Raw genomic sequence first — 106,002 nt, 5'->3', positions numbered from 1 at the left:
TGAAACCCCGTCTCTACTAAAAATACAAAATATTAGCCGGGCATGGTGGCGGGCGCCTGTAGTTCCAGCTACTCAGGAGGCTGAGGCAGGAGAATGGCGTGAACCCGGGAGGCGGAGCTTGCAGTGAGCTGAGATAGCGCCACTGCACTCCAGCCTGGGTGACAGAGTGAGACTCAGCCTAAAAAAAAAAAAAAAAAAAAGAAACATCACTGATTCCTCAGAGTCTGGAGAACTTTTATCCCTTCGAGCTATTTATAGCCTTTAACAATTGAGTAGAGAATTTCAGGCATATTTTTCTAAACAGAATTTGAGGCATATTTTTCTGTGCTGCATTTCTCCAGAATTTGTAAATTATTTATGAATATTCTTAATTTATGGCAATGTGTTTGTTTGCATAAGTTCAATAAGAATCTGTTTTCTTTTATAATGGGACACAGTTGGAGGAACTGGTTTTCTTCCAGGGCTTTGACTGAAATGTCCTTGTGAGAGGTTCCAACAAAACTGATTGAGGAGAGCCTATGTGGACACTGATGTGTGGGTAATCAGGCCAAGTACATGGGACTGAAGCTTATTTTTCAGGTAGATTGGTGCTGCTGTGATTTGTCTCTGGTGGAAGTGGGGGACTGGAAAGAGAAAGATTGTGTTTCAGAATGAAACTATAGTCTTAGATTAATCTTTGAGCTGCCACAACACCTCTTCTCAGCATGAAGCAGTCAGAAAGATTGACAACCAGATTCCCCATGACTGAGGAACTGATAAATGGAGAGGGGGAACTGAAACTATCTCAATAGTCCCATAAACTTTTTTGTTATATAAACATAGAAATTGACCCTTCAGGTTGTTCTTAAATCTTGAAACTTACATTTGTTTTTATCTGAGTTCCTTCCTCAGGAAAGGACCTCTAACCCTCTCAAAAAGTATCAAAAAGCTGTGGCTCACCAATTTATCCATCCAGACAATGAGATACTAGGCCCCTCATTCATCCTGATTGCTTCCTTACCCCTTCTAAGTTTCTGTTTTCCCATACATAGTTACATTTCTTCCCTGCTATATAAACCCCTAATTTTAGTCACTCAGGGAGACGGATTTGACACTGATTTCCCATCTCCTTAGCTGCAGCACCAGATGAAAGCCTTCTTCATTGGCAATACTTATTGTCTCAGTCATTGGCTTTCTGTGCAGCAAGCAGCAGGACTTAGCCCAAACCCCTGGTGTTTCAATAACATCTTGATTTTAGCCTTGTGAGACCCACTTTGGAGCTTGATCACCAGAATTGTAAGATAATAAGTTTATGTTGTTTTAAGCCACTAAATATGTAGTAATTTGTTACAGTAGCAATAGGAAATGAATACACTTCATTTTACAGATAAGAGATCTGAAGTTTAAAGAGTTTCCATCATAATTTGTCCAAGGACATACAGCTAGTAAGTGATGAGAGCCAGTATTGGAACTCAGATGTCTATAATACAGGGCCCCTATTTCTAACTGCCATGATAATTTGCAAAACAAGTTCTAATCCCTCTTCCACCTGGCAACGTTTTTAGCTTTTGAAAGTAGATATCATGGTTTCCTTCTGTCTTCTCTAGGAAAAGACAGTTTCTTCAAACCATCCTCAGATGACAGCTTTCGGTCCCCTAACCATCCTGGAAAATAAGACACCCACATTGAAAACAGTGCCAGTATGGCTCCAGCACCATCTTTGTGCATTTCAATCCATCTTCATCCAAAATGAAAATTATAACTCATAAAATTTAAGCAATACTTTTTAAGTTAAAAAACTGAGGTGATAGTTTTCTTGTATTGACAAATTGGCTATGAACTTAATGTTCTTACAAAATGAGTCATCTATGTTGGAACATTAATTATTTGAGCAGCTGAGTCCATATCACTCTAAGCAAAGTGTCACTGCTCTGTCCCTGTACAGATCATTTCAAAAAAGTCCTGATGCTTGGCTGTAGTACTAATAGCACAGGCTTCCTTCTTGCCTTCTCACCTTAGACACTTAGATCTTGAAGGGTAGAATGCTCCTTAGGAAGAATGCACAGCTGTACAGTCCATCTGGTCACCCTTTTCCCACCCCAAAAAATAAATTTTTACTTGAGACTGAGATTCAATGGGACCACATGCTTTCTACTAGAGGCAGGATCTTGGTAAGAAAAAGTGGGTGGGAGATTGAGACTTCGGGTTTAAAATAACCCACATGGCCAATAAGAACTGCTAGTACATCATGACAGGCAAAAAGAGATAGAGTAATGTACTCTGCTGTCACAAAAGTGTTTTGATGTTGGCTCATGAGAGTTAAATGTTCCTCTGAACCTAAAATAAAAGTTGGAAGAAAAAAAATAAAAATAAGCCAATAAAATTGATTAATTTTTTTTAAAAAGAGTTAAGTGTCAAATTTTCTTTCTTTTCTCTTTTTATTTATTTATTTATTTATTTAGATAGCATCTCACTCTGTCACCCAGGCTGGAGTGCAGTAGTTCAATTACAGCTCACTGCAGCCTCAACTTCCCAAGCTCCAGCAATCCTCTCACCTCAGCCTCTCAAAGAGCTGTGACCACAGGCATGTGCCAATGTGGCCGGCTAATTTTTTTTTTTTTTGTAATAATGGGGTTTTGCCATATTGCCCAAGATGGTCTTGAACTCCTGAGTTCAAACCATCTTCCCACCTTGGCCTCACAAAGTGCTAGGATTACAGGTGTGAGCCATAATGCCCAGCCAAATTTTCTTTCTTCTATTTTTTTTCCTCTTTTTTTCTTTCTTTCTTTTTTTCTTTTTTTGAGATAGGCTCCTGCTCTGTCACCCAGGCTGGGGTGCAGTGACATGATGAGTACAGCTCACTGCAGCCTTAACCTCCCAGGCTTATGCAATCCTCCCACCTCATCCTCCTAAGTAGCTGGGACTCCAGGTGCGCACTGCCACACCCAGTAAATTAAAAATAAATTACTTTTTTGTAGAGATGGGGTCCTGCTCTGTTGCCCAGGCTTGTCTCAAACTCCTGGACTCAAGCAATCCTCCTGCCTTAGCCTCCCAAAGTGTTGGAATTACAGGCATGACCCACTGTGCCAGGACACATGTTAAATTTTCTAAACAAGTTGTTAAACACAGCCATTATTAAAAATTAAATGATATAAGCTTATAACTTAATAAATTATATCTAAACCAAAGGTAATAAATACCCAAACTCATCACTTCCTTGTATTTTTAACATATTCGACTGTTATTTCTGCTCTTTAGGTTATTTTTGTTGACTGATTTTGCATGGTTGAAATACTATATAATGGTGTGCTGCTGCACATTACTTTCCAACTCCAAGTTCAGTAATGTCACACTGATAGCTTGCAATCAGCTACAGTGGGAGTATTGATACCACAGAAATCAGCAAATGATGTAAATGAGGGCATCCCTCACACTCTTGGCTGGTTGTCAGGCATTTACCAACACACCAATTCCCAGCAGTAAACCTTCCTACTCCCACCCCCAAACACACACAAACACTGTACCCCACTCATCCCAATCAAAGAGTGAAGTCATCAGTCTTATCATTTCATCCAGTAAACATAAAGGACAAAGTAAACATTGCTGTAGTGGATTTTGGGATGGGGGGTTAGAAGATTTCATTCACACATTTACAGTTCATATGTTTCCTCTTTAAATTTCAGAGTCAATTTGAATTTTACAACCCAGAGTTGGCATTTAAGATATGCTGTCTCAGAAAGCAAAATTTTAGGAACTAATGAGGATATTGCAGTGATTTATGGTGTCTCTTGGTCTCTGATGAATGAAATAACATGGGAAACCTTCTGAGGCATCCCTCTTCCTAAACTACCTTTTATGTTCATGATACTGGAACCCATTAATTACAGATGTACTGACAAAAACCACGTGATTATCTCAATAGATGCAGAAAGGCCTTCGATAAAATTCAACATCCCTTCATGTTAAAAACTCTCGATAAACTAGGGATTAATGGAACATATCTCCAAATAATAAGAGCTATTTATGACAAACCCATAGCTAATATCGTACTGAATGGGCAAAAGATGGAAGCATTTGCTTAGAAACCCAGCACAAGACAAGGATGCCCTCTCTCACCACTCCTATTCAACATAGTATCAGAAGTTCTGGCCAGGGCAATCAGGCAAGAGAAAAAAATAAAGGGTATTCAAATAGGAAGAGAAGACGTCAAATTGTCTCTGTTTGCAGATGACATGATTCTATAATTAGAAAACCCCGCCATCTCAGCCCAAAATTCCTTAAGCTAATAAGCAACTTCAGCAAAGTCTCAGCATACAAAATCAATGTGCAAAAATCACAAGCATTCTTATACACCAAATAATAGACAAGCAGAGAACCAAATCATGAGTGAATTCCCATTCACAATTGCTACTAAGAGAATAAATACCTAGGAATCCAACTTACAAGGGATGTGAAGCACCTCTTCAAGGAGAACTACAAACCACTGCTCAAGGAAATAAGACAGGACACAAACAAATGGAAAAACATTCCATGCTCATGGATATGAAGAATCAATATCATGAAAATGGCCATACTGCCCAAGGTAATGTATAGATTCAATGCTATTCCCATCAAGCTACCATTGACTTTCTTCACAGGATTAGAAAAAAACTACTTCAAATTTCATATGGAAACATAAAAGAGCCCATATAGCCAAGACAATCCTAAGCAAAAAGAACAAAGATGGACGCATCACACTACCCAACTTCAAACTATGCTATGAGGCTACAGTAACCAAAACAGCATGGTGCCAAAACAGATATATAGATCCAAGGAACAGAAAAGAGACCTCAGAAATAACACCACATGTCTACAACCATCTGATCTTTGACAAACCTTACAAAAACAAGAAATGGGGAAAGGATTCCCTATTTAATAAATAGTGCTGAGAAAACTGGCCAGCCATATGCAGAAAACTGAAACCGGACCCCTTCTTTACACCTTATACAAAAATTAACTCAAGATAAATTAAAAAGCTAAATGTAAAACCCAAAACCATAAAAACCCTAGAAGAAAACCTAGACAATAACATTCAGGACATAGGCATGGGCAAAGACTTCATGACTAAAACATCAAAAGCAATGGCAACAAAAGCCAAAATTGACAAATGGGATCTAATCAAACTAAAGAACTTTTGCACAGCAAAAGAAACTATCATCAGAGTGAACAGGCAACCTACAGAATGGGAAAAAAAATTTTGCAATCTACCCATCTGACAAATGTCTAATATCCAGAATCTACAAGGAGCTTAAACAAATTTACAATAAGAAAACAAACAACCGCATCAAAAAGTGGGCAAAGGATATGAACAGACACTTCTCAAAAGAAGACATTTATGTGGCCAACAAACATATGAAAAAAAACTCAACATCACTGATCATTAGAGAAATGCAAATCAAAACCTCAATGAGATACCATCTAACACCAGTTGGAATGGCGATTATTAAAAAGTCAGGAAACAATAGATGCTGGCGAGGCTGTGGAGAAATAGAAACACTTTTACACCGTTGGTGGGGGTGTAAATTAGTTCAGTCATTGTGGAAGACAGTGTGGCGATTCCTCAAGCATCTAGAACCAGAAATACAATTTGACCCAGCAATCCCATTACTGGGTATATACCCAGAGGATTACAAACCATTCTAATATAAAGATACATGCACACGTATGTTTATTGCAGCACTATTTGCAATAGCAAAGATTTGGAACCAACCCAAATGTCCATCAATGATAAACTGGATAAAGAAAATGTGGCACATATACACCACGGAATACTATGCAGCCATAAAAAAGAATGAGTTCATGTCTTTGCAGGGACATGGATAAAGATGGAAGCCATCATTCTCGGCAAACTAACACAGGAAGAGAACACCAAACACTGCTTGTTCTCACTCATAAATGGAAGTTGAACAATGAGAACACATGGACACAGGGAGGGTAACAACCCACACTGGGGCCTCTCGGGGGGTGCCAGGCAAGGGGAGGGAGAGCATTAGGACAAATATCTAATGCATCTGGGGCTTAAAACCTAGATGACGAGTTGATAGGTGCAGCAAACCACCATGGCACATGTATACCTACATTATAAATCTGCACATTCTGCACATGTATCCCGGAACTTAAAGTAAAATAAAAAAAAAAAAATTAAAAATAAAAATAAATATATACTGAGGTTTCTCCTAGTCTCCCAATTTCATTAACCTTATGACTTAACCAAGATTCTCCTGTTCAGTAACACCATCCAAAATGCTTTTGAGAAGACGTAGATTTGTTCCTTTATTTACGGAAAGTGGTAGAAAAGAAAATCTGTTCAGTTATCAGGGTCAAAGTATTTTTCACCTTTCATCCTTTTTTTTTTTTTGAGATGGAATCTCGCTCTGTTGCCCAGGCTGGAGTGCAGTGGCCCGATCTCTGCTCACTGCAACCTCCGCCTCCTGAATTCGTGCCATTCTCCTGCCTCAGCCTCCCGAGTACCCGGGACTACAGGCGCCCCTCACCATGCCTGGCTAATTTTTTGTATTTTTAGTAGAGATGGGGTTTCACCGTGTTAGCCAGGATGGTCTCGATCTCCTGACCTCATGATCCACCTGCCTCAGCCTCCCAAAATCCTGGGATTACAGGTGTGAGCCACCGTGCCCGGCCCACCTTTCATCATTAAAATAAAACATCAATGAACAGAGGTCCTCCACTCAGAGTTAATTCCCCTCAGGAAAAATTCCTCTAAGGCAGCTAAAGAGGAGCAAATGTGGAGTTGAATTCCTCCCTCAGCTTGCTGGTGGTAATAGAGGAGAACAGGAGTCAAAGGATAGGAGGGAAGAAAAAAAAATGATCTCTGCCAATCACATTGATGGAAACCAGTGATGATTTATAAATCAGAGCTCTAAATTCAGAGACAATTAGCCTGGAATTTGAAGGCTGCTTGGAGGTCCAAGTAAGGAAGAAATGGAGAATTTGGATTTTTTTTTTTTTGAGACCGAGTCTTGCTCTATTACCCAGGCTGCAGTGCAGTGGCACAATCTCTGCTCACTGCAACCTCTGCCTCCCAGGATCAAGAGATTATCCCATCTCAGCCTCCCAAGTAGCTGGGACTACAGGGTGCACACCACCACACCCAACTAATTTTTTATATTTTTTGTAGAGATGGGGTTTCGCCATGTTGCCCAGGCTGGTCTCAAACTCCTGAGCTCAAGCTATCCACCTGTCTCCACCTCCCAAAATGCTAGGATTACAGGCATGAGCCACCGTGCCTGGCCAAATTGGGGGATTTTAATATAGCTAACATTCATTGAACACCTACATTGTGCCGGAAACTATACCAAGCATTAAGCATTTTGCATATATTATCTTTCCATACATTATGTCACCAATCATCTTAACTAAATGGCCCAGAAGAGTAAATTATCTCAAAGTGTCTCACACACTTCCAAGAAAGAGATTTAGTCAATCTGGTTAGTAGTACTAAATAACTTCTAAAGAAACCAAAGGCTGCTTCATGGTTTCAACCAAAAGAATTTGGTTGGAGATCCCAGAAAAAGCTGTTGACCAAACAAAGTTGAGTTTATTAAATTTATTCCAAAGGAGACTATTTTAACAAAGTCTTTGCAGTGACTCAAAAAAAGAAACTTAGGGAAGGATATTTATACTTGGGCGTCTGAACTCAAATCGTTTAAGACAGGTGTGTTTTGTTTGTTTGTTCGCTTTTTAGTTTTTGAGATGGGGTCTCACTCTGTTGCCCAGGCTGCAGTGCAATGGCACGATCTTGGCTCACTGCAACCTCCGCCTCCTGGGTCCAAGTGATTCTCTTGTCTCAGCCACCCCAGTCACTGGCATTACAGGCAAGCACCACCATGCCTGGCTAATTTTTGTATTTTTAGTAGAGACGAGGTTTCACCGTGTTGGCCAGGCTGGTCTCAAACTCCTGACTTCTGGTGATCTGCCCGCCTCGGCCTCCCAAAGTGCTGGGATTACAGGCATGAACCACTGTGCCCAGACAAGACAGGTGTTTGAAGAAAAACAATTTTCTGGAACTAAGATAAGTTCAGAGGTGAGGATCATGAGGCAAAAATTGATTAATTGTTGTCCTAATAAAACTTTTTTCCTGATTTTGGAGCTAATCTTTGGTATTTTGTAGTAACTTCTTTGAACTCTCCAATAATATAGCCTCCTGTGGTATTAGGAAAACAGGATTCTTAATGGGAGTCGTTCATCTGTCATAATGACCCGGTAAGGCATTTCCTTCAACCTTTGGATTATCCCTTTTGTTTGGCATTCTACCTCCTTAAGAAACATTAGAACACTTAATCCTTTGACTATTTTTATTTGCTTTTTCCTCTGCAGATATCAATATTCTTACTTATTTAAAACCTTCCCCACCTCTTGCCATTGGTATTAATTCTCTTATCTCTAGTTTGTTGACAAGCCATGGTGAATACAATAAATTCTGCCTTCTGTATATACTTTGGATTCAGTAAAATATCATTATTCTAGGGTGGGCTTTATGGCTCTTTCCTGTAATCCCAGCACTTTAGGAAGCTGAGGCACTTGAGCCCAGGAGTTCGATACCATCCTGGGCAACATAGTGAGACCTTGTCTCTACAAATAATTTAAAAATTAGCAGGGTGTGCTGGCACACACCTGTGGTCCCAGTTACCCAGGAAGCTGAGGTGGGAGAATTGCTTGAGCCCGGGTGATCAAGGCTACAGTGAGCCATGATCACACCACTGTACTCCAGTCTGAGTGACAAAGTGAGATCTTGTCTAAGAAAGAAATAATAATGATAATAACAAATTATTATTCCAGGTGTTAGTTGAGATCTGTGATGACATATTCAGCCTGATAATTTCCTGTTTTGTCTTAAGGTATGACTCATTGTATTAGTCCATTCTCACATTTCTATAAAGAACTACCTGAGACTGGATAGTTTATAAACAAAAGAGGTTTAATTGGCTCACAGTTCATAGACTGTACTGGAAGCATGGCTGGGGAGGCTTCAGGAAACTTACAATCATGGTGGAAGGTGAAGGGGAAGCAGGTACATCCTACATGGCTGGAGCAGGAAGAACAGAATACAGGGAGAGGTGCTACACACTTTTAAACAACCAGATCTCATGAGAACTCACTTGCTATCATGAGAATAACAAGGGGGAAATCTGCCCCCATGATCCAATCACCTCTTACCAGGCCCCTCCTCCAACATTGGGGATTACAATTTGACATGAGACTTGGGCAGGGACACATCCAAACCATACCATTCTGCCTCTGTCCCCTCCCAAATATCATGTCTTTCTTATACTGTAAAATACAATTAGCCCTTCTCAACATCCCCCCAGTCTCAACTCATTTCAGCATTAAGTGAAAAATCTATAGTCCAAAGTTTCTTGTGAGACAAAGCAAGTCCCTACTGCTTATGAGCCAGTAAAATAAAAAACAAGTTAGTTACTTCCAAGATACAATGGGGGTACAGGCATTGGGTAAATGAACCCATTCCAAAAGAGATAAATTAGTCAAAACAAAGGGGCTACAGGCCCCATACAAGTCTGAAGCCCAGCTTTAGATAATGACTACTAGGGTAGTCATTAAATCTTAAAGCTCTGATATAATCTCCTTTGACTCCATGTCCTGTATCCAGGCCACACAGATGCAAGGGGTGGGCTCCCAAAGCCTTGGGCTGTTCTGCCCCCGTGGCTCTGCTGGGCTCAGGTCCCAGGGCTGGCGTTGAGTGCCTGTGGCTTTTTCAGGTACATGGTGCAAGCTGCTAGTGGATCTATCTGTCTGGGATATAGAGGATGCTGGCCCTTTTCTCAGCTCCACTAGGCAGTGCCCCCATGGGGACTCTGTGTAGGGGCTCCAACCCCACATTTCCCCTCTGCACTGTCCCAGTAGAAGTTCTCCATGAGGACTCTGTCCCTGCAGCAGACTTCTGCCTGGACATCCAGGCATTTCCATACATCCTCTGATATCTAGGCTGAGGCTTCCAAGCCACAACTCTTGCCCTCTGTGCATCTGCAGGCTTAACACCACGTGAAAGCCACTAAGGCTTATGGCTGACAACCTCTAGAGCAGTGGGTTAACATGTATCTGGGGCCCTTTTAGCCACAATTGGCACTAGAGTGGCTGGGACACAGGGAGCAGTGTCCCATGGTTGTACAGGGCAGCAGGGCCCTGGGCCTGGACCATGAAACCATTCTTCTCTCCAAGACCTCTGGGCTTGTGATGGGAGGGGCTGCTACAAAGTTCTCTGAAATGCTTTCAAGGCATTTTCCCCATTGTCTTGGCTATTAACATTCTGCAATGTTACTTATGCAAATTTCTGTAGATGGCTCGAATTCCTCCCAGAAAATGGGGTTTTCTTTTCTAGCACATGGTCAGACTGCAAATATTCTAAAGTTTTATGCCCTGCTTCCCCTTTAAATAAAACTTCCAGTTTCAGATAATCTCTTTGCTCACACATATGACCATATGCTGTTAGAAGCAGCCAGGCCACGTCTTCAATGCTTTGTTGCTCAGTGTGTGGGGGTGTATGACAATACATTCAAGCTTATATACAAGGAATTTGAGGTTGAGGCATGGAAAAATACTAAGGCACTGTGTGTATGTTGTTTGTGCATGATACTGTAACTCCTTGACTCTGAAAAGAGGACAAGGAACAGGATGTGTGATAAGGAGTGCTGAATACAGCATCCTAAGAATGTGGTTTGAGTGCTTTCAGATGTAATAAATAAGGCCATATGCACCTCATGACCTGACCCCCAAATAGCCACCTGGTGGATGTTTCTTGTTTGTCTAAATTGCAGTTTAACAAGCCTTCTCAATAAATACTTGGCAGACGGATCTTAAAGCAGCAGTCCCTTGAAGGAGCTGCTCCCCACCCCGTTCACTGTAATTGTATGAATACTTATTTCTCGGCGTTCACTGTAGAGCAAGCTGCAAGTGGTGACCCTGATGCGACTGCCTTGAAGTTACACGTGGAGTAGGACGACTCACCAATCTTTGGGGAATACCAGTAAGGAACAGTCCCAACCCGTTTTCAGGAGGATGTGACCAATGCGTATAATACCAAGGGTCGGGTTACCATGGGTCAGGAGTTGACCAAAGAGCAGAAAGTATTTTTTAAAATGGTGCAACAATTACTTAAGGCTATCCAGTGCACTGTAGAGTCTGAAGCTTTGCATAAGCTTATGCTTTTAATTCGGCGGGAATGCCCTTGGTTACATGATCAAGGAACGTTAGATTTAGAGTTATGGGAGCAGGTGGGTCGCTGCCTGAAAAGAGGATTGGAGCAGGGCCATTTTGCTAATGTTACCGTTTTGACCACCTGGAGTTGGTTACGCTCTGCATTATACCCTTTAGATATGCCAGACTGTGGTGAGTCAGATCACCCATTTTCTTCACCTGAAGGGAATTCAGAAGATTTAAAGGGAAAGGGTACACAGGAACCAGAACAACAAAGAGGGGCTCCTCCCCCAACTTCACTCCCTTCAGTAGGGCATAAAGAAGACACTCTGGTAAAAGTTTTGGTTTCATCTGCTGAATATACTGTGTGGGGGAGTGAGTACAGTCATTTAGCCATGCAGCAATGATTGCAAATTTTGGATAATAATATCCTGATACAGCTTTATATGCTATTGGGAACAGGGCCTTTTCTTCAGCTCAGGCTCAGGCTCAGGTGGACAGCAGTCTATTTCCTCAATGCTCGCAGCTAGCCATACAAGTATGGAAGGGGATACCCGTGGGACAATCCCAGGGTTCCTTTGTGATGGTTAGACAGGATGCAACAGAAACATACTTTGAATTTATCAACCAATTGCAGGCTGCAATCAAAAGACAGGTACCCCATCCTGAAGCCACCAAACTTCTTAAGTCGTAATTGGCTTTTGAAAATGCAAATAAGGATTGTCAGGCAGCAATAACCCCAGTACGAGCCACTGCCACTGAAATCAGTGTGTTTATTAAAGCATGCCAGAATGTAGGCACTACAACTCATCTGGCCCAGACTTTTGCTGCAATGATGACTGGGGCCACATGTTATAATTGTGGCCAAACCGGGCATATGGCCAAAGAATGCTGACAGAAGCGAGTCCCAAAGAAATCAAAGGCTTCTAAAATACCCTCTAAGGAATGCCTGCAATGCAGTAAAGGTAAGCACTGGGCTAACCAGTGCAAATCAAAATTTGATAAGGATGGAAACCCATTATCAGGAAACAGGAAGAGGGGTGAGATCTCCAGCGCCCAGAAAAATCCATGGAGGAACACCAATCCCCAGACTTGGGGAATAGCTTTTTCCTCTGAGTCAGGACCAGAAATAGCATCCATGACCTCTCTTCCACCACCTCCAGCAGCACAGGGCTGGACCTCACAGTCATAACAGTCATGGTGCTTAAAGAGCAAGATGCGGTCCAGCTGATTTCAACTGGAATCTATGATCAGTTACCCAGAGGAACGTTTGGATTGATTATTGGAAGGTCTTCTAATACACTTAAAGGAATTCAAATTCTCCCTGGAGTCATAGATTCAGACTATTTAGGAGACTACTTAGGTGCCATAAGTTTTATGGCACAGGTGTCAGGGGTCCACACCATCTCTAAAGGAGCTCACCTTGTTCAGACTATTCTTATTCCTTACCTTCAAGGTAATACTCAACAGAAAATGGTGGAGCCTCAGGATTCGGCCACTCAGGCATGAAAGTTTTTTGGAGTAGTCCAGTGTCATCTCATAAACCATACTTGGAAGTGACAATTAATGGAGTTATGTTTATGGGAATTATTGACGCAAGAGCTGATCAAACTATTATAGCTAAAAAACACTGGCCTTCAGATTGGGCCTCCTCTTCTGCCTTATGTTCTATCATGGGTGTTGGAGAGTATCGGCAGCCATTAAAAAGTAGACATAACCTTCCACTTTTGGGCCTGGAAGGCAAGGTTGCCCAGGTTCAGCCCTTTATCTTAGAAATTTCATTTTCTCTGTGGGGACGAGATGCCCTAGAACAGTGGGGCTTAAACCTCTCTGTCCTGCCACCTTTTTGGTAGGGGCCACTGCTCCTTTGAAAATTATCAAAATTAAGAGGAAAACTACTAGCCCAGTATGGGTGGAGCAGTGGCCCATTAAGAAGGAAAAATTGTAACATATTCAACGTCTAGTACAACAACAACATGCTGGCCACATTGAGCCTCCTGCTAGTCCCTGGAACACTCCTATTTTTACTATTCCAAAGAGGTCAGGAAAATGGAGGTTATTGCATGACCTCTGTGCTATTAATGCTGTGATGCTTCCTATGGGACCTTTGCAACCAAGATTGCCTTCTCCGGTTATGATCCCCAAAGACTGGTTTCTTATTATCATTAATCAAGAAATTGTTTTTTTACCATACCCTTGCATCCCGAGGATCAAGAAAAATTTGCTTTTACCATTCCCACTTATAACAATCAGCAACCAGTTCAACGTTATCAATGGAGAGTTCTACCCCAAGAGATGATAAATAGCCCACTACATGTCAGCTTTATTTACTTGAAGCCTTACTTTCTGTGCGTCAATCCTTCCCCCAGGCAAAAATCTTCCACTATGTGGATGATATTTTGATAGCTGCTCAATACCAGTCATTATTGCATCAACTTTACACAATGGTAATATAGCATATGTCATAGTATGGTCTTGTTATTACACACACAAAAAAGTCCAGCTGACATCTCTGTGGCTCTATCTAGGAAGTCTTATTTTATCTACTACCCTTAGGCCACAACTTACAAAAACAATTCTTCCACAGCACTTAACCCTTAATACATTACAGCAAGTCTTCGGACAGATTAATTGGATATGTCCCTATTTAGGCATTCCTGCAAATTCCTTGACTAATCTTTTGTCACCCTGAAAGGTGACCCTGCTTTAAATTTGCTGCGAGACCTCTCTCCACTAGCACAGGCAGACCTTAACACTGTGGAGCAAGCCTTGGCCCAATGGTGCATCTCGCATTTAGATCCTGACAGACCTCTAGATCTTTTTATCTTTAATACCTCTCATAGCCCTACAAGGATGCTTGGGCAAGTTGGAACAGATGTGTCTCCTTTGGAGTGGCTTTACCTGTCTCATAACCCCTCTAAACACATACAAAAGACCACAGATTTAATAGCTTCTCTTCCCATAAAGGGATGCCGTCCAATTGTCAGGATATGACCCTGCTACTCTTTTCTTACCTTTAAGCAAGGAACAATTTCATACTCTCTTAGCTTGTGATCTTGATTGGCAAGTTGCAATGGCCGACTTTGTTGGTAATATCAGTTTCCATTTACCAGCCTCTAAGCTCCTGAACTTTTTACAAACTGTACCTGTTAAAAATTCGCATCTATTGTTGTTTCTGAGCCCTTGCCTCACGCCACTACTGTCTTTACAGATGATTCAGGAAAAACAAAAAAGGCAGGTATAGTGTGCAAGATGCCATGCAAAACTGGCAGCACAAAATCCAGGAACATTTCAAAACTATGCAACAGGCAAAGTTAGGTGCCCTAATACTGGCCTTACAAACTTTTCCTCACCAAGACATAAATATAATTAGTGATTCCTCTTATGTGGTGTATAGTATTACTCATTTAGATCTCGCACATCTGAAAGGCATTACTAATGAACCCCTGCTAACCCTATTTCTCACAGTGCAGGAGCTCCTCTGTGCCCGTCATCACCCTCTTTATATCACACATATTCGCTCTCATTCTGGGCTACCTGGTCCCTGTCAGAAGGGAATGTTTGAGTTGATGCTCTGCTACAATCACAGATGTGGTTTTCAGACTCTTTTGCTTTTTTGTGAGCTCAAGCTGATCATTCCTTTTTTCATCAGAACGCCCGTAGTCTTACACAACAGTTCTATTTAATGCTTGCTCAAGCTCGCATGATTATTAAAACTTGTCCTGATTGCCAAGGGCATTCTCTCTCCCCTTTTTCATTGGAACTTGGTGCCAACCCACGAAGTCTGGTACCTAATACTATCTGGTAAACTGATATTACTCAGCATCCACCCTTTGAACGCTTTCAATTTCTCCACCTTACTGTGGACACTTATACGGGCCTGAAACATGCTACTCCCCAGACTGGAGAAAAAACTAAAGATGCAATTGCTCATCTTTTAAAATCTATTATCACCTTAGGCCTTCCAAAAACTATAAAAACTGATAATGGTCCTTGCTATCTTAGCGCTCGATTTGCATATGCATTGAAACTTTGGCACATACAACATAAAACTGGTATTCCTTATAACTCAACTGGTCAGGCCATTGTTGAACAAGCTCATCGAACTCTTAAAGTATATCTTAATAAACAAAAAAGGGGGCGATATGGGGGGGTGTATGACAATACATTCAAGCTTATGTACAAGGCATTTGAGATCGAAGCATGGAAAAATACTGAGGCACTGTGTGTATGTTGTTTGTGCATGAGACTGTAACTCCTTGACCCTGAAAACAAGACAAGGAACAGGACGTGTGATAAGGAGTGCTGAACACAGCCTCCTAAGAATGTGGTTTGAGTGCTTTCAGATGTAATAAACAAGGCCATATGCACCTCATGGCCCGACCCCAAATAGCCACCTGGTGGATGTTTCTTATTTGTCTAAACTGTTTAACAAGCCTTCTCAGTAAATACCTGGCAGACAGATCTTAAAGCAGCACTCCCTTGGAGGAGCTGCTCCCCACCCTGTTCAGCTGTAACTGTCCTGTCTGAATACTTATTTATTGGTGTTCAGTGAAGAGCAAGCTGCACTTAGAAATTTCATCTGCCATTTTTTCTAAATCATCACTCTCAAGTTCAAAGTTCCACAGATCCCTAGAGCAGGGGCACAATGCTGCCATCTCTTTGCTAAAGCATAGCAAGAGTTACCTTTACTCCAGTTCCCAATAAGTTCCTCATTTCCATCTGAGACCTCCTCAGCCTAGACGTCACTGTCCATATCACTGTCAGCATTTTGGTCACAACCATTTAACAAGCCTCTAGGAAGTTCCAAACTTGCCCTCACCTTCCCATCTTCTTCTGAGCCCTCCAAACTGTTCCAACCTCTGCCCATTACCTAGTTCCAAAGCTGCTTCCACATTTTCAGGTATATTTACAGCAGTGCCTCACTCCTGGTACCAATTTTCTGTATTAGTCCATTCTTGCATTGTTATAAAGAACTACCTGACACTGGGTAATTTATAAAGAAAAGAGGTTTAATTGGCTCATGGGTTCTGCAGGCTGTATAGAAAGCATGGCTAGGGAGGTCTCAGGAAACTTCCAATTATGGCAGAAGGTGAAGTAGAAGCAGGCATGTCCTACATGGCTTCAGCAGAAGGAAGAGAGCAAAGGGAACGGTGCTACACACTTTTAAACAGCCAGATCTCATGATAATTCACTATCATGAGAACAGCAAGGGAAAAAATCTGCCCCCATGATCCAGTCACCTCCCTTCAAGCCCCTCCTTCAACACTGAGGATCACAATTTGACATGAGATTTGAGCAGGAACACAAATCCAAACAGTATCGCCATGAACAAACAAGGCTAACTCTCAATTTTCTGGAAGAGTGTCTAATCTGTTTAGGGAATGGACTGTTCTTGGCCAGAGGTTAGGCAGTCATGATTTACCCTTTCTTCTGGTAAAAGAAGGAAAACAACAGTACATATATTATGGTACTACCAGGGCAGGAAACGTAAGTGAGAAAGTAATAAAATTTCATGAATAGTAAGCATACCCGTTAAGTACATTTTCAGCTTCATGCAGCCAATGAGGTTTTTCTGAGGTGTGATTATTGCTCATTGAAAACTTCCCAATACCCAGTGGTGATGATTTGCAATACAGTTGGCATTGGAAAATTTTGACAATCTCTACAGATTGAATAAAATAAAAAAAGAAAGAAATATAGTGAATTTTTAGCATGCAACATATTGTACATGATGAGGGTCCATTGAGTCTAAGGGAGACCCTACAAGTGAGTTAGCAGTAGCCTTCACTAATTTAGCTGAGTTGCTATTGCCCTGAGACAAGGAAGGTGCACTTTTGCCATTGGGTCAAGAGGAAAGCTGTAGCAAGTCTCTGATAAATGCTATAAAGCTGAGTCAGAACACTAAGGGCTTGTCCATCATTGCTTATATGCAAATAGGTAAAATGGTTTAAAATACTTAAGATGACTCAGCATATGAAGATGTTAAAAATCTCATTTTAAATCATAAAATGCTGGCTCATATTTAGGCTCCCAAGGAAGAGTTTTGATTACTTAAAACTTGTTTAAATCAGATAGAGTCATGATGATTTTAGGACAGTTGGAATCCTCTTAATTGACTCTGAATAACTGGCCCAGAAAAGTTTGTTTGTTTGTGTTTGTTTTTGTTTTAGAGATGGGATCTTGGTTTTTTGCCCAGGCTGGAGTACAGTTGCTATTCACTGGAGCAATCCTAGACAGGCTGAAATTCCTGGGCTCAAGAGATCCTCCTGCTCCTGCCTCAGCCTCCTGAGAAGCTAGGACTACAGGTGTATATCATGGTGCGTAGCTTTGGCCTGGAAAACTGTTGAATGGCTTTTCCTCTGTCCTAAGTGGGGTATTTACTCTTGAATAAATCTTGATCTAAGTTACACAATCTGTTTTGACAAAATTATAACTTTCCTTCTAACTTTAAGTCCTTTCTGAGTTAAAACTGTAAGAACATAAATGACTAAGAGAGCTCAATTATTATTTTTAGAATATAACAAGAGGTCATCTACATATCGGATACAAGTAGAGTTTCAAGGAAATGTAAGGTTCACAAGGTCCTAATCATGAACTTGTGAAAAAAGGTAAATCACTAAAGCATAACTGTCAAAGCATATTGTTGACTTTACCAGGAAAAAGTGAGCAGGATTAACTATTTCAGTTTACCCTAAGGAACCACTAAAGAGGGCATAGCACAGATTTCTAAGTCCAGAATATGTAACCCCACAAGAAAATAGTATTAGAGCTTAGTATACAGAAAGTTCGGGAATGCCAGTTTTGTTTATGACCCTGAGGTCCTAAACTAATATATATCATTGCAGATGTTGTTATTTGACGTAAGGACCAGTACAAGTTATGGTGAGTCTTTTTTTTTTTTTTTTTTGAGACGGAGTTTCGCTTTTGTTGCCCAGGCTGGATTGCAATGGCACGATCACAATCTCGGCTCACTGCAACCTCTGCCTCCCAGGTTCAAGTGATTCTCCTGCCTCAGCCTCCTGCATAGCTGGGATTATAGGCATGCACCACCAAGCCCGGCTAATTTTTTTGCATTTTTAGTAGAGATGGGGTTTCTCCATGTTTGTCACGCTGGTCTCAAACTCCCGACCTCAGGTGATCTGCCTGCCTCGGCCTCCCAAAGTGCTGGGATTACAGTTGTGAGCCACCACGCCCAGCCGGAGAGTCTTTTTTTTAAATTTAGGCTTTCAACTATTGATTTTAGTTCTTTATCTACTGTTTTTAGAAGTTACTGTGCAAGCTTGAATATGTTTTGAATGCGTCAACATAACCTTGATAGATTCAGCCCTAAAAATTCTACTGAATTCTACTGATCAGAGTATGCCACGCCAAAATTTACCTCTTTGACACAAGAATTATTTTAAGCTGAAGGCAATCAAGAAATAGCAGGCACAGAAAAGCTCTGTGCCCTCCCCCTACTTGCTTAAAAGCAGGGCATACATTTTTGTTTAAGAAAATGTCCTCCCTTCACTCTTTCATACCAGGAAAATCCACAATTTACCACCCCTACAAGGCTCAACTCCCTTTCCTTTGTCTTGCCACTTCTTTATACTGCTGTTTGTTAAAATGGTATATAAAGCCACCAAGTTTAACTGTTTCTTTGTCTTCATTTTGTTTCTGTGGATGCCTCTGGGTGCATACATAACTATTTATCCTGCTACCCTGTTTTTGGTCAGTTTAATTTGCAGGGCCCCAGTTACTGAACCAACGAGGGTTGAAGAAAATTTTTCCTCCCCTACACTATGTATATCAGTAGAACTTTCAGTCCATAAGGAGGCCAGTACAGGACATCATGGAGACCTTCAATTTGAGTTTGATTTAGGCACAAGGATACCAGTACATTTTCAAACTAGCCTTGGCCTGTGTTTTAATAGGGAAGTCCCTATGGATCTCAAAGAAGAGGTGTTTAGTGGAGCAGTTAATCTGGCAGATTCATTTACACAATAGATCCCACCACCTGAGTGGTTTGTTGACCTTCTGGGAGATGTGATATCATAGCGCCAGAGTTAAAGGGAGGTATTCTAATACTCATCATCAAAAAAACATTTTCAAGACTGTTCTATAACATTTACATAAATTTTTTTCGTGAACTTAAGAGTAAAGCGGCTGGGTGCAGTGGCTCACACCTGTAATCCCAGCACTTTGGGAGGCCGAGGTGGGCGGATCACAAGGTCAGGAGATCAAGACCATCCTGGCTAACACAGTGAAACCCCATCTCTACTAAAAATACAAAAAATTAGCCGGGTGTGGTGGCGGGCACCTGTGGTCTCAGCTACTTGGGAGGCTGAGGCAGAAGAATGGCGTGAACCCAGGAGGCGGAGCTTACAGTGAGCCGAGATCGCGCCACTGCACTACAGCCTGGGCAACAGAGCGAGACTCTGTCTCAGAAAAAAAAAAAAAGTAAAATGGTTAATTGGGTACTTGAGTCCCCCTTAGAGCAACTTTATTTTTCACTGACTTTTCCCCCCTTCAGTTTGCTAGCTAGCACAATTGTTTTTCCAATATCTTTTCTGTTTACAGTATTTACATACTTCTTTATCAAGGGTCTTCTTTCCCTGGATGCTTTTATTAGTTTTTATCTGTAAAGGCACAAGTTTATTCTAGGTATGAGGGCTCTAGGCCCTTTTTTGTTTGTTTGTTTTTAGACGGAGTTTCACTCTTGTTGCCAAGGCTGGAGTGCAATGGCGTGTGATCTCGGCTCACCGCAACCTCTACCTCCCAGGTTCAGGCGACTCTCCTGCCTCAGCCTCCCAAGTAGCTGGGATTACAGGCATGCACCACCATGTCCGGCTAACTTTGTATTTTTAGTAGAAACGGGGTTTCTCCATGTTGGTCAGGCTGGTCTCGGACTGGACCTCAGGTGTTCCACCCACCTTAGCCTCCCAAAGTGCTGGGATTACAGGCGTGAGCCACCGCACCCAGCGTCTAGGCCTCTTTCAAAAATTTCAGTTAGGTGTTAAAGATCTGGCCATAGGGCTATTCCCAATTTCAGTGTTTGCATGGGGAAGGCAGTGTTAAGCCCTATTTCTGGCTTAAGGCTGTTCACAAAAAGTGAGGAAAGCTTAAGGGTCATGTATGTTTCAGTATCTACTCTTGAAAGCTATCTGAAGTTATTAAAAAGACTATCCCTGATGTCTCCAGTTACTTCTTTTGGAAGCCTCTTCATTCCCCTCCCCAAAGAAAGCAGACAATTGGACTTTGCTCACTTTTTGTTCTAAGATGTCTGTCAAACACACTATTCTTATCAAATATATCAAATCCCAGTATTCTTATAAAAAGTTCCCCACTATAATTCTGCAGGGTTCCTGCTAACGAGCTAATGTTTATTCCACTATAACCCTAATCTATAGACTTATCTTTCTAAGTGGCATAATTTTACCAAAAATAATTTAGAATTAAAGCTAAGCTACTTCCGGATTCCTTACTTCCTAATTCAGAAACTGTGTGAGATAAAAAACGTTTGTTGTTTTAAGTTGCTATGTTTTAGGGTAATTTGATAGTGAACACAGTGATTTTTCTGCTGTTTAAAGAGTAGTATATAATATTTAAATACATTACCTTATCCTCATCATGACTTTTTAAGACCAAGATTGGAATAGATATTTATTATTCATTCATTTACATTTTACAGGGTTAACTATGCCCTAGGTAGTATGCTTAATGTCTCATTCTGCCAACCTTTAATGAAGAGTTTAGAATGATGTTTGATAAAAAAAACTTAAATGCACACAGAAAGCACTTAATAAGAGTTGGGAATTGTTATTATTATTATTATATGGATAAAAAGGTCAATAAATTATGTTTTTTGTCTCACAAGGTGGAGAGGTAAGGAAGAATCAGTGAATTAACAGCCATATAACACAAGATAAATTATTGTAATACATGCTAAATTCTTAAAATGATAGATGTATGTACACATTTTTGTGGGATCACAGAGGAAGAAGTGATTAATTCTTGGGGGAAGCATAAAGGGATGAGGTTGGGCCTTGAAAGTGGAATAAAATTTCCCAAGGCAGGGAAGGACATTCATTCATTCCATAAATATGGCACTGTGTCAGTGGTGGAAAATAAAGCCCGTCAACATTGTTCTACCTTCATGAATCTTAGAACTAGGAAGAGAGATAAATAAGACACAAATACACAAATAAATAAATAAATAAATAAAGCAATTAAAAGTACTAGAAGAAAGCAGCATGAAGAGGAGAGAATGACAGGAGAAATCTGCTTATGTAAGATCACCATACATACAAAGGACTTCAGGAAAGAGTCAATATTTAAGCTTAGACCTGATGGATCAGAAGAACCAGATATTGAAACATGATGAGAAGAGAGGCTGAAGGTCCTGAGAAGAGTACAGTGCAACTGGACTGCAGAGCGTGTAATGAAAATGTTGAGGTATTAGGAAAAGGTTGTTATACGGTTTGATATGGTAACTTTTCAGAAGGACACATTATCTGAGCCAGGCAAATGGCTCCCTATCCATGTTGTCTAATAATATTTTGTCCCATTACTCTGTTATTGTAATTTCTGTCCATCAGTAAGCTTGAGACAGAGACATAAGAATGCATCTGAGCTATTGTAATATACATCCAGAGCTTGAAACAGGGGAAGGCAAGAGATAATAATCTGGTAATCACAGCTGAGATCACAGAAAATCCAGGGAATAGATGGGTCTCATCCATTACGGTAATGTATGGAAAATCCTATAGAGAAGAAATATATCTAATATTTATCAGATAACAGGATAGTATTATACCCCACAATTATTCAGTATATGTTTCTTTGGCTGTATTTTGTAGGTCACCTTAGTGATAAGTGCAGACAGCTAGGTGTATGCAGAAAGACATCCTCAAGAACACATCAACATCATCCCAGTCAGAGACTCTCTTCTCACTTTCCCATGGTCTGTGCTAGGTCACCTCCCATCCTACTGCCATGGCTGATCAAGCTTGATTTCAGGCACTGGCAGAAGAATAAATATGTATATGTTGTTCTTTGGGGGTAGAGTGAGCTGGGAGGATTAGGGTCTGAGATTCTTACTAAGCACTGCCCCGCCCACAGGCTCAGAAACCACTGCCATATTTCCACCAAGAACCTTCCTCACGTTAGTTTTCTAATGAAGTACACACTAATTCAGCAGTGGCTGCTTTCACCTAGGTGTCCTAAGCTTAAAGCAGAGATGCAAGTTCATTAACTGCTGTCTGGTAAAGGGGACAAATGTCCAAAAGCGATCCCTGCACTGTTCCGTGAATTATAAACCCTTGTAGAATTGGGAAAAGAGAAAACAATTCTCAGGTTCCTGATGTAGAGAAATGTGTATGGTGCCTTTGGCAGTGACTCTGAAAGACTGAACATTTCTACTTGCTGTGAACAAGAACTGACATTTAGCCAGACACATCTCCTGACACCAACATGTATGTTTTTCCTTTCTTGATTTTATTTCATTAACTCTCACCACATCTTCACTACCCTGAATGCTGGAACTCTGGAGGTAGTTACACTTCTGACCTTTAACACCACTGACTTTCACAAAAATTAAAACATTTCTCCCAAATTTCAAACACTACCAATTCCTCAGGATAGTCTTGTTTGAATTTCTCATTGCTTCCAGATGTCACTTGGAAGTCCAAGCCCTAATGTGATCTTTTTCTACCTGCCAGAAACGCGGCGCTCCTATGATGACATTCATCAGCCTCATTAGTCATGCTTTGGGAAGCATAGAGGGGAAAAAAAGATAAAAACCTTTGTAAAAGTTACTCTGAGTCAGAGACCTGATAATGAGACACAGAATACATTTTATATATTTCAAACTTCTTGGAGATAGAAATGTTGCATCTTTTTAATGGATGCATTAATAAAAAATTACCCCAGTTGTTTTCAATGTTGTAAAGGGACCAGGCAGAAAGGATCATGTTCTTTGGATTTCCTCTCTGAGAAGAAAGTATCCCAGTAATTGCTTTGCATCAAAGAGAAGACACATTTTTTTTAAAATAATGCTGGAAATTGCTAAGTATGAGGAAGTGGAGACTTTCAAGATAGCCACATTTTGAAAGTTATTTAATACTGAATAAAATGGAGAATTTGAAGAATCTTGACTTTATTAAATAGACAATGAATTCAGAGGTGATTTCTTCTGAGTTGGAGTTCTGGAAATAAAAACAACTTGCCAATGATAGAACTTCTGAAAAGGAAAATCCCAATATTGTTCTAGTCTTAGACTGGTGGGGACTAAGTTAGAAGCATCTGATAAATAAAAGCACAGATTTTTAGGAAAAATTAGTTTTGAGTTCATTTTTCCTTTTTGCTGCACTAATGCTATACTACCATCATCATCACCATTATTATCACCATCATAACCACCACCACCACAACCACCACCACCATCATCATCGTCGTCATCATCATCATCATCAGTATTTATGGATCAGGCACTGTGCCAAGTACACATTTTGCACTGTCTCATTTAGTCCTCTCCAATGATATATCAATATCAGCCTAATTTTACAGTTGAGATAACAAAGCTGTAATAGAAATTAGGTAGCTTGCCCAAGATCACACAGATGCCAAAAGGGAGAGCTAGGATTCAAACTCAGACTGTTTGGTTCCAAAGCTCTTATTCTATGCCTCTTTTCTCTAGATTATCCCTCATAAGGAACCAAATTCATTCTAATAAGCTAGTAAGCTATTATATCCCTGTCCCCTTTTTTAACACCTTGTGTAGCCTTTTGAATATTTTCTTATTTCCTACAATTTTAAAAACTTCCATATGATGGGAAACTCAATACTTTTTTTTTTTTTTACAACTGGAATACATTCAGAGAGATGGAAATTCTAATTTTTTTTTTAAAAAAGCCTACAGATTCTATTGTATATATTCTTTGAATATTTCAAACTCTCTTGGCTATCTCTAAGTCCCACTTCTGTACTCCATACTGTAGGATAGCTCTCTCCCCTTACCTTCCTGAAATATCTCCCTATTTTGCAAAGCAACAAAGCTTCCCTTACATTTTTCTCTTTTACTGATTTTTAAGAAAATTCTGATTAATTTAAATCAGTAAAATAATTAAATTAAATTAGGTAAACTTCAATTTTAGATGAATAAAAATGTAAAGAATCATCTAAATTTCAGGAAACTATCATCTTTTTAGGTCCAAGTCTCTTCTCATACTCAATACAAAATGTAAGATGTATACAAGAGGAATGTAGGAAGGAACTGATAATCTTCCCCCCTGGTTCATTCTCCCTTTCCTCATTTTAATAATAGAATCTCTGTCCCAGGTTTTAGAAGGCATGGCTGCTCAGCAAGAGGTTCCTCTGCAGTTAATTTCTTGCCAAAAGAATATACAAACTTGATGTGTGCAACTTCTACCTCATTTTATTCAAACGTATGTGCTTGCCCTTTACTTTTCTCTTCTCCATCCCACAGGTTGACCGCTATGAAGAGGACACTCTAGGGAATGGCAGAATAAATGGTAGAATAAGTATAAATAATAATATAAAATAATAATAGAGTAAAAATAATGGTAGAATAAATATAAGTCCCTGGACAATTTCATGGGCTACCTCCTGATGGCTAAAAGAAAGAAAATAAATTATCTTATTGGAACTACAGTATTTGGGGGTTTCTCTGTTACAGTCGCTTAGCCTACACCCTAATAGTTTTAAATTCAGTACCAGAATATTATGGACTAAGTTGTAGGCCCCCAAAATTTATAGGTTGAAGGCCAAAGCCCCAATGTAACTATATTGGAAGATAGGGCCTTTCAGGAGATAATTAAGGTTAAATGAAATCATAGAGGGGGGCCCTAATCTTATAAGACTGGTATCCTTATAAGAGAACACTGGAACACACAGGGAGACAATAGGAGCACAAGTGCCTAGACCAGTGGCCATGTAAGGACACAGCAAGAAGGGAGCCATCTGCAAGCCAAGGAGAGAGGCCTCAGGAGAAACCAAACTTGCCAACACTTTGACCCTGAACTTTTGGCCCTCAGAACTGTTAAAAAAACAAGTTTTGGTTGTTTAAGCCACCCAGTATTTGCTATTTGTTATGCAGCTCTAGCTGACTGATACATAGGAATGGAAAAGTGCCATCATAACAAAAATCTAAAATATGTGGCTCTGGTATTGTGTTGTCAGGCAACTGGCAGTGTGGAAACAGATATTGCAGGATGAAAAACTAGAGACCCTTGTCAGGTTTTGACCAATCACTAGGTAAAACTGACACCAGCAACAATTTGAAAGGCTGACTAGCTATGGGGAAAGCAGTTAGAACCAGAGTGGTCAATGTATATTGGTGGCTCCTTGCTGATGTTTTTAGTGAGGTACTATTAAAAGTAGTTGCTGTAAGATCAAAAAATAAAAAGTTTGCAAGTAGATAACACCATGCCCTGAAGTACAATTGCTTCTGCATTCAAGGGAGCAGGAGATGTGACTATTATTCAGTTTTGTTCAATAGTCACCACTGTGGCGAGGCGCAGAGGCTCACGCCTGTAATCTCAGCACTTTGGGACGCCGAGACAGGGGGGTCACCAAAGGTCGGGAGTTCAAGATCAACCTGGCCAACATGGTGAAACCCTGTCTTTACTAAAAAATACAAAAATTAGCCAGCAGAAGCCTGTAATCTCAGTTACTCAGGAGGCTGAGGCAAGAAAATTGCTTGAACCGGGAGGCAGGGGTTGCAGTGAGCCGAGATTACACCACTGCATTCCAGCCTGAGTGACAGAGCAAGACTCCGTCTCAAAGAAAAAAAAAAAAAAAGTCTCCATTGTGTTACTGGTCAGACAATAGGAGTCATTTCGGCAGAAAAGACCAGATGAAGAATGTTGCATCACCACTTAAATTCATTGTTGGAGAAGACTTCAAGGTGGCTGCCATTAATTTGAGGGACAGAGGTGTGGGCCAAGCACAGTGACTAATAAATAACACATTGCTGGCTTAAAGAACTATAACTAGAGCAGCTCTTTGGCTGTGGCTACTTTCACATGAACTGACTGAAAGCAAATGAACCAGACACCTCTAATGTTTTTGATAAGATGATGTCACCAATGCTATGACGACCCTTAAGATGTCAGATGAACTTCCTCCTCCCAAAATTCATAGAAAATTACCATGAATTCAGTTCAGATGCTGAGACTCATAATGCCACACATACAAGAAATGGGTATAAAAAGGTTTATTACTCACATACTGAGACTTTCCAGGGAGATAGGGCAGGCTCCCAGGAGGGTCGAGAAACGGCTTAATTGGTTTGGCTTTTATCCGTCTTAGAGTGTGAGGCTGGGGTGAAGCTTCCTGCATGCATGCCAGGGCTTGAGTGATTTGAACTTCCTGCTGGGGCCAAAGGAAGAGGCACCCATGCTTCCATCAGCTTGCCCAGATGTGCAGCATAAGGGGAAAGGGAAAGGTGAGTCTTGAAAGATGTCAGCAGTCAAACATTAAAAACTGCATTGAAGTCTTTATTATAGTCAAATGAACTAAAACCCTGGCCTATAAAAGCGTATATTTTTCAGTCTCTAAGGCAATCTAGGTCTAAAAGTCTGCACCAGCAAGCAGGGGCTGCAAAAACTCTGATGTCTCTCAAAAGTTTCAGACGGGGCCACAGAAGCTGACGAGCAAGACTTTCCTAGAGGTCAAACTAGGGGCCACAGAAGACAATAGACAAGGGAGTTTCTCCTAGATAGCAGATTCATGGTTTCACCAAGGAACACACTTTCTGCTGGGCAAGGGATCTCCATCATGCCTGCTCAGCAGACTATCATGGCATGGGCCATTGGCTGCTATCATTTTTGTCTTTAACTCTAGTATTCATTCCCCTCTTTTTAGCTTTAGTAATAGAACTCTTTCCCTGGAGTTTTAGTAGGGCACATGTCCATCTAGTTAAGAGACACGTCGCAGCCTTTCTTGAAGCTAGGTATAGCTATGTAGTAAGTATTCATGAATGGACTGTGGGCAGAAGTGATGGCTGTAATTTCCTAAAAAGGAAATGGCTTGCTCCAACTTCCTCCTTTTTCACAGGCTAGGAAGTCTTGAGCTAGCTTTGACCATGGAAAGAACAATACCCTTGGGTATTAAGAGAACTAACAAGGTAGATGAATCCTATATCCCTTGAATACCTTGTGAAACGAAGCTACTTCTGGATTGCTATGTGAGAAAAAAATAAATTATCTTACATGAGCCATCATATTTTGGGGTCTCTTTGTTACAGCAGTTTAGCTCATTTTCTGATTTATACAAAAAGAGGATGAAAACATTAAGAAGGTAAGCTTATTTACCTTTTATGACCTTAAAATGTCCTCTGCTTGTTCTTTTGGGTTTTACCTTTAACAAGTATAAATAAGGTGCTTCAAATTTAATTGGCTGTAAGCAAGTAAGACCTTAAGACTACATGTGACCTTATGAATTCAGTGTGCTTCTCCCCTTTTCCAAAAATCAACCTACAGAATACAGTTGCATATACTTTTTCGGGATAAATGGAAGTGTTTAATGTAAATGCATGAGTATCAAACTGATAAATGAAAACTAAGATTGATATATATCAACTTCCCCTTTTTTCAACACAAATGTATATCCATGCACTATTCTAATCTACTACTCTGTAAGCAATTAATCATAGACAACTGAATAAAGATAAAATGGATAAAGCAGACTTCATCTCCCATAATGTGATGCAGAGATGATTTCTCAGACTCCCAGTTTCATGTTACTCTGTGCTTCAGAATAGTTCACTGTGTTGCTAAGACAACAAGGATGCTGCAACCGGAAACTGGGATTGAAGTCAAGGCACTGGAGCTGCCTCAAAAGATGTCATAAATAGTGTGTTCAAGGCCTTTTTCACAGTGAAACTGTAACTTCTGAATTAGAAAAAAAATTATTGGAGGCGCACACCAGTAACCCCAGATACTTGGGAGGCTGAGGGAGGGGGATCGCTTGAGCCCAGGAGCTTGAGGCTGCAGTGTGCTATGATCACACCTGTGAATAGCTACTGCACTCCATCCTGGGCAACACAGCAAGACCCCCATCTGTTAAAAAACAAAACACAAAAATAAACAGATTATACTCAATTCAACACCTTTCCACAGACTATGATTTTCAGTTATTCACATTCTAAGATTAAGAAAACATTGGCCTGTAATCCCAGCACTTTGGGAGGCGAGGTGGGCAGATCACAAGGTCAGGAGATTGAGACCATCCTGGCTAACACGGTGAAACCTCGTCTCTACTAAAAATACAAAAAAATTAGCCAGGCGTGGTGGTGCATGCCTGTAGTCCCAGCTACTCGGGCGGCTGAGGCAGGGGAATGACTTGAACCCAGGAGGTGGAGACTGCAGTGAGCCGAGATCGCGCCACTGCACTCCAGCCTGGCGACAGAGTGAGACACCATCTCAAAAAAAAAAAAAAAAGAAAAAAAGAAAACATTGGTATGTGGACTAAAGGTCAGGATACCATCATTCCATATATATATATTACAGCCCCATGGAAATAACTGAGGGGAACTTGTCTTTAAATTCCAGTTTACCTTTATTCTAATAGAGGCATGTCTGAAGAGTATCAGAAGAAAACAAATGAAATTATGTTGTCAGTTTTTCCTCCACTAACGATGTACATCTCACCTAAACAAAGGTTTGATTCTATGTAGTAAATAGGTTTGATGTTCACTGAGACCTGCAATTTGATACTTGGAATTTGAGTTTATAAACAGATACAAATAAATATGGTCTTCTCAATCAACTTTTGATAAAGGCACAGAAAGCTCATCAGTAGCAATGATGTGAGCTAGGTTGCATCTCCAGGTTTGTCCAAGCAAACTGAACAATGGCAGCAATCCTCCTGGTTTTAATACTCATAACATCAAGGCAAGGACAAAGAAAAAAAAAAACAAAATGCTTGAACTGATTTTGGTGTTTTTTTCTGACCTACAAAAAAAAAAAAATGAAAACAGCGTTTTACTAAGCTGAAGAGTGTCCTTCACATCATGTATATTGTATTGCACACAAATTTTTTAAAATCCATCAAAAACAACAAGAACAGATGAATAAAGAAGCCCAGTGCTTTTTGAGATAGAAGCCTTCTTCAGAATCACCTCCCTCTGTTAAGAAGTAATCTGGTGAAAAATAACGGTTAGGCAAAGGCAGGTGTTGGAGGATATGTTTTCCCAATCTTTTAGAATCTCTTGCTTAAGAGACACAGAGGTGACTGGAGACTGAGTTACCAGTATACTATTCATTTTCCAAGCAGACATCAAAAGATACTCTTTAATAGTGGAAACTGAGGGTTACACAGTAACGTTCAGACTTCAGCAGGAATCCTTGTTGTCAAGTAAAAGTTTAATCTAGCAGAAGCAAATGAGACCCAGATGTCCTCACCTTTTTTTTTTTTTTAAACCCTGGTGTTCTAAGCATAAAAAAGGAAATAGAAAATAACACAGACCACTCTATTTTAATATTTTTAAGTAGCATAAATCATAATGGTTTGTATACTACACTGTACAAATAATATACTGTTACTTTTGAAAGAAAATGAACTTCTTATAGGGTTTTCTGAAATAGTTACTCCATACAGCTAAGAGCTTGACCCTTTAGCCATTGCTACAGCAGATGGAATACAAGCTTTGAGGTTCCAAGTCTTCCAGTTGTGCCCGTTTCTGTTGCCACTGAGGGATGAGCCTCTCAGAGCCCTGTCGTGGCCCTGTCCATCTCCTGCGCCAGGAAACACGGGTTCCGCAGGTGGACGCGTGCCGATGAGTACACCTTCTGTGTTTTGCTTTCTACAAGCCTCCTCCCCCTTTAAGAGAACTTGCGCTTCTTCATGGCTTCCGCCTTGACCGCCAAGCTCTTGGCACAGATGGTCAGGACCACAATGAGAACGCCCACCACAAATGTCACCAGGGGCCAGAGGAAGCAATGCAGGAGGACAATCTCATCATGAGTGCGATGCAGAAGCACGTCATCTGGTCTGTAAGACAATGGAGAATAAGAAAGGGCAGTCAAATGCCTTGGCACTGAAAAACTCTTTACAACCTAAAGCCAAACTTGCTTTCCAGCCCATAGGGAAGAACCATTACTGAAAGTAAAGGCTACATTCTGACTATAAACACTGTATTTTTGTGCTTCAAACTCATTACAGAAAGTTTTGAGCTCTTGAGTCAAGTAATTGGTGCAAATTTACATATTAATTATAATTTACATGTTACAAAATGTCAAAAGTGTATCTCTTATGCTATGATTTTTCTTCATTCTAAGTTACTTAATGTATTCCACTTTCTCATTCATCCTCTAATGTCCATTGGTCAAGGGGCTTGAATCAGTCAAAAAATTACTGATGGGTGAGCATTCTCCAACAAATCTGAACTAGACCTCTGCTCATAGGTGTGGCCCAAATGATCTGAATTCAGAAAAAAAAAAAAAGGTCAGTTAAAGCCACTGCTTGAATTTAGTCAGAAAGACAGCTGGTATAATTCTCAGGGCAACTCGGCTTCACTATGTAAGCTACAGGTTTTTATTAATAAGCACACAATGGCTGAATGCGTGCCTTTTTCCATGCTTCTGGGTGAAATTAGCCATCATTTTAAAACACTGACCACTTTCTTGATAAATCTCGCAAAGTCCTAGCAATAGATTTCTATCTTGTCAATGTGAGGCTCTATTTTTCAATTCCTGCATTGGTCCCATTCACAGAAAGTGAAGATGAGATGTGCTCCACAAGCCATGATCTCTAATCTTTGGCCATTAGAAAGAGATCCTGGAAATTTAACTTTTTTTTTTTTTTTTTTTGAGATGGAGTCTCACTCTGCCACCCAGGCTGGAGTGCAGTGGTGTGATGTCGGCTCACTGCAAGCTCCGCCTCCCGGGTTCACGCCATTCTCCTGCCTCAGCCTCCTGAGTAGCTGGGACTACAGGCGCCTGCCACCACGTCCAGCTAATTTTTTTTGTATTTTTAGTAGAGATGGGGTTTCACCGTGTTAGCCAGGATGGTCTCGATCTCCTGACCTCGTGATCCGCCCTCCTCGGCCTCCCAAAGTGCTGGGACCACACCCAGTCGGAATTTTAACTTTTTAATACAAGAGGTTTACATTTTGTAAGATATTTCCGTTTCATCCACAAGGTTTGCCCTGTTACACTAGAGCAGCTACGTTTCCTCCAGAAAAAAAATGAAAATAATGCAGAATAATGAGTCCAACTGCCCTTAAGAACATCAAAGCCTTCAGAGCACAAGGGCAGTGCATCTAACACAGAAATGCATTCCTGAAAATCACTCATCAGTTACAGCTCTCATAATTCGGAACCCATTTTCCCTGAAGATTGACAAAGGGTGTTGGGTATTTCTTTTTACTTATAGTGGAGCTATCATGTGCCATTAACATAAATAGTTTTACAGACTGGCTTTGAAATTACAAAATCCTTGCATTTTTTCCTTTGATGCACAGTGTAATTTCAAATTTTGCACATAATACAAGATTTCTATTGATGTTTTATTTCATAGTATTTCAAATAAAATTTATATTAAGTAAACGCAGAGTCATTTTAACAATTAGGCAACAATCATCCCAGCTTTCAGAAACTGTGACTTTTTTTGGAATTCCTATAGCATTAAATTATCTCCAAGACTTGTGCTACCATTAGTATATGTGTATATATTGATGTATATATTCTTTTCTTCTGTAAGGACCATTAGGGCTATGACATTGTCATTGCTGCTATTCTACAAATAGATGTTGCTACTGAGAAAGAGGAGCCTGCCTTTGTTGCAGCCTTATTATCCATGCAAATTTTCAAGAAACTTCATGCTTGGAGTCTAAAAAAGTCAAGGCTGAGGTCTAAAAAGAGTCAGGACACAGGATAGCCAGAATCATATTTAAGAGTCTGAAATCCCCATCCCAGCACTGCCATGATTCTTTTCCCAGGTACAGTGCTCATAGCTGTCAGAAACCTCTCCCTAAGTGTGAGGGAAGGTAAAAGCTGTCTCTCAGGTTGCTCTTTCCTTTTTTCTGTGAAGGACTATTATGCTCCTCCATAATCTACTGATACAAAAATGAATCTTCAGTTCTTCATCAAAATGGCTAAGGGTGCACAACAATGTGAATTTTACTTAGTATCACTGAAGTGTACATTTTAAAATGGTTAAGATGGCTGGGCGCAGTGGCTCATGCCTATAATCCAAGCACTTTGGGAGACAGAGGCGGGCAGGATGCTTGAGACGAGGAGTTCAAGACCAGCCTGGGCAATATAGCGAAACCCTGTCTCTACAAAAAACTACATGCCTGTAGACCTAGTTATTTGGGAGGCTGAGGTGGGAGGATCTCTTGAGCCCAGGAGGTCGAGGCTGCAGTGAGCCAGGATCAAGCCACTGCACTCCAGCTTGGGTGACAGAGTGAGAACCTGCCTCCAAAAGAAAAAAAAATGGTTATGATGTTAAAAAAAAGAAAAAGGATTCAGGGTGAGGGACTTAGATTTTTTAACATTATTTTAATAAATGTGCATGTAATTTCCATAAGTAATATGTTTTTGCAACTAATTTTCTAGTAAAATGCTTCAGTGTGGATCCTCGTTTGTATTCATACTCCAGTCACTCTTAACTGATGTTGAATGCTTTCACAATATTGTGCAATTGAGCCAGAAAAATAGCCCAGATGACAGTGGTGGGAATCATACATATTTTCTGAAACAGTTTGAAGAACATGTACCAAAAAAGAATGTGAGTATAAAGAAGAGGAGGAGAGAAAAATAATAACTGGAAAATGCTGGACCCAGATATTTGTTTTATTCAGAAACTTCTTGGCATTCCACCTCCTACCAGAGTGCTTGGAGTAAAACTTTATTTTAATATCTTAAATGACAAAACAACATCAGTCCCTCTGAGTTAGCCATACTGAATTTTTAATCACTTCAAAAGTGTTCTTTGAGGTGGAAATGTTATATATAAATGTACATATTTCTTTAAAAATAATTCATGTCCGTTTCCACTTCCTACAGCTCTAAGGTGCTCCATAATCTCCTTCAACAGGAAAAACATTTCTCTGCACAGTAATGCTCACGCTCATCATTCAGTTTTTTGATGTAGTGAGATTATCTCTAAATTGCTTCTTGTGTCCTAAATAAAGTCTAGCTCATTCACACTGGGCTTGTAGTGCCTTAATTGAAGGCATTCCCCTGTCTCAGTTTCCTCCAATTTTATCAGGCAGGCAGTTTTCAGATTGTTTAGCCAAAAACTATTTGCAAAGGAGTTTGGGCTTAGAATTCAATTTGCCATAATTATATGGTAGGGAATGAACTATAATTTCTTTTTTTTGTTGTTGTTGTTTTTTTTTTTTTTTTATTGTCTCTAGTGTTTAATCTACATTTTTAAATTTAAAAATGTTTTTAAAATCATACTCACATTCTAGAACACATGGGGATAAAACAAAATACACATTTATACCATAATTACAGATTGTATAATACATTTAGCCCAGTATAAAAAGAAACCACCACATAGCTCAACTTCTATAGCCACAGTACAAAGGGAGATGTTAATTAATTGGGCTCTGAGAGACAAAGAATTCTTGATCAAATAAGCTTAGGAATGCCACTTACTAAATCCAGTCTTGTAGATTCAAAAAATACATTAGCATTTTAAAAGTTATGGGAAGTCTTTACAGTTAAAAATTCCATTTAACTTTGTTTAATAATTAAACACTCATTTATTTGCAAAGAGGAAAAATGTTTTTCTCTTCAGCACACCTATGAACAACACATCCCAATAAAAAGAAACAAAACCATAAAAAAAGAAACAGCTTTCCTTAAATCCCAAGTTAGGAAGAGCTAAATGATGGATTTCAGAGAAAAAAAGATCTTATTATTTTGAATTTTTTTGCTGTGCCTAGTACAGTGTTTAGCAAAAAAAGCTCTTAATAAATGCTTATTAATTAAATAATATAATGAGAGAAAATTGAAATGGAAACCAGTTTGGAGTGCTTGTGTCAGAGGCATGTGAACCAGAGCAACTCCATCTTGAATAGGAGCTGGGTAAAATAAGGCTGAAACATACTGGGCTGTATCAGGGAAAATTCAGCCAAATATTGGGCAAAATTCACCCCCAATATTTCACGTAGGTTCTTTTCTATTTTCCCTAAGCATCAGCCAGTTTGAGAAATAAAGGGACAGAGTACAAAAGAGAAATTTTAAAGCTGGGTGTCCGGGGGAGACATCACATGTCGGTAGGTTCCGTGATGCCCCCTGAGCCGTAAAACCAGCAAGTTTTATTAGTGATTTTCAAAGGGGAGGGGGTGTACGAATAGGGTGTGGGTCACAAAGATCACATGCTTCACAAGGTAATAGAATATCACAAGGCAAATGGAGGCAGGGCGAGATCACAGGACCACAGGACCGGGGCGAAATTAAAATTGCTAATGAAGTTTTGGGCACCATTGTCATTGATAACATCTTATCAGGAGACATGGTTTGAGAGCAACCAGTCTGACCAAAATTTATTAGGTGGGAATTTCCTCGTCCTAATAAGCCTGGGAGCACTATGGGAGACTGGGGCTTATTTCATTCCTACAGCTCGACCATAGAAGATGGCCACACCCAAGGGGGCCATTTTAGAGGCCCACCCTCAGGGGCGCATTCTCTTTCTCAGGGATGTTCCTTGCTGAGAGAAAGAATTCAGCGATATTTCTCCCATTTGCTTTTGAAAGAAGAGAAATATGGCTCTGTTCCACCTGGCTCACCAGCAGTCAGAGTTCAAGGTTATCTCTCTTATTCCCTGAACATTGCTGTTACCCCGTTCTTTTTTCAAGGTGCCCAGATTTCATATTGTTCAAACACACATGCTCTACAATTTGTGCAGTTAATGCAATTATCACAGGGTCCTGAGGCGACATACATCCACCTCAGCTGACAGGATTAAGAGATTGAAGTAAAGACAGGCATAGGAAATCACAAGGGTATTGATTGGGGAAGTGATGTGTCCATGAAATCTTCACAATTTATGTTCAGAGATTGCAGTAAAGACAGGCATAAGAAACTGTAAAAGTATTAATTTGGGGAACTAATAAATGTCCATGAAATCTTCACAATCCATGTTCTTCTGCCATGGCTTCAGCCAGTCCCTCCGTTCGGGGTCCCTGACTTCCCGCAACATCACTGCATTCCCAGATGGCTAAGGCATTCGAAGTCACAGGATAAGATAGGAGGACGGCACAGGATTGAGATCACAAAAACCTTGCTGATAAAACAGGTTGCAGTAAAGAAGCTGGCTAAAACCCACCAAAACCAAGATGGCAACAAGAGTGACCTCTGGTTGTCCTCACTGATATACTCCCACCAGCACCATGACAGTTTACAAATGCCATGGCAACATCTGGAAGTTACCCTGTATGGTCTAAAAAAGGGAGGCATGAATAATCCACTCTTTGTTTAGCATATCATCAAGAAATAACCATAAAAATGGGCAACCAGCAGCCCTGGGGCTGCTCTGTCTATGGAGTAGCCATTCTTTTATTCCTCTACTTTCTTAATAAACTTGCTTTCACTTTACTCTACGGACTCGCCCTGAATTATTTCTTGCCCGAGATCCAAGAACCCTCTCTTGGCATCTGGATCGGGATCCCTTTCCTGTAACACTTGGAGCTCTGAAAAAGCTTTAAAACATTCTTGACTTCCAACCAATGACGTTTTTCCTCATTGTGGTAACATGTACATAACATAAAATTTATCATTTTAACCTTTTTTAAGAGTACAATTAAGTGGCATTATGTACATTTACACTGTTGTGCAACCATTACTGCTCTCCATTTCCAAAACTCTTTCATCATCCCAGACAGAAACACTATGCCCATTAATCAATAACTCCCTATCCCTATTCCTCTCAGTCCCTGAAAACTTCTATTCTACTTTCTGTCTCTATGAATTTGACTATTTTAGGTACTTCATATAAGTGAAATTACACAATATTTGTCCCTTTGAGTCTGGCTTATTTCACTTAACACAATGCTTTCAAGGTTCATCCATGTTGTAGCATGTATCAAAATTTCATTCCTTTTTAAGGCTGAATAATATTTAATTATACGTATATGCCACATTTAGTTTATCCATTCATTTGTTGACGGACATTTGGGTTGTTTCTACCTGTTGCCTACTGCGATAGAGGGGAAGAGAAGTATTTCCTCACTCATCCCAGGTTCATGGCTGAAATGCAGATCAACAAGAGAAAAGCATATGAATTTATTCAATGTAAGTTTTATGTGACATGGGAGTCTGCATAAGGCAATGAAGACCCAAAGAAGCAGATTAAACATGTGTACTTTTATGCCAAGTTTGATGAATAAATGGATAGACATGGAGAAACAGACTTGGACATAGTGGGTATAATCTACCAGTAATGAAACTGGGGAAACTTAGCAAGGCCTACCTGTTCAGATTCTTGGTGTCTCTGTCTTTGGCTGCTTTATCCAGGTATTAGAGAGGGCACCTCTCACATGAGGGTGCTATGACCTGCTTCAAGGGAAGGTCAGAAAATCCTGCCTAAGTTTTATGACCTGCTTCAGGAAAGAAGGGTGGAGTAAAGTGAGGGTGACCTTCCTGATTCTGCTGTTTTCTCAAATTCTTTCAGCTTAAATAAGTATTTTGGGGTAGAGTGTCTTAAATTCTATAAGTGAATAATGCTGCTATGAATATTGCTGTACAAGCATCTGTTTGAGCCCCTACTTTTAATTATTTTAGGTATATACCTAGAAGTAGAATGCTAGATCATGTGGTAATTCTATGTTTAACTTTTTGAGGAGCTGCCATACTGTTTTCCATAGTGGCTGCACCATTTTACATTCTTACCAGCAATATGTGATGGTTCTAATTTTTCTACATCCTTATTGCTATGGTTTAAATGTTTTTGTCCACTCCAAAACTCATGTTGAAACTTAATCTCCAAGGCAACAGTGTTGGGAGATAGGGCGTGATGGGAGGTGTTTAAGTGATGAGGCTCCACCCTTATGAATGGATTAATGCTGCTATAAAACAGGCCTGCAGGAGTGGGTTCTCTCTCTCTCCTGCCTATTTGTCAGTTGAGGAAACCACGTTTCTCCTCTCTAGAGAACTCAAAATTCCAGGCACTATCATGGAAGCAGAGAGACCAGTTCCTAACTTGCCAGTGCCTTGATCATGAACTGCTCAGCCTCCAGAACTGTGAGAGAATAAATTTCTGTTCTTTATAAATTATCCAGTCTGTGGTATTTTATTAGAGCAGCACAAAATGAAGGAAGACACTCACTAATGCCTAGTGTGTTCAATTTTTAAGAAACAATAGCGATTTTGATGGATGTAAACTAGTGTCTTATTGTGATTTTGATTTGCATTTCCCTAATAACCAGTGATGTTGAACATCTTTCTATGTGCTTATTAGCCATTATTATATTTTCTTTGTCTATTTTTGAATCTCAATAAAAGATTTTTAAAAATTCTATATGACATTTTAATTACAAGTTGCCACTTTTTTTTTTTTTTTACTGATTTTTATTTTTTTATTTTATTATTATTATTATTATTATTATTATTATTATTATTATTATTATTATTATTATACTTTAGGTTGTATGGTACACGTGCCCAATGTGCAGGTAAGTTACATATGTATACATGTGCCATGCTGGTGCACTGCACCCACCAACTCGTCATCTAGCATTAGGTATATCTCCCAATGTTATCCCTCCCCCCTCCCCCCAACCCACAACAGTCCCCGAAGTGTGATGTTCCCCTTCCTGTGTCCATGTGTTCTCATTGTTCAATTCCCACCTATGAGTGAGAATATGCGGTGTTTGGTTTTTTGTTCTTGCGATAGTTTACTGAGAATGATGATTTCCAATTTCATCCATGTCCCTACAAAGGACATGAACTCATCATTTCTTATGGCTGCATAGTATTCCATGGTGTATATGTGCCACATTTTCTTAATCCAGTCTATCATTGTTGGACATTTGGGTTGGTTCCAAGTCTTTGCTATTGTGAATAATGCGGCAATAAACATACGTGTGCATGTGTCTTTATAGCAGCATGATTTATAGTCCTTTGGGTATATACCCAGTAATGGGATGGCTGGGTCAAATGGTATTTCTAGTTCTAGATCCCTGAGGAATCGCCACACTGACTTCCACAAGGGTTGAACTAGTTTACAGTCCCACCAACAGTGTAAAAGTGTTCCTATTTCTCCACATCCTCTCCAGCACCTGTTGTTTCCTGACTTTTTAATGATCGCCATTCTAACTGGTGTGAGATGGTATCTCATTGTGGTTTTGATTTGCATTTCTCTGATGGCCAGTGATGGTGAGCATTTTTTCATGTGTCTTTTGGCTGCATAAATGTCTTCTTTTGAGAAGTGTCTGTTCATGTCCTTCGCCCACTTTTTGATGGGGTTGTTTGTTTTTTTCTTGTAAATTTGTTGGAGTTCATTGTAGATTCTGGATATTAGCCCTTTGTCAGATGAGTAGGTTGCGAAAATTTTCTCCCATTTTGTAGGTTGCCTGTTCACTCTGATGGTAGTTTCCTTTGCTGTGCAGAAGCTCTTTAGTTTAATTAGATCCCATTTGTCAATTTTGGCTTTTGTTGCCATTGCTTTTGGTGTTTTAGACATGAAGTCCTTGCCCATGCCTATGTCCTGAATGGTATTGCCTAGGTTTTCTTCTAGGGTTTTTATGGTTTTAGGTCTAACATTTAAGTCTTTAATCCATCTTGAATTGATTTTTGTATAAGGTGTAAGGAAGGGATCCAGTTTCAGCTTTCTACATATGGCTAGCCAGTTTTCCCAGCACCATTTATTAAATAGGGAATCCTTTCCCCATTTCTTGTTTTTCTCAGGTTTGTCAAAGATCAGATGGTTGTAGATATGTGGCATTATTTCTGACGGCTCTGTTCTGTTCCATTGATCTATATCTCTGTTTTGGTACCAGTACCATGCTGTTTTGGTTACTGTAGCCTTGTAGTATAGTTTGAAGTCAGGTAGCGTGATGCCTCCAGCTTTGTTCTTTTGGCTTAGGATTGACTTGGCGATGCGGGCTCTTTTTTGGTTCCATATGAACTTTAAAGTAGTTTTTTCCAATTCTGTGAAGAAAGTCATTGGTAGCTTGATGGGGATGGCATTGAATCTGTAAATTACCTTGGGAAGGATGGCCATTTTCATGATATTGATTCTTCCTACCCATGAGCATGGAATGTTCTTCCATTTGTTTGTATCCTCTTTTATTTCCTTGAGCAGTGGTTTGTAGTTCTCCTTGAAGAGGTCTTTCACATCCCTTGTAAGTTGGATTCCTAGGTATTTTATTCTCTTTGAAGCAATTGTGAATGGGAGTTCACTCATGATTTGGCTCTCTGTTTGTCTGTTGTTGGTGTATAAGAATGCTTGTGATTTTTGCACATTGATTTTGTATCCTGAGACTTTGCTGAAGTTGCTTATCAGCTTAAGGAGATTTTGGGCTGAGACAATGGGGTTTTCTAGATATACTATCATGTCATCTGCAAACAGGGACAATTTGACTTCCTCTTTTCCTAATTGAATACCCTTGATTTCCTTCTCCTGCCTAATTGCCCTGGCCAGAACTTCCAACACTATGTTGAATAGAAGTGGCGAGAGAGGGCATCCCTGTCTTGTGCCAGTTTTCAAAGGGAATGATTCCAGTTTTTGCCCATTCAGTATGATATTGGCTGTGGGTTTGTCATAAATAGCTCTTATTATTTTGAGATACGTCCCATCAATTCCTAATTTATTGAGAGTTTTTAGCATGAAGGGTTGTTGAATTTTGTCAAAGGCCTTTTCTGCATCTATTGAGATAATCATGTGGTTTTTGTCTTTGGTTCTGTTTATATGCTGGATTACATTTATTGATTTGCGTATATTGAACCAGCCTTGCATCCCAGGGATGAAGCCCACTTGATCATGGTGGATAAGCTTTTTGATGTGCTGCTGGATTCTGTTTGCCAGTATTTTATTGAGGATTTTTGCATCAATGTTCATCAAGGATATTGGTCTAAAATTCTCTTTTTTTGTTGTGTCTCTGCCAGGCTTTGGTATCAGGATGATGCTGGCCTCATAAAATGAGTTAGGGAGGATTCCCTCTTTTTCTATTGATTGGAATAGTTTCAGAAGGAATGGTACCAGCTCCTCCTTGTACCTCTGGTAGAATTCGGCTGTGAATCCATCTGGTCCTGGACTTTTTTTGGTTGGTAAGCTATTGATTATTGCCATAATTTCAGCTCCTGTTATTGGTCTATTCAGAGATTGAACTTCTTCTTGGTTTAGTCTTGGGAGGGTGTATGTGTTGAGGAATTTATCCATTTCTTCTAGATTTTCTAGTTTATTTGCGTAGAGGTGTTTGTAATATTCTCTGATGGTAGTTTGTATTTCTGTGGGATCGGTGGTGATATCCCCTTTATCATTTTTTATTGCATCTATTTGATTCTTCTCTCTTTTTTTCTTTATTAATCTTGCTAGCGGTCTATCAATTTTGTTGATCCTTTCAAAAAACCAGCTCCTGGATTCATTTATTTTTTGAAGGGTTTTTTGTGTCTCTATTTCCTTCAGTTCTGCTCTGATTTTAGTTATTTCTTGCCTTCTGCTAGCTTTTGAATGTGTTTGCTCTTGCTTTTCTAGTTCTTTTAATTGTGATGTTAGGGTGTCAATTTTGGATCTTTCCTGCTTTCTCTTGTGGGCATTTAGTGCTATAAATTTCCCTCTACACACTGCTTTGAATGCATCCCAGAGATTCTGGTATGTTGTGTCTTGGTTCTCGTTGGTTTCAAAGAACATCTTTATTTCTGCCTTCATTTCGTTATGTACCCAGTAGTCATTCAGGAGCAGGTTGTTCAGTTTCCACGTAGTTGAGCGGTTTTGAGTGAGATTCTTAATCCTGAGTTCTAGCTTGATTGCACTGTGATCTGAGAGACAGTTTGTTACAATTTCTGTTCTTTTACATTTATTGAGGAGAGCTTTACTTCCAAGTATATGGTCAATTTTGGAATAGGTGTGGTGTGGTGCTGAAAAAAATGTATATTCTGTTGATTTGGGGTGGAGAGTTCTGTAGATGTCTATTAGGTCTGCTTGGTGCAGAGCTGAGTTCAATTCCTGGGTATCCTTGTTGACTTTCTGTCTCGTTGATCTGTCTAATGTTGACAGTGGGGTGTTAAAGTCTCCCATTATTAATGTGTGGGAGTCTAAGTCTCTTTGTAGGTCACTCAGGACTTGCTTTATGAATCTGGGTGCTCCTGTATTGGGTGCATATATATTTAGGATAGTTAGCTCTTCTTGTTGAATTAATCCCTTTACCATTATGTAATGGCCTTCTTTGTCTCTTTTGATCTTTGTTGGTTTAAAGTCTGTTTTATCAGAGACTAGGATTGCAACCCCTGCCTTTTTTTGTTTTCCATTTGCTTGGTAGATCTTCCTCCATCCTTTTATTTTGAGCCTATGTGTGTCTCTGCACGTGAGATGGGTTTCCTGAATACAGCACACTGATGGGTCTTGAGTCTTTATCCAATTTGCCAGTCTGTGTCTTTTAATTGGAGCATTTAGTCCATTTACATTTAAAGTTAATATTGTTATGTGTGAATTTGATCCTGTCATTATGATGTTAGCTCGATGTTTTGCTCGTTAGTTGATGCAGTCTCTTCCTAGTCTCAATGGTCTTTACATTTCGGTATGATTTTGCAGTGGCTGGTACCGGTTGTGCCTTTCCATGTTTAGCGCTTCCTTCAAGAGCTCTTTTAGGGCAGGCCTGGTGGTGACAAAATCTCTCAGCATTTGCTTGTCTGTAAAGTATTTTATTTCTCCTTCACTTATGAAGCTTAGTTTGGCAGGATATGAAATTCTGGGTTGAAAATTCTTTTCTTTAAGAATGTTGAATATTGGCCCCCACTCTCTTCTGGCTTGTAGGGTTTCTGCCGAGAGATCTGCTGTTAGTCTGATGGGCTTCCCTTTGATGGTAACCCGTCCTTTCTCTCTGGCTGCCCTTAACATTTTTTCCTTCATTTCAACTTTGGTGAATCTGACAATTATGTGTCTTGGAGTTGCTCTTCTCGAAGAGTATCTTTGTGGTGTTCTCTGTATTTCCTGAATCTGAATGTTGGCCTGCCTTGCTAGATTGGGGAAGTTCTCCTGGATAATATCCTGCAGAGTGTTTTCCAACTTGTTTCCATTCTCCCCATCACTTTCAGGTACACCAATCAGACGTAGATTTGGTCTTTTCACATAGTCCCACATTTCTTGGAGGCTTTGCTCGTTTCTTTTTATTCTTTTTTCTCTAAACTTCCCTTCTCGCTTCATTTCATTCATTTCATCTTCCAGGGCTGATACCCTTTCTTCCATTTGATCGCATCGGCTCCTGAGGCTTCTGCATTCTTCACGTAGTTCTCGAGCCTTGGTTTTCAGCTCCATCAGCTCCTTTAAGCACTTCTCTGTATTGGTTATTCTAGTTATACATTCTTCTAAATTTTTTTCAAAGTTTTCAACTTCTTTGCCTTTGGATTGAATATCCTCCCGTAGCTCGGAGTAATTTGATCGTCTGAAGCCTTCTTCTCTCAGCTCGTCAAAGTCATTCTCCGTCCAGCTTTGTTCCGTTGCTGGTGAGGAACTGCGTTCCTTTGGAGGAGGAGAGGTACTCTGGTTTTTAGAGTTTCCAGTTTTTCTGCTCTGTTTTTTCCCCATCTTTGTGGTTTTATCTACTTTTGGTCTTTGATGATGCTGATGTACAGATGGGTTTTTGGTGTGGATGTCCTTTCTGTTAGTTTTCCTTCTAACAGACAGAACCCTCAGCTGCAGGTCTGTTGGAGTACCTGGCCGGCCGTGTGAGGTGTCAGTCTGCCCCTGCTGGGGGGTGCCTCCCAGTTAGGCTGCTCGGGGGTCAGGGGACAGGGACCCACATGTGGCAAACTGGATAAATGGCATGATGAGATCTGACATAATAAAACCAGGATGGTGACAAGAATATGTAGACAACAAACAAAAAAGGGGTAATTACTCTATATCTAGGGACTTCAAAAAAGCAAGCAAGAGATTTCTCTTGGAGTATGCAGGAACACAAATGAAAAGCACTTTTAAGCCCTGGGTCAGGGCTACAAAAGAAGAGTAAATACTGTGGGTACCCATAGAAAAACTTCCCTAAGCATTGGCACTACCCTGAGTCAAGGTTTGAAAATATGTGGTGATAATAATGACAGTCAGCTTTTATTATGTGCTTTCTATCCTCCCGGTGCTGTGGTAGGACATTCAGACTCATTTGATCCTTAAAATGACCCTTTGCTCAAGTAATTTTTAATTTTCACTTTATAATGGAAGAAACTGAGGTAAAGAAAGATTAGTTTCCCCAGGATTATACAATTTAAAATAATGACTTGATTTGAAACCCTGTCTGTAAGATTTTTTAAATTGTACTATTTATTTACCCTTAAGCCAGCTTTTCTCAAATTTGAATCACTTAATGGTGCTTGTTGAAGTACAGTTCCCTGGTTTTCAACCCTTGATTTACTATAATTAGCATCTGAGTTTGTGGGATCTAGAAATCTGCATTTTGGAGAAGCTCTGGGATGATTCTTATGTGCACTTTGGTTTAAGAAGCATTGTGTAAAGTTCTAATAGTTAAAAAAATGAAATACGAAATGCAATGCTACTTAGCTATTTCCCAAACTGCCTAATTGATACTTATGTTCAGGTCATTTTCTTTTTTTCTCTCTTTTTTTTTTTTTTTGAGACGGAGTCTCGCTCTGTCACCCAGGCTGGAGTGCAGTGGCGTGATCTTGGCTCACTGCAACCTCCGCCTCCTGGGTTCACGCGATTCTCCTGCCTCAGCCTCCTGGGTAGCTGGGACTACAGGCGTCTGCCACCACACCCTGCTAATTTTTGTATTTTTAGTAGAGATGGGGTTTCGCCATATTGGCCAGGCTGGTCTTGAACTCCTGGCCTTGTGATCCACCCGCCTCAGCCTCCCAAAGTGCTGGGATTACAGACGTGAGCCACCCGTCTGGCCTGTTCAGGTCATTTTCATGATCTCCACATATTTTTGTGTAGAGATGGGGTTTTACTATGTTGCCCAGGCTGGTCTTGAACTCTTTGAGCTTAAGCAATCTGCCTGCCTCGGCCCCCCAAACTACTGGGATTATGGGCGTGAGCCACTGCGCCCAGCTAAAAATGCTTTTTAAATATCAAATGCATCAGCCTAGTTTTTGACAATGGCTGAAGAGCAAATCATTCAAGACTCAAATCACTGAGGTGCCTGAAGTGTCCTATGTTTCTGGGTGAGGGTGTCCCATCAGGTTAGATTCCCAACATGGAGGTGGCACAATGATTTTTTTATAATGAAAACCAAAGAACACCTGACATGTGATCTTTCCCAGATACCTTTGCTTGAGGCTGGGTTTTAGAGAGCCTCAGAAAGTCTTCTACAGAAATGTCAAGTGTATAAACAAATATTTAAATGAGATGCCGCAAGTGAAAGAGGTGACTATGTCACAGATTTTCAGGCAAAAGTTACGGACTATGATATGTAAATCTAGAAAGCCTTGATGAGAGTATTATTCAGTGTTTTGTTTTGTTTTTGTGGTTTTGAGATGGAGTCTCGCTCTGTCGCCCAGGCTGGAGTGCAGTGGCCCGATCTCGGCTCACTGCAAGCTCTGCCTCCTGAGTTTACGCCATTCTCCTGCCTCAGCCTCCCGAGTAGCTGGGACTACAGGCGCCCACCACCACGCCTGGCTAAATTTTTTTTGTATTTTTAGTAGAGACGGGGTTTCACTGTGTTAGCCAGGATGGTCTTGATCTCCTGACCTCGTAATCTGCCCACCTTGGCCTCTCAAAGTGCTGGGATTACAGGCATGAACCACCACGCCTGGCCTCAATGTTTTTTTTTTGTTTTGTTTTTTTTGCAAAACTCCATGCTATGGGATTTCTGGAAAGAGACTGTATTAAAACACAACCCATGAAAATATGTGACTTGATCTATTGATTCATGACTTTTAAAATATTTCAAAAGATGTTTTCTACTGAAAAATGTTAACAATTAACTGAGAAAAGTGTTGGTTTTGGCATAACTGAGCTGACCTTACTGAGAGTAATTAGCCAGTGTGTCTAGTTGTTGTTTGATGCAATCGTAAGACCTTGCCAAGAGAGCAGCAGAGCGTGCTTGTCTTCCTATGCAATCGCAGGAAGGCAACCTAAAAGCTGTATCAAGTTATGTTATAAATTATAGTGGGAATACAGAGACCAGAACACAGAGACCCTTTGTAGTATTCTTTTTTTTTTTTTTTTGAGATGGAGTTTTGCTCTTGTCGCCCAGGCTGGAGTACGGTAGCGTGATCTCGGCTCACTGCAACCTCTGCCTCCTGGGTTCAAGCGACTCTCCTGCCTCAGCTTCCTGAGTAGCTGGGATTACAGGCGTGTGCCACCACATCCGGCTAATTTTTGTACGTTTAGTAGAGACAAGGTTTTGTCATGTTGGCCAGGCTGGTCTCAAACTCCTGATTTCAACTGATCCCCTGGCCTCAGCCTCCCAAAGTGCTGGGATAACAGGCACGCCCCGCCGCACCCAGCCTTTGCAATATTCTTTTTTTTTTTTTTCTGAGATGGAGTCTCGCTCTGTTGCCCAGGCTGGACTGCAGTGGTGCGATCTGGGCTCACCTTTGCAGTATTCTTTATGTTGAACTGCTCTGTTGTGGGGATCCACTCAGAACTCCAGCATTGGTTTCAAGATTATCTTAAGCTGAAGACATTTTAGATTCAACAAGTGCTAAACAAAGCTTTCTTGGAACTTCCCTTATCTGACTAAAAGCAGTAGCTTCTGAGATTTGAGGCTACTGTAAATCCCTTCTCCAGGGGAATTTTGTGGCCCTGAGGAAGACAGGAAGACCACTAATACTCATAAAGAAAAACATTACCACTAACTTGTCCTCCTAAAAAGCCATTTGTCCTTTCCATAGGAAACTTTTCTTCCTTTCCCTTTTCCCTACTAAGTTCGGTAGACAAGCCCTGAGTCTAAACACTTCTTATATACTACTGTGAAGCCCCATGCGCATAAAAATATTAACATTGATAAAATGTGTATGCTTTTCCTCTGGTTAATTTACCTTTTGTCAGTTTAATTCACAGGCCCCAGCCACTAAACCTGAAATGTAAAGGAGAAGTATTTTGTTTGTTTGTTTGTTTGTTTTTGTCCCCTACAGTATCATGAGCCAATTTTTGCCCACTGGGGTCTACCAATGATATTGTGATAAGGGCTTTTAAAAGCTTGGGAGGTGGCTATGCACAGTGGTTCATGCCTGTAATCCCAGCACTTTGGGAGGCCAGGGAGGGAGGACTGCTTGAGCCCAGATCAAGACCAGCCTGGGCAACATAGGGAGACCCTGTCTCTACAAAATATAAAAAAATTAGATGGGCGTGGTGGCATATGCCTGTAGTCTTGGTTATTTAGGGGCTGAGGTGGAAGTATTGCTTGAGCCTAGGAGGTTGAGGCTGCAGTGGGCCTGCGGTGAGCCAAGATTGCACCACGGCACTCCAGCCTGGGGGACAGATTGAGACCTTCTCCAAAAAAAAAAAAAAAAAAAAAAAGGCTAGGGAGGTATTATATCAAGATTATGGTTTGCTCCACAGAGGCTTCCTATTAATGAATGAAAGGCTGATTATAGACGTATGAATGTTATAAACAGCCTTACATTTTCCTTAGCTGTTTTCTCAAAGTAGGTTAATTTCAAGTAGTAATGTTTAATTGTACAAGAGTTGCTGCTCATCAAGCTTGCCTATTCTTCATGGAGAAAATTGAATCAAGCCCCAAACTTGCAGTTTTTGGAGAGAAAAATTTGCATTCGGTTTTGGCAGGATATCCAGAAATCTGGCAGGTATGTTATTTTGGAGAAATAAAGTATTATATATGTATCTCAGGTACAGCAAGGAAAAAAATAATTCAATAACACTAGACCCATGATTAGGACTACAAATAGAAGTTATACCCCAAACTTATCCCACAAACTATCATTGAACAGCATTAAATTCTTACAGTAGCTGGGTTTGGCAAGTGTTTTCCTACTGATTAAGATGACTGTCCCTTCAGATGCAGCCCAGTCAAGTAACTGTCTCAACCAAGTCCCCAAAGTAGAGGCCTGAGGAAACCGTCGCCGCTCTGTGCTCCCAGAGTAATAGACTTTTTAAAAGGTTTTACTCACACTGTGTGGTAATTATTTTTTATCCATCTGTCGGTTTTCCCAACGTGATTCTTAAAACCCTGAGATCAGGGGCCTATTAAGGATAACCCCTGCCGGAGATGCTTCCTGAGTTCTCAGAAATAAAGAGGGGTAATCGTCAAGACCTGCAAACCAGAAGGATGCTTATGACTTTTTGTCTTTTTTAAAAAGGCAAATCAATGAATGAATTTTATTCTAAAGTCAGCTTGGCACAAAAAGGCTTTATTAATTAGAAATCCTTTGTTGCTCTTCCATTGAAAATACAATGGAAAGAGAATTTTCAACCTAGTTAGATATTCTCTAAGATCAGATCTAAGAAACTGCATTAAATTTACATTAAATCCTTTTCCTCTTCCATCGACCTCCTTGAGCTGCTCAGGAACCTGGATCAGTTACACGTTATCTCCACACCAGAGAGGACTTTCAATTCATTGATTTCATCAGAAGTGCAGGATTTCAAAAACTAGCTGACAGCCTTGTTCCAGAAATTCCTGTGAGGTTTTCTTTAAGAATTGCTGTTCTTCAGAGTAATTTGGTCTGTGGTTTCTCTGAGTTACCAAGTTATTTATTTCATAGAGGACTATAAGTGTTTTTCTGTCCAAACATTTAAACTTAAGGTTTAAGCAGAAATAAACTGGAGACAAGAAGACATTTACATTCTTCTATTTGAGACAGATTATTCTTATAATAGTTCTCACCTTGTTAACCTACTTTGTAGTTCCAAATTTGATGTGAAAGTTCAATATTTTAAATTCGTATGGGAGAGATAAATTTTTGATTCAATAAATTGTGTTGGGACAATACACGCCATTTGGAGAAAAAAACAGCGGCTCCTCATTTTATTCTCCCCACACATACCAAAAAATCCAGATGGATCAGAACCTTAACTGTATAAAAACAAACTATGAATGCTCTGGAAAAATAACTTCGTTAAAAAAAAAAAAAAAAAAGGCCAGGCACGCTGGCTTACGCCTGTAATCCCAGCACTTTGGGAGGCCAAGGCGGGCGGATCACGAGGTCAGGGGATCGAGACCATCCTGGCTAACACAGTGAAACCCCGTCTCTACTAAAAATACAAAAAATTAGACGGGCGTGGTGGCGGCCGCCTGTAGTCCCAGCTACTCGGGAGGCTGAGGCAGGAGAATGGCGTGAACCTGGGAGGCAGAGCTTGCAGTGAGCCAAGATTGCACCACTGCACTCCAGCCTGGGCGACAGAGCAAGACTCTGTCTCAAAAATAAATAAATAAATAAATAAATAAAAACTCTTGGAGTTTCCTCATTTGTAAAATGGGAAATAAAACCCTTATTAAGAAGATCAAATGAGGGTATGTATGGGAAAAGTGTTTTTTGTTTTGTTTTGTTTTTTTGTTTTTTTTCTTTTTTAAGACAAGGTCTCACTCTGTCACCCAGGCTGGAATGCTTAACCTCCTGGGCTCAAGCAATCCTCTCACTTCAGCCTCCCTAGTAGCTGGGACTACAGGTGCACACCATCACGCTCACCTAATTTTTACAATTTTTTGTAGAGACGGGATCTCATTATGTTGCCCAGGCCAGTCTCAAACTCCTGGACTCAAGCCATCCTCCAACTTTGGGCTCCCAAAGCGCTGGGATTATAGGTATGAGCCACCATACTCAGCTGGGAAGCAGTTTTCTACAAAACCCTACACAGCATAGGTGACCTCAAATCTAGTCCAAGTCCAACTTTTCCAACCTTGAAGAAATGAATTTGACAACCCAAAGAGTATGATACAGAACCAGAACCTTTTAAAATTTGTAGTATTTTTTTTTTTTTTTTGAGACAGAGTCTCGCTATGTCACCCAGGCTGGAGTGCAGTGGCGCTATCTCGGCTCACTGCAAGCTTCCCTCCCAGCTTCACGCCATTCTCCTGCCTCAGCATCCCGAGTAGCCAGGACTACAGGCGCCTGCCACCACACCCAGCTAATTTTTTGTATTTTCAGTAGAAATGGGATTTCACCGTGTTAGCCAGGATGGTCTCGATCTCCTGACCTCATGATCCGCCCACCTTGGCCTCCCAAAGTGCTGAGGCTGAGGCAGGATTACAGGTGTGAGCCACTGTGCCTGGCAGTTTGTGGTATTTTCAAAGCTCAAAGTTGAAGAAAAGCTCATATTCATTGTAAAAGTCAATTACACTTAGAACTATCTGCAAATTACTTTCTGTATCTATTTCCTATTGCTGCTCTAGTAGCTTAAAGCAACACAGATTTAGTTTCTTACAGTTCTGGAGGTCAGAGGTTTGCAGTCTGTTTCACTGGACTGAAATGAAGGTGTCAACAGGGCTGTGTTCCTTCTGGAGGTTCTAGGAGAGAATCTATTTCCTTGCCTTTCCCAGCATCCTTTCCTGCATTCTTTGGCTCATGGCTCCCTCGCTGGCATCACTCTAATCTCTTGTTTCCCTGATCACATCCCCTACTAGTCTCTCTGATCTCATCTCCCCCTTATAAGTATCCTGTGATTGCATTTGGGGCACACTCAGGCAATCCAGTATAATTTCCCCATCTCAAAATCCTTAATCACATCTGCAAAGTCCCTTTTATCATACAAGGTGACATGGTAGCAAAGTAAAATAACATAAATCCATTGAGTTTATGGTGTGGACATCTTTGGGGGCCACTATTCAGACAGCCACAGTACCATAAACCGCTCTCCTATACTGTAATCACAGTTCCTTACTAGCACAAGTTTTCTATCTCCTTTCCCAGTTAGTCATTCCGAATTAAATCATCAACAGAAGTATTTAAAAATAACCTAGGGAATAAACTGTTTTCTATTAATTCTATTTTATAACTCAGATCTACAATCTGAGTTGTAAGATTTACTTCTTCCATTCTTTTTTCAGCGTTTATCTTTTATGACAGGCATTTACATACAAGACACACCTGCCCAAAGATTAGCACACGTTATGAAATACTTCTCTTTCCTTCATCCTTTTCCTACATTGTGCCTTTGCCTAGCTAGATCTCCACTACTTCCATCACTACCTGCTGTTCCTAACCACAGCATTAATAACACTTTGCAATTTTAATATCCATCCTCCCTAAGTGCCTCCTTACTTTTTATAGAATATCCTTTTTGTCTTTGTAATACATCTTTGATATTTCCTTTTCAACTTTATTCTTTATCAAATGTGCACAAAGATTCTTGATTCTTCTTTACTCAGCTCTTTTATGATACAATGTCACTAGCAATTCTAAACTGCATATTCATTTTAGCCCCAATCCTACGCCACACCATGTTTGACTTTCCTAAAGTTTTGTTCATTAACTATCCTTTGAATATTTTTTTAAATTCTGAATTTTAAAATTGAGGCAGAATTTCTGCACAGAGAAATTCAGAGGTAACAAGTGCATGGTTTAATCAGTTCTTCATGTTGTTTTGATACTACTGATTTCTGATCCTTTCACTTCTATTTTATAAAAACATTTATCCAACCCATTCTATTATTTAAAACCCACATTCTTCCTTACAATGATTTCTCTTATATTTGAAGAGCAATACTGTATTATTAACTCAGATTTCATCCAGAAATGGGGAAATTTAAGGGTGAGCCATTTTGTTTCCAAAGAAAGTCTCTCAGAACTCATTTTCTATCTCAGCGATGCCTAGTCCTAAACATCCTCACAAAATGGAAATGTTGATTTAGGATGTCAATGCTCAAAATATCTTTCTTTTTTACAATTCCTTAGAGGAATTAATTCTTAAACATCAAAAGGTGCTTGCTGTGATATAGCATGTCTGATAATATAGGGCTACACAAGGGACTTCTCAAGCAAGCCCGGGCTGGATAGGACTAAAAATCAAAGGACTAATTATATCAGGACATCCCATATTCCCTTCACTGATTAAGACAAAACAACGGGGCCCCTTATTTTACTTTGTGAAGCCAAATTAACAAAGCTGAAATAGAAGGTCTCCTTATAAGAAAGGCTGCAAACACTGGAAGGATTAGTCACAGTGAGCAAAAATCACCAATGCACCCAAAGTATGCATATGAGCAGGGATTCCATTGGGTATCTGTAAGGCTGGTAAGAGCTTTAGAATTTGGTTCTCAAGGAAATGAGGTGGGTAAGGAATCCCCCCAAATGTCAATGTATCTTCTTGCCATCTCAACAATCCTGGGTACAATGTGCACAGATGAAATATGGCATTTAAAAGGAGGTCAAGAAACATTTTCCTCATGATTTTTGATATAAAATCAAGATGGCAACAAACACTGGAAGGATTAATCACAGAGCAAAGTTAGCACGCGCCTTTGTCTCAAAATCTTCAAAATCTTTTAAATGAAATAAGATTATATCCAAGGGCCTAAAAGCAGGTGTCTTCTAGGTTTGTCCAAGACCATAATTCTAAAATCCTAGAATCTGCTTCATTGTTTCAGGTGAATGAAGTCATAGGCTACACCAAGCACAGTGACTACACACATATAAAAAGCTGCTTTTTGAAAGATCACTTTAACAACCACATTTTGTATCATTTCCCTAAGCTGAATCATGTTCTCAGCCCTCGCTCCAGGCAAAGAGGACACAGAAAAGAGATATAATCACAGATCACACACTTGCAACGTGGGTGTGAGAAACCGTTTCCAGGGAGAAAATGACAAACATACTGATGCACCCAAAATACGCATATGAGCAGGGATTCCATTGGGTGTCTGTAAGGCTGGCAAGAGTTTTAGAATTTGGTTCTCAAGGAAATGAGGTGGGTAAGGAATCCCCCCAAATGCCAATGTATCTTCTTACCATCTCAACAATCCTGGGTATGATGTGCACAGACAAAATAAGGCATTTAAAAGGAAGTCAAGGCACATTTTCCCCATGAATTTTGATATAAAATCAAGATGGCTTCTTAGATAGGACAACTGAAGTGGGGTATAGCAACACGGGCTAGCTGAGTCTCCCATGGCTCAACCACAAATGCCCCCATAAAGAATGGTCGGTGGTCTCAGTGAGTTTGCTCAACTCCCAAGAACGTGGATTTTTTTTCCATTATTCCCGCACCTAGAAGAGCATCATACCCTGCTAAGCTTGAAGTGACAGCTCAGTAAATGATAGTGGAATAAGAAAAGACTTCAAAGAAGAAAGTGAAAATCCAGTGCCATAGAGTGTCAGTTAAGCAAATTAAGGTAGCGGGCAGGGAACAAGATCTTAGATTTCATGGAGGTTTTTTCCAAAGTCCACATATATTTGTTTGAAATTGCAAATATCATGGATGTATTTGCATAAACAGGCATGTGTATTTGCTTGTGTTTTTACAGACTCTGGCAACTATTTTCAGATAATTTCCAAGAATGAATGATCATATTTACTACTCGTTTTGTCATCACTGCTTTTCTTCCTGCTTTGTCTTTTAATCGATCTCTATCTAGCCCAGCCAACCCCAATGTGTGTATAACAACTGCCACAAGCAGTTCCTGTTCCTTCAACTCACCTGCCCCATCCCTGTTTAGGTGCTTTGTCCTCCTTGAGGAGCCTCCAATGCTGCTGCTCATATACATGTCACAATTTCAGACCCAGCATGCTAGGAACTGCTGCCAGCGCCTGGTTAAGCCAATACTAAATGGGCCCAAACAGGTGAACAGACATTCTGTCTTTCTCAAACCTCTGAAAAAGATTCTGCAACTCATCTCACAGTAATTTGTTCCCTAATTTACTCTTAGGAAATTGTCGTTAAAGTCTGATTATGTTAAGTCCAATTCCCTGTAATTAGATCCTCAGTGAAGAAAAGTCTACCCATCACCACAATTTATTTTCTTTTCTATAGCTCCAGCATCAGTATTGTACCATTATTTTGGCAGCTCTGGAGAAAGGATTTGAAAAATATATCTGGGGTGGAGGGGAAGTCAACTGCATGTCTTTCTGAAGAAAGCGCTACCTTCTGTTATAATATCATCATTCTAGAAGATTCCCAATTGTTAAAAGCCTATTTCATTAAAGTGTATTACACACCAGTTTTTTTTTAATTAAATAATTAGCAGCTTATATATATTTTGCTATTGCATGTAGGAAGACAGAAATAGGCTAGCATTTCTATCAAGGCTAGCAATGAATCATTCATCCTAACCCCTAAATTATATAGTAAAGAATACTTTACTATACATTCAATTTTTATATTCCATTTTGTTGTAGTCTGTCAAGCAATATCTCTCAGTTAAAATGCATTAAACAGATCTTGAAATGCCTTTGCAAAGTAAAATTAGCTAAATTAGTTTTGAGGCTCTTTTCCTAAGTGATGAATTGATAACAAATATGTTTGGAGAACAAAAATACTATACAGAAATACGCATAACAATTAAAGTTGTGACTTACAGTTCAACAATAGAATTTTAAAACTTGAGTAATGAAAAAGACCCTATCAGTCTTCAAGTTTCTCTTAGATGTGCCAGCAGCTTAACTTTATCCTGGTAGCATGTGATATTCAAAATTCAAGAAAATACATGTAAATAACTGTCAGATTCGTGGAATAAACACGGTAAAGAATTTGAAAATCACTAAAAAGTATAGCCACAGGTATTCCTACAGAAACCTGTTTTCTGCTCTTTCACCTTGATACTAGCATTAATGTCCCAGATAGGTGCCCCTCCTTCATCTGGGGTCCCATAGTGAAAATGACATGGAGCAGAGCTGCACACGACCCAAGACAGACCTGGACAGGAAATAAACATTGGTTGTAACAAGCTTCTGAGATTTTCAGGTTGTTACCACAGCCTAATTTAGCCTAAGCTCACTGAAACACACCAGGAAAGGCTGAGGATCCAATGGTTTCACTAAGGAAACAGCCATGATGGTCAAAAATAATCTTAATCCAAAGCACAAAAAAGTTTAGAGATGTTTATTTGGGCATTTTAAAAGACCTTCTTGGTACTTAGCTCCCTTCCATTCAGCCATGTGATATTTGCAGAACAACTATGATGTAGCAGTGACCAGGGCCATATTTGTGTGTTGGCTCTCACTAGTCAGCTGTAAATCTGAGGGCGGGAACACCATTTTCCCATGTTTATATTCCCATTACCCAGAATAATGCTTGGCATGTGCTCTAGGTGCTCATAAATGTTTGTTGTTGGCTTACTGTTGAAATCCATTTCAAAATGCAATGGACATTTGTACAAAGTGCAGAGGTAATATTAAAGAAGGAGAACTGAAGTTTGCCTGGGAAAATAAAAAGAAAGTATCTTTTCGGCAGACATGAAAGAACAGGAGATTAGAGTTTGGTGAAAAAACGGGCAAAGAATTTCTTGGTAGAAGATACAGCACAAATGCTTCGGTCTGGCATTTCAGATTATTTTGCCACCAACAATGCACTTTAAAAAATATTATAATAGCAATCTTATTAATTAGATTTAATACAGTTCCTTATGTTATCCTAACCCAATATGGACTAGAATCCTGGCTGATGTTAGCAGCACTAGAGCAGAACGCTTAAGAGAACAGACTCTGTGAATCTAATTAATGCCACTAAATTGTACACTTTACCACAATTTTTAAAGATTCACCATGGTTAGTTCTGTGATCTCAGTGTGGAGGTAGACCACATTGTCCAAGTTTTACAGAAGAGGCTTCTGGAACTAAGAGGTTTGAATCCTGGCTCTGTCACTTGCCAGCTATGTGATTTGGTCATATTGCTTAACCTCTGTGTTCCAGTTCCCTCATGTATAAAACGAGGATTGTGTTAATAATGCCTTGTAGGAGTGTTGTGCAGATTCAATGAGTTAATATGTAAAAAACATTTAAATAGTTTCTGGTACAGAGGCAGCATGGTAAACAGGTATCGGCTATTATGAAAGGCCAGAGGAAGATCAGCAGTGAAATAGGTCTATGTCCTAATCCTTTTCAGCATCTTTATCGAAAACTTGGATGAGAAAAATCAAAGCCATTTTGACTTACAATTAAGATAGAATTATGATGGAATATATAACAAATATGATGGGTACCATAATTGAGAGTCAAAATAATCATGAGACTGGAAAAATCGGTCAAAAGCAACAAGATGTAGTCACATATAGGAATAAATTTTAAATTCTTGCATATTTAAATGTTACACAAATCTCAACAGTTTAAGAATGGGGGGAACCTGCTTTAATAAAGAGCAGCATGTATAAATCAAATGTTGGGGGAGCAAGTTTAATTAAGTATAAGCTCCGTATGAATCAATAGTGTGCTGTAGCTGCCAAAAAAGCTCACGCCATGTCGTTAACTGAGTTTTAGTCTCTGGATTTATCAAGGGTGGTAGAAATGTTCTGTCTTCCTCTGCACTGGCCAGCTCAGGGCACAGTAAGAAAAGCATCCCAAATGATGAGAACAAATCTGTTCCCAACAGTGATGGCAATATGAACTTGGTGACACCCACAGTCTGAAGGTCAAGTACTCAGGTGCAGATCCTGACACTGCTCCTCCCTGGCCATGTGATCTTAAAGCCTCTGTTGTCTCTTCTGTAAAACTTGGACAATATGGTCTACCTCCACACTGAGATTATAGAACTAACCATGGTGAATCTTTAAAAATTGTGGTAAAGTATACAATTGAGTGGCATTAATTAGACTCACAATTTAGTGGCACTAATTAGATTCACATAATTTATTTCCAAAATCTTTTTTTTTTTGAGACAGAGTCTCGCTCTGTCACCCAGGCTGGAGTGCAGTGGTGTGATCTCAGCTCACTGCAATCTCTGCCTCCCGGGTTCAAGCAATTCTCCTGCCTCAGCCTCCTGAGTAGCTGGGATTACAGGCACGTACCACCACGCCCGGCTAATTTTTGTATTTTTGGTAGAGACGGGGTTTCACCATGTTGGTCAGGCTGGTCTCGAACTCTTGACCTCATGATCTGCCTGCCTCAGCCTCCCAAAGTGCTGGGATTACAGGTGTGAGTCACCACACCCGGCCCAAAACTTAAATCTCACCAGACAGAAACTCTCTAGCCATTGAGCAATAGCTCCCCACTTTCCTCCTCCCTCAGTCCCTGATAACCTTAATGTACTTTCTGTCTCTATGAATTTGCCTATTTTAGGTATTTCCCAGGATTCATTTCTTGACAACTAAAAACGTTTAAAAATGGAGTGGGCTTCTTCAGGAGGAGGTCATGTCCACTGTCACAAGAGTCGTTCAAGTAGAGAACAGAAAACACTTCACAAAATTATGTGGTGGGGATTCATTTTGGGTTGCAGCAAATAACTGAAAAGTGTCTCCCAGATTTGACAGTCTATGAGTCTATGAACTCCAAAATACATTCGACATGTGTTTCCGGTGACTTCTAGCCCCATTTTATTTAAGATGAAACTGAGGCAAGAGCTCTTTGATAAGTAGCCCAAGGTCAATCACTAAGTCACGAAGAGAGCTATGGATAGACATGGAGTGGAGTCTCCTGACGCACAGCCCTGCCCTGCATTCCACCATCTGATGATGCTGCACTCTATGACCTACTTGTCCTACGGTTCTTGTATTTTTCCTCCCAAATTCCCTCAGGACTTTGTTTGAAGGCTGCATAAAATATCTTAAATGAAAAGTGATTTAATAACATCAAATTCTTAACTTTAATGCCACAATGATAAAAGCTGTTAGAAGATGAATTTGCAAGCATGAAAACACTTTGATCAACCATTAGAAACCAGACTCTCAAATGTAGATTTTAAGTAATGTACAGCCATTTGGATGTCAGACTGAGAAAAAACACTGGAATAACTTCCATATATATTCCACAGCTTACTGGAGAAGCCACAGCAATCACTGCTTTTTTTAAAACGTACAGATTTTGGGACCAAAGAAAGCCTTCAATTCTGATGTAATCTCTCTTAATATGGAGACAGACACAAATGTATATGGAAAAGACTTGGTTTCAGTAAGATTCCAGATTTACTGTTTTGTTTTTTAAGATTCAGGATATATCACTGGATTTAATGTCTAAAGAAAAAGCCAATATGTTCCTGTAAAAAATAGCCATAGAACCAGTCTATTCTCTAATGATAAGACTGTAAGAAATACTTTTCAGAGTAGAAAACAAAAATAAGTAACTTTTACCAAATATCAAACATAGTATTTAGTAATTCATTCCAACGTCAACAAAATTTTCCTCTGGAATTTGTTCCAAATCTTAGGTCCCATCTTTATATGCACATTTTCCCCATTTGTATATTCAGAGGTCTGCTAGTAAAAACAAAGTTTTTTCTTAAGTAATTTGCTCTATAAAAAAGCCAAAAGAAAAACTTAGAAGCCAATGGTACAATTAAATTCAACATATAAATATATTAAAATAAATCTTTTTTTGAGCTGCATCTGTTTTTAGAGCTCAATCTGTTTTTAGAATGCAAAGACATCAGGAAAATAAACTACAACTGACCAATCATTTTTCACCCTATTGGTTATAAACATATTCAGATGCCTATTTCTAAGCATGTAAGTGTTGTCTGTCTCACACAACAGAAATCCAGAGGTAGCATGGCCAGGGCAGGGGCAGCTATTCCACAAGAGTGCCAGGAAGCTGGCTCTTTTTGCTCCACTCTTACTAATGTGTAGATGTCCACTCTCCTGTTTATCACCTCAAAGCTGCATGATGCCTTTTGCTGTTGTGGCATCAGAAAGCAGGAGGCAGTAGTACTTACATCAGGAAAGCAAAGGCTTTCCCAGAACATTCCAGTTAACGGTGCCTCCAAAACAGTTATCCAGGACAGAAAGCCAGAACTGGATCCAATTCCATCCAGTTCTTAACCTCAACCCCTATCAAGCATCATGTACTTCTCTAAATCTGCAGATTCCACTTCCTTCAAGTCCTATGTCCCTTCCTCCTTTTCTTCCTCTACTAATTCTACCTTTGTCCAAGCTCTTACCATCCCTTGTCTAGACTGGTACAACAGTCTCCAAATTGTTCACGGATCCTCCAGCTTTGGCTTCTATCAATCTACCCTCCATGCTGCCACTAGACTCGTCTTTCTAAAACATAAATGTGACTGTCACTCCTCCACTGCCCTTAGGACAAATTTAAACCCCTTAGCATGACATAAACGCAAAGTATTATCTATTTCAACCTCTTCAGTTCATCTACCATTTTCTTTTTTTAGACAGGGTCTCACTATGCTGCCCAGGCTAGCGTTAAACTCCTAGACTCAAATGATCCTCCCATCTCAGCCTCCCAAGTAGCGCGGACTACAGGTATATGGCACTGTTCCCAGCTTGAGATGGTAGCATTTTTATGTGTAAAATTTAGGACACTAAACTACAAAAAGAGTAACAACCATGATACCAGAGTGATAAGCTATTCTGTGGCGGCAGGAAGATCTCTGTAGCCCCTGAAATGGGCTTGCTTCATGGAGAGGAAACAGGCATTCACAAAAGGGAATTTTCCAAATAATTAAAGCTTAAATTTTAAGTTGAATAAAAACTAATAAAATATTAAAATATTATTGGTAAAAATCTTCCTAAAAATGCATTACACATTTCCTTGCCTTTTAAGGAGAGGAGGTTGAACCAAATTTAACCTTTTTAGATGACTCAGTGTCATCATTACGAAACTCAATTACCGCTGAGGCAGCAGGGCTGTCTCCCTCTCCATTAAATGGCTCCAGACTGTCAACCATTTATTTCTTTACTCATTTCCTCTCCCTTTCACCATTAGGATTTTATCCAGCATCTTCAGTTGTTGTAATTTTGTACAAGTCTTCAGATTCCCCACAGAATTTGAGAGTTTGAAGGAATTTTAGAGATCATTTAATCCATCAGTCTATCAAATTTTATAGTTAAGAAAACTAAACCCTAAGTTAAGTGAGCAGTCATTTTCTAATCAGTCGCTTTTCATCTTCTATTTTAATGGCTTTAGAACTGTGTTCTGAAGAAACCGCTACTCAATTTGAGCTCAGGCCATTATGTTTATCTTTCTTTAAAATGCTAAGGGTAAACTGGATTTAAAAACATACGCTACAGGATAAACACACTTTGAATGAACTTAGAAATTAGGGTATATCTGTTAGCATCAGGAGTATGACATATCTATTTTAACAACAGAATTTCTTCTTTCTTCCTTTTTTTTGTGTTCTATTGTTTTACTCATTTATAAAACCCTCATTATTTATTTATTCAACACCTCAGCCTCCAATCAGTAAATAACCAGGCCCAACTTTGTTTCTAACTTAGTTGTTAGAAATCTACAGAGGCAGGGAAGAAAAGCATATGTGTTTACTAAGTATTAGCTATGGTGCAAATATGTTCCTTACAAAACCAAAACAGAAGCTCTTAAGATGGGTAATGCTATCCTCATTTTACAGGTGAGGAAACCAGGATGGAGAAGCTGCACAATTTATCTAAGGTCGTACAATTAATCAGTGGTAGAGGAGAAATGTAAATCCTGATGCTTGATGTCACATGACTGCTGCCCTTAAGGAATTCATAATCTATAACAACAGAAAAGTACATATTCAACTCTCTAACAGTGTGTTAAAAGCAACCATGGCAGTGTGGGACTGCAGAAGAGGAAGTAATGAATTATACCTGAAAAGATGGGAGAAGGTTACACAGTGACATTTGAGGTGAATCTTAATAATAGTAATAAAAACAGTAATAGCAAACACTTTTGTAGGAATTATTGTGGGTTAGGCACATGCCATCTCCTTGATATTATATCCCACTTCTGCAAAGGAAACTGAGGCACAGATAGATTTAAGTAACATATCTAAGCCCACGCCACTAAAAAGCGTTTGGTTCTAGAGTTCATTCTAGGACTACTGTGCTGTGCTAATTCCCAGAAGTAAAAAAGGTGAAGGTGTCCCCGGGTGAGGAGAAAGAGACTGGAGCAAAGGCATCAAAGTGCATGGGAAACAGAGTGACTCGAGGTGACTGATGCAGCTGGAATAAAAGTTAAAATATGTAAAGCAGACCATATTCCCACTCTGCTTAAAACCAACATTGGCTGCTCACTACATTTTAAGAGAAATCTGAGCCCTGTCTAGTTCTTGCTCCACTCTCCCACTCATTCACGTTCTCCTGACACACTGGCCTTCCAGTACCTCAAACAACCAAGCTCTTTCCTGCTGCAGAACATTGGCACATGGTAGTATCTCATTCTGAAGTATTCTCCCCCTAGCTTTTTACCTAGCTAATTCTTGAACATCCTCTGGTCTTGACCTAATTTTGATTTACACAGAAAGGTCTTTGAAATTCCCCATCATGCCATAATATCTCATAGCAGCATCCTCAGCTTCCCCTTCATAGCACTACCCTACTTTGTAATTATACTACTGTTGTGACTACAGACTATAGGCTCCATGAAGGCAAGGACTGTGTCTGCTATTTTGTTGTTGTTTTCTTGTTGTTTTGCCTTTGGTTTTCCTTGACTGGCACATAATTCAATGGCAGAAGTTGAAGTTGGAATTGGAAGAGCATGGCCTTTATCCTACAATTAAGAAGGCAGAAAAATTTAATCAAGGACAGTGACAAGATCAAAAGGAGGCTTAAACAAAGCAAAACAAAACCTAGCATGGTGTGGATGACAGACAAGAGAAAGACCAAGGCTGACAGACTAGTTGAGGATGCCTTCAACAAGCCAGGTGAGAGCCTGAATCCAGGCAGTGGTGGAGGAAGTGAATTCAAGAGACTGTACAGGTGGTGTGGCTGGATTTGTCCATTTGATGTGTGTGTGTGTGTGTGTGTGTGTGTAAGCCTGCTCCGTGTACTCTGTGACCTACTATCCAGAGGTATAAAACAAAGTACTAAAAAGTAAACCTGTATAGAAAAACTCTATGCTCTCCAACAAGAGGAAAATATAAAAAAATAAAGACTGATCACTCCTTTTGGCCTTTAGATCCAAAGGGAATTGAAGAATGAATAGTTATTTTCAAGGGGACAAGCCCTCTTCAAGGAGAAGCCAGTTAAGGCAAAGATGAAGAAAGAAAATTGTATGAAAAGATTGAGAATACAGAGAATTTTTCTGGCAATGAAAAGGGGGTTTCAAAGCCTACTCGTTAAGGGGGTATAAGTTAGGTTTTGCTGAGAAGGGATAAGCCAGGGAAAGACTGAGAAAAAAAATGAAAAAATGATATAGGGAGAAGAATTGTGAACTTACCTGAATAAAAAAGTGTAAAAACAAAATCTACACATTTTGGAAGGAGACTGAGCCTTGAGGTTAAGGGAGGCAAAGAGTGGAAAGGTTATATGGGAAGGCCACAAATGGACTCAACTCTTGGCATGAATTCACCCCAGTGACGCCTCTGCAGAATCCTTCCTGGGTTTAGAGAGGGATGGCCACATGGAGACTGACTGCCCATGGCAGGCACAGCTGCTTCGGGGCTGCTTCGGCCACTGCAGACTCAACACTGGAATACAGCTTGCCTCAACAAAGCTTAACCAGTGGAAAGCTAAGACTCCTCTAATCTTTGTCTTAGATTTTTAAAATAACACCCTTTTCTTGAAAGTGAAAACTTGACTATTCTCCCTAATTTCCTGCATTTGAGCGAAATCTAAAGGTTTCTTTAAATGTAAAGTTCATCTTCTCAAGAGCATCTGGGAGTCCATACAGTAAGTCTATTTTAATTTCATATTTAGCAGTAGTAAAAAGTGTACTAAGAGTAGATGGCACCAGGGAGCTGCCATTTTTCACACCTCCAAACAGCACTCCTGTTTCCTCTCACATATGTCATGGTAAAAGAGCCAAACTCCGAACGCCTGCCTTCCCAGAGTCGCTGAAAAATCCTGTCTTGAGTGCTGCTGGGCTGTGATAGACCACCCCCGCTTCTATCTACACCCCCAGAGTTTGGGAATGGGACAGTGAGATGATGGATAGGGAATGTGTATCCGTTCTGAAGGAGGTATAATGAGCTTAAATTTACTGTACTAAAGTTAACACAACTGCTATAGGTGACATAATAAGAAATTTGTATTTGGTCTCTGCCCCGGTTCCTGGCACAAAACTTGTAAAACCCTTGTAATTTCCTGAGTAGTCCGGGTGAGAGGAGAATCTTCGTTTTTTCATAGTAAGCCCCTTTCAACCATGCCCAAGTTTATACTACTGAGGTGACTCTTGGATGATGGGGACTGGTTGTCAGAAGAACCAACCATGTGAACAGAGGATTAGAATTCAGCACCACCTCGGGCCGGGCGTGGTGGCTCACGCCTGTAATCCCAGCACTTTGGAAGGCCGAGACGGGCGGATCACGAGGTCAGGAGATCGAGACCATCCTGGCTAACATGGTGAAATTCACCTCATCTCTACTAAAAATACAAAAAATTAGCCGGGCGTGGTGGCAGGCGCCTGTAGTCCCAGCTACTTGGGTGGCTGAGGCAGGAGAATGGCATGAACCCGGGAGGCGGAGCTTGCAGTGAGCTGAGATCAAGCCACTGCACTCCAGCCTGGGCAACAGAGTGAGACTCCATCTCAAAAAAAAAAAAAAAGAGAATTCAGCACCACCTCTCTCTAGCCACCTCTCCAGGCATGGGAGAGGTTAGAGATCAACTCAACCACCAAGGGCCAATGATGTAATTAATCGTGCCTATGTAATAGCCATAAAAACCCTAACAACTCCAGAGCCCCTGGGTTGGTGCATACATCAAGGTGCTGGGAAGGTGGTGTGCCTGGAGAGGGCACCTTGCTCAATGCATCTCTTCCATTTGGCAGTTCCTGAGTTGTGTCCTTTATAATAAACTGGAATAGTAAGTAAAGTGTTCTGTGAGTCATTCTAGCAAATTATCGAATGCAAGGAGGGAGGATGTGGGAACCCCTGACTTAGAGAAGGTCAGTCAGAAGTACAGGTAGATACCTGGGACATGCGCTTGACATGTGAAGTGGGGGTCATCTTGTGGGGCTGGACCCTTTAATTTGTGGGATCTGATGCCAACTCCAGAAACAAACTGAACTGTAGGACACCAGCTAGTGTCACCAGAGAACTGAACTGCTTGGTGTGGAAATACCCCACACATTTGGTGTCAGAATTGTTGTGAAAGGACAAAAAATATTTTATACTTTTAGTATGTAATTTGGTTTAGCTCTTTTTAGGTAGACCTCACACTTCTGGAGGAATAGTCCTTCTTGACTGGGTACTGAGAACATTCAAAATTCATGCCCTGACAGGAGGAGGCAACCCTGTCACAGGGAGGCAGCTCTCACAACACGCAGTTCCCAAGTGGGGAGTGAGAGGACGTTCATCAACATGGTCACCAGCTAGTCAGGACAGCACGTGGAAGGGGTGCCTTGTTCACCTCCAACTGCAAGCTCAAGCTCACGAACGTTCTGAAACCAGTTCCCAGTCCAGGGCAGGAAGCTTCAAGGAAGCACCTGATTCACACAGCGGTGGGTTCAGGCTCAAACAGTCCCACCTCACAGAAAAAGAAATCTGCGTACTCCTTCAGCATTTTATTTCATTCTTTCTCGTTTTCTTCAGGGCACGTTCCATTTTTACTTTACGATATATTCCATTTTTCTCTCTCCCTCCAACAGTTTTCACCTACAGGAGGCTTATTTCTCTATATCCATTCCTCAGTTACTCATCTCCTCCCCAAGCTTTTTTCCAGTCATAGGAAACTTTAATTTTATTTTACTGTGATAAGAATACTTAACATGAGATATACCCTCTTCAATTTTTAAGTGTACAATACATCACTGTTGGTGATAGTACAGTGTTGTACCAGTCTGTAGAGCCTATTCATCTTACTTGACTGAAACTTTATGGTCATTGTTAAGTAACTCCCGCTACCCCCGCCTCCCAGCCCCTGATAACTACCACCATTCCACTTTTTTAATCTATGAATTTGACTATTTTAGATACTTCATATAAGTGGAATCATACAGTATTTGCCTTTTTGTGTCTGGCTTCTTTCACTTGGTATAATGTCCTCCAGGTTCATCCATGTTGTCACATGTTGCAGAGTTTCCTTCTTTTCAAAGGCTGAACACTTCCATTGTATGTATATACCATATTTTCTTTCTATTTCTTTTTGGGATGGGATCTCGCTATGTTGCCCAGGCTGGACTCCTGGCCCCAAGCAATCCTCCTGCCTCAGCCTCCCCTAGCTGAGACCACAGGTATCACCATTGCGCCTGGCTTCACATATTCTTTATCCATTCATCTGCTGATGGACATTTAGGTTGTTTCCACATCTTGGCTATTGTGAATATTGCTGTGGTAAAAGGAGGAGTGCTCTTCAGGATCTTGAAGAGTCAAGATCCTGATTTCAAGTTTTTGGAAAAACACCCAGGACTGGGATTGCTGGATCGTATGGCAGTTCTACTTTTAATTTTTTGAGGAACATCCATACTGTCTTCCACAGCAGCTGCACCGTTTTGCATTCCCACCAACGGTATGCAAGGGTTCCAATTTCTCCGTATCCTCACCAATACCTGTCTTTTGTTTTTTGTTAATAGTCATTCTGAGAGGCGTGAGGTGACATTACATTGTGGCTTTGATTTGCATTTCTCTGATGATTAGTGAGGTTCAGCAATGTTTCATATACCTGTCAGCCATTTAGATGTCTATTTCTGAGAAATATTTATTTAAGCCCTTAGCCCTTTTTAAAATCAGATTATTAGTTTCTTTTACTATTGAGTTGTAGGAGTTTCTTATATATTCAGGGGGTTAACTCTTTAGCAGATATATAGTTTGCAAATATCTTCTCCCATTCTGTAGGTTGCCTTTTCACTCTGTTGAGTGTTTTCTTTGCTATTTAGTATGACGTAGTCCATGGCAAACTTCTTGAATGTGTAGTCTGTACTTATCAAAGGCTGTACCTAAATTATCTTCTTCTTGACTAACTTCTTCTCCTTAAAATACTCTCCTTTTAAGATGTTCTTATTTTATTTTCCTCTCACCCTCTGGCTACTCTTCCTTCATCTCCTTCTGCCTATAACTTAAATGTAGATGATCCTAAGATTCTGTCAACATTTCCCTCCTCACTCTAAATGTTCACAATATGCACTCTTTGTCTTCGCTTTAACTACAGCTTGTGCACCATGATTCCCACATCTGAATAGCACTGCTTCTGACCTCTTGCTCCTGAACTCAAAAGTCTGTGTTTCTAACTCTTTCAAAGCATCTTCTGGATATTTTAAGAATCTCTCAAATTCAGCATACTCAGAGCTAGACTGTCCTTTTCTAACACTCAGTCAAGTCTGACACCTTTTTCCTTATCACTTACGTTGTCATTAAGTTCTGTTGATTCTAACTAAAAAATCTTACTGCTATAATCCTTGTTGCTACTTTCACTACCACTATTCTCGTTTATGCCCTCAAAGTCTCTTATGAGGACCAGCAGATAGTTGATGGAAGCTTTGGGAATCAGACCAACTGGATTCCAGTTTTTGCACTTAACAGTTGTGGCATTGGACAAGTTATTTAACTTTTTAAATATGCAGTTTATTCATATGTTAAATGGGGCTAGTATTTAGAAATTTAGTAATCTAAATAAAATGTCATTCACAATGGCAGGCACACAGTAACCACTCAAAAATGTTTTTCACTCAGTACTCTCCTTTCTTTCTGCCTTTAACCCATTTTTCCCAGCCAGTATACACTCAACATTCACACCAGTTACTTTCTAACTCAAAAGGTCTACTCATGTCAGTCTTTGATTAAAAAAAAAAAACTTTTCACAAATTTTTATTGCCTATATGACAAAGAATCTCTTTAGTTTGACACTAATGACCCATTAGAAATCTAACCCCAAGCTGCCTTTCCAGCTACAAAGTCATTACTCCATATTACATAACTTATTTACCTAAGGTATCTTACATTGTCAAGCCTTGATTTCTTTATTGTTGCCACCTCAATGTTCAGTCTTCCCCCTTCTATTTCTAGCTGATGTAATTATATTTATATTTGCATATGCATATGCTTTCACCAATAAATCCTAATTCCTTGGAAGCAAAGAACCCTCCTTTTAATTTGACACATTGCATTCACTTGTTCATTCATTCACCAAATATTTATTACCTGAAAACCAGGCATTGCGCTAGATATTAGAGATACATAAACAAAGAAGACTGGCCCATACATACCCTTAACAAGTGTGCAGCCTGGTGAGGAAAATGGGCATACAAACAATTCCAGTAATGGGTGATAAGTGAAAGGGCAGAACAGTGACTCTAGTTTCTGGTTATAGATTAGAATCCCTAGCATCGATTTTACAAAATGCTATTGCCCGGTTTCAACCACCAAAGATTCTAATTAATTGGTCTGTGGTAAATTTTCTTTTTTTAAAGCTCCTCTAGCTGGGCACAGAGGCTCCCGCCTGTAATCCCAGTACTTTGGGAGGCCAAGACGGGAGGATCACCTGAGGTCAGGAGTTCAAGACCAGCCTGGCTAACATGATGAAACCCCGTTTCTACTAAATAATACAAAAATTAGCTGGGCATGGTGGCATGCACCTGTAATCCCAGCTGCTTGGGAGGCTGAGGCAGGAGAATCACTTGAACCTGAGAGGCAGAGGTTGCAGTGAGCCAAGATCGTGCCACTGCACTCCAGCCTGAGTGACAGAGCGAGACTCCTACTCAAACAAAACAATAATAAAATAAAAAGCTCCTCTGGCCTAGTTATGTGAAGCAACCCTTGCAAGCCCCTGGGAGAGAGTTGTAAATAGAAGCCTATGGAATATTATGACTCAGAAACATTTCCTGAAAAAAAAAAAAAAGAAGACGACGACTGTGGAATATGGGAGACACACCTTTTCGTTGGCATTTCTGGTTGTTCCACAACACCTTGGTTCCCTTTCTTCTTCCTTCTCAAATCTACTCAGGGGTATACCCCTTCTCCAAGCGACTTAAGACATGTAACACTAGCCCCAAGTCAGGGGTTGATTCTGATTGTTCTTTCTTGTGATTGGTTTAGATGTAGGCAAAGGAACTCACTGTGAACAAGGATACATGAGGAGAGGTTGCCTGTGGGAAGATGGGAAAAGTTTTCCAAATCCCAAGAAAAATGCATCAAGAAAGATAGGCTCTTTCTCTCTTTGGACACTGCTGCATCTGGCTGTGACATCTGGAACTGAAGCAATTATATTATAACTGTGAAAAGAGCCACCTTGAGGCCAGATTTGAAAAGGAGCTGGGTTTTGGTGACAGTATTAAGTCATTGCATCAAACAACACTGACATCCGTCCACCTGTGCATTTCTCCTTCATTTTCATTTTTTTCTTTCTTCCTTTTTTTTTTTTTTTTTTGAGGCAGGGTCTCATTCTGTCACCCAGGCTAAAGTGCAGTGGTGTGATCATGGCTCACTGCAGCCTCAACCTCCCAAGGCTTAGTAGGACCCAAGCGATCCTCCCATGTTAGCTTCCCGAGTAGCTGGGACTACAGGTGCACATCATCATGCCTGGCTAATTTTTAAAATTTTTTGTAGAGACAGGGTCTCCCTATGCTGCCCAGGCTGGCCTTGAACTCCTGGGCTCAAGTGATCCTCCCGCCTCAGTCTTCCATGGTGTTGGGATTACAGGCGTGAACCACCATGCCTGGCCTTGCATTTCTTGATGTATAAAATACTACATTTCCTAATTTTTTTTATGATGCTTTGAGTCAAAATTCTGATTACCTGCAACAAATCACATCTTAACTAATATAGAACTAAATAAAAATTGGGGATCAAGGAAGGCACCCCAGAGAAGGTGATATCTGAGGAGTTTCCAGTATGGCCGCCAAGAAGCAGGACAAGCAAATAAAAAGGCATGCATATAAAAGTATAAAATATTCTGGGAAGTCCACATAGTTCAGAATGGCTATTGCAAAGAGTATGAGCAAGGAAATGAGGTTGGAGAAGTGACAGTCTGGGACAAGATCTTGAGAAGCCTTGTATCCTGTGGTAGATTAAATGTGGTGACAAATGTTTTGCAGCTCCTCCTATCAAGAGGCAAAGCCTACTCCAGAACCTCATGAATACAGCTGGCTTCATGACTTGCTTTGACCAATAGAAGGTGTCAGAAGTGATATTATTCAAATTCCAGAGCCGAGGCCTACCTCTCTTGAAATGCTGTCTGAGGCTGCCATGTTGTAAGGAAGGCAATCTAACCTACTGAAGAATAAGAGACCAAGTGGTGGGGATACTGAGGTGCCCCAGCTGACAGCCAGCACTGACTGCTGGGCATGTGAGGGAAGAGGCCATCTTGGACCATGCAGCTATTTCAGCCATCATCCGACTGCAAATGAGCACAGCCAACCCACAGAATTATAAAAAAAAAAAATGTGTCATTGCTGTAGTAAGCCACTACGTTTAGGGTGGTTTGTTATGCAGCAATAGGTATCTGACATAGGCCATGCCAGGATGTTTGAGCTTTACTCTGAAAACTATGCAGAGTAACCTGATTAGACTCATGTGTTAGAAAGATTACCTTGGCAGTACTATGGAGAGTGGCTTGGAGTGGGTCCACGGTGGAGGCGGAAGACTTGTTACAAGACTATTGCGTTAATGAAGCTGAGAAATCTGGATGTAAACTAAGACAGTGATAGTGGGGAGGCAGAGAAGAGTCATGATACAGGTAAAAATCAACATGATGTGTTGGACACAGTGGCTCACACCTGTAATTTCAGCACTTTGGGAGGCTGAGGCAGGCAGATCACTTGAGGTCAGGAGTTAGATACCAGCCTGGTCAACATGGTGAAACCCTGTCTCTACTAAAAATACACGAATTAGCCAGCTGTGGTGGTGTGTGCCTGTAGTCCCAGCTGCTCGGGAGGCTGAGGCACACGAATCACTTGGACCTGGGAGGCGCAGGCTGCAGTGAGCCAAGATCTCGCCACTGCACTCCAGCCTGAGTGACAGAGTGAGACTCTGTCTAAAAACAAACAAAAATACATGATGGTGACATAGGTTACAAAGTACAAAGGAGAAAAATGAACTAAGCATTACTCAAAGGTTTCTGGATTTGGTAAATGAGTGAATGGTCATGCCCTTTTCTAAGACAGAGATTATGGGAGCAAGTGAAGGTTTGCAGTAACCCTGGAACATTCAAGTGGAGATGTACAGCAACGAATTGTGAATATTCAATAAATATTTGATGAATAAATTACTGATTAATCTGAGTGGGTACCAAAGTGCCCTAGTCCAAGGAACCATCTTTACATGGTTTATATGGTATAAACTGACTACTAAGTCAAGTAAGGTTTTAATGGTGTGAACTCATGTTATTGACACTTCATCAGAATAGAAAGGAAAAGGAAAGGTAAGATTCGATGCAGTCTGAAAGTGCTGGCAAATCTGCACATTGTTTAGCTTACATGCATCAATCTGTAATTCTTAGGAAATGCAAAGTAATGTTCCTACCTAAAGTCACTATCATTTTGTAGTATATTCAGAGGATAAGGTGTACAACACAAGTCTTTTTCTCTGTCCTGCAGATTCATTATATGGGTTTCCCTAATTACATGCAAGGAAGAGTTGAGGCTATCTCCATGCTGTCAAGTGGGCATAATCTATGATATATCAGTGTAATAAGCTGCAGAGTCTACAAACAATTTTAATATGCACACGCAAATATTGACTTACCTTTGATGTTGATTAAAATAGCAAGTAAATGGCTGGGAACCAATCTCATCTTTCCAGTACTGTTGCCAATTCATGACACTTTCCAAATTCTTCTGATTTTCTCTCTTACAGGGAGGGATATAGGAGCACTAACAAAATAGAATACAGAAAGTAAACCTGTTATTTTATGGAATATTAAGATATAGTCATTTTTTATAGAAAGATGGCATTATAAAGACAGTAAATCTAATTTAGACCTCCCTAATTTTTAAATACAACCAAATTGAAATTACTAAACTATATTCCAAATTTCCAATTTGGCACAAGGACAGAAAGTATTCCAAATACAAAAACACAGCAAAAAATAAACTCCAGTCATTACAGTGTAAGGGTATTTTATAAACAATTAGTTACCATGTAATAGCAAATTAAAAGCATAATACACTCTCTCTTTTGGTGACCTGTCTGTCAAGAGAGGGAGGCATAAAGAAGTTTATTTTTATCCCCAATTGCTATCTATGAACCTTGGCATTTCTGTCTTCTACCGGTAACTAATAAATTCAAGCACATAGCTCTTCTCAGGATACTGCTCCTAACTGCTGAAACCCAAGTTTTCTTTTCTTACATTCTCTTGGACAACAAAACCAGTGGAAAATTTCCTTTCAAATACATAATCAATGTATTTTGCTAACTGATGTCTTTTCTTAGCCGTGCCTCTGACAAAGTAGTTCTCTTAAAGGAGCTCTATTATTCTAAGCAATAGAGATTAAGCAGAATCAGACAACTGTTCTTAAGTCCAGATGTTAAAATGAACTCTCGGCATTCTAATCCATTTTCTGCAATTCAGCTTTTTACAATGATGACGAAGATGATGCCAGTTTCCGTTTATTGAGTGCTTGCAATACAGCAGACGCAAATGCTTAACAGGACTTAACTTGTGTACTTTTTACAACCCTATAACAATTTCCATTTTATAGATGCAGACATTGAGATTTTCGTCAGCTCTACAGCCACAACTAGATTCTGGTGGTCTTATCACATTCTACTCTTAGGTGTTTTACCAAGGTATCTGATATTAAGGAGCAGGGAAAAACCAAACCAAACACAACATAGAGTTTTATAGTATAATTTCAGTCACATTGTTTAATTTACAGCATACAATTATTCAACACCTTCTCACTATTTCCTGGTAAAACTGAAATGTTTTAGCATGATGCACAAAGCTCTTCGTGATCTGGTCCCTGCCTGTCTTCACCCTCATTTAATTCTGGGATGCAGCCATATGGATGTACTTGCTCTCCAAATCTGCCACGTGCTGTCAACCTACTTGCTTGGCACAGGCTGTTCTCTCTCCTTTTAATGCCCTTTGTTCCTAAATCTCCTTTATTTTAAGATTCAAGTTTGGTGTTACCTACTTGAGGGAGCCTTCTTTTTCTTCTACCACAGTTAAGTGCCCCTCTTTTGTGCTGCCATGGGACTCACGCCACGTGATATTACAGCTGGAAACACACAGTATCATACTTGCATGTTTTATGTCAGCCTTCCCAATTTGCTGGCGAGGTGAGAACAAGAACTGTTTTCTGTCTTTTCTATATTTTCACATTTATGACTATGTCTGCTAATGGTGAAATTGCAAAAATGTTGGTTGAATTAGTTAATGATAACACGCATACATTTTTATTCAAGATGATGGCATTATTTTCACAGTGTTTAAACTTTTTAAAAATATATAGACATTATAAATTTTAGTAAATTTGGTTGTCTATTAAATACAATATATTCACAACATGTTATGCAAATGTTATTTTAATGATTGAATCACTGAATGTTTATCTTCTGCACATATAGTTCTACTTCTATTAATAACAGTAATACAAAGCCAAAAACGTCTGTGAAATTATGGATTCTGAGTTCTTCCAAAGCAGCAGTTGGGTTTGGAAGCAATGGAGACCATTATGTAGGGCTCCAGTCCTGTTGTCTATTAGGTGTTAGGCCTTGGGTAAATTACTTCCCTTTTCTGGACTTCATTTTTTCAAATATGCAAAATCTCCAAAATAATTTCTAGCTCTACATTTCTATGATTCTATTCTTGGAGGTACACCAAGAAAGAACCCAGCAGAAGGCAGGACTACAAACACTGCCACAGTATTTTTCCCAGAAGAGATCCTGCCCACTGGGGAGATGGCTGGGAACCCTGACTAAGCCAGTATTCCAGCCAGCAAAGAGGAGGAGTGTGGTAGGTCCTTCCTTAGGGGCCAGTACTTTGCATTAGAAAAATGTTCACAAGAGGACCATGATTTTCCTATTGCTTACTTTCTCTAAGGTGTTGGATGTTTTGTTTCCTTCTATTAAAATATATATTTTTCTACATTATAGTCAATTAGTTTATAAAGTGTGAGTAGGTGCCAATTTATTGTGCTCTTCTAGGAAGGAGAAATTTCCCAATTTGGAGGTAGAAGCTGTGAAGTGTAAAAGCCTAAAAATTCATCAGAGCCCTTTTTGCAATGGGTAAATACTTGACACAAGAGATATAATAAGTGCATTACGAAAGAACAATTCACAATCACATGTAATCAAAACAGATTTTAAATATTTGTAAGTTAACTCAGTTTGAATTCTTTGCTATTTAGTTTTTTGGGGAGAAACAGGTTTAAAAGAAATGTCTCTCTCAAATGATAACCTAAGATTTGACCAGAAGAATTACATTGACATGTTTCTGAAAAGGTCAAAAACTTTCACTGAGTATGTAAAGTTCTGTATTAGGTATGTTGAAGTTTCATGTGAGATTTTTTAAAAAATTCTTGCTTTTTTGGAAAGTCTGAGGTTGTGTGGATGGATTTTTGGATGGAAAGTACTTTTTTACACTGGAGAAAATAACCTGAGATCAAAATTTGAGTATTCTTTTCATGCACTGCATTCTTTCCAAAGTGTGACATAGATTAAGTGATCTATACTTATAATACCCTAGCAACTTTTTAAAACTGACATTGCCTGGAAAGAATTCTTTTTCAAGAGTCAGGGTCTTGCTCTGTGACCCAGGCTGGAGTGCAGTGGCAAGATCATAGCTAACTGCAGCCTTGAACTCTTGGGGTTCAAGAGATCCTCCTGCCTAGCCTCTTGAGTAGCTAGGACTACAGCTTCTCCACCACACTCAGCTAATTTTTTGTAGAGAAGGTGTCTGTCTCCTTTTGTTGTCTAGGCTGGTCTCAAACCCCTGGGCTCAATTGTCCCCCACTGGCCTCTAAGAGTGCTGGGGTTACAGGTGTGAGCCATCACACCTGGTCTGAAAAGCTAAACTTTTTAAGGCAAACATCAAATTCTTAAAAATCATTATGGCTCCATTTCCTTAAATCTTTATTCTCAAGTTACTGTGAAGCCTAACTCCTATCCTCCCTAGATTCCTTCTCAATTCACTTAGTGGATCATCATAGACTGCCAGAATTTTTACATAAATTAGAAATGAAAGTCCAAAGCACGGTGCTGGAAAAAGAACTCGAGAATTCAATCACACAAATGCCTTTTATTTCTAGATTGTTCAAGCCTGGTGGTTTTCCAGGCTTCATAACAGTTCCACCATGGATGTCTCTCATTTGGGGAGGACCACAAATAACAACCTACATGGTAACACCATCATCACAACCAACATTTATTGACTATAGTCAAGTGTTGCATTAATTCAAACGAGCAAATATTATAATTACTTCCATTTTTGGATGAGGAAACTGAGGGACAGAGGGACTTAAGAAAACTTTCTTGGCCAGGTACCACGGCTCACACCTGTAATTCCAACACTTTGGGAGGTTGAGGCGGGCAGCTCACTTGAGGTCAGGAGTTTGAGACCAGCCTGGACAGCAGGGTGAAACTCCATCTCTACTGAAAATACAAAAATTAGCAGGGCGTGGTGGCACACACCCATAATCCCGCTACTTGGGAGGCTGAGACACAAGAATCCCTTAAACCCGGGTGGCAGAGGCTGCAGTGAGCTGAGATTATGCCACTTGCACTCCAGCTTCGGTGACAGAGCAAGACTCTGTCTAAAAGAAGAAGAAAACTTTCTCAAGGTCCCAATGGCAAATGGAAAAGCTGGGATTCAGACTGCAGAGTGGTCCTAACTACTGCTTTCCATATCTCTATCTTTAGGGACTCCTAGTCTTCTCTTTTTGGAGCTCCTGATTTAGGACAAGGAGATCCCTTGCCCTCTGTATCCCTCTCTTGGAGCACCAGTGTAGTATTTTTATTGGAATGGAATTGATGTAGTCCTCCTGAGAGCTGATGGGTTGAGGCAAGTCTGTTGCAGTCCTTTGTCTTCCTGGTACATCCTCAGAGAAATGCACTGTTAAGTCTTTGCTTGTTCCCTCCTGTTTCAATTTGGCTTCAGGGTTGGTTTCTGGTGCCACGGATGTAATTTCACTTAGGTGAATTTATAGACATAATGCCTTTGGTCATGGAAGACAATAGCATTTCCTTAGAGAAATTTCTTCATATAGTTCTGACCTATTTTGTTTTTCACTTGCAAAGGCAGCATTTCCAGGCTTCTAATATCATTATTGCACAAATAACCTTCACTAGAGCCCATATTGTTTGCTGCCTGAACTTGGATGAAACAACTTCTTTGAAAAAATATTTTAGAAAAAGATTTTTTGAAATTTTGCATTCATGAACAAAGTTCATGGAACTGAGTGGGCTATCCTGACAAGAATAACATAAAGTCTTCCAATGAGTTTATTAAGAAAAGACACTATCATCACATGACATGGAATGCTTGATTACGTACTTATTATTACTTAGTTTTCCATTATTGTATGTTAGGGTTTATCAAGATTTATAAAAACATTTTTTTTCTGCCAACCACAATGGGATTTATATTTTAATAGAATCGTTTTTGAGTAGGTTCTTTGTGATAAGTGTCTTGAGAGGACTGCATTTCAATCATTTGGGCAGAGTAGGCAGAATTAACTTTCTTCTGTTACTGAATCATTTAAAGATTATTGCATAAATCCTGTGGTCTACTTAGTTAAATATCAGGGACTGGGTTCTATGTTAGGAATTATCTAAGAAACAGAAATTAGGAAATTTGTTTCTCCAGTTTTCCCTTGACTTCATTTGGTTAGGGAGGGTGGTACTGAAAGACATAATACTAGAATGCATGCAGCTGATTAAATAATTTCCAAATAAATTTGGTTAGAAAATGAATTCTTACAACATTATCTACTGGAACACATGTTTAATTATATTTTATACCATAATCCCTCATTTTCTGAACTCCTGTAAGAAATATCTGTCAGCTATCATTGTAATTTTAGTGATACTTTTGACAATATGAGCATATAATCAGAAAACACTGTGAAATAAAAAGTATAACTGAGCCATTTATAAACTCCATAATAGTCAGGTGCAGTGGCTCAAGCCTGTAATCCCAACATGTTGGGAGGATGAGGCAGGAGGATCACTTGAGCTCAGGAGTTCAAGACCACACTGGGCAACAAAGTGAGATCCCGTCATTACAAAAGATTAAATAATCAGCCAGGCATGGTAGTACACACCTGTAGTCACAGCTACTCAGAAAGCTGAAGTGGGAGGACTGCTTGAGACCAGGAAGTCAAGGCTGCAGTGAGCCGTGATCGTCCCACTGTACTCCAGCCTGGGAAACAGAGCAAGATCCTATCTCAAAAATAAATAAATAAACTCCATAATGTTTCAAATGTTGTGGGTGTATATGTGCATGGGCGCACACACACACATACACACATACAGAGTCCTTATGAATGCAGGTTAATTGAACAAATATATACGAAATTATGTGTCAGCTAAAAAACTAAATTCTAGGGCAGGTAGTCCAGAATGTTTATCCATATCTGAAAGCTAAATGAAAGTAATCTTATGGAAGAATTCAGAGTTAAACAAATGGCTCAGAAAATGTGAAAAGCAAGGTTAACTAAGAACAGGAGAAGCTAAAATGAGCTCTTAGGCAAGAGTAGGCTGGGCAGAAAGAGTGGTGCCCAGCCTAGAGCAGAGATGGTCAAAGTCTGTTCCACAGATCACTTGAACTGCTTGTCAAAAGATCCACCCTACTGAAAGTGTGATTCATTAAGACTAGGAATCTGCATTTTTAACAGGTCTCCTGCCCTTGGAATGACAGATTTTTAGAATTGATAATTTATGCAATAAACTACTCTTGATTGCTGAGTACTGCATAGGAAACAAAGATTAGCTATTACTCACTCCCTTCTCCCTCTCTCCCCCTCTCCACCTCCCCCGAAGCAAGCAGTGTAGTAATAGTAGCATATTTACAAAGTGCTTTGTGACTACAAAAGAAGACATGAATATTTTGGCCTCCAGAGAAGAGAAGGCTTCACAGAAGAGATGACTTTTGATTTGTGTCTTTAAGGCTGAACAGGAATTTGCTTGTCAGAGAATGGGTTGGGAAGGTGACATCCCAAGAAGAAATGGAATGTACAGACGCTGTGTATGGATGTTCCAGAAAGACTGAGTCATCTAATGTGCCTGGAGGACAAGGGGCATAGGAGACAGTGTTGGAAAATGCCCAAATTATCTGACCTACTATTCACTGAAGAATTGCTCCTCTCTCCTTAAATGTTTCTGTGAAAAGTTGCTCACTACCTCCCAGAGAATACACCCACCCTCCAATGCATAGTTTTTTTAGTTAGAATTTATTATCATATGTTGATATGACATCTGGATTTTTGGAATTTAATAATATTCACTTAACTTCTGCATTCAGGCAGACTGCTAAGGTTAGTTATATTATTAAGACTGAAAAGTTTGGCATGGCATTCCATCTTCAAAATAGTTCATTTAGTTTTAGAGTTAGAAAATAAACACACGACAGGGCATGGTGGCTCACGCCTGTAATCCCAGCACTTTGGGAGGCCAAGGCGGGTGGATCACAAGGTCAGGAGTTCAAGATCAGGCTGGTCAAGATGGTGAAACTCCTTCTCTACTAAAACAATAAAAATTAGCCAGGCATGATGGCAGGAGCCTGTAATCTCAGCTACTTAGGAGGCTGAGGCAGGAGAATCGCTTGAACCCGGGAGGCAGAGGTTGTAGTGAGCCGAGATCGCGCCACTGCACTCCAGTCTGGGTGACAGAGTGAGACTCTTTCTCAAAAATAAAATAAAATAAAATAAAAACACACAGTCTTTGCCAAAAATAGAAGTTGAATCCAAATAGAAGCAATCACACCAAAACAAGAAATTTTAATCTGGAAGAAGTTCAATAGTTATTAATAATTATAAAAAACATGACAGGGACTATAAACATTTGTTTAATAACTCCTGATCAGAATTTAAAATCCTGAGGAGATGGTCAATACTCTTTAAATTTTATTTTTTTTTATTATATTTTATGGGATACATGTGCAGAACATGCAGGTTTGTTACATAGGCATACATGTGCCATGGTGGTTTGCTGCACCCATCAACCCCTCATCTACAGTAGGTATTTCTCCTAATGCTATTTTTCCCCGAGTTTCCCACTCCCCGACAGGCCCTGGTGTGTGATGTTGCCCTCCTTATGTTCCTATGTTCTCATTTTTCAACTTCCACTTATGAGTGAGAACATGCAGTGTTTGGTTTTCTGTTCCTGTGTTAGTTTGCTGAGAATGAAGGTTTCCAGCTTCATCCACGTCCCTGCAAAAGACATGAACTCATCTTTTTTTATGGCTGCATTAGTATTCCATGGTGTATATGTGCCACATTTTCTTTATCCAGTCTCTCATTTATGGGCATTTAGGTTGGTTCCAAGTTTTTGCTATTGTGAACAGTACTGCAATAAACAAACGTGTGCATGTGTCTTTATAGAATGACTATAATCCTTTGGGTATACACCCAGTATATCCAGTATACCATTTGCTAGGTCAAATGGTATTTCTGGTTCTAGATCCTTGAGGAATCACCACACTGTCTTTCACAATGGTTGAACTACTGTACACTCCCACCAACAGTGTAAAAGCATTCCTATTTCTCCACATCCTCTCCAGCATCTCTTATTTCCTGACTTTTTAATGACTGCCATTCTAACTGGTATGAGATGGTATCTCATTGTGGTTTTAATTTGCATTTCTCTAATGGAGATGGTCAATACTCTTATGACATTGAAATGAAATAAAACTTTCTTAAATGTTCATGCACACATTCAGATGGCTTCATTGATGGCATTATTTGTAGCTATATTGTGTACTGTAAGGTACACAAATTCAATGTGTGTATGTATGGATATATATTCAATGATATTACAACCATCATTTCTGCATGAAGGGGATCAACAAGCCCTGTCTATTGTAAGTCCTCTAGAACCAGTATGGTGATGATAAAAAAATTGGTGCTTCCTATTTGTAGCAGAATATGTTTTCTAAAGAGAGCTGCATTAATATACATCCCATTTCACATACTCTTACAATGTGATGTTGGTACCCCTTGATTGAGACGTGGGGGTCTAGCTTCTCTTCCTTAGCACATAAACGAGCCTGTGATTACAGCAATGATTCAGTGTGACTTCAAGGTTAGATCAGAAAAGGTGATAAAGCACCTGCTTGCATCTCTCTCAAGAATGCTCATCCTTGGTCTCCAGACAGTATTCTACAAGGAAACCCAAACTGGCCCATAATGAGAGATCACATGAAAGGCCTATGTGGACAGGAACTGAGGTCCTCAGCCAACATCCAGGATCAACTGCCTGATATGTAAGTAAATGAGCCTGCAGATGAGCCTCCATCCTCCAGCCTCTGAGTTTTCCAAATGGGACCTTTGATTAATCCAAATGGATTAGAGAGAGACTATATTCTTCTCTGTGTCCTTTATAAATTTCTGACCCACAGAATTTGTGAAATAGGCCAGGCGCGGTGGCTCACACCTGTAATCCCACAGCCTTCAGAGGCCAAGGCAGGGGGACTGCTTGAACCCAGGAGTTCGAGACTAGCCAGGGCAACATAGCAAGACCCTCTGTCTACAGAACATATTTTTTTAATTAGCTGGGTGTACTGGTATATGTCTTTAGTCCTAGCTGGTCAGGAGATTGAGAGGTGAGGATAGCTTGAGCCCTGGAGTTTGAGGTTACAGTGAGCTATGATTGTGCCACTCCAGCCTGGGTGACAGAGCAAGACCCTTTCTCTAAAAAAATAATAATAATAAATAAAAAATAAAAGAATGTGTGAACATACGAAAAATGACTTGAGCCACAGGGATCTTTGACAGTGGCTGAGATCACAGGACATCTAGGATTAAAATAAATGGATAACCTTCTAAGGTTCTTCTTTATTTACATACCTGAAAGTATAAAAACACTTGAGGTTTGATGAAATGAAGTCTATGAGTCACTGTGATGTAAGGCAGGACTCCTCAGCCAATCCCAGGCCCAAAGCTCCTTAGAGGAAGGGTGAGGGGGCTGGTTTATACTTAAAGCCCTTGTGGTAGCACCTCAAGTTGTACCTACTGAAAATCTCCTAGCCTTTCCCAGCAGAACATGCCGACATGTAGCAGAGTAGTATAGAGCAGAAAGGGCATTCATTCAGAATAGTATTGAACACTGGCTCTATGCTAATGCTAATCCCTGGGGACTCTAAGTACACCTGTGCTTAGAATGAGAGCTCATGGAGGTCAGGGGAAAACGAAGTTTTGGTCCAAATTAGTGTCACAATAGGCCCAGGGAGTCCATGAACTCTCTTAATGATTGTTCCTACAGATCCTGAAAGTATAGCGTCTTCATATTTTGGAGGAAACATATACTGACATTTGGGATTGCTTCTCTGATCCGTATACTGAGTAACCCAGAACCTGACAGCTTTCAGTGGCAATCAGAGCAGGAAAATCTGCTCAAGGCTACAGAGCAGGAAGCTGTCTCAATTCATCTCTATGGCTCAGTGGCTTCAATAACAAACAAGAGTCTGTGACAGATCTGGGGATATATGGAGCCCAGAGAGAGCCCTGATGGTATAAAGCAAACCCATGTTTCTTTGGCAAATGACTATTCTCCTTTTGAGAAACAAGTGGTTTGTTACTAGGTCCCAGTAGGGTCTGAATGCCTGAACATGCAACATCAATTTACCATTTTACCCACTGTATGCTGGGCTATTTTGACTCACTAAAACATAAAGTTGGGATTTACAGGGCTGAAGCAGGACTTGTTGGCAAATAAATTTCAGAAGCAAATGGCTCACACTCCCAAGGCACCTTCTCTTTTTATACTACCAGCTGCCCCATCTTGTGCCAATATGCAGTTGTTAATCTGGGTTGGTTTTCCTCATACTGGGATATACAGACCCCAAGGAATACTCTGCAGTGTGCCAGGAGGTTCTTAAAGCCTATGATCAGTTTTCATGGATGAGCAAATTTGAGCTCATTGAGTGTAACTTTGGGCAGAACATCTGATTGTTTATTTCTCTTGAAAGAAATGATGGAGGTACAGTCCTACAATATTTTATGGACACTGGTTAACAAATAGTAAACTTGTTTCAAGTAACATGATTAGAGTGTGTTAAATCCTCAGAAACAGAACTCTGATCTATACATGGGCCTACAAATTCTATTTCCCATTCACCCATTCTCAGAAAGCTATTTGAGGATGTACTCCACCAAAACAAAGAAATAAGTTAAGAAAGAGGAAGGCATGGGATCAAGGAAACAAGGTACTCAACACAAGAAAGATGCAGCAGGCCTAAGGTGCATCCAGTTCAGTATGAGAAGTAGGCAGATGTGGCCCACCAAGGGTGTCCCAAGAAATTTTTATTTGATCTTATTTTTTTGACACAGGGTCTCACTCTGTCACCCAGGCTGAAATGCAGTGGTGTGATCTTGGCTCACTGCAGCCTCAACCTCCCAGGTTCAAGTGATCCTTCTGCCTTAGCCCCCCAAGTAGCTGGGACTACAGGCACATGCTACCATGGCCAGCTAATTTTTGTATTTTTTGTAGAGACAGATTCTCAGTATGTTGCCCAGGCTGGTCCCAAACACCTGGGCTCAAGGGATCTGCCTGCCTCAGCCTCCCAAAGTGCTGGGATTACAGCCGTGAGCCACCATGCCTGGCCAAGAGATTTTTAAAAAGAGTGAGAGAAATGTGGAACTAAATGACTACCTATTGAGAATGGTCATATGACAAACAGTATACAAATGGGTTTTACAATTCTGTAGGAGAATTTTGGAAAAATAAGAGGTACACAGGAAAGTAAGAAAATAAAAAAGGGAGATGATTCTTAGCTCAAGGAAAATAAGTTATAGAAGTGAACAGTACTTTACATAGTTAAAATAAGTTGAGCACTCAATATTAATTTACCCAAAAATTATGATAGAATCATATTTATTTAAAGAATAAAGAGAGGAAAATGGGGTAGGATGGTGTGGTGCAAGAAAGCTAAGTCCATATAATCCATCATAGGTGGTCAACAGTATCTCAACTGCATACATCAGGAAACCTATTGTTTAGAAACACAGAGGTAAAAACCAGAACAAAAAAAGCCCTAAAAATAGTTAAAACTAGTTATCTCTGGGTGGCACAAGGGTTTGGAGCAGTGGAGTACTACCCCTTACCCTCAAATAAAAGTACAGTGCAATTTGATTTTCAAAACTATGTTCATAATAACAAGAGCAAACATTCACTGAAGGCTTACCATATGCAAGGAACTATCCTAGGTGCTTTCCATATATTAACTCATTACTCCTCATAACTCAAGGAGACAGGCTCTATTATAATCCTCATTTTACAGGTGAGGGAACTGAGGCACATCTGAAGTCACACTGCTATTTTAATTAAAAATTAATAATCAAGACATACAAATGGCAAACAGGCATATGAAAAGGTACTCAATATCACTGATCATCAGAGAAATGCAAATCAAAACTACAATGAGATATCATCTCACCCCAGTTAAAATGGCTTTTATTCAAAAGACAGACAATAACAAATGCTGGCAAGGATGTGGAGAAAAGGGAATCTTCGTACACTCTTGGTGGGAGTGTAAATTAGTACAACCACTAGGGAGAACAGTTTGGAGAACAGTTTTGAGTAACTAAACTGGAAAACAATTTAGTTACTCAAAAAACTAAAAATTTAGCTACCATCTGATTCAGCAATCCCACTGCTGGGTATATACTCAAAAGAAAAGAAATCAGTACATCAAAGAAACATCTGCACTCTTGTATTTGTTGCAGCACTGTTTTCAATAGGTAAGATTTGGAAGCAACCTAAGCGTCCATCAACAGATAACTGGATAAAGAAAATGGGGTACATATATACAATAGAGTACTATTAAGCTATAAAAAAGAATGAGATTCCATCATTTGCAACATCATGGATGGAACTGGAGATCATTAAGTTAAGTGAAATAAGCAAGGCATAGAAAGACAATGGTCACATGGTCTCACTTATTTGAGAGATCTAAAAATCAAAACAATTGAACTCATGGAAAGAGAGTAAAAGGATGGTTACCAGAAGCTAGGAAGGGTAGTGGAGGGCTGTGGAGGAGGTGGGAATAGTTAATGAGTACAAAAAATAAAAATAAAAAGAATGAATAAGACCTACTATTTGATAGTACGTAGGGTGACTCTAGTCAATAATAACTAATTGTACATTTTAAAATAACTTAAAGAGTATAACTGGATTGTTCGTAACTCAAAGGATAAATGCTTGAGGGTATAGATTCCCCATTCTCCACGATGTGCTTATGTCACTTTGCATGCCTGCATCAAAACTCAACTCATGTACGTCTTAAATATATATACCTAATATGTATCCACAAAAATTAAAACAATTAAAAAAAAAACAACAAAACTCCAGGCCTGGTGGCTCACTTGAGGTCAGGAGTTTGACACTAGCCTGACCAACATGGTGAAACCCCATCTGTACTAAAAATACAAAATTGGCTGGGCATGGTGGTGTGGGCCTGTAATCCCAGCTACTTGGGAGGCTGAGGCAGGAGAATTGCTTGAACCTGGGAGAAGGAGGTTGCAGTGAGCCAAGACTGTACCACCACACTCTAGCCTGGGCAACAAGAGCAAAACTCCGTCTCACCAAAAAAAAAATAATAATAATAAAAAAAATTAAAAAATTAAAAAAGATGAATCAGCGAGTCACAAATGAAGAAATAAAATGGCCCACAAATATGTGATTAAATGTTCAAACAAACTAGATACCAAAGGTGCTGGCAAAATTAAACTGCTAAAAATGAAAATCACAGCCAATATCCTGTGCAGACAAGTATCTGCAAAAATAGGCTCTTTCACACACAGCTGTTGGAATGATACATTTTTATGACTTATTTAGTATAATTTGGAAATATATGATAAAAGCTTAAGAAAGCAATAAGCTTTGTTCCCCTTCAAAAAAATAACAATAAAGCATAATAGACACATAACATAAAAATGCAAACAGTGGGAAAGGTTACAAAATGAAATGTCTCCCTCTGACTGACCCTCACCCCATGCAGTTATGCTTAACAGTCATTGTGCATTCTTCCAGATATTCTCTATACTCTATCTTAACAAGAATGTGAGCACACTCTTCTGTTTATTGCTTTGTTCTTTCACTAACCAAAATATCTTAGTGCTCACATGTGTACAGATAGAGGTCTCATTCTTTTGAATGCTCACTGCATAGTTGTGTCAAAATTTATCAGTTGGTCCTCTAACGAAAAACATTATAGAAGTTTCTAGTCTTTTGCAATTACAAACAAAAGAGCAACAAACTTCCTTGTACCAGCATCTATGCACACGTGTGAGAACAGGAATAAAAGCTGGCATATATTTTCAAAAATTGTAATTATGGTATTCCAAAGAAACTGCATGAGAGTTCATGAGAGCACCTTTCCCCATCTCCTTAATAAAAAAAAAAAAAAAGGAAAACAAACAAACAAAAAGGCTACAATTAAACTTTTCTGATGGTGAAACATGGAGCTTCTTATTTTAATTTACATTTTTAAGTGAACATTTCTTTTCTGCCAACTGACCATCCATGATCTTTGCCTATCTTTGTTATTTTTTCATTGATGTTTGAGTCTTTATGTAGTTAAAAATTGTCTCACAATCCCAGTTTCCCTCCTAATTTTTCTTGTCTTTATTTGTGGTACATTTACTGCATAAAAAAGTTAATTTTTATGAAACCAATCTATGAAAATTTATATAATTAGACCCACCTTGAAGACAGACCCATTATCTATAAAAACATATATTGTAATCTTTGAAACAAGATCTCCACTATCACATTGCCTCAGACTTACAAGATGAGGTATGTGACTGTCTGAAAAAGGTTTTTAGAAAATAGAGATAAGCAAAAATAAAATTTAGAAGCTCTGATACCTCCATCACTGAGATTACTGATTTCATTTTGGATTTTAAGTAAATATTCTTAAGAGAAGCTGTCCTATAATTTTCATCTGTATATATATGTTATTATAGGTTTTTGTTTCAACGTAATCACAAAATTATGAAAAGAATTTGGAAGCTTTCCTTATTTCTGTTTCTCTGGCATAGTTTAAAGTAGGATTAAAGTTATCTGTTTTCACAGAGTTGACCTGGAAACATTTACGGTTGTAGTTCGTTGACAGCTTTATCCATTTCTTCTATGGTAATTGGTCAATTTTTTAGAAATCTCTATAGATTGTTTTATTTGGGAAGTTTATATTATCCTAGAGAATCATTATCTCATCCTATGAGTTCAAATTTATTGGCATAGAATTGATCAAAGTATTCACTTGAAGTTCATTTAACTTTTCCTGTATTTGTGGTTGTTTCCTCATTTTTGTTTCTAATTTTGTATTTTTGAAGAACATTTCTTTGGCAATTAAACTTGCTGAGGATTCATAACTGAATTTATCTTTCCAAAAATAAAGACAATTCTGCACTCATTGAAGACATTCAGCATATCTTCAATGGGAATTTTGAAGCCCTGAAAAATTTCAAGGCTATAAATTTGTGCTATTAATTTTCTATCCAACTCTTATGCAAAATCAAATAAATGTTCATTAAAAACATTGAAGGGAAAGGTGTTTGACATTAACTGAAGAAAATATTCAGTACATCACAGGGACATGGGAGATAAAGCTAGATGAAAGAAAGCTCAACGATTGAGGAGGTAGATGCTCTCAAATCTAAGAGTAAATGCACCCCACCACAACACTGTGTGATGTCCTCCAGAGACTGTGCCAGAAAGAAAGCTCCAACCCAGGAGGGGTTTTGTGAATCAGACTGCATTCACAGCAGTTAGGATAGTGCCTGTAACATGGCAGATACTCAATAAACATTTGTTGAACTAAGAATTCTAAAGTTTGTGACAAAGTCCCTAAACTCTGTCCTCATCTGTGAAATTCTCCCTGCTTGACACCTCAGTAACTACAAATACAAATACCAAGATGTATTTATTCCAGAGTATTTATCAATAATATTTGCTTGGAACATTATATATATCATCTATAGTCCTCAGTTTGTAAAGGTTTCTTCATCAAGAGGTTAAGTGACTGACCTATAGGTGTTCACCTTTAAATAAGAAGCATCTAGATTCAGGCACATGGGCCTTTTCTTTCTCCTTCTTTTTTTTTTTTTTTTTTTTTTTTTTGAGACAGGGTCTCACTGTGTTGCTCAGGCTGGAGTACAGTGGCATAGTCATAGCTCACTGTAACCTTAAACTCATGGGCTCAAGCGATCCTACCGTCTTGCTAGAACTACAGGTGTGTACCACCACGCCTGGTTAATTAAAAAAAAAAAAATTGTTTTAGAAACAGAGTTTCACTAGGTTGTCTAGGCTGGTTTCAAACTCCTCTCCTCAAATTATCTTTTCACCCTGACTTCTGAAAGCGTTGGGATTACAGGCATGAGCCACTACACTTAGACTGGCCTTTTCCATTATACCAGGTGGCTTCTCAAATGTCTATATGCCCAGCTCTGTCCTAGACTCTGTTAGTGAATCCTGAGATGTTTCCCCAAACGGGACTGTGAGAGGCCTTTTTGGTCATTCATTATCGTGGTGACTTAAGTTGGGATGGGAGAGGGGTATTTAAGTAAAACAGCATGGTTTTGTAAGAAGGTAGTTTTATCTTAATACATCGATCCTCTCCGTTGTAATATTTAGTCTCTTGTGTTTCACAGAGCATTTATTTTAAAGTAACAGTTCTCAGTTTTCTCTCATAAAAATAAGCCTTCTTTATTGGAGAAATTTAGAAGCTACAGGTGGTCAAAAATAGTATTAATGGTGTGCATTTTTTCCATTTTGTCATTTATCTTTGATCTTTGTATATAGTCTTTTTTCATATAAAAATTTTAAATTTACATGAACACAATAGGGTCTTGCAGGTGGAATTAGTTAAGATGAGGTCACAGTGGATTAGAGTAGGCCCTAAATTCAATGACTGGTGTTTTTTGTTTGTTTTGAGATGGAATCTTGCTCTGTCACTCAGGCTGGAGTGCAGTGGCACAGTCTCGGCTCCCTGCAACTTCTGCCCCCTGGGTTCAAGCCATTCTCCTGCCTCAGCCTCCTGAGTAGCTGGGGTTATAGGCGCACACCACCAAGCCCAGCAAATTTTTATGTTTTTAGGAGAGACAGGGTTTCACCATGTTGGCCAGGCTGGTCTCAAACTCCTGGCCTCAAGTGATCCACCCAGCTTGGCCTCCCAACGTGCTGGGATTACAGGCGTGAGCCACCACACCTGGCTGTACTGGTGTTTTTATAAGAGAAAGAAGAAAGGGATACAGAGACACATACAGAGGGAAGAAGGCCATATGAAGACAGAGGCAGCAACTGGAGCGATGCAACTGCAGGCCAACGAATGCAAGGATTGCAGGCAACAACCATCGCCAGCAAGAGGCAAGGAAAGGTGTTTTTCTAGAGCCTTCAGGGGAGCATGGACCTGTTTGAGTTTGAACTTAGAGACTTCAGAATTGTGGACAAATAAATCTCTGTTGAGTTAAGCGACCCCGTTTGTAGTACTTTGTTATGGCAGCCCTAAGACCCTAACACATGTATTTTTCAGGATTTTGATATGTATTTCCAAGTTGACATGCAATTGCTCCTGCAATATGTTGCCACCAGCAGTGCACAAGACTGCCCACATCCCCATATTGCCACCAATTTAATATGTACCAACTTGATAGGCAGAAAAGGTATCTCAACATTGCATTAATTAATATTTCTTTTTTCCCCTTAGCTTTATTGAAGTATACTTGACAAATAAAAATTGTACATATTTAAGGTATATAATGTGATGTTTTGATATATGTGTACATTGTGAAATAACTGCCACAATCTAATTAGCATGTCCATCACCTTACATAGTTATGATCTGATTAGTACAGTCCTGTGCTGAAATATGACATTTCAGTCAATGATGAACTGCATTTATGACGGTGGTCTCATGAGATTATAATACTGTATTTTTACTGTACCTTTTCTATGTTTAGATACACAAAAACTTACCATTGTGTTACAACTGCCTATAGTACTCAGTACACTCATATGTACAGGTTTGTAGCCTAGGAGCAATAGGCTATATCATATAGCCTGGGTGTGTAGTAGGCTATACTATCTAGGTTTGTGTAAGTATACTCTATGATGTTCGCAGGACAAAATCACCTTAAACAATGAACGACTGTATTTCTTTGATTTTTAGTGAGATAACACATATTTTTCATGTTTTTATTTGTAATTCTTTACTGAACTGCCTACACACGTTCATGCCTAGTATTTTACTGAAGAGATGGTCTTTTATCGCTGAGAGTACTTCATATGTTGACTTTTTAATCATTTCCCTACCATGTTGCAAACATTTTTCCAAATTTATCATTTTTCCTTCAATTTTAATGTTCAAAAAATATGTGTAAGTTTTCCCTTATTATGTCATGAATCAGTGTATTCCTTTATGATTTCTGTCCTTGCTACTATGTTTAGAAAAGCTTTGCCCACCCCCATATCTATAATATTAATGTATAAAATATATATTTACCCAAATTTTATTTAGTACTTTCATAATTTATTTTTGTACCTTTACAATTTAATTCCATCAAAACTAAAATTTTAATTTTAATTAAATGTATATTTTTAACTAAATATTTTCCAAATAACATTTTGATGATTCCTAGTATTTTCCAAACAAGTTTTTAAATTTAGAAAATTAGTTTTTTAAAATATATTTCCAAAAAATAATAGGCAGTTTTAACATCACTTACTGAAAAATACATTGCTTTACAAGTTATTTGAAATGCCAAAATTTGCAAAGCAATCATTCATTATTATTTTTTGGGCAAGAGATTTATTGAAATATAATTCACATACCATCCAATTCACCCATTAAAAGTGTACAATTTAATGGTTTTTTAGTAGATTGCACAGAGGTGTGCAACAATCATCACAATGAATTTTAGAACATTTTCATTACACCAAAAAGACCCTTGTACCCTTTAGCTGTCATTCCCAATCTTCCCATGCCTTCTAGCTTTAGGCAACCACTAATCTACTTTCAGTCTCTATAGATTTTCTTCCTTATTCTGGACATTTCATGTAAATGGACTCATATATAATGTGGTTTTTTTTGTGGCTGTCTTCCTATACTTACCATATTTTCAAAGTTCATCCATATTGTATTAAAACTTCATTCTTTTTATAGCCAAGTAATTTTCCATTGTATGAATTAGCATATTTCATTTATCCATTCATCAGTTGATGGATGTTTGGTTTGTTTCCACCTTTTAGCTATTATGAATAATGCTGCTATGAAGAGTCATGTATAAAGTTTCTGCATGGACATGTTTTCGTTTCTCTTGGATATATAATTAGGAAAAAGTCGCTTGGTCATATGGAAACTGTTTAGCTTTTTGAGGAACTGTCAAACTGTTTTCCAAAGTGGCTGTATCTTTTTCATTCTTACATTCTTGTATGAAGATTCCAATTTATTTTGACAACACTTGTTATTGTCTTTTTTACAGCCATTCTAATGGATCTTTAGTGGTATTTCATTGGGGTTTTGATTTTCATTTCCCTAATGACTAAAAATGTCAAACATTTTTTCATGTGCTCATTGGCCATTTGTATACCTTCTTTGGAAAACAAAAACTATTAACATCCTTTGCCCACTTTTAAATTGGATTATTTGTCTTGTTGTGTTTTAAGCATTCTTTATTATTTTCTTGGTACTAGACCCTTATCAGATACATTATTTGCAAATATTTTCTTTCTTTTACAGTTGTCTTTTCATTTTATTGATGGTGTCCTTTGAAGCACAAATGTTTTTAATTTTAATTAAGTCCAATGTATCTATTTGTCCTTTAGTTGCTTGTGCTTTTAGTACCATATTCAAGCATTAAAGTTTTAGCACTTATATTTAGGTCTCCGATCCATTATTTTAATGTGCAATCAGAGTTCAACTTCATTCCTTGGCATGTGGATATTCAGTTGTTCAAGCACCACTGACTGAAAAGACTGTTCTTTCCCTATTGAATGCTCTTGACACTTTTGTCAAAAATCAACTGTCCACAATGTATAGGTTTTTTTTTCTGGACTCTCAGTTCTATTCCATAGGTTGGTAGGTCCATCCTTATTCAGTATCACACAGTCCTGAGTACTGTAGTTTTGTTGTACAGGCACACTTCGTTTTATTGCTTGCTTTATTGTGTTTTGCAGATATTGCATTCTTTTACAGATGGAAGGTTTGTGGCAACCCTCAGAACAAGTCCATTGGCACCATTTTTTCCAACAGCATGCACTCACTTCATGTCTCTGTGCTACATTTTGGTAATTTTCACAGTATTTCAAACGTTTTCATGATTATTATATCTGTTATGGTGATCTGTGATCAGTAATCTTTGATGTTATTATTATAATTGCTTTGGGGATGCCACAAACCATGCCCATATGAGGACAAAGTTAATCAATGAATGTGTGAGTGTTCTAAGTGCTCCACCAACCACCTGTTCACCTGTCTCTCTACCTCTTCTGGGGCCTCTCTATTCCTGAAACAAAACAATATTGAAATTAGGCCAATTAATACCTCTACAATGGCCTCTTAAGTGTTCAAGTGAAAGGAAGAGTCATCATCTCTCACTCTAAATTAAAAACTAGAAATGACTAAGCTCAATGAGGAAGGCACGTCAAAAGCTGAGACAGGCTGAAAGGTAGGCCTCTTCTGCCAAACAGCCAAGTTGTGAATGCAGACGAAAAGCTTCTGCAAAAAAATTCAAAGTGCTACTCTAGTGAATACATGAATGATAAGAAAGTGAAACAGCCTTATTGCTGATATGGAGAAAGGTTTAGTGGTCTGGATAGAGGATCAAACCAGCCACAACATTTCTTTAAGCCAAAGCCTAATCCAGAGCAATGCTCTACCCTCTTTAATTTTATGAAGGCTGCCAGAAGTGAGGAAGCTACAGAAGCTAACAGAGGTTCATTCATGAGGTTTAAGAAAAGAAGCCATCTTCATAACATAAAAGTGCAAAACGGGCCAGGCATGGCGGCTCATGCCTGTAATCCCAGCATTCTGAAGGGAGAGGAGGGCAGATCACTTGAGCGAATTCAAGACCAGCCTGGGAAACACGGCCAAACCCCACCTCTACAAAAAATACAAACATTAGCTGGGTGTGGTAGAGTGCACCTGTAGTCCCAGCTACTTGGGAGACTGAGGTGGGAGGATGGCTTGAGCTTGGGGTGGAGGTTGTAGTGAGCAGAGATCACACCACTGCACTCCAGCCTGGGCGACAGCCAGACCTTGTCTCAAAAAGAAAAAAAAAAGTGCAAAGTGAAGCAGCAAGTGCTCATGTAGAAGCTGCAAGTTATCTAGAAGATCTAGCTTAGATAATTTATAAAGGTGGCTACACTAAACAACAGATTTTCAACATGGATGAAACAGCCCTCTATTGGAAGAAGATCTAGGACTTTCACAGCTAGAAAGTCCAGGCTTCAAAGTTTCAAAGAACAGGCTGACTCTTGTTAGGGGCTAGTGTAGCTGGTGACTTTAAGTTGAAGCCAGTGCTCATTTACCACTCCAAAAATCCTATGGCCCTTAAAAATTATGCTAAGTCTACTCTGCCTGTGGTTTAGAAATGGAACAAGAAAGCCTGGATGATAGCACATCAGTTTACAGCATGGTTTATTGAATATTTAAAGCCCACTGTTGAGACCTACTGTTCAGAAAAAAAGATTCTTTTCAAAATACTACTGCTAACTGACAGTGTACCTCATCACCCAAGAGCTCTGATGGAGATGTATGAGGAGATTAATGTTGTTTTCATGCCTGCTAACATGACATCCATTCTGCAGCCCATGGATCAGGGAGTAAGTTCAACTTTCACGTCTTATTATTTAAAAAATACACTTTGGGCTGGGTGTGGTGGCTCACACTTGTAATCCCAGCATTTTGGGAGGCCAAGATGGGTGAATCACTTGAGGTCAGGAGTTCAAGACCAGCCTGACCAACATGGTGAAGCCCCGTCTCTACTAAAAATACAAAAATTAGCCAGGCATGGTGGCGTGCACCTGTGGTCCCAGCTACTCAGGAGGCTGAGGCAGGAGAATCACTTGAACCCAGGAGGCTGAGGGTGCAGTGAGCCAAGATCACACCATTGTACTCGAGCCTGGGTGGCAGAGCGAGACTCCATCTCAAAAAATAAATAAATAAAATAAAAAATAAAACATACACTTCATAAAGCTGTAGCTATAGTGATTTCTCTGATGCATCTGGGCAAAGTAAATGAAAAACTTTCTGGAAGGGATTCAACAATTTGATGCCATTATGAACATTAGTAAATCATGAAAAGGAGGTTAAAATAACATTACAGGAGTTTGGAAGAAGTTGATTCCAGCCCTCATGGATGACTTGTGGTGTTCAAGACATCAATGGAGAAAGTAACTACAGATGTGGTAGAAATAGGAAAGAACTAGAATTAGAAGTAGAGCTTGAAGGCCAGGCGTGGTGGCTCATGCTTGTAATCTTAGCACTTTGGGAGGCCAAGGCAGGCAGATCATTTGAGGTCAGGAGTTTGAGACCAGCCTGACCAACATGATGAAACCCCGTCTCTACCACCAATACAAAAAAAAATTAGCTGGGTGTGGTGGTGCATGCCTGTAATCTCAGCTACTCAGGAGGCTGACGCAGGAGAATCACTTGAACTCGGGAGGTGGAGGCTGCAGTGAGCCAAGATTACACCACTGCACTCCAGCCTGGGCAACAGGGCAAGACTCCATCTCAAAAAAAAAAAGAAGTAGAGCTTGAAGAGATTCTACTAGAATTAGAAGTATAGCTTGAATTTCTGGAATCCCATGATAAAATCTGAACAAGTGAGGATTTGCAAATCCTCATTTGGATGAGCAAAGAAAGTGGTTTCTTGAGATGGACTCCACTTCTGGTGAAAAATGCTGTGAACACTGTTGAAATGACAAATGACAACAATTAACCTAGATATTACCTAAACTGAGTTGATAGAGCAGTGGAGGGATTTGAGAGGACTGACTCCAATTTTGAAAGGAGTTCTACTGTAAGTAAAATGCTATTAAATAGCATCACATGCAACAGAGAAACATTTTGTGGAAGAGTCAATTGATGCAGAAAAGTTCATTGTCTTAGCTTAAGTAATTTCCACAGCTACCTCAGCCTTCAGCAACCACCACCCTGATTAGTCAGCAGCCATCAACATCGAGGCATGATCCTCTACCAGCAAAATGATTATGACTTTCTAAATGCTCAGATCATTATTAGCATTTTTCAGTAATAAAATATTTTTAAATTAAGGTATGTACATTTTTAAGACATAATGGTACTGCACATTAATATAGTATAAATGTAATTTTTATATGTACTGGGAAACTAAAAAATTTGTGTGACTCTTTTATTGTAATATTGGCTTTGCTGAAGTGGTCTGGAACCAAATCTGCAATATTTCCAGTGTATCTCAGGAAATGTGAATCTTTCCATTTTGTTCTCTTTTTTCAAGATGGTTTTGTTTATTATGGTTCTCTTGCATTTCCATGTGAATTTTAGAATCAGCTTGCCAATTTATGCAAAAAAGAAAAAAATAACTAATCCAGCTGGGGTTTTGCTAGAGACTGTAATGAATCTGTAGATCAACCTGAGGAATACTGCCATCTTAACAATATTGGGTCTTCCTATCCATGAACAAAGGATGTCTTTCCATTTATCTAAGTCTTCTGTAATTTTTCTCAGTAGTGCTTTGTAGTCTTCAGGTGATAGGTCTTGTACGTTTGTTAAATTTATAAAATTTATTCCAAGACATTTTATTTTTATGTTATTATAAATGGAATTACATTCTTTTTTCTTTTTCTTTTTTTTTGAGACAAGGTCTCACTCTGTTGCCCCGGCTGGAGTGCAGTGGCATGATCACAGCTCACTGTAGCCTTAATCTCCCAGGATCAAGTGATCCTCCCACTTCAGCCTCCCAAGTTGCTGGGACTATAGGCACGTGCCATGACATCTGGCTATTTTTTTTTTTTTTTATTTCTGCAGAGGTGGGGTTTCGCCATGTTGCCTAGGCTGGTCTTGAAATCCCGGGCTAAGCAGTCCTCCTGCTTTGGCCTCCCAAAGTGCTGGGATTACAGGTGTGAGACATCATGCCCAGCCAGAATTGTGTTCTTAATTTCATTTTTGGATTGTTCATTCCTAGTGTATAAAAATATAATTAATTTTTGTATATTGATATTGTATCCTGCAACTTTGCTGAATTCATTTATTAGCTCTAATAAATTTTAGGGGAGGTTCTTTAGGAGTTACTATATATAAGATCATGTGATTTCTGAAAATAGTTTTATTGTTCCTTTCCAATCTGGTTGCCTTTTATTTCTTTTTCTTGCTTAACTGCCCCTGGCTAGAACTGCCACTACAATGTTGAATAAGAGTGGTAAGAGTGGACATCCTTGTCTTCTTGATCTTAGGGGTAAAGCTTTCAATGTTTCATCATTAAGTATGATATTAGCTGAGGGTTTTTCATAGGGTCCTTTTTCAAGCTGAAGAAGTTCCCTTCTATTCCTAATTTGTTGGTTTTTTTTTTTTTTATCATGAAAGGATTGTTAAATTTTGTCAATTTTTTTTCTCCATATACTGAGATAATTATGCTTTTCTTGTCCTTTATGCTAGTAATCTATTACATTGATTGGTTTTAGCACGTTGAACCAAACTTGCATTCCTGGAATAAATCCCACTTCATCATGGTGTATAATCACAAACTCTTCCAAAAAAACAGAAAGGGGAACACTTCCCAACTCGTTCTATTACTATGATACCAAAATCAAAGACATCACAAGAAAAGGACAAATATCCTGTATAAATATAAATGTGAAAATCCTCAATAAAATACTAGCAAACAAAATCCAGGAATCTATAAAAAGAATTATATACCATGACCAAGCTGGAGGAACAAGGAGTGAGAGCTAATATGTATAGGACCCCTACACATTGTTGAACCCCAACACGGAACTACTAAATCTGAAACTCAGGTGGAGCTTTTGATTCATTGGGTTGAGGATGGGACCTGAGAATGTGCATTTCTTTTCTTTTTAGAGATGGGGTCTTGCTCTGTTCCCTAGGCTGGATTACGGTGGTATGATCATAACTTACTGCAGCCTTGACCTCCTCAGCTCAAGCAAGGAGCCTTAGCCTCCTGAGTAGCTAGGACTACAGGTGTGTGACATCATGTCTGGCTAATTTTTTTTTTCTAAGTTTTGTAGAGATGTGGTCTTGGCTATGTTGCCCAGGCTGGTCTTGAACTCCTGGCCTCAAGCAATCCTCCTGCCTCAACCTCCCAGAGTATTGGTATTACAGGTGTGAGCCACCACGCTCAGCCAGAATGTGCATCTCTAACAAGTTCACAGATAATTCTGATGCTGCCTGTCCACTGACCAAACCTTGAAAACCACCGGTTTGGAGGAAGAAATAGACTAGCCATAAACTCAATGAACAGATAGGGTAATCAAAGCAAAAGACAGCACTGAACAATAGAGTGGCAGTGAAATTTATAAAAAATATTAATACCAGAGAATGATGATACAATTAACAGAAACAAAAAACTCCAGAATAAAAGTGGGTTTGGGAGAAATAGTAATGAATTTTGTTGTCATTTTTATCCTTGAAACAGAAAAAACAAAAGGTAATTAAAATAAGAATTACAAATTCAGCACTCACTATAGAATATTATTGTCTGGTGTTCCCTTCTTTAGGTCTATTTTAAAATAAAACTGTTTGGATAAAGATAATCATAAATATATTTATTACAAATAACAAAATGGACTAAATTTCTACTTTCTAGGATTTAGTTTTCTCCAGTGAAATACAATATCAATATATGCTGCTGCAATATAGTGAGATTAAAACCAGTAAACTGGACATTAGATGAGGTTTCAAAGTCCATTTGATCAACTACATCAATTATATGAAGACAAAGCAAGTCTAGATATTTTTTCACATGTGCTTCAGTATAAAGAGACCATCTAGTAACCTAATCTGTTGGATTACAGTACTCAAGAAAGCACTTACTTAAAATAAATGTATCTTAGTTTATTTACAAAAATGGCCACAGAATTAAATAACTTAATAAACACAATGATTTGCAAGTATTATACTGGTTATTTTAAAAGACTAGAAGAGGATATTACAACTCGTAAGTACAAATTTTTACACATTAATTTATGTGTTGTAGAGAATACCTAAGGCTCAGCATGAGGAATGGTTGGAAACATATGCAATGTTAAAAACTATTCTGTTCAGTATTTTAGTGTGAGTAATTATGGTAATTGTAATATAAATGTACTGCTGATCTAGGAACTAAACTGAATATGAAATTCTGCTAAGGACTGAAAAAAAATTTAAACCCAAAGGAAATAAAACTTGACATTTTCATTTATAAATAAGTGCCCAAAACATTTTAAATAAACAAAATGTGTCAACTTATAAAAAGCTATATAATGAGGCAAGTTTGTGATCAAATAAATATATTTTGTAAGCAAATTATAACTGATAAGTATTGTAATGTCACAAATCTCTTTTGATTTTTAGTTTCTGATTCTTTTTTATGCTTAAGTTTTGGGGACCTTACAGATATAATTGAGATCTTCATAAATGACATCCACAAATGGGGGTTGGAGATAGATTATGATAAGTAATCTCAGACAGATAGATCATAGCATCCTGCAGATTAGATTGCTTTTGTTTTAAAAATGGAGTCTTGCTCTGTCACCCAAGCTAAAGTCCTAAAGCACATACTTAAAATAAATTTAGCTCACTGCAGTCTTGTACTCCTAGGCTCGAGCAATCCTCCCTCCTCAGCCTCCATAGTAGCTGGGACTACAGGTGTGCACCACAATGACCATCCAATTTCCTTTATATTTTTTTAAGAGATGGGACCTTACTATGTGGTACAGGCCTCAGCCTCCCAAGTAGCTGGGATTATAGGTAAGAGCCACCACACCCAGCCCAAATTAGATTGTTTCTAAAGAGATATTCTTACCACGCCTTTAAATATCTAATCATAATAGTCACCTACTCAAAAATCGTCCTTGACTTCTGTATTAGTTTCCTATTGCTGCTGTAAAGTAACACAAACTTAGTGGCTTAAAATGGCACAAATTTATTATCTTACAATTCTGGAGGTCAGAGTCTAGAATGCGTCTCACTGGGCTAAAACCAAGATGCCAGGCTGTGTTCTCTTCTGAATGCCTAGCGGAAAATTCATTTTCTTGCCTTTTACCACTTCCCTGGAGAAGGAGTCTACATGCTTTTTTTGGCACATGGCCCTCTTCTGTATTCAAAGCTAGCAATGGCTGGTTGGATCTTTCTCAAATTCTATCACTCTGACCTTCTGCCTCTGTCTTCTACTTTTAAGTACCTTGTGATTCCATTGGGATTGTCTGGATAACTCAGGATAATCTCCTTATTTTAACATCAACTGATTAACAACCTTAACTCCCTCTTTAACTCTAATTTCTCTTTGCTATGTGACATAAGACACTTATAGTTTTTGAGGGTTAGGATGTGGACATCGTGGAAGGGAGACATTATTCCTCCTGCCATGGCTTCCCAGTGTCTAGCAAACCCATCCTGGCTGCCTGGGTCTTCTGCACTGTGGGCTCCAATTTACTCTCCCGCCTTACCCGCAAGACCTCACTCTATGTGTCCTGTGTTCCACACACACCAGTCCATCTGCAGATCCCCCAACACACCCCACACTCACACAGCTCATAGCTTTGTTTCTTGCACTTTATCTTCTTTGATGTTCTCTTCATTCCGCCCTGCCTCTCTTTCCTCACCACCAAGATGAAACTCTGTTCATCCTCAGACTCATAGCAAATGCTTCTTTCTCCATGAAGCTTTCCCCCTAACTTTTTCCCTGTGGATGTTCATATCATAACGTTTGTACCTCTCTGTAGAACTTGACATTCTGCCTTGTTTGATAGTTATTTGTGTCTTTATCTCCTCTGCTAGGTAATAATTTCCTTGAGGACAGAGACTCATGGATTCATCCTCATATTTAATGTCTGTTAGGCATATGCAAAACTGAACCCTTGATTTTCATCCACACTCCTCCAGACCTACTATTCCTTTAGTTTTTCCCATCACTAAAAGCACCTCCGTTCACCCAGTTGCGCTTGACACAAACTTCGGAGCCATTCTCAACTCCTCTTTCCCTCATTCCTCATATCCAATTCATTAGTAAATTTTACCAGTGCTACCCACTGATCTAAGCCACCACCGTCTTTTGCCTGTCCTACAGGACTTCCTGTTTCAAGTCTTGCCTCTGCACCTCTCACTGCACAAGTCAGAATGTGTGCATGTTCACATAAACATACACATAAATTCTATTTTCAACTCAGCAGCGAGAGGGATCATTTGCATTTTTTAAAAGTCTAAGTCTGATGATATTTCAGCCCCGTTTAATGTCACATATTCCCATCATGCTTGGAATAAAATCCAAAGTCCCTATCGTGTTCTTTAGGACCCTAACCTCATTTCCCATTGTCCACCTTGCTCACTGTGGTCCAACCTCACTTTTGCCCTCATAGTTCCTCACATAGACACTTGTCACAGGGCCTTTGCATTTGCTATTTCCTCAGCTGGTGGACACTCTTGTCTCCAGATAGCCACATGATTCATTACTTACATCCCTTCTGTCTCTGCTCATCCCCTCATGTTCTTTGGGTCTCTGTGTAAATGTCACTTCATCAGAGCGGCCTTCCCTAACCATTCTGTCCAAAAGAAGAGCCCTTCACTTACTTTGTCACTGTCTGTACTCTTATCCTGCCCAAATTTCCTTTGTCCACCTATCATTACATGACATGGCATTATACATTTATTTCTTGTCTGTTACTTCCCAGCAGAATGTAAGTTTCATGAGTGCACGAACTTTGTTTTGACCTATATTCTAGTCTCAGCACCTGAATGCACACATAGCACAGGATAGGTGTTTCATGAATATTTGTTAAGTGAACAAATTCAACTTTGTATGCCCTCTTGTTTCTTGCCCAGTTCTTTGATCATTATAATAGATGCTGAAAAAGGATTTCCTGATTGAATTTTATGTATATACCAAACATTATATAACATAATCTCCAAAGGAAAAACAACCAAGAAATGCTACTTTTTCAAGATAAATAAAGGTTACAAAGAAGTCATCACAATTCTGCTTAGCCTTTTATCATGTAGTTCTGATACGATGGATGTCTCTAGAGCGCAAAATGTATCAAACTGAATGTTCCAGGAAGGAGTTCAGAAACAACTCCAGGCAGGCCACACTGCCTCTCCCTACAGTGCACTGGGACAGAGTACATGAGTGGATGTGGAGAGGGCCTAGGTGACTGCGAGCCACTATGCCCTGTAGTTAGGTACATCCAGCTTCAGCAAACATAAAGCCTGAAGCCTTGTTCAGTCCCATCTAAGTTTTTCTTCTCCTTAATGCATTTCTCTCACTTTTAGAGTACTGGTTTCTTTGAAGGAGCCTTTTATCCTTTGTTTCTAGGTTTTGTTATTAGAGGAAGGGGGAAAAAAAGCTCAAAATAAAAATAAACATATACACCGGGCGTGTTGGCTTACGCCTGTAATCCCAGCACTTTGGGAGGCTGAGGCAGGGGGATCACTTGAGGCCAGGAGTTGGAGACCCGCCTGACCAACATGGTGAAACCCTGTCTCTACTAAATATACAAAAATTAGCTGGGCGTGGTAGCACATGCCCATAAGCCCAGCTACTTGGGTGGCTGATGCCGGGGAATCGCTTGAACCCAGGAAGCAGAAGTTGCAGTGAGCTGAGATCATGCCACTGCACTCCAGCCTGGACAACAGAATGAGACTCAAAAATAAATAAATAAATAAATGAAATAATCATATTATCTCTAATCACTCACTCTGTCTTGTCTCACATACAAGAGGGCAGTTTTAAAAATTCATCTTTTTTTTTTCGGCCATCCAATGTATATAATTATGCAAATGCAAATGTCTGGAATCAAGTTCATTTCATTTAAACTTATTGGTTTTAAACTATTATTTACATAATAATTTTAAATAATACTCTCCCTTTCCTTCAGAATTTCCTTTTATACCGACTCCCTAAATTCAGTAGCACTGGCCGGGCGCGGTGGCTCATGCCTGTAATCCCAGCACTTCGGGAGGCCAAGGCGGGGGTGGATCACAAGGTCAGGAGATCGAGACTATCCTGGCTAACACGGTGAAACCTCATCTCACTAAAAATAGAAAAAATTAGCCAGGAGTGGTGGTGGGCGCCTGTAGTCCCAGCTACTCGGGAGGCTGAGGCAGGAGAATGGCGTGAACCCAGGAGGTGGAGCTTGCAGTGAGCCGAGATCATGCCACTGCACTCCAGCCTGGGTGACAGAGCGAGACTCCATCTCAAAAAAACAAACAAACAAACAAAAATTCAGTAGCACCAACAGTATCTTTTAATCTGAAAACACAAATATTAATCACAATGACTCCTTTTTGGTTCTCAGGTTGTTTTTCTTGCATAGCAGATGAGAACATTTTCTAAGACAGTGGTTTTTGAATCTTGTCTTCACATTAGAATCATCGCAGAACTTTTAAAAAACATCAATGCCCAGGCCCCACCCAAGACCAAATCAGAATCTTGGAGAGTTGGACCCAGCCATAAGAACTTCTTTTTAAAGTTCCCCTGGTGATTCTAATGTACAGCCATAGGTGAGAACCAAAGCTCCTAGCATACACAACTATGAGTCACCAAGAGAGAGTGCAGTGACTGGAATAGTAGCAAGAGGAAGCTGACCCCAAATTTAGATTTTGCTATGGTTAATCCACAGAGATAATCTCCCTGTGGACAATTTGTTGCTTTGAATACTGTATAGTGATTGCTTTAGACAATAAGGATATGATTCAAAATACAAATAAATTCAGTAGGAACTCAAGGTATTTTAAAGAAATTATTAGTCAAAGATCAAATTTACTCACAGTATCTTCTTTAGCAGTTTATGGCTTAAGAAATTCTGTATTTGCAATGTATTCTTTCCCTCTCCTGCCTCTTACTGTAATTAATGCAGGAAACTCAAGGGAGAGGAAAAAAGTCCTTATTCTATTTTTCTAAGAAGTGATTTCCTAAGTGGTTTCTTGTGTCGGTGGGTCATGAAGAAAAGCTTGGAGGCGGTTGGGATTCAAGACACTGTTGGGAATCTAGACATTCTACAAAGAAACAGAGGGGAACCACAGGCCTTCAATAAAGAGGTAAAGCAAGGCAAAGAAAAGATCTAGGCAGCCAAGATCCAACAGGAATGGACAATGGGTATTGCCTAATTGCAGGGACACTGTGGAAACACTCTGCTTATGTACGTGACTCTGGCATAATATTTTTATTACATTGAATTGTTCCATCACACTGCTTATAAGAATTTCCAAATTGAGCATTTATTGCTCAAAAATAGAAAGGTGATGCTGAAGAACAAACTTATAGTCTATAAATGCTACAACATAATTATAATCTGGATAAAGAGATATAAATTGGTTTGGCTGAGAAAACCTTGACTAAAATGAATAGGATGTTGTCCATGACTTCTGTAACATAAATATATCCTTCTCCAGTTCTGTCAGTTCCTGAATACTTTACTTTATAAAATGTATTTTGTTCAGGTACTTTTTCAAAACAACTGTTGCCAAGATCTGAACTGGCACTGGAAAAAAAATGATTATTTTCAGGGGAGAGAGAGAGAGAAAGAAAAGAGAGAGGAGAAATCTTAGTATTATATTAAGCATTGTGATTGCTTCTAGGTAATTTAAAAATCAATGTCCCAATGATTTCAATTTACTTTTTCTGCCAGATTCTTCAAACTGCCTGAAAATTGTGAAGCAGTCTTTTTGTAATAAATTATAATTTGTCCACGTCTTGATTAGATATTAGCCATTTATTAATGTGTGTGTGCATATATATGTATATACAGATATGAAATTTATTAGTGCTTGAACCACTATCTTAAAATAATTAGCAACGTTTCACCAACTATAACAACTTCTAAATGATGAACTGCCATATAATTTCTAAATCATTGCTACTGGTTGGCACTTATCTTTGACATTATTGATTTAATTCTAAAAAAAAAATGATGTTTCTAAAACCCTGAGATTTCTTTTCAAATTCCTGAGCACTAAGAAGATCAAGTTACAACATTCGTCTTTGAGACGTTATCACCTCTTCAAGATCTTTAACATTATACTCCAAATTCTATATTCTTAGTCCTATATTTACTGCCTATGTATTATTGATATTTTTTAAGGTAAATCAATATTCATTTGTCGACAGGAGCATTTTTTTCGAGAGGAGTCATTCATATTTTTAAAAAGAAATTTTTTTTAAATGTCTCAAATTCAAGAATTTACTGTTCAGGAGGTAAGACCACAAGTTTTATTGCAGAGTGACGGTAAGCTTGTTTTAAATACTACTACAATATTAATGTAAAATTTTTCTCTTTTGGATTAATATAAATATATCTTGTTAGAGTTAACAGAAAGTTTTCCTGTGAACACAAGATGCATTCCCTTTTGGACTGTTTTTCTGCTTGATCCCTCAAAAAAAGGAAAAATGTCAGTAACTTTTAAAAAGATACATATCTTTGATAGTTAAGCAACAAGGAGAGCAGAAAAGATCAAGGGAAGTAAAAACGGAACCAGAACCAGGTGCACTACAAAGCTCAATTAGTTCACAGGCTAAGGACACTGCTTTTTATAAGTTATTTTTCTCCATTGGGAACAGTTTTCTGAGACTTCCTCTCTCTGCTCTCTATCCCGGGAGTCCTAACCAGGTTTTATCTTCTTTTTTTTTTTCTTTTTCTTTTTGCTTGCTTTCGAGACCAAAAGAAGTTGTCAGAGAAGTCATATTAGGTACATTTCACTGAAGGTTTTCTATTTTCAGCAAGTTTTACTGTTCTCCATACGACTCCTGACTGTCCCTAAACACAAAGGGTAACTAGGCTCCCTGTAGACAGCCCTGTAGATTCTCTTGAGAATCTATTTCATGAAAACTAGGAGCCCTCTGTACTTCCCAAAATGGACCCGCAATATTCCACATTTGATTCCAGGTCGTTTGTCAAGCCACAAAAGCTTATCTTTGAACCCCAAGTTGAAAATGCCTATGTAGAGCGAAAAGGTAAGGAACTCTCTCACAACTTTCAAGAGTCTCCTCGACCTTTCAAGGAAGGTCATTCCATCTGAGTTCTAGATGAGACCAGCTGAAGCTCGCACCTTGACCGTGAGCTGGAGTAAGTGGATCCCCGCTAACCACTGGCTTTAAACGGAGGAAAAGTTAACTTTCTTGGCTCCTTGCACTTCTCCAAACCCAGTCCGGTAGGCGCAGGACCCGGACTGGGTCGAGGCCTCAAAATCTGAGACCAGGCAAGACAGGTTTTAAAGTAAGCTTCTGGGCACCACCGGTCGCCGCGCGTAAACCCACCTGAAAGACCGGAGCCCTGGGGCTCCCTGATGTAGTCATTCCTGGTTTGAGCACAGCCTGCGCCACCTGGTCTCCTCCTAGCAATGCGAACACACGCCGAACCCTCCCCGCGCGGAGTCTAACACCGACGCTGCCTCCAAAGCTCCCTCGCGGGGAGCCCCTGGGTGCGCGGGGCGTTCTTACCTTGGGGTTGGTCAGGAGCTGGTGCTCGTCGCTGTGCAGCAGCGCCCTAGAGTTGGACTCAGAGTTGTTCACGTAGACCTGGACGCAGGGGTACTGCGAGGTGCCCCTGCAGTCGGCGCCACAGGTGAAGGTGCACTCGAACACCTCGCCGATCTGCTGCACCGACAGCACCGTGCAATTGGCCTCCGTGGCTTGCAGATCCTGCAGCGCGGGACTCAGCCAGCAGAAGCCGAAGATGAAGAGCGACACGACGCCGGAGATGATGAGAAACAAGCCGAGCCGGATGCTCTTGTCCTCGGCTTCCGTGTACTCGTAAGCCACCCGGAGCTTCGCCATCGCCCCCCACTCTCGGCGGCTGGCGTGCTCCCCCCGCCCCCTCCCGCCCCCGGCGCCGAGCCCGACTGCCTCGGGCGGGAGGAGCCGCCGCCGCCGCCACCGCCGCCGCCGCGCGACAGCAGGGGAGTGGGCGGCGAGGGGGAGCGCGCGAGAACAAAGGGGCCGAGGCCAGCGACGCCCCCGGCGGCGGCGGCGGCGGCAGCGCCCCCCAGCCCCCCAGCCGCCGCCTGGGCCCCGCGGTGCAGCAGCCGCTTCAGAGCCTCCTGCACCCTCGGGCGCGGGGAGCGCACGGACCGCTCCAGCTTCCAGCGCCCCCTGCCAGCCTCCGCCCCCGCACTCTCCCCGCCTCCCCCACCCCGCCTCCTCTCGTCGGGTGTCTCTCTGTCTCCATCGCCCGCTGGCCGCTACTCCGCGGACTCGCCCGGCAGCTGCCCCAAGGCTAGGAGTGTCTGAGCTGGGGCGAGCTCGGGGGCTCCCCCGTGCAGGAGGAGGCTCCGCCCCGCCCCGTCCGCAGCCGACCCGGGCCCTTCCGCCCCGCCCCACTCTGCCCCGCCCCGCCCGGGGGCGTCTCCTTTGGGCGAGGGGCTGACGGGGACAAGCGACAGCGGCGACTTGCAATCGGAATCTTCGCTCAGTCCCCTTAGAGGGACATCCGAGATGAAAGATTAAGATCAATTTAGCTTAACCAGAGGGAAGTTAAAATAATAATAATAATAAGAGGGGAGGGTGGAGTTCAAGTGGAGCGGCGGGAATCTTGAACTCCAAACAAGGACTGGTCACCTGCAGGGAGAGCGGCCAGGTTCCAGGCGCACCCCAGGAAGCGGGCACGGGTGGCGGTGTGGGAGGACACGGGCCGCCCAGGCCGGGCGGATCCAGGTGAAAGCCCCAGGCTAGCGGTGTGCGCTGGGAGGTCCCCGGGGACAACTGAACCGCAGGTTCCCATGCCACGGGCGGGCTGGCGCGCGGCGGTGCCGGAGGCGTGACCTAGCCGCGCCCACGCCGCCGGCGCAGCCGCCCCAGGGACCGCAGTAACCGTCCAGTCCCAGGACTTGGGCCTCCTAACCGTCTTGGCGCAGACCCACGTCCCCAGACCCTGCTGCGGCCAGGAGGGCTGCAGGATTGGAGTTAAACAAGCTGAGTCAGGTGGAGTTTGCTGTGGAGGCAACGTGCGTGGGGGCAGGAGGCTGGACGAAGGAAACTTGCTGCTTAGGTCCTCGGTGACCCTTGTGGCAACTTAGGTCTCCAGCAGCCGAGTTGACCCCAACTTGATTTGCCCCCATGGCTGGGGCTGACTGAGACCAAAGGAAAAAGGTGGAGAGCTTTGCAGCCTGGAAAGAAATACTACTTTTCCTATCAGAAAAGTACTCTTGCTTTGGGGCTCGCAAGAACAGAATCATTTCTGTCGTTTCCCTCCTTAGGAGTCTTGCCACCCCTGACCCGCCCCAGGATTTGTAGATGAGGTTTCCAGGAGGCTGCTTAAAGCGACAGCGGCGGGCAGACCCACTTTGGGACAGGTACTGTTTCTAGACCTGTGTTCTGCTCTTAATTCTTGCCGTTGCTCCCTCCACCCCCAATTACGCTAACAATGCTTCAGCCTCTATTCTTTTCACGACCTTTTTAAAGTTAGAATTACCTTTTCCCAAACTACACTTTTATCATAAAATCAAACTTGAGAACTATTTATATGTACATTTCGAAGAATAAAATCAGAATATTAACTTCCTTGCAAACTACATAAACTTTTTTTGTTTGCTTGTTAAATCTCAAATGAATAAACTCTTAATTATGTTCCTGATGAATACGGAAACATGGAATCATGGAATTCTTGACTTCTCTTTCCTGGACTTCAAATGTTACTTAACTGGTATTGAGTACCTTTCGACTGCAGTTCTGATACGTTATTTTGAAGCACTACATTATGAGAGGTAACAAGTATTTCCCAGCAATGGGCAAATTAATTACAGGAAGATCCTAAGTGTCTTTTTCTCAATAAATTAAGAAGATGTAGAGTTTGAAAAACTTCCAAATTAGGAAGATGCTTTGTTCTCTAATACCTTTCAGGTTTTGAGAGAGATTTTCTTTTTTTAATTTAAATGTAAGAATTGTATTCTTTTCCTGTTAGCATAAAGACAATTGTAAGTGATTACATTGCTTAAAAGTGAGTTTAATAGTTGAAATAGCATAACCCAAAATCACAAATCTTCAATCTGAATCTTTTTCCTATTGCAGGAAAAATAAAAAACATAGGAAATAATCTTTTTTTTCTATTGTTATAATCTTCTTTTCCAAGAAAGGAAAAGCTATGTCTAAGATCTGAAGCAATGATGAACAAATAACAAGATACAATTATTCTAGCTCAGTATGTTGAGGAACTGAAATGAGACAGAATTAATTCCTATTAATGCACAGCAGTTGAGGGACTACCAATAATTTAATGAATATGGTTCATTTTTCAATGATTCCAGAGCTCAAAGTCTTCTGTGAATGATATCTCTGCCTCAAAACTGAAGTACAGTGGTCTAAGTCTAGGGAACAAAATCAGAAAATTCTATCTTATTTTAACTGAAATTCTTGAAGTTTTAAAATCCATTTTCTTTCAGTTCTGCATTTAGTCAATTTCTTTCTTGGCAATTATTCTTAAAGTATTTAAAGAAACTTGTGTCTTCTGTTCTTTAGACATTTTTCTCCTGTTTCTTGTTTTTAATTTAGCTTTTCTCTGAAAACTTTATCTTCACATCTTTATTGAAAGTCAAACGTATTAAGACTT

The 106,002-nt window shown here is 39.9% G+C and overlaps 1 protein-coding gene across 1 annotated transcript; it reads right to left on the bottom strand.

The window, feature by feature from the left end:
• Nucleotides 1-29,469: 29,469 nt before the first annotated feature.
• Nucleotides 29,470-103,754, bottom strand: KCNMB4 (potassium calcium-activated channel subfamily M regulatory beta subunit 4). Its single transcript, XM_054445033.2, has 3 exons — nt 102,900-103,754; nt 69,859-69,986; nt 29,470-30,183 (listed from the first exon to the last, which is right to left on the bottom strand). Exons 1-3 carry the CDS (start codon nt 103,233-103,235, stop codon nt 30,015-30,017), a joined length of 633 nt encoding a protein of 210 aa, XP_054301008.1. The 5' UTR covers nt 103,236-103,754; the 3' UTR covers nt 29,470-30,014.
• Nucleotides 103,755-106,002: the final 2,248 nt, after the last annotated feature.

This window comes from Pongo pygmaeus, chromosome 10, assembly GCF_028885625.2.
Source record: "Pongo pygmaeus isolate AG05252 chromosome 10, NHGRI_mPonPyg2-v2.0_pri, whole genome shotgun sequence".
NCBI lineage: Eukaryota > Metazoa > Chordata > Mammalia > Primates > Hominidae > Pongo > Pongo pygmaeus.
This window is presented reverse-complemented; position numbering and strand designations above follow the sequence as displayed.

Coding starts and splice junctions, on each gene's coding strand:
- KCNMB4 (XM_054445033.2), bottom strand. CDS start 103,235: ATGGCGAAGCTCCGGGTGGCTTACGAGTACACGGAAGCCGAGGACAAG. Junction 69,987..102,899: donor AGCTCCTGACCAACCCCAAG/GTAAGAACGCCC, acceptor CTATTTTGTTAG/TGCTCCTATATCCCTCCCTG. Junction 30,184..69,858: donor TATTTTAATCAACATCAAAG/GTAAGTCAATAT, acceptor ATTGTCTTACAG/ACCAGATGACGTGCTTCTGC.